At 38.2% G+C, this 129,270-nt stretch overlaps 4 protein-coding genes across 8 annotated transcripts; 2 read left to right on the forward strand and 2 right to left on the reverse strand.

Moving 5' to 3' along the window:
- Window positions 1-456: 456 nt before the first annotated feature.
- On the reverse strand, window positions 457-26,423 carry unm_sa1261 (un-named sa1261). Of its 2 annotated transcripts, none has more exons than XM_051714439.1 (4): window positions 26,281-26,423; window positions 18,404-18,625; window positions 8,594-8,796; window positions 457-4,547 (listed from the first exon to the last, which is right to left on the reverse strand). In XM_051714439.1, exons 2-4 carry the CDS (start codon window positions 18,573-18,575, stop codon window positions 3,693-3,695), a joined length of 1,230 nt encoding a protein of 409 aa, XP_051570399.1. In that variant the 5' UTR covers window positions 18,576-18,625; window positions 26,281-26,423; the 3' UTR covers window positions 457-3,692. The 2 variants fall into 2 exon arrangements, with proteins under 2 accessions (XP_051570399.1, XP_051570400.1); XM_051714440.1 differs by lacking the exon at window positions 26,281-26,423 and adding an exon at window positions 18,923-18,959.
- A 25,588-nt stretch (window positions 26,424-52,011) lies between these two features.
- Window positions 52,012-88,960, reverse strand: LOC127450348 (splicing factor U2AF 65 kDa subunit-like). 2 transcript variants are annotated; one of them, XM_051714400.1, is made up of 11 exons: window positions 88,729-88,960; window positions 76,444-76,609; window positions 76,214-76,317; window positions 75,821-75,972; window positions 75,448-75,564; window positions 71,129-71,267; window positions 66,179-66,258; window positions 63,574-63,696; window positions 60,471-60,557; window positions 58,639-58,881; window positions 52,012-53,296 (listed from the first exon to the last, which is right to left on the reverse strand). In XM_051714400.1, exons 1-11 carry the CDS (start codon window positions 88,775-88,777, stop codon window positions 53,165-53,167), a joined length of 1,392 nt encoding a protein of 463 aa, XP_051570360.1. In that variant the 5' UTR covers window positions 88,778-88,960; the 3' UTR covers window positions 52,012-53,164. The 2 variants fall into 2 exon arrangements, with proteins under 2 accessions (XP_051570360.1, XP_051570361.1); XM_051714401.1 differs by lacking the exon at window positions 52,012-53,296 and adding an exon at window positions 55,008-55,797.
- A 5,997-nt stretch (window positions 88,961-94,957) lies between these two features.
- On the forward strand, window positions 94,958-113,724 carry dhrs7ca (dehydrogenase/reductase (SDR family) member 7Ca). Of its 2 annotated transcripts, XM_051714481.1 has the most exons (8): window positions 94,958-95,079; window positions 98,385-98,441; window positions 98,543-98,699; window positions 101,474-101,586; window positions 102,073-102,283; window positions 104,922-105,014; window positions 105,614-105,763; window positions 112,960-113,724. In XM_051714481.1, the coding sequence occupies exons 2-8, from the start codon at window positions 98,439-98,441 to the stop codon at window positions 113,169-113,171; spliced, it is 939 nt and encodes a 312-aa protein (XP_051570441.1). In that variant the 5' UTR covers window positions 94,958-95,079; window positions 98,385-98,438; the 3' UTR covers window positions 113,172-113,724. The 2 variants fall into 2 exon arrangements, 1 of the variants encoding a protein (XP_051570441.1); XR_007898971.1 differs by lacking the exons at window positions 94,958-95,079; window positions 98,385-98,441; window positions 98,543-98,699; ... (2 more) ...; window positions 104,922-105,014; window positions 105,614-105,763 and adding an exon at window positions 106,412-106,743 and having other exon boundaries at window positions 112,960-113,106.
- Window positions 113,725-121,034: 7,310 nt separating this feature from the next.
- im:6904045 (protein NATD1) lies at window positions 121,035-123,915 on the forward strand. 2 transcript variants are annotated; one of them, XM_051714536.1, is made up of 3 exons: window positions 121,035-121,323; window positions 122,348-122,466; window positions 123,089-123,915. In XM_051714536.1, the coding sequence occupies exons 1-3, from the start codon at window positions 121,152-121,154 to the stop codon at window positions 123,206-123,208; spliced, it is 411 nt and encodes a 136-aa protein (XP_051570496.1). In that variant the 5' UTR covers window positions 121,035-121,151; the 3' UTR covers window positions 123,209-123,915. The 2 variants fall into 2 exon arrangements, with proteins under 2 accessions (XP_051570496.1, XP_051570497.1); XM_051714537.1 differs by having other exon boundaries at window positions 122,351-122,466.
- The last annotated feature ends 5,355 nt before the right edge of the window (window positions 123,916-129,270 follow it).

Below are 129,270 nucleotides of genomic sequence, written 5' to 3' on the forward strand. Positions count from 1 at the left end.
AAGCCACAGGTGTGGGAAATTAACCTTTAATTGCCATTTAAACCTGTGTGTGTCACCTTGTGTGTCTGTAACAAGGCCAAACATTCAAGGGTATGTAAACTTTTGATCAGGGCCATTTGGGTGATTTCTGTTACCACTATGATTTAAAAAGGAGCCAAACAACTATGTGATAATAAATGGCTTCATATGATCACTATCCTTAAATAAAAGACATTTATTTTGCATGATCAGTCATATTTTCAAAATCAATGCCAAAATTTCACAATTTCTGCCAGGGTATGCAAACTTTTGAGCACAACTGTATATATATATATATATATATATATATATATATATATATATATATATATATATATATATATATATACTGTAATTACGTACTTGTGATTGAAAACAGCTGACTGTTATAATGCTTCAGAAAAGACACACACTGCATTCAATAATTTCAGTGTTTATTTCTACAATGTTTCTCCAGAGTAATAATAATTCATGCAAATAGTTCTGGAAAACACAACACATTAAGATGACTAGTTTTGCTTTTGTTCTCTTTAAGAAAGGTTTTAATTATTTTTGCAGGTTAAAATTTTTCTCAGTGCAGCGCTGAACTTCTACATTAGTTGTATATCAGCACAAAAATGAAATAAATTAAAAAAAATAAAAAAAAACAATACATTATGCACTGCCCTTTACATGACTGTTTGCCTACAATGAGGTGCACATTCAGCACATGAAGTATTAAAAAAACAGCAGTGTTTTTATTTTCACACTTTCTTTTGGACTCCATTGATAATGATATAAAATTTTGTAAACTTGTGCTACTTGAAAATATGACTACACAATCATTTTCACAACTCTAAATGGTAGTACAGATACAACCTCCTTTTACATGACTTTCTGTAATATCCATGCAAAATGTCAAGTTCCCTTTCTAACATTTGCTTACACCTTTAAAATGTATAAGGTCAAAATAATTCATGACTGAAATGAACTAAAATATCTTTGCTATCTGTCTTCAAACAAGAGTATGACATTGAAGAAATGTCCTCATAAATTATATAAATATTTTAACCATGAAAACCTGTTAAATTGCACAAGACTTGTTCTGGACCAGGTGGTACATGTCACTTTATTGGCATTTTTGAATTATTTGAGCTAAATGCAAAGTATTCAAGGTTTAGCAGCAGGTAAAAATGTATATGTAATCAAGGGTCCTAATAAAAGGATAATGTGCGGATATACTAGAGGAAGTTCATTCCCTGGCCCAAAGCAGCACTTCCTATAGACATCAGTGCTCCTTCTGTTTGTCATTGAGCATAAATATGACATCATTCAACAGCAAACTCGACTACGCTTGATTTTTAAACTTCAACTGAGTAATCAAGGTGATCTCATTTGTATTCAAACATAAAGTGTAGACGTACATTTGGATAAACACTGAAATGTAAAATATCCATGTACTGACACCGTCTAAAATGTTTTTTAAGCATGTACAACTTTAGGGAGGTATAAATCTTTATTCCGAGTCCTCTGAAGACTAGTCTGAACTGGAACTGCCAGAACATTTTCTGTGGTACCACTGCAGATGAGTGAAATACGCAATCCCACAGCAATCCCATCTTATTTATAAATTCATATATTGGAAATATCTAAAAAAATTACAATATTTGAAATAAAACCTGTGAATTCAATATTCTGTGAACCTCAACAGAATTGTTTTTTTTTTTTTTTTTTATCCCCCTTTTCTCCCCAATTTGGAATGCCCAATTCCCACTACTTAGTAAGTACTCGTAGTGGTGTGGTTACTCACCTGAATCCAGGTGGTGGAGGACAAGCCTCAGTTGCCTCAGCTTCTGAGACAGTCAATCCACGCATCTTATCACATGACTCTTTGTGCATGACACCGCAGAGACTCCCAGTAGACTCCATGCTACTCTCCGTGATCCACGCACAACTTACCACGTGCCCCATTAAGAGCGAGAACAACTAATCGCGACCACGAGGAGGTTACCCCATGTGACTCAACCTTCCCTAGCAACTGGGCCAATTTGGTTGCTTAGGAGACCTGGCTGGAGTCTCTCAGCACACCCTGGATTCGAACTCACGACTCCAGGGGTGGTAGTCAGCGTCAATACTCACTGAGCTAACCAGGCTCCAACAGAATTGTTAACATTGTACGTCTCTAAAATTTTACATTTTAGATTCTGTCAGTATATTGCTATTGTATGTTTAAGTGTCATTCCAACTGTTTGAAAATGTACATGTGCAAGATCCACACTTTGCATACGAATACCAGCAAATAATAATAAGATCACGGTGGAGTAGTAAAAGTGAGTGTTAAACATTACACAGTGAATGGTATACCTGAGAAATCCTTAAACACTCAGTAGCAAACATACATCACCGAAACATCTGTGAAAGAGCGTATCATCTGAAAATCACTGCGTTCTACTTTAAGCATCATATTTGTGAACAAACGTCCGGTTAACATTTTATTAATATACTCATAAAACATGTAAGAACATGTTTGGAAAACATCTACTAAATATTGTAACATTTTAACATCTCTGTGACATGTCTAGACTTTCTTCTTTTAGATGAATCCGAAAACATTAAATAAACGTCTTGCCAACACACAAGTATTATCGGATCAATCTATCTATGGTGCTTAAAAAGAATGCCAGACAAAAATAAATAAGCAGTGTATTATACCTGTATATTCAGGTATAATATACCTGTATATTCTTTTCATAAATGTGTTAGCATGAAATGGCTGAAGAGTTTTTGAACTGTGTTTCTGGGAGCAATAATATTTTAAATATCACCCTCAATCATCTCCCTGCTAAAATATAGGATAAAATAGGCATACCATTTGGGACATCTTCATTTCGGCCAAAATACTGGATATTCCGGCTAAAATGGGACATTTGGCAACTCTAATTACTACGTTACCGTCAACAGATTTATGTGCATCTAACATTCAAAACTTACTAACAGGCTTCTTTAATTAATTGATGTTTTATTGTACTTGTCGGTTTTGGTTTTATAGTGAGCAAACTCAGTTTTGACAATGCAGTTTCTCTGCAAATTATTAAACTCTGTAATTCTACAATATTAAATAAATAATGCAAATGTTAGGGGGTAAAGGACCAAAAGAAATAATAAAACACTAATAAAGTTACATCAGATTCCAAAGTCATATCCACTGACCACAGGGATACACAAGCACAAAACAATAGCACCACAGTTCACACTGTGCTTCCGAAACAATGTTAGTCTCCACTAATAACTATTTTGTCATGTTTCACATTTGAAAAATCAGATTGTTTTTAAAATCTCTTCTGAGTTCAATCATTTTTTTCGCCAAACATTCAATATATTGCTTGATATTTTCACAGAAGAGGTTCTCCTATTCTTCCGAATCTTCTTTCATTTTGGACTGATTATATGTGGAAAAATTGGTCGAGACACAATTGTCAGATTTTGGTGATTGTCTTTCACATTCCCTCCGAAACACTCATCATAAGGAACAGTTTCAAGCTTTCAGCTCTTCTTGGGATCCTCTTAGCGCACTTGCGCCGAACATCAGCTACAGAATTTCCTTCTCAAGCTTTTGCTCCTCAAGGACTTGAGTCCCTCCTGTTATCTAGTCATCCCAAGTCCATGTGCAAGGTGGGTTTGTGCCGGTTACCTCTCTACACGCATATTTCAATTGGCGTCGCCACTAGGATGCGACTGCTGTTGCCGTTGTTGTCACGGGGGCCGCGCTCATAGCCTCCAGTGGAGGAAGGAGAGCTGTTTGTAGATGTTGATGAGTAGTGTGCTGTCACTGGCTCCATGACGATGCCCCCTTTAGCTACCCCACACCCTTGCGACAAGCTCTGCTGTTTCAAGCGGTCCACCAACTCATCTTCTTCTTCTGAAGAGGAGCTAAGCACAGCCTGACATCCATTTATGACCGCGCCACTGTTGCTGTTACTCGTGCAAGAGTGGGTTGTGTTGCCATTCTCCGTGTCGAGCATCCAGCAGTGGTTGAAGGAGCTAAAGACCTCCTTGACGGAACATCGGCGGTCCTGCTCGATAGATAGCAGGCGCCGGAACATGCGGAGTGCCTCGTCGGTGAAACGGCGCCACTGTGACGGCACGGCACTTGTCCGCCTCCGTCGCTGTTGCCAGCGTACAAACTCCTCGTAGAAGGTGTCGGACGGCAGAGCCTTTTCCCAGGGAAAGTTTCCAGTGAGCATGCAGAAAAGAAGCACACCGAGGGCCCAGACGTCCGTGCTGTAGTCTACACACAAGCCCTCTTGCCGCCCGGGGTCACACAGTTCTGGTGCAGTATACGGGATGGTTCCGCTCACCCGCTTCATTGGAGAGCCGGCCCGGCGTGTCATGCCAAAATCTGACAGTTTCACTTTCCGGCACTCCTTGTCAAAGATGAGGACGTTCTCCGGCTTTATGTCACGGTGTACCAGCTTCTTGCAGTGCAGGTAGTCCAGTGCAATCCCCACCTGGTGCACGCAACGCTTGGCCACACTCTCAGACAATCCCACCTATGCACAGGAGAGTGGAGAGAATGTGGAATTAGATGCGAAACATACATGCCATATGGTTACATAATGGATATTTTCAGAATTCACACAGACAAATCAGGAGCATTTTAAGCCCCCGCAGCAGAAATCCTGATCAGCCTTGAACTGAAGTCTTATTGTAGTTCGGCAACAAGTTTGCAGGGAACATTGTCTCATTGACTTCCATGTGACACTTGAATCTAGAAACTGTCAAAAGACCAACTGTGAATTTCACTTTTTAGCTGTGGGCATTACAGTCCGAACAGAAAGGAAGAAGCTTAACAGAGAAAGTATTATTGGTGGTGTTTGCTAAAGCAAGCATCACTATAACGATTGCTCATGCTTTTTGCTCACACCTTTACCAGATGCGATTGTTGAAGTACAAGCAATAAAAACTATCCCTTCCTTGTACTGTAAATCTGAGATTTTGTCTTAACCTGATGTATCAGTGGCCCTGTTAACACTTGGCATTTAGATTATTTATTTTTAAAGCCATAAAAATTCGAAAGAATGAGCATTTACACCCAATGTGGTCACATGCGTTTTCAACCACTATTGACCACCTCTGAATGTGGTTTAATAGGACAAATCTCAAAATGTCTTGGACCCTGTTTACTCCTGTCTTTAGCTTCATCCCGTTTCAAACAGATCACCCAAATACACATCTTAATATCAGGTCTAAATAGGGCCAGTGACAAGCGACAAGTAACAAGACATTTTGTCGGTCACTTGGTTTCTATTTCTGCAGCATCGCCCACACGGTACTCTCCTTGGTCCAAAGTCGTGCTCCTCATAACTGTACATTAAACATCAAAGATGATCTAATGGACTTGCAACTGGGTCACATCGTGCAGCATTTTCGTTTTCAGACAGATTACTGTTCGTTTACTGTTGCTGGAACATTATAACACCATGCCTGGTTATGACATCTGAACAAACCCTTAACCCAATGCAATTGAACTTTGAACATGAATGACACCTCAAATCGTGTGGCTTAATGTGTATCACTTGTGATAACTATGTGAAAAATAAGTGATCAGACTTACAAATTTGCCTTGTGTCCTAAAGGTCCTTAAAATATCTGATAGACTTATACTGAAGATCTGAGACATATTTAGGGAATGGAATGACATTGAGACAAGGGGGTGGGCTCTTTTGACTTGGGCGAGTAAGCAAATACATAGCCAGGTTTTGGAGGGTTACTTTTGAAATGTATTCCACTACAGATTACAGAATACATGCTGTAAAATGTAATTTGTAACATATTCCATTAGATTACTCAAGGTCAGTAACGTATTCTAAATACTTTGGATTATTTCTTCAGCACTGGTAGATTTTTCCACTTGTTTTGACTATAAAATCTCTGCCAGTACAGTAAGACAAAATACACATGTTAAAAATACATTCTCTGAAAAACTTAAATATCTTATGCAGTGTTGTTTCTAAAACAAGATAAATCTAATTAATCTCGTTTTAAGGATTTTTAGCTATTTATACAGGAAAAGAATATAAAAATTATTATCAAGAATACTATTTTTGCACTAATATCAAAGGTCTTACTAGAAAAAAATACATTATGATCCAACGTGAATTTTCTTGATAAAAAAATATGATCGTGCCTGGTAACGTGCAAGTAAAATGGCTAGAAATAGCATTTTAGCTTAGCATAAAGCTGACAATTTACACAAGGTTTATTTCTATTTCTTCTGCTCCAAACTTACTTCAAACTTACTTCTCTGTCTGCTCGTATGAATGTAACACATCATAAGAAAGTGTTTTACCGCTGTTCAAATGCACTTTAGATCGCATCATTTATATGTATAAATGTTTTCCATCTGAAAGGACTAAATATTAAATAATAATAGTTAAACAAATGACAACAAAATGCAAAGTAATCTCTTCAGTAATCAAAATACTTTTTGAATGTAACTGTATTCTAATTATCAATGATTTAAATTGTAACTGTAGTGGAATACAGTTACTTATATTTTGTATTTTAAATACGTATTCCCTTTACATGTATTCCGTTACTTCCCAACACTGTACATAGCAACCATCCAGAATACCCTAGCAATCACACAGCAACGCACTAACAACCACTCAGAACACCTCTGCATGGCATTATAAGCAATCAGTTAATCCAGTGTTTCCCAACCACTGCGCCGCGGCAGAGATTGTCAGGTGTGCCGTGGAAAATTATACACAAAATAAATAAATGCATAAATAAAAAAAAATAAAAAAAATATTCGGGGGTCGGACTCCCGTTTGATTGATTACAGCAGTAGTCAGTCGCGTGCTTAGCAACCACAGTCCTACCGAGGCAGATCGTTTGATTGGTCACAGCTACGGCCAATCGCGTGCTTGGCTACAGCAGTGCGTGCACAGTGAATCTGTGTCTGACAGGAATGGTGCTTGATCTCTGAAGAAGAGGCACTCGTGAAACTTCTCATTTGTAAACAAGCTAAATGACCTGGGACATGTACCGACCGACTGAATGAGAGGGACATGTTGTTCGTTCACTTCGGCATCTTTTGTCTTCCTTGTTCATCAAGGAGAGAAAAGGGCAGAAGAGCAACGATTAATGTGTAAAAGTGAGTGATGTTTACACATGTTAAGGGGCTTTCACATGACTCGCATCAGCGCTGCTGAATACATTGAAGTATATGAAGTGATGCCACTTTACACCAAAGTGTTTTTCCACACACGTATTTGGTTCACAATTAATGTCTTTGAGAGTGCAAAGCAACAAGAAATATAAAAAAAACTGTCCAAATTTGTGAAGATATATTGAATGTCTCATAATTTCTTTTAATTAAATATTACCTTATCATTTCCGAAAATAAATTAACCAAGAAAACGCTAAGACCTTCTGCTGAGTCCTTTTATTACTTTCTGCTGCTATCAAAGAAACTGGCAGTTTTTCTCTCTCTTCCAAATACATGTTTATTGTGCACATCTCATGCTTTCTTGCATGGAAAACTTGTAAAATCGCCCCTCCGTGACGCTTTCTGCAGCGTTTGTCATGTATAGGGCAAAGCGGCGCTTGCTGCTGGCGTTTAACGGAGCATTGACGCCTCGACTCAACTCATGTAAAATGTGTTTTACAGTGATGAAAGAACATTATTGAAACTCAAAATTTTTATTATTAGGCTAGTATTGTCCTCTTTTCTGATAAAAGTCATGCTCAGCTGTTTAAATCTGTAGGAAAATGATACTGTGGATCTGCTTTGTGTTTCTAATTACATTCTACTAAAGTCAGTAGATTTGTAGTTATGCAAGTTTTAATGAAGGAGAAGGACGTTATTGAAACTATTATTAGACTATTGTTGTCTTTTTGGATAAAAATAATGCTCAATGCTCAAAATGACTAAAGTTACTTGGTAGATTTTGGTCGTGAATGACTCAAAATTATTAAATGACTTGCTCATACCACATAAGACGCTAATTTGTTGCCACATAATGGCATCTAAAGAAGGGTTCACTTAAACAATCAGTTAATACAATTGAACAAATTTGTGACACAGCAACAAGCCACACCAAAATACCCTTTATTTTTGCAGCTAATTCTGCACAATTGTGCAGTTAATTTGCTCTACAAATTTGCCAGAAACAAATATTTGTGGACCAGTAACTCTCTCACCTTTTTTGCCTTTCATGAATTTGCATTCCTCTAATTTGCTGTGGCCTTGCAAGAATGAATTTGCAAGAACAAATCAACAAATTAGAAAAGAAGCACATTTGTTTTTCATTACCCAATTAGCGCTTTTGCCACCTGTGACCTCATTACACAGCATACCTTTGTGACTTCATAGTGGTGTGCAGTGGTATTTTTTTATTCGTAAAAAGTGTGCCGTGGCAAAATACCTTAACAGAACCAGAATGATCTTAATGCTTTCATTTAAGACATAAACAATTGCTAATAAGCATATGCACATAAGAAGTAGCTCATTATTTCTATTAATATGTCTACATACTACAGTATATTATCTAGAGGTTCAAGCTAGGACAAGAAGCACACATTCTCTCACCTGGGGAGGAATGATGTCGAAGAGATCGCCTGCCAGCGCATATTCTTGAGCGAAGATGTAGTATTCATCAGTTTCAAAGGCGATGCCAAACATGTTTATGATGAAAGGACAGGGTGACAGGTAGAGAGAGATGCTGTACTCCCGCAGGAAACTCTTCAGCTTGGTGGTTTTCTTGCGCAAGAATTTCAGGGCCATTTTTGTGCCTGGAAGAGAAGGAAGAGGTACAGGTTAACATTGCTTGGCCTTTAAAGCGTTCCTGATTATTCTGCCTTACCACTGACAAAGAGCTAATGGACTTCTTGCAAGATCTGAATGTGCTCTTTTAAATGTCACAGCGAGACAATGTTCTATGTCAGGCCATGTATTAATGCAGGAGTTACATTTTTAAGTCTGTTTGACTAATAAATTCTGAAGAAAGTTTGAAAGAAAACCTGATGCAAGTTCCACCAGTATGAAACATTTTTGCTCATATTAGAGTATTATTCCTAAAACAAACACAAGTATGTGAACTTAAGCATTACTAGAAATACAAGCTTGATTATGTGCATTGTGGTGTTTCAAAATATGTCAGACCACAATTTATTCAGCGTTGCTGCAAGGGGTACTATAGAGGCAGTGTTGGGTGTAATATAATTGCAAAGTAATTAATTACTATAATCTAATTACTTTTAGTTCCAAAATTAGTGTAGTAGTGTAGTATATATATACAGTTGTGCTCAAAAGTTTGCATATCCTTGGAGAATTGGTAATATATGTACCATTTTTAAAGAAAACATGAGTGAGCAGGCAAAACACATTTCTTTTATTTCTTATGTGATTCATATTCAACTGTAGGTTATATAACAGAATGGCATAATCATAAAACAAAACATGGCAACAAAGAAAAAAATGAAATGACCCCTGTTCAAAAGTCTGCATACCCTTAGTTTTTAATACTGTGTATTGCCCCCTTTAGCATCAATGACAGTGTGCAGTCTTTTGTAATAGTTGTCTATGAGGCCCCAAATTCTTGCAGGTGGTATAGCTGCCCATTCGTCTTGGCAAAATACCTCCAGGTCATACAAAGTCTTTGGTCGTCTTGCATGAACTGCACTTTTGAGATCTTTTGAGATTTTGAGTGGCTCGATGATATTAAGGTCAGAAGACTGTGATGGCCACTCCAGAACCTTCACCTTTTTCTGCTGTAACCACTGGAGGGTCAACTTGGCCTTGTGCTTAGGGTCATTGTCGTGTTGGAAAGTCCAAGAGCGTTCCATGTGCAGCTTTCGTGCAGAAGAATGGAAATTGTCTGCCAGTATTTTCTGATAACATGCTGCATTCATCTTGCCATCAATTTTCACATGATTCCCTGTGCCTTTAGAGCTCACACAACCCCAAAACATCAGTGTGCCACCACCATGCTTCACAGTGGGGATGGTATTCTTTTCACTATAGGCCTTGTTGACCCCTCTCCAAACATACCGCTTATGGTTGTGACCATAAAGCTCTATTTTGGTCTCGTCACTCCAAATTACAGTGTGCCAGAAGCTGTGAGGTGTGTCAAGGTATTGTCGGAAATATTGTAACCGGGCTTTTTTGTGGCAACTCGACCACGCAGCTCATTTTTGTTCAAGTATCGTCGTATTGTGCTCCTTGAAACAACCACACCATCTTTTTCCAGAGTAGCCTGTTTTTCTCCTGAGGTTACCTATGGGGTTTTCTTTGTATCCCAAACAATTCTTCTGGCAGTTGTGGCTGAAATCTTTCTTGGTCTACCTGACCTTGGCTTGGTATCAAGAGATCCCTGAATTTCCCACTTCTTAATAAGTGATTGAACAGTACTGACTGGCATTTTCAAGGCTTTGGATATCTTTTTATATCCTTTTCCATCTTTATAAAGTTCCATTACCTTGTTACGCAGGTCTTTTGACAGTTCTTTTCTGCTCCCCATGGCTCAGTATCTAGCCTGCTCAGTGCATCCACGTGAGAGCAAACAAACTCATTGACTATTTATACACAGACACTAATTGCAATTTAAAAAGCCACAGGTGTGGGAAATTAACCTTTAATTGCCATTTAAACCTGTGTGTGTCACCTTGTGTGTCTGTAACAAGGCCAAATATTCAAGGGTATGTAAACTTTTGATCAGGGCCATTTGTGTGATTTCTGTTATCATTATGATTTAAAAAGGAGCCAAACAACTATGTGATAATAAATGGCTTCATATGATCACTATCCTTGAATAAAAGACAGTTTTTTTTGCATGATCAGTCATATTTTCAAAATCAATGCCAAAATTTCACAATTTCTGCCAGAGTATGCAAACTTTTGAGCACAACTGTATATATGTACTTCAAATCTTTAAAAGATATTTAGATTTTTAATCTGAATCAGGTCATATATTGCATTAACCGATAATGGCTTTTACTTGAAATTCACAGCATTCTGATAAGCAAACGTTTTGTACACAGATGACCTTTCTCATGTTATGGTAGCAAATGAAATGAGTTCTGCTGAAGCAAGCTGGATTGTGCATTCCTTGAACTGCCTTCACTGTGCACTGCAGCGTCAATCTTCTAAGTATGGCCGGTACTTGGTGTGAATGATAAATGAGGTGTAGACTGATGGGGCTTTGGATGCTGACAGATGGTGTGTTTTGCATCTCTTTGAAATCTGAGGTATGCACAAGCCAAACAGAGGCATTTCTCATGATGCAAAGCATCAATACTCTTCTAAAGACAAACATAAACATGCCATCTACATCAGATCGTATGAATGTCCTGAAAGACATTAAAATATTGTATTTGGGGGCAGATGGTTGGTGTTTAGGTATGACTTCATGAATTGTCTACGGTTTTCCAAGGACAGGTATAGCAATAGGCAGGGTTGGGAACCGGGAACCAGCTGTTATTCAGAACCTGTGCTGTTTTAAAACAAAGTACAGGAATCAAACTGAAAAATATTGGCTAATGTTTCTTGACGTCTGCATTCTTCTGGCAATGTTGATGGAACACCATAATAAAATAGTCTACTGTGATTCCTGCACTGCTTTAATGTTACAGCATAAACACAAAAGAAATTACTATGTTCAGGCATGAAACTCTGAATGGTGCAAACTGATATGTTCATGAAACAATCCGCTTGTTCATATGTAATATGTCAAGCTATTGGCTCACATGGTGTAAGCTGATAGGTCATTTGCTGTGTAATCTGGTAGCCAATCAACTTAATTTGCTCAGTTTGAAAGTAAGCCACAAGTAAAATTTTCTCTAAAAATGCTATTTGCTCAGGTGGTTGCTGAGACTTTTTTTTTTACAGCTTGCACAGTAAGGTCTGCTTTTGGTCATGACACATAGAAGCATGTCTTTATCAAGGTAAGCTATAGCAATGTTGGGCCTCATGTATTCAGATAGAAGACAAAGGCAGGCCTAACACAGTCGTAAAAACCTAACTCAGGCCCCCACATACCAGGTCATAAATCTTACTGATAAAAATTGCGCCAAAATCAAACAAAGGGAGTCCAAAACAGACTACAAATCCCATGAAGCCTTGCTCACTAAAGGATCGAACTCTCAACTCCTATTGGATGAGGCACACAACAGAACGTCCCTCAAACCATGACATCATCAGGAGTAGAAATACCTCTGAAATGCTTCCGGGATTTGCTTCCAGCAACTTTGTTCGCCAAGTATAGACGTAGCTCATCGCTGCTCTCAGGTGCAACCTCGTGGCACAAGGAAGTAATGTCCGACTTGAAACTGTGGCCATACAATCTCCATCTCGCTGGACAAGTTGAGATTACTCTGTGTTCAACCGAACACTCTAACGGATCCGAAGGAGACCACTGAGCAATCCGTATCTTCATCCGTTTGCCTGCAGAAGTGAAGAGATTAAAGATTTCTCTTCCATCTTCAATCAAGTCAACATTTCTGATTTCTCCACCAGCCCGCCGAGAAACAGTCAGCCGTACGCCCGCTGACAGAGTGAGGAAACGGCCTCCCGTCATCACCCGAGCCTCAAGGAACTGGGTCGGAATTAAAGGACGGAGGGACACACATTCTACCTGTGTCCTCATGCGATTCAAGTAAGAGGTTTACGTCTGGGCAGAGACAGAATATTATAGTGTGTTATTCTCGTGTTTCAAGGTTTTTGCTTGTACCGCCATGTCTGCTCATTATTAATACTCAGGGTATTAATTATCACGAATTTGTTTTGCTGTATTGTGGTCCAACCAAATTGGACTGTTGTGCATTTTCGCCATCGCGGGTGAAATCGGCAAACTGAGTTATCCATTAAAGAGTCAAAGAATGCGGGACTTTTACGAGCCGTCCACCTCGTCTCTGAGCCACAAACTAACAGCTGCTTTCTCTCCCACGATCGCGAAATCGGCTTTAGGGCCATCACTTTATTCTCTCTCTCTCTCTCGTACTAACCACACACACACACACACACACACACACACACACACACACTCACTCTCTCACACACACACACCCTCATGTGTTATAGAATTATTTTTATTTCCATATCTAATCATATCACTGTTTAGTTTGTAGTTGTAAGTCGGAAGTTTATTGACTGCATTGTATTAATAATTAATTGATATTACTGCATAAATAAACTTTGTTTATATTACAAAGAGAAGTGTTTTGGTTTGTTTTGCATACGCCTGTGTCATGCTGATGGGATGTCAGTGCTCGGATTCAAGCCTTCATTCATTGTTTTTTTTCCCGAAAATCGATATTCTTCGGATGTCGATTTTCCTAAGAAAACAATCTAATATTGAGACTGTTATACTAGTCCCTGGTTATTAGTCCCTGATTCCAGGGTGGTGCCCCGTCAAAGTTAATCCTTATTACTATTCTGTTGATTTTTGATAATTGATAATTATCTTTGATGATTGTTGAATTTGAATGATCAATAAGCTAGTGTTAATTTTAATTAATGTTTCATCGATGTTAACAATTAACGATTATCTTTGATAATTGTTGATTTAAAGGATTAAAAAAAGCTATCATTGATTCTCATCAATGTTCTATTGATTTTAATAATTAATAATTATCTTTGATAATTATTAATTATTGCTAATAACCAAACCCGCTCCTAAACGTAGCGCACTACATTTACTGGAGCCCCATATGAGGTTTTAATGAGTTAGATTCAATTAATTAATTTAAATATTAATTAATAACTAAAGAAATAATTATTAATTATTTCTGATAGTAACACTGATCTAAACAACCAGTAAAGCAAAATCAGGCACTGGCTCACATAGTGATCTTTTAAATAAATCCACACATAGCAATGCTAAGTCTCACTATTTAAATTAGCTCTGGGCTTTACAGGTCCAGGTACACATTATGAGTTTGGTCACTAGCCGTTTAAGCCATATGGCCAATCAAGCCCAGGCATACATAGAGATTTAGTTCATAAGTGTTGTGCCAAGCAGGCCAATGCACACTTAGCTAGCATACATCATGATGGCGCCGCAGATGGCCGCCTCGGTGTGGAGCGCTTCTATTGTTTTGTTGTTTTTGTGGGTTTAGTAATCTTTTTCCAGTCAGTTTTACCAGAGATGAAAATTCAACAGCTTTACCAGACAGTCTTTTCCCGGTTTATGAATATTCAGACATTTTGCTAGACATTTTAGTTGGAGGCGCGGCTTTGTTGTTCAGGAGACGCAGGCGAGGAAGACGAGTCGGCTGTCGAACAACGCTACATCTCCTCACCCACACAAACAAGGACTTTTCAACCTCTGCTGCCTTGTGCTTCACAGAAAACTGGCTGAGTGAAGCCATTCCGGACAGCGCGTTACATCTGCCAGGCTTCCAGCTGTTCAGAGTGGATCGCATCGTGGAGTTAACGGGGAAAACGAGAGGCGGTGGAACATGCTTTTACATCAATGAAAGTTGGTGTACAGATGTAACAAATGTTAAAGAGGATGTGCTGTCCTAATTTGGAAGCGCTATTTATTAACTGTAAGCCTTTCTACTTGCCGCGGGAGTTTTCCTCATTTATTCTGGTGAGTGTGTATATCGCGACAAATGCGTGTTTGAATTCGCCGCTGCAACAGCTGGCTGATCAAATCACAGACAGGGAATAACAATACCCGGACTCAGTTATTATTATTCTTGGGGATTTTAACAAAGCAAATCTCACACGTGAACTGCCCAAATACAAACAGCACATTACACGCCCCACCAGAGACAGGAACATACTGGATCATTGCTACACAACAATAAAGGATGCATATTGCTCTGTCCCTAGAGCAGCTTTGGGACTCTCTGATCACTGTCTGGTTCATCTTCTTCCAACCTACAGGCAGAAATTAAAATCAACCAAGCCAGTAGTAAGGACTGTAATGGACCAATGAAGCAGAGTGGGAACTACAAGCCTGCTTCGATTGCACAGATTGGAGTGTTTTTGAGGCTGCAGCCACAGACCTGGACGAGCTCACAGATACTGTTACATCATATATCAGTTTCTGTGAGGATATGTGCATTCCTACTAGGACTTATTTAAAGTTCAACAATGACAAACCGTGGTTTAGAACAGAGCTTAGGCAGCTTCGTCAGGCCAAAGAGGAGGGTGGGGATAAAATCTTGTACAATCAGTCCAGGAACACACTGAATAAGGAAATCAGAGTGGCTAAAAGAAGATACTCTGAGAAGCTGAAAAACAAGTTTTCAGCTAACGACCCTGCATCAGGTTGGAGTGGCATGAAACAATTCACAAATTACAGGACTCCTACCCCCAACCCTGTGGTGGACCAACAACTGGCTGACAACCTGAATGTGTTCTACTGCAGATTTGAAAGGCCCAATCTCACACCCCACACCCACTCTGACCTTCACTTCACACAAACACCAACACCTCCTGCAACCCCCCTCCTCCCCCCTCCTGCTACTCAACCTGCACTTAAGATCTGTGAAGATGATGTGAGCCGCGTCTTTTGGAAACAAAAGACGAGGAAAGCTTCAGGCCCAGATAGCATCTCACCAGTGTGTCTTTGATCTTGTGCTAACCAGCTGGCCCCCATCTTCACACAGATCTTCAATAGATCACTGGAGCAGTGTGAAGTCCCATGTTGCTTCAAACGCTCAATCATCATTCCTGTCCCAAAGAAACCAAAAATCAAAGGACTTAATGACTACAGACCTGTCACCCTGACGTCTGTGGTCATGAAATCATTTGAGAGACTGGTGTTGGCCCACCTGAAGAACATCACTGGACCCTTTCTAGATCCCCTTCAATTTGCTTATCGAGCAAACAGGTCTGTGGATGATGCAGTCAACATGGGATTGCATCATATCCTGCAACATCTGGACAGACTAGGGACATATGCAAGGATCCTTTGTGTGGACTTCAGTTCGGCTTTCAACACCATCATCCCAGCTATACTCCAGAATAAATTACACTAACTCTCTGTTCCCATGTCTATCTGTCAGTGGATTACTAGCTTTCTGACGGACAGGCAGCAGCTTGTGAGACAGGAGAAACTCACTTCCAGCACCTGTACAATCAGCACTGGTACTCCCCAGGGATGTGTGCTCTCCCCACTACTCTTCTCCCTCTACACCAATGACTGCATCGCCAAGGACCCCTCATGTCAAGCTCCTGAAGTTTGCAGATGACACCACTGTCATCGGCCTCATCCGAGATGACGATGAGTCTGCATACAGAAGGGAGGTTGAACAGCTGGCTGTCTGGTGCAGTCAAAACAACCTTGAGCTGAACATGCTCAAAACGGTGGAGATGATTGTGGACTTTAGGAGGATCACCCCAACACTGACCCCCCTCACCATTCTAAACAGCACTGTGGCAGCAGTGGAGTCATTCAGGCTCCTAGGCACTACCATCTCACAGGACCTGAAGTGGAAGACACACATTAACTCCATTGTGAAAAAGGCCCAGCAGAGGTTGTACTTCCTTCCCCAGCTGAGAAAATTCAACCTGCCACAGGCACTGCTGATACAGTTCTACTCAACGGTCATTGAGTCTGTCCTCTGCACTTCAATAACTGAAACTATACACTTCCAGAGTGAGGAAAAATCACTCTGGACCCCACTCACCCTGCCCACTACCTTTTTGAACTGTTGCCTTCTGGCCGACACTTCAGAGCTCTGAGCACCAGAACCGTCAGGCACAGGAACAGTTTTCTCCCTCAGGCTATTCATCTCATCAACAGTTAAATTGCCCCATTAACCAATAACTATGTGAAATACACAGTTTAGTCTTTTTTTATATTTATCCAACACATCCAACCTCTTCTGCCATTTCATATCTCTGGAGGAAAAAAAACAGAAAAAAAACAAACATTTGCACTGTACATAACAGATTTGTATTTGCACTGTACATAACAAATAACAGATTTGTATTAGATTGCACTACATATGTGTATGTGTGTATGTATGTATGTGTGTGTCTGTGTGTGTATGTATGTATGTATGTGTATAACTATTTTTTATTATGATCTATGTCTTGCTGCTGTTTTTGTATTGTTTTTGTATTGTTGTACACTGGAAGCTCCTGTCATCAAGACAAATACCTTGTATGTGTAAGCATACTTGGCAGTAAAGCTGATTCTGATTCTGATTCTGATACTGTACACTTGGTGCACATGGCTCTTTGGAGCAGCAGCAGTACACAAGTTTTAGTGGTAGATTTGCTTGTTTGGGGGGTTGTGTTTGCATTTTGTGTTATATATTTGTGCAGCATTTCTGCTTTGTTGGGGGATTGTATTTATGTCTAATTGTGCAGCAGAATGTCATACATGGTTGATGCAGCATGTCTTGTGTTTATCTAATTGTGCAGAAGCAGCAGCAGCATGTACACATGCTTAATTCAATATGCAGTAACAAGTCTCCATATGTACTCTGCAGCAGCAGCAGCAGCGTAGCAGATCTAGTCCAACAAGACCAATATCCTATCAACATGTCATACCCACAATAACATGCTAAATCTTTCTGAGAGTTGTCATGACTGAAATTATATTTTACAGTATATGCGTTGTGAGCTTGCAGTCTAAGTAGAATGTGATGAGAGAGAAAGACTGCATGCCGCAAAACAATGCAAAAACAATAAATAGACAACATGTCTCCCTATTGCACTGTCCTCAATGGTTGCGTGCAACAAATATTCATGTACAGTCAAACAATCTAGACAAGGATATAAACTCTCACACACTGAATCAGTTGTTGGGTAAATTACTCAAAGAAAGTAATCCACTACAATTTACTAATTACTTCTCTAAAATGGTAATTATATTACTAGAAAAGTAATTTTTTGTTACTTTCTAAAATAATTTTGAGGGCTCATTCTTTTTCTCATTATATTACTATTATTTTAGAAATAAGTATAATCCAAGTAGTGTACTTAATGTAATTAACTTAACTGAAAGTCAGTAATTGTAATCTGATTACATGAATTTAAAATGTAATGTATTCACTACTTTTTGACTTAAAAAGTAAATAAATTACTTAAAATACTTTGTAATCAGATTACACCCAACACGAGTAACTGACTTATTCAAGTACTAAAAGAATCATTAATGGAATCGCAACGCAAATGGATTTAAGAGGAATCAGAATTGGAACCAGATTAATTGAATTCCTTATGATTCCCATATGGGAAGCCATGCCTCAGATTATCATGTAGTGCTGATTTCAGAGTTTCACAGGGACATGCACTAAACAGCACATGAACACATTAAGTATGTGAGTTAAATGTAATTGTATCATGTATATCCTGTATACGGTACTTAAATATCTTCAATCATTTCCAATAAACCAAGCTATGAGCGTTCTTTGTGGTGCATCACCTGCTACCTACCTCTGATCTTGTGGATGACCAGGTCCACTTTGCCGTAGGTGCCCTTGCCGAGCTCCCTGATCACCTCATAGTATTTGTTGATGTCCACCTTCTCCAGATTCTGTGCAGTGATGAGCTGCAGCTCATCAAGGATGTCAGTGGAGGAACAGGACGTGTGAGCTGAGGAGGTCATTTCTTCAGAGGGAAGGGCTAGTTATCACGATGATGTGATGATTTAGAAATCTGAAGGTAGGAAAGAGAATAAGAAAAAAAGATTCAGAAAAGAAGAGACACTTTCAACTACTTGAAATCTTAAAAAATTTAACTTCTTCAAACTATATTTCTACAAACAAAAAAGCATTTTTTCTTCCTAGGGAACAGAAAAGTTCCCCTGACTGAAGAATCTCCCATTTAATAGATCCTAAAAGAGTCAATTTCTCCTTGCACAGTGAAACAAGATTGCATCGGACACGCTTTATCCCCATCATAAAAGTTACAGAGATTGATTTGGCAACTAATACAAACGAGTTCTTACATAACCTTTTGCATCCTGCAGCTCACTGATCTCTGTTATGAGGAGGCGCTTTCATGTGCACATCAAAGTATCTGACATGAGAAGAGAGCTGAGCTGAACAAAAGATCAGAGGGCACAGACCCCAGTCCCCTTTGTAACACCAAAATTACTCAGTTCCACATGGCTATTTACTTCCGCACCACAAAACCCCATTTAAAAGGCGTCAGAAGACAAACTTTTGCATGTTGCATAACACCAGTTCACATTTTTCAGCGAACATTCACTATATTGGTTTGTCAAATGAGCTGAGTTGAAATTAACCTGAATTGATCGTAAAATAACATTAATAAACACAAAGAATGCTGTTGTTACAGTCCGTCACATTGAATATGCAAGGAAACTGTCCAAACATTTTCATTTTTAATCAAGGATAAAGATGTTTTTTAGTGGTGCTTGCTAAGGTTAGATTAAATAATAATAATAATAATAATAATAATAATAATAATAATAATAATTATATATATATATATATACACACTCACTGGCCACTTTATTAGATACACCTGTAAATCTACTTATTCATGCGATTATCTAATCTGCCAATCATGCAGCAGCAGTGTAATGCATAAAATCACGCAGATATGGGTCAGGAGCTTCAGTTAATGTTCACATCAACCATCAGAATGGGGAAAAAATTTGATCTCAGTGATTCAGACTGTGGCATGATCGTTGGTGGTTTGATTATTTCTGTAACTGCTGATCTCCTGGGAGTTTCACACACAACAGTCTCTAGAATTTACAGCAAATGGTGCCAAAAACAAAAATCATCCAGTGAGGGGCAGTTCTGTGGACAGAAATGCCTTGTTGAAGAGAGAGGTCAACAGAGAATGGCCAGACTGGTTCAAACTGACAAAGTCTACGGTAACTCAGATAACCACTCTGTACAATTGTGGTGAGAAGAATATCATCTCAGAATGCTATTCTGAGATGCGGGTTGGCGTTGTTTTGGCGTTTATATATATATATATAAAATACACTATATGGCCAAAAGTTTGTGGACACCATATGTGCTTGATGAACATTTAATTTCAAAACCTTAGGCATCAATTTCCCCCTTTGCTGTAATAACAGCTTCCACTCTTTTGGGAAGGCTTTCCACTATACCGTATGTAGTAACATGGCTGCAGGGATTTGCTCTCATTCAGACACAAGGCTATCAGTGACATCAGGAACTGATGTTGGTCGATGGGGCCTGACTTACAGTTGCTGTTCCAATTCATCCCAAAAGTGATCAGTGGGGTTCAGGTCTGGGCTTTGTGCAGGCCAGTCAATTTCTTCCACGCCAGACACAGTAAACCATTTCTTTATGGACCTCACTTTGTTCACAAGGGCATTGTCATGCTGGAACAGAAAAGGGCTAACCCCAAACTGTTGCCATAAAGTTGGAAGCACACAAAGCCCAAGCCATTACATAAAGAAACATTAAGATTTTTCTTTACTGGATTTAATGGAGTAACCAAATTCGTTAATTAGAAGGGGGTGTCCACAAACTTTTGGCCATATAGTGTATACCGTATATATAAGATTGTATAATATTTACCAAAAAAAAATATATATATATAAAAATCACTAAAATGTATTTGATAACAGAAAATATATATTTTAAACATTTTATCCATTTACTAGACTGTCATTAGAACAGACACTATTGGCGGAATGACCACATATGTTCATCAGTAGTTATTAGCCAATGCCTATAATCTCAAAATGGTCATATCTCAGCTGATTAATTAGAATAATTCATTAGAAACCACACAGAAGACCTTAGCAACAGCATAGCAACGACTTGGCAACCATCTGCAACACCCTAGCATTGTACCAGCGAGTTCTGCACTGGCAAGCATTTCTCACATTTTCTTCAGTATATAAAAAAATCTAGTTTTGCCTCTTATTATCACTCCAAACACCTGTGTTTCAGTCATGTGTGGAAAAACAATGAATAGTCCATTATGAAAATTCATTCAGCTATTCATATATTACATTTCATTATGAGCAGCTGAAAGAATGCTCAATGGCAATATCTGCTCATTTAACAGACTGCTGGTGAGATTTGTGAATGACAGTCCTGCCAGTGCTCATTAATGTGTTGAATGAGACAGGATGTCAACACTTCCTGTACATCAACACCATCTGTGGAGATCTGAATGTGAGAGAGAGCGAAAGAGAGAGAAACAGCAAAAGAGGGACATTGTATGGATCTGCCGGAAATGTTTTTTTCTGTTTTTGGCTACTCATTAAATACTTTAGACTCCCTTGTGTGAACAGTCACGGTGCACAAATCTAGCTCAGTCTGCTTCCCATCTAAAGGACAGACACACAGCAGATGAAAGAGCATCTATGTCAGGTAACTGGGAATTCTTAATCTGATTCAGAACTTGAGTGTGATGAGGAGTAGGGCGTGGCCAGGCCGTGAGGATGCACACCTGGCACAGAATTGTTCTAATCAGTCGGGAGGGGGATAAAGACGAGCCGGAGGCGCCAGTTCGAGAGAGAGAGAGACACACGCAGATGCTGTGTGTGTGTGTTTAAGTTGATTTAAGTTGTGTTATGTCATTAAAAGTTTCGTTGACTACTCAGCCGGTTCTGGCCTCCTCCTTGCCCATCCTTACCCGTTACATTGAGTCTTAATAGTTCCTATCCAATAAGGAAAATTCAGTCCTTATTAATCTTCCTCATGTACTTTTTTGAGCTTGACAGCCATAGTCATTATGAAATAATCCTAAATTCAGTCATGAAACTCTACATCAGGGATAGTCAACTGGTGGCCCGCCAGTCACTTTTATCTGGCCCTCTGACAGATTTTTATAAAATCGCGTTGCAGTCTGAGACATTCGAGCACTCTACACACAAAACTCAGTGGTGAGTTTATACACATTATATTATATATGTAATATATAACAATATATATGGAAGGCATAAGAACTGTAATGTTGTTTCCCTTTTACATTTTCTCCTTTCAAGAGTCAAGAATGTGGAAATTTCCACTTAAATAATACATTTTCTCCAGTGGCCATTGCAATGAAACAGCCCTTTAAATAGTTTGACCTCATTTGCCTCATGAGCCGAATGGTGATGTGAAACAGGTGTTATTTATGACAGGGGGGCAAGTTCCAAAAGGTTGAGAACCCCTGTTCTAATTCATTGCATACTGTCCATTTACACTACAAACTTCTCATGAATTTGCTGTCTTTGTTTATATCGCTGGTGCTTGAGGGAATGGACCATATATTAGGACACAGACCTCAGAATTAAATTGCACTTGATCCAGCCCATTAGAACTTTGCATGCATAATTTTGCCAATCATGCCTAGACTTAGCGCATGCTTGTACGAAAATACCAAAACTTCATGGCCATGCCCATTGACTTTGTGCTTATGACTTATGGCATAGCGCTGCGCTTAGCGCTTTTAAAATAGGCCCCCTAGTCCGCCAAGACCAAACCTACAAACTTGTCATATAATTTATAACAACTTAGATTTATTCAGAGACTTGAGTGATTAAACTGTTTTTGTATGGAAAAGAGCTTTGTTTTTATAATCCTTTTTTTCACAAAAAAACAACAACATGAGGGTGCATAAATAATGACAGAATTTCCATTTTTGGGTAAAGTATTCCTTTAAGTGGCAGCTGCTGCATTCAGACAAACACTACAGCTCCCCAGAGCCACAGCTCACATATTCATAAATGCACAAATGTCTTAACCTTCTGAATGAGACTGCAATGATTTGCATTTCAGAAGGAGACAATGGTCTCTCTCTTTCTCTCTCCATCTTTAAATTCCTAACACTAAAGTTTAAATTAGAGGTAGACCGATATATCGGTTTTACAGATTAATCGGTGCCGATAGTTGCTTTTTGGAACTATTGGTTATCGGCAAAAATCTATGGTGGTAGTTGCTGATAGTTTTTTCATCATTTCAAAATAAGAGGACCCGGTGTGTTTCAGGCTTGTTTATACTTAAAAGTCCCACGTTATGCACCAAATCTTCATTTTTTCAGTTTTTTGTGGGTATTGGTTGAACAATAAACCACATCTGGGATTTCATTTATTTTGAACTCTTTTTCTGTGCCCACCATAGTAAGGACATTTTTTGACATTCTAGAAAACTATTTCAAAAACTATCTGCCAATTAATTGATTATAGGCCCTTCCCACCTCCTTAGTTCTCGGTATCGGTAAAATCCACTAATGGTCAACCTCTAGTTTAAAGTCAAACAGGTTCCTGATAATAGTTCAGACACAGTAGATAGATGGATGAATGGACGGACGGACGGACAGATGGACGGACAGACAGACAGATAGATAGATAGATGGATAGATCCAGTGGACATACACAGAAACAGCCCACACGGTTTCTCCTCTCCCGAGGAAATGGTGTCATGTTGTAGGACACCTTGCTTCATGCAGCTCTCCATTACAAATGTGCTGAGAGTGTGCTTTGATGACCTGTTCTGTTCCTTATCCTACATTCACTGTTTATACACTGTAGCTCTGCTCCTCCAGCCACTGCTGCAAGAGATAAAGTGCTGCTGGCTGCCAAAAATCCAGCGCTGAGCCATTTAAAGCTAATAATCATTACAAACAGCTTAATCAATGCTGTGCGGCCACTTACAGCCACCACACCGTACATTCTGACTGTAAATATCCATGTACTTCCAATCACTTAAAGGGGTAGTTCACCCGAAAAAATAATTTACTCGCCCTCATGTTGTTTCAAGCCTATATGACTTTCTTCCGTGTAACACTAAAGATGATGTTAGGCGGTATGCATGTTAAGCCACTCACACTGTGCAGCACAAAAACTCAATTACCATTTCAATTCAAGTTTATATTTCCATTTGCAAGACAAGTGCATTTGAATGATTCTGTACCCATGGTAATCAAGCAGCGGACAAAATCAACACCATGTGCCATCAGTCTTGGTAATGAAGAAGATTTGTCTTGCCCTGAAAACAGAACTGGGCAGCCTTTAGAGCAAAACTATCATTAGAGTTATGGTGTAATCAGTGTATGAGGGTTAGATATATAAGCCTACTGACGGGGTTTGCAGCACAAACGCCTCAATTATTAATCACAACAACAAGCACGTGTAGTGACAGCGAAAACGAAGTGCATATTCTACATTACAGATCCAGTCTGAAGCAAAATGGGTTGCAAATGTCATGTTATGTATACTAAACCACTCCCAATTTCTTAAAAAAAAAAAACATTTAGTTGTTTTGTTATGTCTCTGGCTCCCTAACAGGATGTACTTTACAACTGCGCGCTCTACTGTGTTCTGAGACTGTAGGAAAAGCGCCATAAGCCCTGTTAGTGATGCTCTGTTTGCTGGTGCTGTTCGTTCTGAGTCCTGTGTACACACACACACACACAGCGCTCATGGTGCTATGAAGCACATCAAAGGCAGCGGGCTTGGCTAGTCTCTGCATTTTGCGTCCACGCTTGGAGAAAGATTAGCAAAAACACTCAGGGTTTGAGCCTCTTTACTGCTTTTACATCAGAACCAACACTCAGCACAGGCAGGTCAAAGACTAACCTTAAAGTCAACATGAAATCAAAATTCACCCTATTTACTTTCTTAATGCATGTTCTTGATCTTATTGCGAACGATCTGTGCACATTATAAAAAATGTAAAAAATTTTGGTCTTCATAATTTTTTATCAAAAAAAGTATAACTTGCTCCGCCTCTGAAACTATTTTCGTTTTCTAGTGACATCACAAATCCTTCTTACATTTTAACCCCTCCCCTCCACCGCCTGACTCCATTCTGGAATGCTATGCCCATTTTTCACAATCCAATCAATTCTGGATGGATAAATCTAGCTTGGCTGAGTTTTGTGCGAATGTCAAAGGCCTTGAAAAGCCTGTCTTATGCAGTGTTGTGTAAGTTACTCAAAAAGAGTAAGAATTTGTAATCAGATAACTTTACTGATTTCTTCATGGGAAATGTCATCAAATTACTAATTACTTTTAAGTTACTTTCTAAAACGCTTTTCACAGAAAAGTTTGTTTTTCCATGCAATGAATTCAAAATGATGTCTGTGCAGTATTTTGTCCTGTAAGAGAAATACAAACAGACATACATATTAACATAACTCATGTTTTAGTTATGAGTAATGTATGTAAAAGTAATTAACTTAATTGAAGGTCAGTAACTGTAATCTGATTACATCAATTTAAAATGTAATTAATTACTCTACTCCCCCACCCACAAAAAGTAATTAGATTACAGTAACTACTTACTCTGTAATCAGATTACATCCAACACTGCTCAAAAGCAGCATCAGAAATTAACTTTTGCAAAATCTGCCTTTTTTTTTTTTTTTTACTTTTATGATGGCATTTTTTTCCACAACCATTTAAAGCATAAACTGATTCTCATCCATTTATGTCAAATACGGCAATTTAATTAATTCATTAACAAAACAATTTCAAGATGGAGAATTATTAGCTACATTTAAGAATGAAATGAACGTTGATATTTTATGCCATTATATGTATAACTAGGACTATAATAGAACATTAAGAACATCATTTGATGTTACAAAAAAATTATAATAATAATAATGTATTTTTTTAAATTAAGAATTCATTACGAGGGCATTTATTGTCCCCACATTTCCTAAGCCCCCTTATTTCAGTTGTAGGCTATATCGCATCTATATTAGCATTATTTCACGATCGACCACCTCCCTCTCTAGTTATGAGTATTTAACTGACAGCATTTTCATTTTAAGGTGAACTACCCCTTTAAGAACATCTCAAGTACCTTCAGTTTGATGGGTACATACTGACTGTACTATCCCTTTGGGACTGTGTTGTGTGCATGTGGGTGTCCATGTGAACAAAATGTCATAAAATTAAGAAAAAAATCTATTCTAAATGTAACAGACCTCTATAAATAAACGTCTTGAAGGACATGTCTTTATTTCCCTCTGCATTACACCTGCCTGACAGACAGCTCAAGATGTGTTTTGGCTGCCTTTTGTTCTTCAGTGCATTGCTTCCTATGCAGATTACATAGTGATGGGCTCAGCTGCATTGAGACATTTATGTCAATAATTTTGAAAGAACGAAAAAAAAAAAAAAAAAAAAAAAAACATGCTTCTCCCTGATTGCATGCCCTGTCCCAATAGCAATTAGGCAATGTTCCATTATAATGCATATAAGAAAAATTATGTATCTAAACCTTTGGAAATGATCTGCATTATCTAAACTGCATGCAAATATTATTTTTGAAGCGGTTCTCATGGCAAATGAAGAATTACACTGAGCATCAATAAATATTATTAATAATAATAAAGTCAAATGAAATGTTTCCTACCTTTCAAGACACAAAGGATGCGCAAACTGTAGAAATAGTATATGTATATTTCAGCTGCCTTTTCTGTAATTTTCTTGACGATTTTATGTAATATTATTGATTGTTGCTCGGTCGCGCACCATCACATTGCGCTGATGCGTCTAACATAGCGACCGCTGTTGCCCTATTGTATCTCCTCTGCTTGTGTATGTAGGTACTGACAGCACTGCACCCGCCCTCCGCACAAACCGACCAATCAGAGAAGAGATAGAGGCAACGCTGTACCAGCCCACTGCCCAAAAACAACCAATCAGAGAGCCAACCGAAGCAGCGCTGCACCGGCCCACCGCACTGAGGACCAATGAGAGAAGAGCTGAAGTCAGTCCATTCTGTCTCCGTACAGATTTCTCACAGCGTGCGTTGCGTCCTGGTCCTCCGAATGAAGATAGAGAGCATCAAGACGCGAGAGGCGCACTGATAAAGTCTTGAAGTTACGGTATTAACATGAAGTTATTTCCACGCGTGGAAAATTGATGGAAAAATAATAATACATGAATAGTGATTTTCATGCCTGGAGTCATGTAAATCAATTCAGTCAGGGAAATTAATTTTAATGGACATTTCTACAGTGAAATATATATATATATATATATATATATATATATATATATATATATATATACCGATCAGCCACAACATTAAAACCATTAAAGTCGTGCCGCCAAAACAGCTCTGACCCGTCGAGGTATGGACTCCACAAGACCTCTGAAGGTGTCCTGTGGTATCTGGCACCAAGATGTTAGCAGCAGATCCTTTAAGTCCTGTAAGTTGCGAGGTGGGGCCTCCATGGATCGGACTTGTTGGTCCAGCACATCCATAGATGGATTGAGATCTGGGAAATTTGGTGAAGTCATCACTTTGAACTCTTTGTCATGTTCCTCAAACCATTCCTGAACAATTTTTGCAGTGCGGCAGGGCGCATTACCCTGATGAAAGAGGCCCCTGCCATCAGGGAATACTATTGCTATGAAGGGGTGTACGTGGTCTCCAACAATCTTTAGGTAGGTGGTACATGTCAAATAACACCATCATGAATGCTAGGACCCAAGGTTTCCCAGCAGAGCATTGCCCAGAGCATCACACTGCCTCCGCCGGCATGCCTTTTTCCCATGGTGCATCTTGCTGCCATCTCTTCCCCAGGTAAACGACATACACGCACCCGCCCACCCACTTGATCTAAAAGAGAACATGATTCATCAGACTAGACAACCTTCTTCCATTGCTCCCTGGTCCAGTTTTGATGCTTACGTGCCCATTGTAGGTGCTTTTGGCGGTGGACAGGGGTCAACATGGGCACTCTGACCGGTCTGCGGCTACGCAGCCCCATTCACAGCAAGCTGCGATGCACTGTGTGTTCTGACACCTTTCTATCATGGCCAGCATTATGTTTTTCAGCAATTTGTGCTACAGTAGCTCTTCTGTGGGATCGGACCAGACGGGCTAGCCTTCGCTCCCCACGTGCATCAGTGAGCCTTGGGCGCCCATGACCCTGTCGCCGGTTCATCGGTTGTCCTTCTTTGGACTACTTTTGGTAGGTTCTAACCACTGCATATTGAGAACACCCCACAAGACCTGCCGTTTTGGAGATGCTCTGACCCAGTCGTCTAGCCATCACAATTTGGCCCTTGTCACTCAGATCCTTACGCTTGCCCACTTTTCCTGCTTCCAATACAAGAAATTCAAGAACTGATTGTTCACTTGCTGCCTAATATATCCCACCCCTTGACAGGTACCATTGTAACGAGATAATAAATGTTATTCACTTCACCTGTCAGTGGTTTTAATGTTGTGGCTGATCAGTATATATATAATATATATATATATATATATATATATATATATATATATATATATATATGATTATGAAAATGCATTCATCTAAATAAATTTAATAACAAAATCTGCTGTATACATCTGCTTAGATGAGAAGATATAATATGAACTTTTTTGCAGTAAAAAGTATTTATTGAATAAATTATTTAGCTAGGAATAAGTAAATATCAAACATAATTAAAATTATGTAAATAACTGTTCAAAAACTGAACCGAAATATATATTTTTTTTAAACATTAGCCCTAAATGATTGTTCTTTTTATTAATGATTAATTCTTAAGTTTGTAAAAATATTTAAAAGATTCATATTAAACTGCATGTTAAATATTATAGACAAATAAGGTTGTCTGATATTAAAAATAATAGAAATCTTTCAAAAATCTAGTTATGTGTCAAGTTTGTAAAAATGTGTCCATGTTGGTTTAAAAATTTTTGAAAAACATTTACATTTACAACATTTTCTACAAAAATAAAATGAAATAAATAAATAAATAAATCCTTTAATGATTTAAAAATTGACAAGTGAGGAAATCATCAAGAAAAAGTCTGATGAATATTAAGAAGTCTTCTAATGTTTACTCTTATGGCAACCTATATGTTGGTTACACCAGCTAACTTTGATATATATATTTTTTTCAAACATTAATAATATATCTGTATATATAATCTTTCACCTACATTCACTTTAAACCCCAAGAAAAAAAAAAACAACATAAAAATGACTTTGAACTTACAAATTGAAAACATGTTCATCATTTAAGTAATTGTTTTGTTGTGAATTGCATTTGTAATGTATTTTTATAATTTAATAGACTCAAAAATTATTTTAATATTTATGCATTCCAATTTCATAACAAAATTCCATCAAATTGAATTGTGTAATCTTGAAAATAATAATAAAAAAATATATTTTAAGTATGTTAGGAAATTGAAATGTGTAAATCTTAAAAATAGGCTAAAATATATATATATATTTTTTTTTGAGTGCAGATCCAGACCAAAAGAAAATCACATCAGTGACATATGTACATTTTAAATATGAATCCCAAGGTAAAAGTAACTACATACAGACATTTTACTTCAGACAGATGTAATGCAGCCACATTTGCTGTTCAATTAAATACATTTTTTTATAATGGCTTATAAAACAGGAGTCAATGCGATATGACGGCAGTGTATGACAGACACAGGTTATGGCTGGCATTCAAGACTCTGTGATGGCAGATCGAGCACATCTGTATATAAATGTTTCCTTACCAAGGTAATGATGTTGTGGCCTGCACTTTATCTTATTTGATTGGTGTAAGGCAGTTTGACACAAGCCGAAATAATCTGATTAATCCTTAATGTGCCATCCACTCAGATAACTCAATCAGTCATCTCCTACACTGAATTGACATCACTGCTATGAATTGATATTAAACCTAATGAGATCTACTGTAAGGAAGATTTCTCAATAACATCACTGGACAACAAATATGAAGACAGAGAAAAGCTTCATGATCAGAAATTGAACGTTATTAAGTTAGTTATTGTTGGTTTGTGTTGGGTTGTAAAGGAGTTCCTGCATGGAAAATACTGAAATCATGATCAGCAGTTTATGTGCGTGTGCTGAATATTTCAGATGAAGGCTTTTTGGACATTATCATAATCAATGCACATGTGCAGCTTATCTTGAGTCCCATAACACAGTTCATGCAAAGGCTTGTGTGCTTGACTAATTAAATTATGCAGGACTCAGAATAAACCCTCATTGTGAAGCATGAAAGCTTAAATTGTAATCACAGTCTCATATATTAAATTTTTCTAGAGGGAAAACTAAATATTGAAAAGCATATTGGTGTAAAAAAATTGTTGGGTTATTTTGGAAACGTTGGGTGATGACATCACTTTTCAAAAGTGTATATGACCACATTTTTATATGATGTTGAGAGCACATCTTTGTTTGTCGTGTTGAATCCAAGGTTTTCTTTCAGAAATGTTTTGTATTGATTTTGAATGCATCTGTCATGATTTTCAAAAACTAGATTGTTATCAAATAAAAATTAGCCTATTTTATTAAGGCTGACATACCAAATCTTACTTTAAGTTTAATGTTGTGTAGGTCTAAATAGCCATTTGAAGTTCACTGTTAATCTATTAAAACATTTTACAGATTTTGCTATAAGAAAAATGAAAATAACAAATTTGTCCGGTAAACTTAACCCAGTATGGGTTAATTTACCAATCTGCTTCATTTGGGTAAATGTGTAACCCTAGTTAGATTAGAACTTGGTTTAAGTTAAAATACTCCTTTGTTATAGTTGTCCTTTGCCTCAATGTATCCCAGTGTGGTTTTATTGTGTTTACTTGTTTATCCAACAGCTATTACAAAATATGATGATATTAAAAAATTTGGTTATGAGGATATAATTCACAAAATGATGATAATAATAAATAAATAAATATTGGTAACACTTTACATTAATATTCCCTTTGTTGAAGGTTTTTATAGGGATCCGTTAATGACTAAAGTAATTTACAAATGCATTATAAATCATTAATAAGCAGTTACCAAGTTATAAATGCTTTATTAACCTATTACACTTCTTTAGACTTATATTAATAAAAAAAATGCTCTTCTTTAATTAATGATTTATGTCACAATGCAGCAAAATTGACTATTATAGTGAAAGTAAAAGAAGTAATAATGTCAAGCTAAAGTCTGCTTTGCGTTTATATTCATTACTGTGACTTCTGTCAGTTTCCTTGTTGTGTTGATGAGTTATGTTCCAACTTACCTAGTCCTAGTTACCTAAAGTCCTCTGCAAAAACACTCTTTAGGCCTTCATTAACAGCATATAACATATAATAAAGTCTAATGACCATTAAACCATACTGAACCTCATGTACAGGTTTCTAATATTGACAATTCCTTAATAAATGTTCCACATCTGTCCATTTTACATTAGGTACATTTATAGGTTCATATTCATAGGTTACTGATGTTAAATTAGTATTATTAAGCATTTATAAAATGTGAAGAAAAGAGGTTCATTATTTGGCAGGTAGTACATGAATGTCACCAGTTTTATGCATTTTGTTATAAACGTTTATAACAGCTGATATCATTAAAATTACGTAACTGTGGCAACTTTTTTGCATAGTAAAATTACATGGTTCATGACACATATCGAGGCATTTCCAAGGTGAAATGTCCACTGTGTGGCATTAAAAGAGAATGAAATGTTCTCCATAAAATATATATATATATATATATATATATATATATATATATATATTTTTTTTTTTTTTAATGGTAATGGTTGATGGAGTTTTAAAAGAAACAAAAGCTACCTCCCTAACCTAAACCTTTAATCTAAACCTAACCGATAGCTTCATAAAAAGCAAATGTGAGATGATAGCGCATTAACCTTAAAAACTTCATCTATTTTTCTAGTTTAAATAAACAAAACTGACATCCCTACCCTAAACCTTAAACCTAAACCTAACCGATTGTGTCAGAAAAGCAAATGTGAGATGAAAAATGCAATTGCTGAAGCAATGGCTCATGTGTCGACACGAGCTTTACTGGAGTCGTATCCTGGTCTTCTATATTCTGTGTTGGATGTAACACGTTACTGTAACTGTAATTAAATTACTTTTTCCTTGAAAAAGTAAAGGAAATACTCTTATATACTTTATATACTTAAATACTTTTAGTAATTTAATTACAGTTACTTATGATTTACTTGCGTTACATACTGTATAGACTTTCAGTGATTCTAAATAAAACAATGTTGAATTGAAAATCGAAATTGAATGTCTAATGATAACATTTGTTTTATAATTCAGCGTCAACCCTTTAAATGCATTGGCAATATGCCTCATGCCACTATGTTGAGAAATCACTCAAGTGAAAAGATGTCGGAAGATACGAGCGCGGAGCTCGGAGCACCTGTTTTACTAAATGGAAATATCCCAGTTACTACGAGTTTATGACAAATGCAGATAAGAATACAAAAGCACAAGTACCTACTGAAGCACTTGACACGGCAACATAGATATACACTTTTGAGAGATTGCAGGGGCTGTTCACACCGAAAATGTTTTGCACACACCTGCACTGTTTCAAATGTTTTCTGATCACATGTTAGATGGATGTCTTTGACTGCTGCAGTGTGTCTTGCTGTTTCTTTTGAGTATCGCTCAGGACCGACGGACTTTAGACACCGTGTCAATTTAAAAAGAGCTTCAATATTTAAAAATGCACCTCGAGACACCTGTGTTCTGTTTCATTTATTGTGCTGTGTCTAGCATGTTTTAGCGCAGGCGTCACTAAGATTCGATGTTCTGATGAAGTTTCAGCGCGTGATAAACGGTAAGCCAATATTTTCTCCCTTCTGCTCTGGTTTGCTGAGGGGCCTTGTTAAACTGTATACTGTTACTATATTGTTACGAATGTTACGAAACAGAGTGAAAAATAAGTGCTTATGAACTGTTAATCTGCCATTTTACTCATTATTTGTACGAAAGTTAATAAAAGTAATTGTTGTTGTAGCGCCTCAAGTGTTCATTTCACCAGGAAACTGCTGTGATACGTAGCACGATGCATGTAAATCTAATTTAGCAAAAAACTTGTAATAGGAACGTGACTCTATGAGACCAGGTTGGTATCCACCTTTTCCCTGGGGGTCTGTCACGTTTGTTTGTTTTTGTTCATGTTTTGATTCATGTTCTTCATTTATGTCTTTTATTTTGATATTTTGAAGTTTACTTCCTAGTTCCTGTCTGTCATGTGATTTCCTGGTCTTGTCATGTGACCCTTATGTTTCATGTGTTTTGTTCTCATTGGTTTATAGTCATTGTCTTATCATGTTCATTAGTCTTGTCTTTTCATTGGTTCATGTTTATTAGTCTTGTTATCTTGTTATTTGTTCAGTCTTGTGATTGGTTGTCATGTTATTTTGTTACCCTTGTCTGTGTATTTAAACCCTCATGTTTGCCTTTGTCCTTTGTCAGGTATTGTTTTGTGTTTTCATGGTCAGTTCATGATTCTTGTCATAGTCAAGTCTGTATTTAGTCAAGTTTATGTTCATGTTGATATATTCTGTTTTGTTTTCACTTTGGAATTATTTCACGTTTTGGACTTCTCGTTGTTAATAAATACTGCACTTGGGTTCACACTTCATCGTCATCATCTGTTCCTGCCTTCAGCCTGTCTCAACGTTACAAAATACCTGACCAACAAAAATGAACCCAGCAGTAAAACTGATGCGTTTGCGTCAGGGGACCCGACCCATCGAGGATTTTATGGAGGAGTTCTATGAACTATGTCATCAGGTGGAGTTACATGAGGTCTCCCTCAGACTGTTCTTTCACGCAGGATTAAACAAGACCATTTATTCCCTGATGCCACAAGGGGCAATAGATTGGGCTGTCCAAGATTATACCGACTTTGCCCTGCTACTCAGTGGGTTGTCATTTACTGTGGGAGTGGCTGATGTTGAACTTGGTCCTCCTACAGTGAGCACCACAACAGAGTCCACAGCCATGTTTGAGTCCTCCATCACACCTGGCTCGTGGGCCAGCGCCCACGCCTGCCATAGCCAACAAGTCAGCACCCGTGCCCATGCTTGCCGCGGTCAGTGAGCCGGCGCCCACGCCTGCCGTGGTCAAGGACCCAGTGCCCACTTCTGGCGCGGTCAACGAGCCAGCGCCCACACCTGCCGAGGTCCAGGAGCCAGCGCCTGGAGACTCATCCGTCCCAGAGCCAGCACTTGGAGCCTCGTCCGTCCCAGAGCCAGCGCCTGAAGCCTCGGCTGTCCATCCCAGAGCCAGCGCCTGAAGCCTCGGCTGTCCATCCCAGAGCCAGCGCCTGAAGCCTCGGCTGTCCATCTCAGAGCCAGCGCCTGAAGCCTCGGCTGTCTATCCCAGAGCCAGCGCCTGAAGCCTCGGCTGTTCATCCCAGAGCCAGCGCCTAAAGCCTTGGCCGTCCCAGAGCCAGTGCCTAAAGCCTTGGCCATCCCAGAGCCAGCGCCTGAAGCCTCGGCTGTCCCATGTTGATTGTTGGGTGTCGGAAGCCACCCGTTGAGGGTGGCAAATGTCACATTTATGTTTGTTTTTGTTCATGTTTTGATACATGTTCTTCATTTATGTCTTTTATTTTGAAGTTTACTTCCTAGTTCCCGTCTGTCATGTGATTTCCTGTTCTTGTCATGTGACTCATGTTTAATGTGTTTTGTTCTCATTGGTTTATAGTCATTGTCTTGTTATCATGTTCATTAGTCTTGTCTATTCATTGGTTCATGGTTATTAGTCTTATCTTGTTATTTGCTCAGTCTTGTGATTTGGTTGTAATGTTTTCTTGTTACCCTTGTCTGTGTATTTAAACCCTCATGTTTGCCTTTGTCAGGTATTGTTTTGTGTTTTCATGGTCAATTCATGATTCTTGTCATAGTCAAGTTTGTATTTAGTCAAGTTTATGTTTATGTTTATATATTCTGTTTTGTTTTCACTTTGGAATTATTTCACATTTTGGATTTCACATTTTTAATAAATACTGCACTTGGGTTCACACTTCATTATCATCATGTGTTCCTGTCTTCAGCCTGCCTCAACGTTACAGGGTCTTACTAGGGAAACAGATGTGGGCACGACTTCTACCAAAAGTCATTCTATAGCTTTGGCTAGCTCCGCCTGCAGTCGTTTTAGACTCCATTTACACCTGGTATTAAAAAGTTTTTTTTTTTTTTTTTTGTGATTCTGATCACAAGTGGTCAGAGCTAAAAACAGGTGTAAGCGTGGTGCAAAATGTGATCGGATCATGCCTACAGACATAACATGTAATACGCGTGCGCATAACGTCATCGTTTTCACAAATTCGACGATAACTGCATCATTTTCAAAAACTTGCACTTTGAAACCCGTTTTCAAACGTTTGCGTTTTCAGGCCCCAAAATGTCGTTGTCGTGTAAATGAACAGCCAAAACACAAAACGCATAAAAAGTTTTCCGTTTTTACTTGAAAACGTTGTCGTGTAAACGGCCCCTTATATTCACTAAACTACTAAGGATTGGCTTGTTTTTGACCCAACATTTTTAGAGATATTGTACAGAGAATTACATTTATATTTACACTCATAGCTACCCTAGACTAATGAGGGATGCAGTGTTGTAGTCAAGTCACTAGATCTTGAGTCCAAGTCCTCACTGCTCAAGTCCAAGTCACCAATATTGTGTCCAAGTCGAGTCACCAATAACTACATACAAGTCCGAGTTACGAATCCTTGTATAGGTCATAAAATAAGCAAAAAAATCACAATTCTGTTGCCATTTTAAGTTCAGTCTTTCAAAGTGTATTGTACAAGAAACCATACACACAATAACAATACCACCTCTGTAGGTTATTTCTTAATGTTACTTGAATGTTTGATATTGCTTTTAGAAACTTTAAGCAGTTTTCTTAATTTGTTTCTTTGTTCTTATTTTAGTACCAACTGTTTCTTTGTCTTGAATAATTACTTGAGAACTTCTATCTCTCTCTCTCTCTCTCTCTCTCTCTCTATTTATCTATCTATCTATCATCTCAATGTTGTATATAGGCCTATACAATAATCAAGGAAATAAAAAATGAGGTGTCAGAAAAACAACATTCCACTGTAAACAACAGTGCCTTCTTGCCATTTATTTGAAGTTTTTTTTTTCCTCAGGTATTGTCCTCTAGTGTTATATTATCAAAATTCATTGTAATTCAGGCATTGGAGCAATTCACATGATTTTTCATGGATGGATGGATGGATAGATGTTTGTCCTTTTAACAATGGGATTACTTAAGTGTTTTAGCCTACATTTGTGATAAACTCGCATCACACAAGCCAGTCTCCATCTCTATGTAAAACTGCACCTGTCATAAACGCATGAACACACGTCAACATAATCTTATGTTCCTGTTATAATTATAACTTGTAATAATGATTTGTGATTTTGTTCCACATATTTTCGAATTTTCTGCGTATGTACCGCCACATAGATTCTGAAAAATCCTTTATGCGTTGTAGACAAACTTGTGCAGGTAAGTTTTCTACTGAGGTGAAAGTTTTGAGAGGGCTTGGGTCGCAATGTGTTCTTTGTTAACGGTTTCTGTCATTTGATTTGCTCATGTCTGTTACATTGTCAGTGACCATCAGAATATCATATAAGAAAAATATTTGTTTCCAGCATTGAAGGTTTTTAATTGAGCCGTGTTATCAGTACGCTCTGTTTGACAGCATTGAATAAATTCCTCTGAAATCTTTTAATGAGTTCCCCAAGGCTCTCTGCTCAGAACTTCACCTGTGTAACACCTGTAGCCATGGTGAAACCACAGTAACATACACAAATACACACACTCTCCATGCTCATATAACAATGGGAGCACGCTCAGTCAAACTCAGCAAGACTCCTGAACGTTTGAATAGATGTGGGGATTCTGCTAGAATGATGATTTTTATCACATGTCAAATCACCTGTAAAATGTGACTGTGACATGACAACGGGCCAAACAACAATGATATGTGAATGGGCATGAAGTCCCTTTTTTTGTCTGTAAGTTTGTGCTGTGAAACTGTCACATGGAGTGCAAGGTGAGTGCACTGTGATGGGATTGCATTGTTCGAAACACTTCAGAATCAATACTGTATTGTGTGTGTGTGTGTGAACCCAAAATCCCATTTGACAAAATCTCTAATCATCTAAGGGATAGTTCACCCAAAAAGGAAAATTCTTTCATTATTTACTCACCCTCATGATATCCCAGGTGTGTATGACTTTCTTTCTTCAGATTTGAAGAAGAATAGAAAAATATCTTGGCTCATTAGGTCCTTTAAATGCAAGTCTTTTGAAGCTCCAAAAATCACAGACAGTCAGCATAAACGTCATCAACACGACTCCAGCGGTTAAATTAATATCTTCTAAAGCGACACGATAGCTTCTGGTGCAAAAAAACTCTTAACACTGCATCATCCTTCTGGTCAGGAGCGGTACGCGCGTGTGATGTAATTGCATTGGCATTTGAGACACGAGAACGGAGGCATGTGCGTCACAGCTGTAAGAACAGCGCTGTTTACAAGTGAGGAGGAGGAATGCTGTACTGAAGCTTTGTTGGTTTTGGTTTAGATCTGTATTTATCTGTTTCTTTACTCACAATGGTAGGTTTGTGTGCTTACCCTGGATGTGTCAACCGAGAAGGCTTCTTTTACGTTCCCCCGGCACCCCCCTCTAGAACCGCCCCTGTGCCCTAACATTCTGCCTGACATCTCCTTTTGTGTTTAACAGAAGTAAATCATACAAAATTTGAACATGAGATTAGATTAGTTTCAACTGTATCATTTTGCGGAGTACAAGTACAGAGCCAATGAAATACAGTAGCATCAAAACAGAAGTGCAAATAGCAGTATGTATTTCAATTATGGTGCAAGTGTTGAGAATGGCAGGTATCTATTACAATGCAAAATAATAATGTCAAAACAGAACCATGACTTGGTCAAGTATGTCAAAATTTGCAAAGAGGCTTGATAGATGGGTTAAAAGGAGGTATAATACATGTCCAACTGAGGACAAGTAGATGACAGTATTGCCAATTATACTTTAAAAACTGTAAATCTTTTATTCAGTTTTACCATAGCATTTTTTTAATTTTTTTTTTAGGTCAGTAAGATTATAAGAGAGCATGTCTCTAAAATAAAAGTGACTCAAAGGTAAGTCTGTTGACTCAAGGTATTTGTAAATGATGAAAAAAACATGAAACTCACTGTATCATCTGTTTCTTACAAAATTATAATACTAATAAGAATGTGGTATGTTTTTTGCGTTTTTGGGAGGACATTTGGTGTGTAGCTGCATACACTCAAATAATAATAATAAAAAAGAATAGTTGTTAAAAAAAGACAACACTAAATTTGGGTATATTTTATATGCACACAAACACTGAATTTGAAATGCACAACTGGAGATCTTGTAGCATTCGAACTTCCTCATTAAAATGGCATGATGTCATCAGGTGTCTGGGACAGATACAGAGAAAGACAGATAAAGAAAATAATTACACATAACATACCTGTATTGAACATGTCTATGTATTGAAAGGATAACATTTAACAAATTAACAAGACAATTAACACTTACCATCTCTTTGTGACGCCGCACAGAGAGCACCATTTCTCCATTATCTGCCAAATTCTTCAGCCATATACAAATACGTTAAATGCACATTGTTTACATAATATTTGTCATCAGTGACATTGCACTTGTCTGCCAGAACACTCACATAAAAGTGCTGAAGAATGCAAAATACAATGTCTTTGAAATGTAATGTCTTTTGAAACATTTAACTTCATTGATGAAATACAGTGAGATTGAGCCATTTGATTCGAAGTTGTATTGTGTCTTTATAATACCAGCTTCTAAACCTGACACAGCATGCAACAGGTGTTTGGATCATACATGCTACATTAAGAATCAATGTTCTGATGACACAAACAGATATTTCACATGATGTAGCCCAGAAGGTCAGTTTAGAAACTTAGTTAAGATTAAAACAGTGGACTGACTGATGCCTACAACATAAAAAGACACAGCCAAGTATCATTTTAGCTATAAAGCTAGTGCAATGTAACACAAAAGTGCTGTAATCAGGACTTTCAATTTTAAAACTAACATTTTCAACTTTCATGTGACAGTTCTTAGTTTAAATGAGAGAAAATGAGACAAACCTTGAACTGCAGTGAGATCTACACAATATTAGGCAGGTGATTTTAATGTTGTGGCTGATCGGTGTATAAAGGGACTTGGGATGGGCTCTTTTTACTTGGGAAAGTAGGTAAACAACTACTCAGGACACCCTAGCAACCACTGAGGACAGCAAAGTAACTGCATAACAACACACTAAAAACTACTCAGAACTACCTTGCAACATCATAGCATAGCCCTTGAAACCACTCAGAACACCAACGGCACGTTTTGCATGATCAAACACCATTTTCTTTAGTAAATGCTCAAATCCAGTCATTGCAGATCCATTGGTGCTGCTAGTTGAAATTACACCCTTCAGCTACACATGTAAAAAGTTTCTAACAGAGTCAGGATTTTTTAAGAATCCTTAATAGTGCTCTTGAAATAGATTTGTTCCTTTGATTTCCAGTTGAATTGATGATGATTTATGCGTTACATCCTCAGTGTGTGGGTCACTAGCTTTGATGGCTTGTCCCGAAGCATCTCTGTTATTCAGCAGTCGCACAGCTGTAATTCACTACCATCAAGGTGTCAGGACCAATCCCCCAGAGTGCAGTGTTCTCCAAATCCCCATTAGCTTATGCCTACTGTCCTCTTCTGTGACTCTTCACTTTGGCTGTGTGCCATGTTATAGTTTCAGTACTCCTCTCCTTGAATATGTGCCAACAGAAAAACTTCCTCTTGGGCTTTTCACTGACTACTGTTGACTTTCCTGCCTGTGATGGATCTAATAAAGATAAATGGAGTTACATAAGAGTTTGGATAGTGGAAGGCCACACTATGGGGAATCAGATGGGCAAAGTCTTGGCTGTTATTTTGTGAGTGGCAGACTGTGGTCTTGGCAGTCTGTTGTTCGTTTGGCGGCCAGCAATATCGGAGTCCAAGAAATGCTGTCTCAAGAAACACCGGCCCGTGGGTTTGAGGAACAGTTCCCAAATAACATCTGTTCTCTCTGGGACCAACCCTCACAACACAGGAGCCAAAGAACAATAGCCCATTTCTGGGAAAGAGCTACTTCCATGGAAAACAAAAGTCTGATAACAGTACTGGGCCATTGTTACACCCCAAACGTTTGTAGTACAGGGGTCATTGACAGGAAACAGTGCCATTTGTGCTTGGAAATTTAAGGATTATAAAAAATAATTTCATTTGAAAAGTTTACTGTTGAACTTTCAAGAACTGAAAGGAACAAAGTAACAGGTGTCAGAACAATCATAAATATTGGGGGACTGTAATTGAGATTTGCATCCCAATACTCAGATTAGGGATGTTTTGGTCAACAAATATGGTGGTTTCAATAGATGACTATAAAACTATTGCTCCCTTTCTTAAATATGTTGGTACAGCCTTGCAAAGTAGGAACCGTTATGCATAAGGGCTGTCAATCGATGCACTTTTTTTTGGGTATCAAATCAACTGATATAGCATTTAATTAATCTAATTAATCACATATATTAGTATTTGCTGAAAAAGCCTCCAAATACATGTTGTTTCACTAGTTTGCTGGTTCATATAATCCCAGAGCGCGATAAGGTAAACAGGTTTGGCGTGCTGCCCATAACTGAGGGGCTCAAGTACAGGACCCGTTATGTGGTTATGAAGATATGTTATACAAGATTTAGAATCAAGGTGGCAAAAGGGAGGAGGAGGGATGCCGGAAGAATGTCGCTGGAGCAAGTTAAGCGACCGCTTATATATCCATGAAATGTAATTGATAGGATTAGATGAACAAGCTCCTCCTGAATTTACATTTGGAACTTAATTTGGTTTATTTCCAAATAACAAATTCTCTATTTTGGTTCATTAATCTGTTCCAGGTAGAAAACGCTGCTCTCACAAGATGGTTCTTGCATTCTGTCTGCACACATGCGTCAGTTGTATGCTTTTGGTGAAAATCACTGTGGTTGCGTCACGTTTTCTGGTTTTTACCGTATCTAGGCTGTGCTAAGTTAAAACGATTTGAAACTTCATAAATGCGTCTTTAGTCCCCTGCACTCTGCTTCGTCCTGCTGTTTTGAACAGCTGTTGGTTTGTTGTCTGTACAGCTCTGCGTGTTGCCTGTGCAGCTGGAGCTGCGCTGATTGCCTCATGATGACTGTGAGTCGCAAAAACTTGAAGGTGGTACTTCAAGACTGAATTGCACCACTGGTAGGAAAATTCCTTATTATGATTAGTTTTTATACAATTAATCTACCTGAATTAACACATTAAATATAAAGCCTTATTATTTATTGTGACTAACTCTGGGACTAACTGATGAACTGTGAATTTGCACTTCATATACTTTTAATTTGAATAGATAACTGAGTAAATTGTAATAGTATGATTCTGTTTAGTTGTGCTTTGTAATAAATCACACATTCGAAATAAAAAAAAAATCACATTTCTCTTTCATAATATGTTTTGTGCAACAACCATTTAATTGAGTTGCTTTTCAAATATTTCAGGGTTGAATGTAACAGGGTTGAATTTCAACACACAAATAGCCATTAACAGCATAATCATAAGTCATACCACATCACGGTATTTACAGTCTATATTATTTACAGTTATTCAGTTAAACAATGATTTAAACAATGTTACAGCTCAAATAATAAATTAGTTTTAACAGAATAATGTAAGTGCTTTTAATAAAAAATTATAAGCTTCATATTTCTGCCTTTAAACCCTCCAAAAATGGGCCACATTCACTTTCATTGTAAGTGCAACACTGTAACCTCGATTTTTGCTTCTTTTTTTTTAAGAAAACAAGGGACGAGTCAAAATACATTTTTGTGGTAATCAACATTATGCCACAAATGCTGTTGATTAGAGCTTAACTTGTATTGAACCCAGAATATTCCTTTAAGTACATCTATAGTAAGACATGATCAGACACATGTGCCACACAAATGACCCAATGAACAGAAGAAATGAGTTCTATGTTACTAAAATCGGATGTTCAAACCTAGAGCGTGTAATTATCAGTCAGCACAGATAGACAGCCACCTGAGGCTTGTGCTGTCACATGTAAGCTGGCACGTTTGAAGATTGGCAGCGGTTCAGCCTGAAGCCATGTGCCGAATACATAGATGGTGCAGAATGGTTCTATGGGAGGAGCAGTCCTTTAATGCCAGGATTCTTTAGTTAGCACGGGAGGGAATGAACAAGCGTGTCAGATTTGGCCTCACGTGCAGAGCCCACCTCACTTCCACACATGCGAGAGAGATGTGGTGTCATGGTAACCTGCTAAAATTCAGCATCTGAATTTTGAGGCCACCTTACTAGGTAGCACATTAAGATGAAACATCTGAGACAAAGTTGATTGTTAAATGACACAATACTGAGAACTCCATTTAGTCTACTGAGCTAAGAGCAACCTCTGAGCAATACTAAAAAAAAGAGGGTTTGCGTTCTCAGCTTCACTTCCTGAAATTGCATATTCAGTTCTTTGGCAGCTCACAGCAGTTAGGTCATGCAGGCAGATTTTTAAAGGATTAGTTTGCCTAAGAATGAAAATTCTGTCATTATAAATTTATATGCTGTTATCTTTTCACTGGAACACAGAGGGAGAATTTTTAAAGAATCTTCACACAGCTCTTTTCCACACAATGACACACACACACACACACACAAAGGAATTATGTGCTTTATTCCAAGTCTAAAGTCACATGATACTAATAATCTTCCCTTCCAACAAAGCTCTCAAAACCCGATGGAAATCAATTTCCACCACATGAAAAAACAAAAAGAATTGTGCTCTTAATTATGACTTTTCATCTCAAGATATGACTTAATATCTTATAGTTTTGACTTTTTATATCATTGTTAGGATTTACTATCTTATAATCTTGAATTCATATCTTGCATTTGACTTTTTATCATAAATATAACTTAATATCTCATAATTATGACTTATTATCTCATCACTATAAATTTTAATCTAATAATTGACTTTATATCTCATTATTATGACTTACTATCTCATAATATTAAGTTTATCTCATAACTGAATTACTGTATGATAATTTGGACTTCTTGTCTTGTATTATTATTTTTTTTATCTTGTATGGTTTTACTGTATGTCATAAAAATGATATATTATCTCATAATTTTGACTTTTTATCTTATAATTTTGGTTTTTGAATCTAATAAGTATGACTTCTCACAATAATCATAATTATGACTTTTAATATATTTGTTATCACTATCTCATAATTTTGACTTTTCATCTTATAACTATGACTTATCTCACAATTATGTTATAATCTAATAAGAACAACTTAGTATATCACAATTATGACTTTTTTGTCATATGACTTTTTAATTGACTTTTATGTTGTAATTATTCATTAGTATCTCATAATTATGTGTTTGAATATAATAATTACTATGACATTATATCTCATAAATATGACTTAGTATTTAAAGATGCTATAAGCGATTTTTTTATGGAAAAGTATGCAAAAAATTGTAAAAGAAAATGACAGCTGTAGACTTTGTAAACAGCAAACAAAAATGTGTCCACGGACAATAACGCCTTTCACGCTTCTCATCATTTTGCTCGTTCTCATAGTGTTGTATTTGAAGCGGATCATCTTGTGTGTCATAACCAAACGCATTTATTAGAATATGCTAAATGAAGAATGAGATTTTAGAGTTGCAGCAGAAAGGAGGAATTATCAGTGAATAATTACCAAAATTGTGGCCCGTGCCTCACACAAAGCTATTAAAACTATATGACTTCAGAAGAGTTGGAAAATAGTGCACAAGTGGTATGGACATGAGGGTGAGTCAACATTTTTATGACAACATTTTTATTTTTGGGAGGTGGGCAAACACTATTGCTTTAAAGTAATCATTTACTCACCCTCATGCCATCCAAGATGTGCATGACTTTCTTTCTTCTGCAGAACACAAATTAAGATTTTTAGAAGAATTCCTCAGCTCTTTTGGTCCATACAATGAATGTGAATGGGTGCCAAAATTTTGAAGCTCCAAAATAAAGACTCACATAAAGGCACCATAAAAGTAATCCATAAGACTCCAGTTGTTTAATGTCTTCAGAACAGTATTTTTTTAAGTCCAATATTTAAGTCCTTTTTTACTATAAATTCACCTCCCTGCACTGTCAATCTCCACTTTAAAATTCTTCTTCTTGTGTTTTTGGTGATTCACATTCTTAATGCATATCGCCCCCTACTGGGCAGGGAGGATAATGTCTAGCAAAAAACTTCCATGGAAGAAACCATTTTTGGGCTGAACTATTTCCTTAAAAATGAACCAAAGCAAATAATAAAAATAATAAAAATAATCATAATCATAAAAAAAAGAAAACAATTTAAGTCTACTAAATGTTAAGAAATCACCAATATGCACTTATCATTTAAAAATGTAAAAGTGATTGATGCAATTACATGGCCAATGGTCAATTTTTAAAACCAAAACACTTTCCTCCAAACAGCATGTTCTGTGTAAAATCAACAAGGGACTGAAAATGGTCAGGTACACAAGAATGAAATGCAGAGAAGTATATGGCAGCTGTAGCTGCTCACAAGTGGATTTGTATTATGCTATAGCTAAAATCATATATAGAACTTCTAGTACAGGGTGCAACAGAGCATGCACTTAGAAGTAGAAGCATTTTTCCCATTCAGTTTCTCTAAAGGGATTTCAAAAATTACTTCAGTTAAGACTTCCAAATCAACCAGCATCCAGATCAATCACAACCAGTGTTGGGTAAGCTACTCAAAATAAATAAATAAATAAATAAATACTAATTACTTCTCTAAAATTGCTGTCAGATTAGTTTACTGGTTACTTTAACAAACAAGCTACATCATTAGGGACCCCACATAGGAAATATCAAATAGACTAACTATGGTAAGTCATAGTCATTAAAGGTGCTGTAAGTGATTTTAGCATTCTGATGCTTTCACGTGACTGAGCCGTTGAATTAGCCATGCCCCCTCAATCCAAAATCCCGCCCTGTTGTTAAATATTTGTATTTTAGTAAAGATAATAATGACATAATGTATCTCTCTCTAATATAACATTGCTTGGACTGAAAATATATGTATTTTTATTGTTGATCTTTGTTTCAACTGCATACAACAACTGAAAGCACTATTACAAATATAGTGTACAGATCAATCCAGCTCAGGTAAATACAGGTAATCCACTAAAATAACGGAATTCTGCTCAAAATGTTGCGTTTGCGCTTAGATTAAATTTCCGATGCATCTGGGAGAAATAGCGTGCCGTTTTTTTTCCGCACTTTCTTTGTCTTTTATGACTGTTGCGCTTTAATATCATGCAGTAACACACCGACATAGTGATTGATGTTCTCATGAAACAGAGTTTCCCCTCCCCTCCAAATCCAAACACAAGTGGTCACAGGAGATGCATTTAAGCGACCAGGTGTAAACAGCGATGCGTCTCACCTGACCGCATGTGATCGGATCACCTGAGACACATCTTAAGGTGTAAGTGGGTCTTTAAGTTACTTTCTAAAACTCTTTCTAAAATATTTCAACCTTGTTCATTATTGCATGCGATTCATTCCGCATTACAAGGACTCGCTGGGGGTCTCGTTATATTTCTATTATTTCTGAAATATGTGTAATCCACTTAATGTACTTAAAATGTACTAATGTACTGATTACTGTAACTAATTCCTTTGTAATCAGGAAAACATGAAAAAAAGACCAAAGGTGCAAAACAATGTACTTCAGATGAAGCATTGCGAAAGGCATATATTGAATCATAAATAATGATATAATATAAAACTACTGACTTATAATAATTTATGTGTCAAAAATATACTGTATATTTAAGAAATGTAGCATCATTGGCAATGTTTTTATTATTATTATTATTATTTGTTGTCCATTTTACCAGTCCAGTGAATGATTTTAAAACACTATTATTGATTATCTTAAGCGGATGTTGAACCCCTTTTGGCTTTCTGATTTCAGAAATTACTCCCATACAATAAACTCATTGACCTTTGTGAAACTATATCACACCTACACTAACCATCTGCCGTTATTGGACTACCAAACCGTCTGACCTCATGTCTTGTTTTGAAAGGAAAGGTTTTAAACAGCATATTGCCACACAGTCAGAGGTGCGGCACAGTGAGCAGAGGACAATAATATCGAGCAGTAGGCCGCCACCTGCTGGTGGATAAAGAAACAAAACACTGTTTACGCACAATTAAAGGAATAGTCCACACAAAATGAACATTCGGTCATCATTTACTCACCCTCATACCGTTCCAAACCCATATGACTTTCTTTCTTCTGTAGAGCACAAAAGGAAATAATTGAATGAATGTCCTGTTGACTGAATTCAGCACAATTGCAGTAAATAGTGACTCACTGTGACACTTTATAAAGCACCCAAAAGTTTCATAAAAGTAGTCCATGTGGCTTAAGCGTCATATACCAACTCTTCTGAAGCCATACAACCACTTTGTATGATGAACAAACTGAAATGTATGTAATTATTCATTCTCTAAACAGTGCTGAAATTCAATATGGCAGCTACATCAATAACATCAAACCTCACTAAATCTTGCAACACTGATGTCACGGCGTCAGCATAGAAGAAAGTCATGTGGGTTTGGAACAACATGAGGGTGAGAAAATAACGAGTGTGCTATTCTTTTAAAAGAATATATTCATTACAAAACATACAATTTCTGGTCCTAGATGCTGACTGGTTAATGCAGTGTTTCACTGTGCTAAAATAAGAAATACAGTAACAGCTCTGATGTGGAACACCTGTTTAGCGGAGACCAGGGCTAGTTGTCACACTTTTCACTCCAGTGAATATTTCTCAGGGGAGGTTTATTTAGAGACATTGCTTAATGTCTTGGCCACAAAAAAGCAACAGGACATTTTCACCCAGGAAAAAAGATTTATTCATTTAGATTTATTTATTATTTATTGAACCTTTTAATGCATACCTCGGGTCTTTAGTGACCCGGGATCTCATCCATGTTTTGAAGTTATGTCCACATGCCCTCTTTAGTATTCCAGAGCCTTTCTCTTCTAAAAAAAAAACCCCCACAATTGCAATTTTGCGGATATCTCATACTAAATTTTTCAAAAATTCAAACAAAATCTAATTTAAAATACAGTTTTTTTATTATAATGTTATTAACTGAAGCAAAAAAGTTATCAAATACCAACCGGGCCTGTGTGAAAAAGTATTTGCCCCTTAGTTACTACAGGTGCAGCTCAATAAATTAGAATGTCGTGGAAAAGTTCATTTATTTCAGTAATTCAACTCAAATTGTGAAACTCGTGTATTAAATAAATTCAGTGCACACAGACTGAAGTAGTTTAAGTCTTTGGTTCTTTTAATTGTGATGATTTTGCTCACATTTAACAAAAACCCACCAATTCACTATCTCAACAAATTAGAATACATCATAAGACCAATAAAAAAAACATTTTTAGTGAATTGTTGGCCTTCTGGAAAGTATGTTCATTTACTGTATATGTACTCAATACTTGGTTGGGGCTCCTTTTGCTTTAATTACTGCCTCAATTCGGCGTGGCATGGAGGTGATCAGTTTGTGGCACTGCTGAGGTGGTATGGAAGCCCAGGTTTCTTTGACAGTGGCCTTCAGCTCATCTGCATTTTTTGGTCTCTTGTTTCTCATTTTCCTCTTGACAATACCCCATAGATTCTCTATGGGGTTCAGGTCAGGTGAGTTTGCTGGCCAGTCAAGCACACCAACACCATGGTCATTTAACCAACTTTTGGTGCTTTTGGCAGTGTGGGCAAGTGCCAAATCCTGCTGGAAAATGAAATCAGCATCTTTAAAAAGCTGGTCAGCAGAAGGAAGCATGAAGTGCTCCAAAATTTCTTGGTAAACGGGTGCAGTGACTTTGGTTTTCAAAAAACACAATGGACCAACACCAGCAGATGACATTGCACCCCAAATCATCACAGACTGTGGAAACTTAACACTGGACTTCAAGCAACTTGGGCTATGAGCTTCTTCACCCTTCCTCCAGACTCTAGGACCTTGGTTTCCAAATGAAATACGAAACTTGCTCTCATCTGAAAAGAGGACTTTGGACCACTGGGCAACAGTCCAGTTCTTCTTCTCCTTAGCCCAGGTAAGACACCTCTGACGTTGTCTGTGGTTCAGGAGTGGCTTAACAAGAGGAATACGACAACTGTAGCCAAATTCCTTGACACGTCTGTGTGTGATGGCTCTTGATGCCTTGACCCCAGCCTCAGTCCATTCCTTGTGAAGTTCACCCAAATTCTTGAATCGATTATTCTTGACAATCCTCATAAGGCTGCGGTTCTCTCGGTTGGTTGTGCATCTTTTTCTTCCACACTTTTTCCTTCCACTCAACTTTCTGTTAACATGCTTGGATACAGCACTCTGTGAACAGCCAGCTTCTTTGGCAATGAATGTTTGTGGCTTACCCTCCTTGTGAAGGATCAGCAGTCTTCCCCATGATTGTGTAGCCTAGTGAACCAAACTGAGAGACCATTTTGAAGGTTCAGGAAACCTTTGCAGGTGTTTTGAGTTGATTAGCTGATTGGCATGTCACCATATTCTAATTTTTTGAGAAAGTGAATTGGTGGGTTTTTGTTAAATGTGAGCCAAAATCATCACAATTAAAAGAACCAAAGACTTAAACTACTTCAGTCTGTGTGCACTGAATTTATTTAATACACGAGTTTCACAATTTGAGTTGAATTACTGAAATAAATGAACTTTTCCACGACATTCTAATTTATTGAGATGCACCTGTAAATCCTCAAATCTATGAAACTGCATTCATAATGGGGTTAATATAGACACACCCAGGCCTGATTACTGCCAGCCCTGTTCAATCAAATCAACATCTAAATAAAACTTTTTCAGCAGCATAAAGTTGGCTAAATTGTCTCACCCAGTAGCACACTATGCCAAGGTCGAAAGAAATTCCAGAAATGATGAGGAAAAAGTGATTGAAATACATCAGTCTGGGAAGGGTTACAAAGCTATTTCAAAGGCTCTGGGACTCCAAAGGACCACAGTGAGAGCCATTATCTCCAAATGGAGAAAACTTGGCACAGTAGTGAACTTTCCCAGAAGTGGCCGACCTTCCAAAATTCCTCCAAGAGCACAGCGATGTCTCATCCAGGAAGTCACAAAAAAGCCAAATACAACATCCAAGGAACTGCAGGCCTCTCTCGCATCAATAAATATCACTGTTCATGACTCCACTATCAGAAAAACACTGGCCAAAAATGCCATCCATGGAAGAGTGGTGAGGCAAAAACCACTGCTAACCCAGAAGAACATTATGGCTACTCTGAATTTTGCCAAAACATACCTTGATGATCCTCAAAGCTTTTGGGAGAATGTTCTGTGGACTGATGAGTTGAAAGTGGAACTGTTTGTAAAACGGGGTGTACTACTGAAATTATGCAAGTTGGTCATCTATTTAGACTCAATAAGTGCCTGAGAAAATATATATGTGAAGCTTATGTCTTACGTGTTAGTTCAATATGTGTTTGACAGCCAGTTGTGTCTCATGAAAATTCAGTGTTGAAGTAATGAATCATGTTCTATTTTGTTGCATCATCTCTTTGATATATACACTGATCAGCCACAACATTAAAATCACCTGCCTAATATTGTGTAGGTCCCCCTCGTTCCACCAAAACAGTGCCAACCACCATCTCAGAATAGCAGTCTGAGATTATATTCTTCTCACCACAATTGAGTTACCATAGACTTAATGTTGTAGCTTATCTATCTATCTGTCTGTCTGTCTGTCTGTGTGTGTGTGTAATATATATATATATATATATATATATATATATATATGAGAGAGAGAGAGAGAGAGAGATACAGAGAGAGATACAGTTGAAGTCAGAAGTTTACATACACCTTAGCCAAATACCTTTAAACTCAGTTTTTCACAATTCCTGACATTTAATCGTAGAAAACATTCCCTGTCTTAGGTCAGTTAGGATCACTACTTTAAAGAATGTGAAATGTCAGAATAATAGTAGAGAGAATTATTTATTTCAGATTTTATTTCTTTCATCACATTCCCAGTGGGTCAGAAGTTTACATACACTTTGTTAGTATTTGGTATCATTGCCTTTAAATTGTTTAACTTGGGTCAACTCTTTTGGGTAGCCTTCTACAAGCTTCTCACAATAAGTTGCTGGAATTTTGGCCCATTTCTCCAGACAGAACTGGTGTAACCGAGTCAGGTTTGTAGACCTCCTTGCTCACACATGCTTTTTCTGTTCGGATTGAGGTCAGGGCTTTGTGATGGCCACTCCAATACCTTGACTTTGTTGTCCTTAAGCCATTTAGCCACAAATTTGGAGGTATGCTTGGGGTCATTGTCCATTTGGAAGACCCATTTGTGACCGAGCTTTAACTTCCTGGCTGATGTCTTGAGATGTTGCTTCAATATATCCACATAACTTTCCTTACTCATGATGCCATCTATTTTGTGAAGTGCACCAGTCCCTCCTGCAGCAAAGCACCCCCACAACATGATAGTGCCACCACTATACTTCATGGGTGGGATGGTGTTCTTCGGCTGTCAATCCTCACCCTTTTCCCCCCAAACATAATGATGGCCATTAAGCCCAAACAGTTAAATTTGTTTCATCAGACCAGAGGACATTTCTCCAAGAAGTAAGATCTTTGGCCCCATGTGCACTTGCAAACTGTAGTATGGCTTTTTTATGGTGGTTTTGGAGCAGTGGCTTCTTCCTTGCTGAGCAGTCTTTCAGGTAATGTTGATATAGGACTCATTTTATTGTGGATATAGATACTTGTCTACCTGTTTCCTCCAGCATCTTCACAAGGTCCTTTGCTGTTGTTCTGGGATTGATTTGCACTTTCCCCACCAAACTACGTTCATCTCTAGGAGACAGAATGAGTCTCCTTCCTGAGCGGTATGATGGCTGCGTGGTCCCATGGTGTTTATACTTGCGTACTATTGTTTGTACAGATGAACGTGGTACCTTCAGGCATTTGGAAATTGCTCCCAAGGATGAACCAGACTTGTGGAGGTCCACTATTTGTTTTCTGATGTCTTGGCTGATTTCTTTTGATTTTCCCATGATGTCAAGCAAAGAGGCACAGTTTGAAGGTAGGCCTTAAAATACATCTACAGGTACACCTCCAATTGACTCCAATTAGCCTATCAGAAGCTAATTGTCTAAAGGCTTGACATAATTTTCTGGAATTTTCCAAGCTGCTTAAAGGCACAGTTAACTTAGTGTATGTAATCTTCTGACCCACTGGAATTGTAATAGTCAATTAAAAGTGAAACAATCTGTCTGTAAATAATTATTGGAAAAATTTCTTGTGTCATGCACAAAGTAGATGTCTTAAACGACTTGCCAGAACTATAGTTTGTTAAAATGAAATCTGTGGAGTTGTTAAAAAATGAGTTTTAATGACTTCAACCTAAGTTTATGTAAACTTCTGACTTCAACTGTATATATAAAATAATAAAACATCAACATATATCAGAATATATTCTATTCTATTATTTCCTTACTGTCTTGAAAATGCTTTGTAGATACATTTGTAATATACGTTCCCAGTCTCTGACGACCCTAGTATGTAATAATGTTTGGAGAAATATTCATGCATTTAAGGGTTAACATGCGTTGACATTTTGTGACAACATGTCGCTCTAGCGTGAGTGTTTGAAACAAACATTAAAAAAAAAAAAAAAAAAAAAAACTTTCATGTATTTGGACTTGTAAATCAAACCCTAATGAAATATAGCCCTTGTGACAACTTCCCCATGTGACAATTTGCGGTGTCCCCATATAACTGCACAGCACTCACAGCGAACTATTGTCCTTAATCTACATGCAGGTAGGGACTATATCTTTTAGCAGAACGGTGCTTAATTTGCTTAGGGGAAAAAAATAATAAAGTTAACTATGATTTTTGCAAAAGCAACATAACAACTAAGCCAAAATAAATGACAAACTAGTAGTATTTGCAATTCCCTTCACCTGAACCCGTTTTCAAATTCAAGTACATCTAACAAATGTATTCATTAGTAATGAGTGGTTTTAGATGGGATTACAAAAAAAGGACACTAGAGTGATTACACTACAGATCATATGTCATTTATTGAAGGCAGAGCATACAAATCTGAGAACATTTTAGCTAAAGGTGAAGAAATGTGTGTCTCAAAACCCATCACCAGACAGTTTTGAGATTAATTGAAAATGCCCACTCAGCTCCACAAAAGTCCCTTTTAAAGGCAAGTCAGTCCACTCGGTGGCCGTCTTGGATATGCTCCTGGGCAGCTATTATCTCTGGATACAAGCGGCATAAAAGTACACCTCCTATCTACTTGAATGGGGAAAGACTGAAATCTTTAAAACGGTCGGTCAAGATTACGATCATATAACATATTTCAAATCAGCAGTTCAATTTGACAACACTGGTATTATAAATTGTGCTTCGTTAGCTAAGATCATGCTTTAAAAAAGTGCTATTTTTCAGGCTTTTATAGCTAATGCGCATGCACATTCTCAAGTCGACTGACAGGCGATGTCTGAATCTAAAACGTGATTGGCTCTTTTACCTTTAAGGCGGGACCTTCTGTTTCTACATCCACCATATTGGTCGTTCCACTTTTTCCCATTCATTTTTATAAACGTGCGCCATCTCGAGCTAAACAGTCTCTGGCTCCGCTTGTGGCAGTGGACATGTTGGGCGAGATATCTAACATTGTCTTCATTTGACATGACAGGAAATAAGACAGAAAACTTCTGGACAAAATAAGACAAAAATCATGAAACAGAACTTCCATGTTTCCACAGCAGATAGCATTTCTTCCTTTATTCATGATAGGGAGGCGCAAGCTTTTAGTTTTCTTTTCAAATGCTCTTTTCTCTGACATTTTTGGAGATAAGTTTCAAGTGGCAAGTAATTTTTCCCTGTTTGGCTGGTTTGGACAAAACTCAAGATTAAAATGGAAGAGACTTCCGTAGGGCTTGACGCTTTGTTGTGTTGCCAAGTTAGCACACATTGTGAAGCTTCTTCACTTTACTGATAAACAACAGTCGCAAACTGAAGCGTCCTAATGATATCTAAAACATTTCTACTTGGCTATTCTTCTACATCTTTTTTTGTATGCAATTAAGAGAAATTAAGAAGTAAGAGTAGATGATAATACATGTAAAACTAGAGCTCATTAGAACTTCACACTCAGATGGTGCAAACACATCTTCCTCTCTCTGCAGGCGAGCTGTCTGTCCCCTCAGAACTCATGTCTGTGATACATGTCTGGATCATAGTATTTCGTGACCACAACACGGTTGGCAAACTTGCGTCCTGTCAGCGCCTGCATGGCCTTCTGGCACTCAGCAGCAGTCACATACTCCACAAAAATCTGCAAAAGAACAAAAACTATTGCTATTAGCCAAAGCCTGACAGCTCTGTTTGAAACCAGCAATTATCTACAGTGGAAATGTATTAAGAAGAATTAAAATGATTCAAACTGGCCAACATGGTGGCTATATGCATATCAAATACTATATATATATATATATATATATATATATATATATACACAGTGCATCTGGAAAGTATTCACAGCGCTTCACTTTTTCCACATTTTGTTATGTTACAGCCTTATTCCAAAATGGATTAAATTCATTATTGTCCTCAAAATTCTACAAATAATACCCCATAATGACAACGTGAAAAAAGTTTGTTTGAAATCTTTGCAAATTTATTAAAAATAAAAATGAAAAAAATCACATGTACATAAGTATTCACAGCCTTTGCTCAATACTTTGTTGAAGCAACTTTGGCATCAATTACAACATCAATTCTTTTTGAGTATGATGCTACAAGCTTGGCACACCTATTTTTGGGCAGTTTCTCCCATTCTTCTTTGCAGGACCTCAAGCTTCATCAGGTTGGATGGGGAGCGTCGGTGCACAGCCATTTTCAGATCTCTCCAGAGATGTTCAATCGGGTTCAAGTCTGGGCTCTGGCTGGGCCACTCAAGGACATTCACAGAGTTGTCCCGGAGCCACTCCTTTGTTATCTTGGCTGTGTGCTTAGGGTCGTTGTCCTGTTGGAAGATGAACCTTCGCCCCAGTCTGAGTTCCAGAGCGCTCTGGAGCAGGTTTTCATCAAGGATGTCTCTGTACATTGCTTCATTCATCTTTCCCTTGATCCTGACTAGTCTCCCAGTTCCTGCCGCTGCAAAACATCCCCACAGCATGATGCTGCCACCACCATGCTTCACTGTAGGGATGATATTGGCCAGGTGATGAGAGGTGCCTGGTTTCCTCCAGACATGACACTTGCCATTCAGGCCAAAGAGTTCAATCTTTGTTTCTCATGGTCTGAGAGTCCTTCAGGTGCCTTTTGGCAAACTCCAGGCAGGCTGTCATGTGCCTTTTACTGAGGAGTGGCTTCCGTCTGGACACTCTACCATACAGGCCTGATTGGTGGAGTGCTGCAGAGATAGTTGTTCTTCTGGAAGGTTCTCCTCTCTCCACAGAGAAATGCTGGAGCTCTGTCAGAGTGACCGTTGGGTTCTTGGTCACCTCCCTGACTAAGGCCCTTCTCCCCCGATCGCTCAGTTTGGCCGGGCGGCCAGCTCTAGGAAGAGTCCTGGTGGTTCCAAACTTCTTCCATTTACGGATGATGGAGGCCACTGTGCTCATTGGGACCTTCAATGCTGCAGAAATTTTTCTGTACCCTTCCCCAGATCTGTGCCTCGATACAATCCTGTCTCGGAGGTCTACAGACAATTCCTTGGACTTCATGGCTTGGTTTGTGCTCTGACATGCACTGTTAACTGTGGGACCTTATATAGACAGGTGTGTGCCTTTCCAAATAGTGTCCAATCAACTGAATTTACCACAGGTGGGTTCCAATCAAGTTGTAGAAACATCTCAAGGATGATCAGTGGAAACAGGATGCACCTGAGCTCAATTTTGAGTGTCATGGCAAAGGCTGCGAATACTTATGTATATGTGATTCGTTTTTTATTTTTAATAAATTTGTAAATATTTGTAAATATTTCTTTCACGTTGTCATTATGGGGTATTGTTTGTAGAATTTTGAGGAAAATAATGAATTTAATCCATTTTGGAATAAGGCTGTAACATAACAAAATGTGGAAAAAGTGAAGCGCTGTGAACACTTTCCGGATGACGGTATGTAGGAAATCATGACTACTCACGTTAAAATGAAGACTCCAGTCATATCAGTAACCTTATAAAAGCTGTTTTTTTGTTAGAATCACATGATCAGCCGAATACTACATGCTTAATCTCAGTAACCGTCCTGTTATTTGACACTTTCACTCATTGATTTAAGTAATCATGGCTGACTGTGAATACTACATTTCTACAATGGCATCTGAAACTGAAAACTATTGATTTTAAATCATGTTGCATCCAAGCCACTAGGTGTCAGACGACACAAAGACAAATCTTACTGAGTGCATCTTTAAATTTTTGGAACACAAAGTGATTTTTTTAAAGAATATTGTGGCTTCTTCTTATTTATACAGTACTGTGCAAAAGTCTTAGGTACATAAGATGTTTCACAAAAGCATTTGTCTTAAGATGGTTATTTATATCTTCAGCTTTAGTGTGTCAATAAGAAATATAAATCTTAGACTCCCAAACATTACTTTTGCAAATAGAAAGATTAGAATAGAAGAACAGGGAGCCCTGCAACAGATGTCATAGCCCCCACAGAGTCCCCCACTGAACATCATGTCAGTCTGAGATTACATAAAGAGACAGAAGCAATTGAGACAGCCTAAATAGATAGAAGAACTGTGGCAAGAACCGTGGCAAGTTCTCCAAGAAGCTTGGAACATCCTATCAGCCAACAAACCAAGAAAACTGTGTCCAGGTGTACCTAGGAGAAATGGGGCTGTTTTAAAGGCAAAAGTGGTCACACCGAATATTGATTGAGCTTTTTTATGTTTACTGGACTTTGTATGACATTAAGTGATAAATGAAAACTACTTATGCCATTATTTTTGAAGGCATCCTCACTATGCAACATTTTTCACAAGTACTGTGTGTGTATATATAAATATATATATATATATATATATATATATATATATATATATATATATATATATCACACACACACACACACACACACACACACACACACACACACACACACAGTTGTGCTCAAAAGTTTGCATACCTTTGGAGAATTGGTAATATATATACCATTTTTAAAGAAAATATGAGTGAGCAGGCAAAGCACATATCTTTTATTTCTTGTGGGATTCATATTCAACTGTAGGTTATAACAGAATGGCACAATCATAAAACAAAACATGGCAACAAAGAAAAAAATGAAATGACCCCTGTTCAAAAGTCTTCATACCCTTAGTTTTTAATACTGTGTATTGCCCCCTTTAGCATCAATGACAGTGTGCAGTCTTTTGTAATAGTTGTCTATGAGGCCCCAAATTCTTGCAGGTGATATAGCTGCCCATTCGTCTTGGCAAAATACCTCCAGGTCATGCAAAGTCTTTGGTCGTCTTGCATGTACCGCACGTTTGAGATCTACCCAGAGTGGCTCGATGATATTAAGGTCAGGAGACCGTGATGGCCACTCCAGAACCTTCACCTTTTTCTGCTGTAACCACTGGAGGGTCAACTTGGCCTTGTGCTTAGGGTCATTGTCGTGCTGGAAAGTCCAAGAGCGTCCCATGTGCAGCTTTCGTGCAGAAGAATGCAAATTGTCTGCCAGTATTTTCTGATAACATGCTGCATTCATCTTGCCATCAATTTTCACAAGATTCCCCATGCCTTTAGAGCTCACACACGCCCAAAACATCAGTAAGCCACCACCATGCTTCACAGTGGGGATGGTATTCTTTTCACTATAGGCCTTGTTGACCCCTCTCCAAACATAGCGCTTATGGTTGTGACCATAAAGCTCTATTTTGGTCTCGTCACTCCAAATTACAGTGTGCCAGAAGCTGTGAGGCATGTCAAGGTGTTGTCATTTGTGGCATTGGCGCAGTAAAGGCTTCTTTCTGGCAACTCGACCATGGAGCTCATTTTTGTTCAAGTATCATTGTATTGTGCTCCTTGAAACAACCACACCGTCTTTTTCTAGAGCAGCCTGTATTTCTCCTGAGGTTACCTGTGGGTTTTTCTTTGTATCCCGAACAATTTTTCTGGCAGTTGTGGCTGAAATCTTTCTTGGTCTACCTTACCTTGACTTGGTATCAAAAGACCCCCGAATTTTCCACTTCTTAATAAGTGATTGAACAGTACTGACTGGATTTTCAAGGCTTTGGATATCTTTTTATATCCTTTTCCATCTTTATAAATTCCGTTACCTTGTTACGCAGGTCTTTTGACAGTTCTTTTCTGCTCCCCATGGCTCAGTATCTAGCCTGCTCAGTGCATCCATGTGAGAGCTAACAAACTCATTGACTATTTATACACAGACACTAATTGCAATTTAAAAAGCCACAGGTGTGGGAAATTAACCTTTAATTGCCATTTAAACCTGTGTGTGTCACCTTGTGTGTCTGTAACAAGGCCAAACATTCAAGGGTATGTAAACTTTTGATCAGGGCCATTTGGGTGATTTCTGTTATCATTACGATTTAAAAAGGAGCCAAACAACTATGTGATAATAAATGGCTTCATATGATCACTATCCTTAAATAAAAGATATGATCAGTCATAATTTTTTTGCATGATCAGTCATATTTTCAAAATCAATGCCAAAATTTCACAATTTCTGCCAGGGTATGCAAACTTTTGAGCACAACTGTATATATAATGAATTAATTGGGTCAAGTGCTGTAAAGCTTAAAAAAAATTTAAAAATAAAATAAAAAAAGGCATCATACGGTATCATAAAATTGGTCCATATGACTTGTGTGTTACATTCCAAGCCAATAAAATTGAAGTAAATTAACATTAACCAAGATTAATAAGTGCTGTAACTGTTGTTCATTTTTAGTTCATGTTTTAATTAATGTAGTTAAATGATGTTAACGAATACAACCTTATTATAAAGTGATTCAGATAATATTTTGTGGTGTTATAATGAATGAAAGCTAAAACTATACTAAAAGTAAAATAAAAACTAAAAATAGCCATTTTCAAAAAATACAAATGAAATAAAAACTATTTGTTCACAATAAAAAACTAAATTAATTCAATTAATTGACTAAAACTAAACTGAAAACCGAACTAAACCACAATAATAATAATAATAATAAATAGTGATTTTTCAAAAAAAGGTATATGTGACGAGGAGGAGGGCGTGGCCGGGCCATGATTGAGCATGGCCGGCACTGAATCAGCTGATCAGCAGGAGAGCAAGATAAGGGGTGGCCGGAGATGCCGGTTCAAGAGAGAGAGACCCACACGGCCGTGTTGCATGTTTGTTTATGTTGGTTTTAAGTTAATTTATATCATTAAACTTTACGCTGACTGTTCAGCCGGTTCCCGCCTCCTCCTTGCCCGTCCTTATACTGTTACAGTATAATAACCCAGATACACATGCTCTAGGTTCACTTTCTTTTCAAATAAGTTAATGTATTGTGAGATGATGGCATTTGCACTTTTTCAAATTCTTCCTTCTGATGATAATAATAATAATAATAATAATAATAATAATAATAATAACAACAACAATAATATTAATACTGATCACGATAATAAAATACAGTGTAACCATAGCCATTCATTACTCCTATTGACTGACCTTGCCGCAGCCTGGCACCTCAACACCATCAACAGGTCTTGGGATCTCGATGGAGCGCACAGTGCCATACTTGCAGCACTCCTCACGGATGTCCTCCAGGATCTCCTCATAGTCGTCATCGTCTAGTAGCTCCTCTGGCATGACCATGTTCAACAGACACAGCACCTCTGTGGGCAGCCCAGAGTTGTGCACCCTCTGCAGTCCAGGCACCTGGAGCATGACTGCCGTCTCGACAACAGCAGTCTACGTGAACAGAAAGCATGATTCAAGACCGTCCATTCAATAGCTTGAGATTTGGCCATTTAATGTTTAAAACATGTAAACCCTTGTGGGAACTGAAGCTACAGAGGCCCCCAAAAGTATCTGTGAATGAAAACTAAATATCAAACCAAGTGGCATTTAATTTAAGAAAGTTAGCAGAAGCACACCTTTCACACAAAACATTAAAAAAACAAAGTCTGTTAGGTTTAAAATAATAAACCAACAGATGTTCTGTTCAAAATTAAAGACCCCATGAAATGGCTTGATGAGCTCAGTTTATTTCTTTTTCCTGTGTTGACAAAATTCCTATTAAAACAGAACATTTGGGATATATTGAAGGGCTTGTTCCTGTTTTGTGTATATATATATATATATGGTATTCAGGGGAGGGACATTCTCATTCTAGAAAGGATCTGATTGGACAAAATGAGTTCAATATAAGTCATACATTTTTTGACCCTTTTTTCGGAACAGAAAGACTGTAAATTTTAAAAGCATATATCTGTTAAAAGTGATTGTTGTCAACTTTTAGGGGGTATTTAAACTTGTTCACTTCATACATTTTTACTGATCGGATTGCTATCCGATTGAAAAAGCTCATTCCATTTACACTTGGCCAAATCAATGTGTCTCCGCCAAACAGATATAAATTCGATCTTTAATTCCCAAGCAATACACAAATAAGGGATATAAGGAATCTGTGATTATGCAAATTTAAAAGATATGATTTATTATTTGATTTCAAGTGACTTTGCTCCGCAAATGCATAGCTGTGTGCGCGCGCACTGTATTTTTCCCTTCGAGGCTTGTCGTAGGTAAGATGCACGTTATGCCCATGCTGCCAGCTGCGCTTTTTTGTTAGTGTTTAGTTTCAGTTTCGTCAGTGATCTGCATTAAATAATTGAAGAAATAAGTTCTGTCTCTCCTACAACGTGCATGCGTTTCTTAATTTATTATTTATTGCGCAACGCGAGCCCTATGCAAATACTCGGTAACAGCTGTTTCATTTCGCGTTTTCCCTATGCTGATGTAGCGCTGTTTGGGTGGAGTAAAATTTACATATTTGGCTTGAACAGCCAGATGCATTAACACTTGACTGAGTTTCAAATGGAATGTGTCTCAAATCACTTTCCGGAAGATTTATATCCATTTTGAGTCCATCTTGAAGGGAATATACACATGGTCTTTTCATGATATGATAGCAATCCAAACAGCAAAAACGCATGAAGTGACCAAGTGTAAATACCCCGTTAGAAGTACATTGGCATATAGATGAACTCAAAGCTAACATACAAGGACTAAAAGCCACAAAACTCTAATTTTGATTTCTTGGGGTCTTTAAATATTGAGACTTTGTGGTTGTCAAATGTTAGTGGAACATGTCCATAGAAAATGTGCTGAACTACACCTGTGTTTTCTCTGCTAGGACAACTGTGTGAACTTGAGGGGAACTGACAGCATACATCCACTAAAAATCACTTTGAGACAAGTTGATTACAATAGCAAAATGACAAAGGAAAGTGAAGTTAGTGACAAGAACTCTTGTTATGTTATGAAGGACTGGCACTTACAGGATTGGCATTCTTAGCACCCACACTAGCCCGCTGGACGATGAGCTTTTTATCACCGAGCTGCATGCCATTCAATCCAGCAACCGCCTGAACAGAACAAGACAACTCTAGCAGTAAACCTTACGAAAACATGTCCAGGTCACATTTCACAACTTAAAAGAAAAAACAAGAAATTATGTTTAGCATAAAAAATAACGTTTATTTTTAAGACCATTAAGATTTTTACTGCATTGTGACATTATTGTCAGGACAATTAAACACATTTAAACTAAAGTTCTCATTAATATGGGTATGTGTGCACTATATACTGTATGTATATACAGTATGCTGTATGTATGTGTGTATATATATGTATAAAAAGTATTCAGACCTCTTCATTTTTGACACATTTTGTTATGTTGCAGCCTTGTGCTACAATGATTTTATTTTTCACATCAATCTACACTCCATACCCCATAATGACAAAGCAAAAACCAGATTTTTGATAACTTTGCAAATTTATTAAAAAGAAAAAACTGAAATAATCACATTGACATAAGTATTCAGACCCTTAACTCAGTACTTAATTGAAGCACCTTTAGCATCGATTACAGCCTCAAGTCTATTTTGGTATGATGCGACAAGCTTTGCACACCTGGACTTGGGGATTTTCTGCTATTCTTCTCTGCAGATCATCTCAAGCTCTGTCAGGTTGGATGGGGACCATCCGTGGATAGCCATTTTCAGGTCTCAATTGGGTTCAAGTACGGACTCTGGCTGGGCCACTCAAGTACATTCACAGAGTTGTCCCTAAGACACTCTTGCATTGTCTTGGCTGTGTGCTTAGCGTCATTGTACTGTTGGAAGGTGAACCTTCTGCCCAGTCTGAGGTCCTGAGCGCCCTGGTCTAGGTTTTCATAAAGGATATCTCTCTATTTTGCGGTGTTCAGCTTTCCTTCAACCCTGACCAGTACCTCAGTCCCTGCCACTGAAAAAAAAACACAGACTGCTCAGTTTGGCCGGGTGGCCAGCTCCAAGAAGAGTCCTGGTTGTTCCAAACTTCTTCCATTTAAGAATTATGGAGGCCACTGTGCTCTTGGGAACCTTCAATGCAGCCAGATCTTTTTTTGTAGCCTTCCCCAGATCTGTACCTCGACACATTCCTATCTCTGAGCTCTGCAGGCAGTACCTTTGACCTCATGGATTGGTTTTTGCTCTGATATGCATTTTCAGCTGTGAGACCTTATATAGACAGGTGTGTGTCTTTCCAAATCATGTCCAGTCAACTGAATTTTCCACAGGTGGACTCCAATCAAAGCGTAGAAACATCTCAAAGATGATCCAGAGAAATGGGATGAACCTTAGCTAAATTTCAAGTATCATAGCAAAGGGTCTGAATACTTATGTCAATGTGATATTTCAGTTTTTTCTTTTTAATACATTTGCAAAGTTATCAAAAATCTGGTTTTTGCTGTGTCATAATGGGGTATGGAGTGTAGACTGATGTGAAAAAAAAATTATTTAAAGCATTTTAGCATAAGGCTGCAACATAACAAAATGTGAAAAAATGAAGGGGTCTGAATACTTTCTGAATGCACTGTGTATATGTGTGTGTGTGTATATATATATACATATACATATACACTATATTGCCAAAAGTATTCGCTCATCTGCCTTTAGACGCATATGAACTTAAGTGACATCCCATTCTTAATCCATAGGGTTTAATATGACGTTGGCCCACCCTTTGCAGCTATAACAGTTTCAACTCTTCTGGAAGGCTTTCCACAAGGTTTAGGAGTGTGTTTATGGGAATTTTTGACCATTCTTCCAGAAGCGCATTTGTGAGGTCAGACATTGATGTTGGACGAGAAGGCCTGGCTCGCAGTCTTCGCTCTAATTCATCCCAAAGGTGCTCTATCGGGTTGAGGTCAGGACTCTGTGCAGGCCAGTCAAGTTCTTCCACACCAAACTCGCTCATCCATGTCTTCATGGACCTTGCTTTGTGCACTGGTGCGCAGTCATGTTGGAACAGGAAGGGGCCATCCCCAAACTGTTCCCACAAAGTTGGGAGCATGGAATTGTCCAAAATCTCTTGGTATGCTGAAGCATTCAGAGTTCCTTTCACTGGAACTAAGGGGCCAAGCCCAGCTCCTGAAAAACAACCCCACACCATAATCCCCCTCCACCAAACTTCACAGTTGGCACAATGCAGTCAGACAAGTACCGTTCTCCTGGCAACCACCAAACCCAGACTCGTCCATCAGATTGCCAGATGGAGAAGCGTGATTCGTCACTCCAGAGAACGCGTCTCCACTGCTCTAGAGTCCAGTGGCGGCGTGCTTAACACCACTGCATCCGACGCTTTGCATTGCACTTGGTGATGTATGGCTTGGATGCAGCTGCTCGGCCATGGAAACCCATTCCATGAAGCTCTCTACGCACTGTTCTTGAGCTAATCTGAAGGCCACATGAACTTTGGAGGTCTGTAGCGATTGACTCTGCAGAAAGTTGGCGACCTCAGCACACTATGCGCCTCAGCATCCGCTGACCCCGCTCTGTCATTTTACGTGGCCTACCACTTCGTGGCTGAGTTGCTGTCATTCCCAATCGCTTCCACTTTGCCATAGTACCACTGTCAGTTGACTGTGAAATATTTAGTAGCGAGGAAATTTCACGACTGGACTTGTTGCACAGGTGGCATCCTATCACAGTACCACGCTGGAATCACTGAGCTCCTGAGAGCGGCCCATTCTTTCACAAATGTTTGTAGAAGCAGTCTGCATGCCTAGGTGCTTCATTTTATACACCTGTGGCCATGGAAATGATTGGAACATCTGAATTCAATTATTTGGATGGGTGAGCGAATACTTTTGGCAATATAGTGTACATATATATATATATATATATATATATATATATATATATATATATATATATATATATATATATATATATATATGTATGTATGTATGCATATACAAATATGTTTTTTCATGTTTTTTACTTAATGTATTATTTTAAGTCATGTTTTTTCATAAAAAAATTTTTAATAATATATTACTTAATGTATTATTTTAGTTAATAACTTTTTCAATTACAATTTTTTTTTTTAGTTTCATACCTGGTCAGTGGCGCTGATATCCACATATTCACAGAAGGAATAGCCTTTGGACAGTGATGTGGCACTGTCTTTGACAAGGTTAAAAGCTTTGAGAGGACCAAATGATGTCAGCAGCTCTTTAACCTGCACAAGAATCGAGGACACATACAAATGTTGGCACAACAGCAGAAATAACTGAGTCCTAGCTTTCTAATGCAACCCATGATGAAAGAGTGAATAAACCCAGTACTGTCTATATATATATACATTTTTAAATATATATAGAACATTTTATTCATATTTATTATTAAATAAATATAATATACATACTTTAAAATAAACTTTAAATAAACACCAAACAATCTGACATGATCCAACTGTAAATAAAGAAAAAGATAATGAAACACACACAAAAGGTAAAAAAATAAAAAATAAATAAAAATAATAATAATAATTTAATCTACTTTGCATATATATATATATATATATATATATATATATATATATATATATATATATATATATATATATATATATATATATATAATGTTATAATTTGTTATGGTCTACTATTATTAATAATAATAGTCAATAATATAATAATTATTCATATTATTATATCATAATCTCCATTTAGCTTATTATTGTAAAAAAAAAAAAAAAAAAAAAGGAAAAGAAAATAATATTCAATATAATAGAAGGCATTTTTAAGCGGTTCCCATATACAGTATGTTCAATTTTTAAACTTTAATTTTCAGTCTTTCTAATCTTATGTTACTCTCTCCATCTGGTTCCTAAATATGCTACTTTCAAAAAGACTGCTTAAACAACCACATTTTGAGATAAACATAATGTTGCACTTTATAATGTAAGAGAAAAAAAGATGCATGCTGCTGCATTGTAGGCAATTTTGTCAGACAATATTTTTTGAAAATGTTTTTAAAATAAAGTAAGGAAATGATGTTTTCCTTGAAAAGTCAGACAGCCCTTGAGATCCACATTTCAAAACACTCAGACCAGTCAATATGTTCCCTGTACAGTACACATCAAATAGTTTAAAATCAGGCTGAGGCCACATCCACACCAATCCGTTTTCAGTTTCCTGATGTCCTAGTTTTCCAAATTATGTAGTAATGGAGAGCATTTTCGAAACGCTTCATTTTCAGTGGAGGAAAACACCGTTCTAATGTGGATGAGAGGCGTAAACGTAGCAAATGTGATTTCAAATGAAAGCGTAGTGTGAACATGGCCTTAGGCCCACACGGAATTTGCAAAATATTCAATTTTATTTGCCATTTCTGCACTAATTGCATATTAAATGTGTTAACTGAGCTGAGAATACTACTACACTCTTATCTAGAAGCATAATCCAGTAAAGTAAAATATTAAATTAACAAACACTCAAAGGGAACCAAATACAATATGTAGATTTTGGTGAATGTTTACATTTTGGCGGAATTCTGCAAGCAAAAATTCTGTGTGGGCCTATTAATAAGTACTTTCCCCTTTTTTCATATTTGTCTTACAGCACTCAATTTGCTAACATTTTTCCAAACATTTCACATTCACACTTTTCCAACGCTATTACCCAAGTAACAGTGATGTTTGCACCCCGAAAGAGTGATGGAAGAGACAGAGCCATGAGGGGAGGGTCTCTGCTGTTAGGGAGTGTATCCGTGTGAGGAACGGAATGTCTTACTTGCCTTGTGTTACATGTTGGCATGGCAGCAGTAGATCAGTACTACTGAACAAATTATGAGCGCAGACTTAACGATCTTACAGGCCCCTAGCTGGGGGACAAAGTGGGGGAACAAAAATGAAAGAGCTGTGAGTTTCAACGCAGTAACAATGACTGCAAAAAAGAAAATAGATGAAAATATGAATACCAGGGTACATTCACCTCCAACTCATTATGGCTTTGCTATTGTTTGTAAGTGAATTAGCTACATTCCAATTAGATTAAATTCACCCAAAAATGGAAATTAAATCATTTACTTACCCTCATGTCGTAAAAAAAAACTTTCTTCCGTGGAACACAAAAGGAGATATTAGAATGACTGCCTTAGTCACCTTTCATTGTACGGAAAAAAGACAGCTTCTTTAGTGTTCCACGGAAGAAAGAAAGTCATATGAGTTTGGGCGTGAGAGAATGAATTTTTATATTTGAGTGAACTATCCCTTTAATGAGGTGCACTATTACCCCCAACCCCTAATAGCTGCAACAGAAACAAAGAACTTTAGGTCTCTGTTAAACCTACAGACTAGTAATTTCTATAAAGTGCTTAATGTGTCCATTTGCTTTCGGTATCACTGCTATTATGTCTTTATGGTGAAAGATATGTAGAACAAAGTAAAGGTGACTTATGATGAGGGTCAAAATGTCTTGACAATGTAACGTTTAGGTCAAAACTGCAATTAAAATGTTTGTCGAAGAAAAGGTGCTACTCGCAACCTGTTTGTATTTAGTACAACAGTATAATTGTGTTAAGGGGGCATTTGTGACTAAAGATGTGAGACAAATGGCAAAGTATTGATGCATGTTGCATGTGCTCTTTAATGGAAATAGTGGGTTGTAATACAGTGTCTAAAGTCGATGTATTAATTGACTGCAAGGGTGAAAGTGTACCTGATCATCACTGAGATAATTTGGTAGACCTCCAATAAAAAGTTTATGAGGGGAGTCCGGTACTACCGTAGACACAACACCTGCAAAACAAAGACATCAGGATTTTGATGTTCAGTTTCATTTAAGGTATTAGGAGGTTAACAATTCACAAGACATTCAGAAGCAATAAACATGTTTTTATGAGAGTATTTATGTTTCTTCAAAAGAGGCTAATTTATTTTTAAATATAATTCCTCTCAAAGATCCTGCTAGATAACAATCAGTGAGGCTTCAAATGTGGACATTTAACAAGGACTGACTTGCTATTCTTTACTTAAGCCCTGTGGTTGTGAGAGCATTTTTGAGATCCTCATTCTACTGGACATGCTTTACCACCAAATCCTCCAATCTACACCCTAACAGTCCCACCTTAGAGTTAGATCCTTTTTGTTGCGAGAATTGTGTATCATGGCGAGGAGAAGTGTCCAAGTCACATCAACTAACCACAGGGGTACCCCAAGGTTCAGTGCTTAGCCCTCTCCTACTCTCCCTATATACACTTCCAAGAACATGGGTTTTCTACCACTGCTTTGCAGATGACACACAGCTCCTCCTCTAATTCCAACCTGATAATCCTACAGTGGCTGCATGGATTTCAGCCTGTCTGGTATCTCAGCCTGGATGAACCCCCCCACCTCTAAATAAACTTAGCGAAGACAGAGCTCCTTGTCTTCCAAGCTAGCCCAGCAATTTATCACAGTTTCACCATTCAACTAGGCTTGTAAATGATAACATCACCCAGGTTAGCGAGGTACCTAGGAGGACTGCTTAAAGGGATAGTTCACCCAAAAATTTAAATTCTTCCATTATTTACTTACCTTCATGATATCCCAGGTGTGTATGACTTTCTTTCTTCACCAGAACACATTTGAAGAAAATTAGAAAAATATCTTAGCTCAGCTGGTCCTTAAAGTGCAAGTGGATGGGGATACGATTTTTTCAGCATAAACGTTACTGATACGACTCCAGCGGTTAAATTAATGCCTTCTAAAGCGAGATCACTTTTGGTGCGAAAAAGATAAATATTTAAGTTCTTTTTTAACTCTAAATCATCACTTACGGTAAGCTTCACAAGAGGGTGGAGTTCAAGCAGTCTCTCATGTGACGTATTCGCGTTGCCATGATACAGAGATAATCTCACATTCTATACTGGGTTGAGACATCCAAGATAAGCACACAAACGTACCATTGTGAGTAAAGAAACAGATAAATACAGATCTAAACCAAAACCAACCAAGCTACTGTACAGCGTTCCTCAAGAGTCGGCGCCAGGATGAAATACGTGGGGGGCATGTGGAATTTCAGAGGGGGCCACTTTAAAATGTAACGAAGACGAGCAGTTAATAGGCTATTAGCCATTTTATTTGAATATTCTTTTGTCTTCCCTTCTGTTAAAATAGACTAAAATAAAATTATATAAACTAACAAACTAAAAAGCAGAAAAATAAAAGACAAAGAGGACTGATACTTCGTACATTTTAGGCTAATATATAATAAACAAATATAATTTACTTACACAACTTCGCTACAGAGTGATAAAGAGCTCAAGTTCAAACACTCAATGTTTTCTTGTCTTTAGGGGAAAGAAACTGCATGTCAGTGTATGAAGACTGTATGCACATGGGGCACATCTTATTTTGTGATTTGATTATCTTTGATTATCCCTTTGTACTGTACAGTGCTATTATTTTTATTTCTTTTTTGGCTTCTATCCACCTTTTTCCTGAACGAAGAAGTGTTCCATGATTCGACTGTTTTCAATTTCCGGTCTCCAGTGTTTTCATTCACATCGGCATATATTCTTAGTGGGTAATGAAATGTTTAAGGTATTACATTTGTAAAAATTGTCAAAAAACATGCAGATACTTCACAGAGTCGAGATAACCATTTTTTTATAGACAGTGCCTCACCTAGTGTGTAGATGACATTAAGCGATGGTCTGAGTTTAGTTATTTTTATATCATTAATTATTCTGAGTTGTTATGACAGCCAACAACTACACAAGTTGGCCCTGAAATTCATTTTTATTCCCAAGTAACACTTAAATGGTTGTTGTTCTCCTCTGGATCGCTCATTTTGGCCATTTTTACTTGCCATCTCAAGACCAGAAATACAACAGGCAATTAGAATCATCATGGCCCTGCCAGCTGCTCAGGAAAACTGTGGATTAAAGAGTCTTTTTCAAGGGCAGACCGTTCATTCTAAACAGGGTAGTTTAATGTTTGAATTTCATTGTATATATTCGCCTACGACGCGTAAGTGTGTCCAGGTGTGGTAACAAAGGAATCAAAATGGAGGATCAGGTTCAAAATGGAGGGTTAAATCCAAATTGGAGCTGATACCACGTGAGGGTGGAAATGAGCAGACACACAAAGGAACTGACGAAACAGGCGGGAGAATTTGGTTCACCAGCCTGAGTCGAACACAAACCGAGGCGCCGCTCACTCAATGAATATCAATGAGAGAGAGAGAGAGAATGAGAGCGAGAGAGAGAGGAAAAATGCATGCAGTTTAGTTAAGGGTAACCGCTCGTAACAGCGGGACTGAATTACTAGTTCAGATCACTCAACAAAACAAACGTAACCCCAAAAGAAACTAAAACAAATCTCCCAACTCAAAACAGCAAACAGCGAGCAGAGTTTAACATACAAATAAACTCAAAACATCAGCATTTAGAATCAAATATAAGATTTAGTTGCGCAAGAAAAATCACAGTTTCTAAACTAAATCTGCCCAGATATCAAGCCTTACTTGGGAAATCCTGTGTGATTTCAGTAGGGTTGTCCGTTGGAATTCCTGTTGCATTGATCGGTCAGGAGAAACGGTCTGGATGGTCCCTTGTCTTACGCTCGTCAGCGAAAAGACGCGTCTCTGCTTTATTCTTCGGATGCAGCGATGGAGAAGAAAGCAGAAGGTAGTCAACGTTGAATGAAAAAGAGGGAGAAGGGAAACTGGTCGCCTTTCCGTTTTTCAAAATAAATTCACTGTTGCTTTACAGTGAAACTGAACCGGTTGTTAGAAGTATACTATAAGACTTGAACAAAGCTAAGTTAATCTTACTCTACCGTGGCCAAATGGTGAGGTTAGAAAAACGTGGTCTCTTTGTTCTCAGTCCAAACGGAGGGAAAACTCCTTCAGTACATGCACGGTACAGATGTCCCTTAACAGCCAGGCAGAGCTTAGCACACAGAGGCCGAACTTCATCTGTCCGCTGGTTTTGTTGACAAGATGACATCATCGGTCGTAGGCCGCTCGACCAATGGCGTTTGAGACTGGGTCCATGGGCGGGACTTCGCATCCAGTTGTGAATTTGTGAAGGATCCTGGGAAACTGAGTTCAGTGTCTCTCCTTTTGATCATAGAACAAAGGGCCATGCGGTCTCTGCTGCCATTTTAAGTGGGCCAAGGCCCTACAGCACTAAAACATTGGTGGTTGAAATGTGTTCTGGTGAAGAAAGAAAGTCATACACCTGGGATATCATGAGGGTGAGTAAATAATTAGAAAATGTTCATTTTCAGGTGAACTATCCCTTTAATTACCAGATAAACTTTATGGACCATTTTGCAAAGACCACCCAGTCATGCGGATATGTGCTGTGTAAAAGTAAAATCAGAGCCTTCATATATGAGCATGCTGCTCAACTCCTTGTCCAGGTTCTTTGCATCTCTAGAGTGGACCACTGCAATTTAAGGTACTGCAACGGTACTGTCTTTTAAGAATAGCGGTGTTTTGGTTGAGCGCATATTAATGAGAGTGGAGTGACATGGCTTCTTTACCGCATCCATGCTACATGTGATTAGTATTAATGCTTTTGTTGTTTTTGATCAACAACTGTAAAGAATAGATAGGATATTAAAAGACACATTATTCAATGATGAAAGGATTGTGTGAATCTTGTTTTAGCATACTTTTACGTCAGACTCGTACATCCTCCGTGAGCGGGGCGTGAGCGGCGGGTTTTTGTTTCGCCACCCATATTAACAGATGACATCGTTTACACTGCAAGTGTGAATCGCGAGGTGACGTGTCCCAGATGCGGCAGTGAGCAGGTAGTTTCGGAGTTGAGCCTATTTTTGCCGCGTAGCTCACGCTGAGCTCAGCCACTCTGGGTGCATTACAACACTAAAATAATCAGGAGATTATTGAAAAGACAAAAAACCAAATCAAAATTATTCAAACCGAACCTATAATACACTACAATTTATACTGTATGTCTGCATGCAAGTAAACTCAATAAAATAAATGAATAAAGGAAAGAATTAATAAACTGCCAGACCTTTTGCCATTCTGTGTATATAGGTGTACAGTATAGACACAACATTAGCCAATCACAACCAAGTGTGCTGATAAAGATGAAATGCACGCGACTGCCCACCGTTGTCCTTGAAGCAGCAATAACCTCAGCTTATTATGACCATTTTAAAGAAAAAAAAAAATCGGCATAAGACCCCATAGATAACTTTATTTTCTGTGCAGTGGCGCTGTTGTTTCTCACAGAAGAGACGTGGCCTCGCTCACGCACCGCTCACGGAGGATGTGTGAACCCGGCGTTATAGTGAACACAGTGAAAGGATCTTGCTGCTGAACTTCTTCGCCACTATACTACTCAATCACTGTTAAGTAAAATCTGAAAATTTATCAGCCAGTGACTAATCAGACATTTTTAGTCGCATAGTGCAAAATTTGGTTTCATATTCGAGTGATTGTCTTGAGTAAATAGAGTAAAATAACTCTTGGGATTTAAGAATGGATTCCAAGATAGTTCAAGTAAAGATCACGATTCATCGGAAAACAATATTTTTACCCAGCCCTACAAAGCACTGTGGAAAATGTAACAATATTTAATAAACTGGTAAATTTGTAATCCAAAAACTCAGAAACAAAAATAAAGAATATGACAAATGTGTTCACCTGGAACGTGAAAAGTAGGTTGCTCAGAGATGCCTGGAAGAGGGCGGTAGTCATGAGGGCGTCTGATCTTCAGTGACTGCCCTTGAAAGATAATGCCGTCAAATGCCATGGCCTGAGTGGTCTCATCCACTGATCGAAACTGGAGCAGACAGACATTCTTATTAGAGTCAGGAATAGCTCAGAGCAGCCCAGTCTCATAATGGAAATGTTGTTTTCCTATGCACCACCAAAATGTCTCTCAGTGGCTGCTTTTGGCCTCATTTCAGAGGATTTCATAAAGCCTTAGTTACTTATTCAAAAATTCGAAAAAAGTGTACACATCCATGAGTGCAAGATGAGTCACTAATATTTTTGGTCTGGGAAAGACTGTCGATTTTAATTGCATATACAAGTTAATTTTGTCAACATTTAGGAGTATATTAGCATAAAGATGACTTCACAGACATGGACAAAAAACCAAAAAACTCCACTTTTGATTGCAATGGATCTTTATAGCAAGTCATTTTCAGTGCGTGTTGTATTTTGCATGTTTTATGAGATAGCATGTTATTTTGCATTAAAGCAGGGACTAGAAATGGTTCAAGGAACAAAAACAGAAAACAAACAACATTTTCCATAGAAAGTGACCAAAAATGGAAACAAAGACCCTTTAAATTTTTCCAGAGTGAAAACACTATTTTTTATTTATTTCGTTCCGATTTCTTTTTCATTAAACCAAAACCAAAGGTTTATCATAGTACATTTTTAACATTACACCACCACGTGTGTGCATGCAGTATTTATAAGTCCTATATTTGAAGTATTTTAATTATTTTTGGGAATGCCATTCATATGCATAGTTTTCAGTTATAATGTCACTTTTGCTTCTATATGAAAAAAATTATCTCCCAGCCAATGCTGTTAATAATACAGGGGACCTTCTAACTAGGTATATTAAGAAAATATTAATTTTACTAATTACATTTTATTAGTTTTCCATCATTTTGGACACATTTTAGATTTCTAAAAATGAACAAATCCACGTATTCCATAAATACATTTGATATTATATTGCATATATTATTTTGTTACATGTTTATTATTTAATTGCATAATTTTTACTCTTTACAAGTATTTACATTGATTTGTTGAATACGTGCTAGAAACTGGTACTGTTTCTTTAAGAAACATGGCATTTCTGTAAACAGCGCCTTTAAATGAGCGCATATTACCGAGACAGACTCGAACAGCTTTATCTTATCCGTGCTATGCGTAATTAGAATTAAATGTTTATTTTTTTATCAACAACTTACTGTGAAGCACAGAAAGGGTATTAAAAGAGACATTCTTCAATCACAAATGTGTCACATGGATCTCGTCTTTGGACACACATTACACGGAACAACTTTTACACTCAACGCACTGAAAGGATCTCGCTGCTGAATACTTCACAATCACTGCTGAGTGAAATCGAAACATTTACCAGCCAGTTGCCAAATATATACATTTTAGTTGCATAGTGCGAAATTTGGTTGCAAATGCAAGTGATTTCCTCGCATTGTAGTAGGGGGTTGTACATAGAGTAAAAGATTGATCTTGGGATTTAAGAATTGATATCGAGATAATTCAAATAAAGATTGCGATGCATCGGAACTTAGTTTTTTTTTTTTACCCAACCCTAATTGAGGATACATTTATTGAAAAGACATTATTTTATATAGGCTTTTGTATACTATGCAGATCATTTCTATTCTTATCTGGTCACTTGTTTTTCTTGCAAGATCTGGCAACACTGCAACTGGTACAGTTGAAGTCAGAATACACCTTAGCCACTTTAAACTTTTTCACAATTCCTGACATTTAATTGTAGAAAACATTACCTGTCTTTCCATGTCAGTTAGGATCACTATTTTATTTTAATAATGTGAAATGTCAGAATAATAGTAGAGAGAATGATTCTTATTCCTTTCATCACATTCCCAGTGAGTCAGAAGTTTACATACACTTTGTTAGTATTTGGTAGCATTGCCTTTAACTTGTTTAACTCGGGTCAAATATTTTGGGTAGCCTTCCACAAGCTTCTCATAATTAGTTTCTGGAATTTTGGCCCATTCCTCCAGACAGAACTGGTGTAACTGAGTCAGGTTTGTAGGCCTCCTTGCTCACACATGCTTTTTCAGTTCTGCCCACAAAATTTCTATCAAATTGAGGTCAGGGCTTTGTGATGGCCACTCTAATACCTTGACTTTGTTGTCCTTAAGCCATTTTGTCACAACTTTGGAGGTATGCTTGGTGCCATTGTCCATTTGGAAGACCCATTTGCGACCGAACTTTAACTTCCTGGCTGATGTCTTGAGATGTTGCTTCAATATATCCACATAATTTTCCTTCCTCATGATGCCATCTATTTTGTGAAGTGCACCAGTCCCTCCTGCATCAAAGCACCCCCACAACATGATGCTGCCACCCCCATGCTTCACAATTGGGATGGTGTTCTTCGGCTGTCAATCCTCACCCTTTTTCCTCCAAACATAATGATGGTCATTATGGCCAAACAGTTCAATTTTTGTTTCATCAGACCAGAGGACATTTTCCAAATAGTAAGATCTTTGTCCCCATGTGCAATTACAAACAGTAGTCTGGCTTTTTTATGGCAGTTTTGGAGCAGTGGCTTCTTCCTTGCTGAGCAGTCTTTCAGGTTATGTAGATATACACAACCGGTCAAAAGTTTTGAAACACTTACTCATTCTTTATTATAATTTTTTTTCACATTTTAGAATAATAGTAAAATCATCAAAACTATGGAATAACATAAATGGAACTATGGGAATTATGTTGTGACTAAACAAAATCCAAAATAAATCAAAAATGTGTTAAATTTTAGCATCTTCAAAGTAGCCACCCTTTACATGTACTCTTGACATTTTCTCAACCAACTTCTTGAGGTATCACCCTGATGCTTTTTAAACAGTATTGAAGGAATTCCCATCTATGTTGGGCACTAATTGGCTGCTTTTCTTTATTATTTGGTCCAAGTCATCAATTTCAAAAACGTTTTTTTTAATTTTTTTTTATTTTTTTTTTATTACATTTTATGAAATAAATTAATATGGTGGCACAATTATATTTTTGTCTCCAAAATTAATTTAAAACATTTAAGCATACAACTTCAGATCAAAAGATTTTTAAGATCATGAGAAACATTTCAGTCAAGTGTTTCAAAACTTTTGACCGATAGTGTAGGACTCGTTTTACTGTGGATATAGATACTTGTCTACCTGTTTACTCCAGCATCTTCACAAGGTCTTTTGCTGTTGTTCTGGGATTGATTTGCACTTTTCCCACCAAACTACGTTCATCTCTAAGAGATAGAATGCGTCTCCTTCTTGAGCGGTATGATGGCTGCGTGGTCCCATGGTGTTTATACTTATACTATTGTTTGTATTGTTCAGATGTTTGGAAATTGCTAACAAGGATGAACTAGACTTGTAGAGGTCCGCAATTATTTTTTGTGTCTTGGCTGATTTCTTTTGATTTTCCCATGATGTCAAGCAAAGAGGCACTGAGTTTAAAGGTGGGCTTCAAAATACATTCACAGGTACACCTCCAATTGATTCCAATTAGCCAATTAGCCTATCAGAAGCTAATTGCCTAAAGGCTTGACACCATTTTCTGGAATTTTCCAAGCTGCTTAAAGGCACAGTTAACTTAGTGTATGTAAACTTCTGACCCACTGGAATTGTGATAGTCAATTAAAAGTGAAACAATCTGTCTGTAAACAATTGTTGGAAAAATGACTCCTGTCATGCACAAAGTAGATGTCCTCAATGACTTGCCAAAACTATAGTTTGCTAATATGAAATCTGTGGAGTGGTTAATAAAATGAGTTTTAATGACTTCAATCTAAGTGTATGTAAACTTCTGACTTCAACTGTATATCACCCACCTTAAACACAGTCCTGTCATTTCAAAAATAATGTTTTTAACAGTTTTTAATTTTGTTCTAACCAATTACTGTTTGGAAAGGAGGCTGCAAAACACCGGAACCGTAACACAAAAAAAAAAAAATAATAAAACAGTTTCTTCTTAGAACGTATTGATATAAAAAGCATTTTGTTTTTAACTCCTGCATTAAAGCAAGTTTAACCTTTATTGTCAGGTGTGTTACAAGCTGTTTTGCTTTAAAATGAGTGCATTCTTTTTCTGTCAGATGCATTGAATCGTGTGAAAGCCTGGAGTGCTTTTTCATTTTGTGAAACTCGATTGTGAACAGACCATTCATCAGTGATTTGTTTCGCTTTTTTGTTTTGTTCTTGGTGTGAACAGGCCGAAAAACGTACCTCTAAGAAAGCAAAGTTCTTGTCCTGGTTGATCTGCACTGCGAGCACAGGACTGCTGGGAGCTTGAGACAGTCCTGCAAGTCTCATCTGGGTATTGAAAAACTCAGCCATGGACTCCTATGAGACAAAAACAAGCGTATTTTGCGTATTTCCAATTTCCAAAGTTTAAGCCGGTTAGTTCTGGTCTTGTGCTGGTCAAGCTGGTGGAACTTATTCATCAGCAAAAAAAAAAAAAAGAAAAGCTAATTGGTTGACCAACGGAGGATTGCTGGTTAACCTAGTTAAGAAGCCTGGCAGGGACACCAGCAATGCTGATCTTTTTAACAAGGGAATTATACAAATGTTATGAGGGACACTACTCTGGGACACTTACCTCAGTGACACCAAATGGGATGTTGCCAACATACAGGCGTCGTGCTTGCCTGGTCATCTGACTGCCAGCGATGGGCACTTGTGTCGGTGCGACTGCCAAACCAGTATTAGTGGATGTAGCCAGCAGAGCTATGCTGGGGATCTGACCAGCAGCTTCATTGCAAACAGAAAAAAATTTAGACAATGACCATAATTAATCATAATGCCCATGAGTTATTTATGAGTGGACTGCCAAAATGGAGAGGATGCTTTTTTTTATTTTTATTAATTAGTTCTGTTGAGTCGACAGACTCCCTCGCTGACTCAAGAGGTCACATGGTGACAGGATAGGTTTTACACTATAACAGGATGTCACAAAATTAAGTATAGAACATTTTAGAAAACATTTCAGCACCTTGCATGGCTTTGTACTGCATTGGAGTGATGTGCTCAAAGCCTGGAGGGGGCACATCCCAATATTTGCACATCTTTTTCTTCCTTGTTCTGCGTGGAGAGTAGCTGAGAAATGAAGATGCCAAAATACTTCATCTGCTACTGAATGTAGGCTGTGTTAATAAATTGTCAGCTTAGTAGACATGTTTTACAGGCAGACTTTAAGGCTGGTCTTGTGTGGTGTCTAGTCACCTGTGTTTCTTATGATCTCTGGAGCTACTCCTGCGCTCTCTGCTCTTACGGTCTCGACTGCGCTTCCCTTGAGTGCGACTGCTTCTGTCTTTGCTCCAGCTGAGCCGTTTCTTGCTGCGACCTGGAGAGCTACTGTGACTCCTCTTATACCTCTCCCTCTCTCTCTCTGCAGGAAAAGTGTTAAATAATGTTTGAGGGAAATATCTTCTTTCTTTGTGAAACTTCAAAATGCACCCCAAAATATTTCATTTTCTGAAGGAAATAAATGTTGTTTGCCCGGGCAAAATTGGCTGTCACAATGCTAGATGCTACTGAAAGTATCTATTAGTAAAAATTGGTTTTAGTAATAATATATATATATATATATATATATATATATATATATAATATTTGACAGATTTGAGATATGTCAAATATATGAGCTCTTATCTGTTTAGTCTATAAATACAGTGGAACCTGTGCCAGTTGTCACATGGGGATGTTGTCACAAGCACTCAAAAAATAACTCTTAGGCTGACCTTGATTCAATCATGGACAGAGGTTCCACATGTTTGAAATGAGTTTTCTTAAATTAAAATTATCAAGTAATTCAATTTAAATACTTTCAGTAGAGGAAACCTAATTGAATAAAGTAAACCCGACAAAATGTATCATGTCAAAATAACTCAAATGAAACTCTTTTAGTGAAATGCTAGCCAGTGACAGGAGATATTAGCATGCTAAACACATTCTGGTGGGAAGCACTATTGAGTGCAACTTGGTCACTATGCTAGTCACAGCACTATTGGTCACAGCAATTGCTTAATGGATAAAGCAACATAATGCAGAAAACTCAAGATGTATTGGTCCTCAACCTAACTCAAGCTACATTCTTCACCATGATGTAACCCCCAAAACTACAACATAACAAAAAGTCTTGTACTCTCAACATCACAAAACATTAACCCTTATGTTGTGTTCCGGTCACAATGTGTGTTGAGCTCCCTTTTGTGCATCGTCTTTCCATGTACACTCTTTGAGTAATATTTCAAGATCTACTTATCATATTATGTTGTGTTTGGGCTCGTTTGATTCGGGATAGTCTGCTGTAAGTTACGATATGCCATTGTCTATGTAAACATGTATGTTTCAGGAAGTAATAAGGAAAACACAACACAAGGGATAAACACTAACATGTCTCCCCCTTTAGGACATCAAATAACACTTAATTTTAACATTTACTCTCCCTGTTGAGTCCCATGTAAAGCATGCTGGGAACTAGAAATCCTTTTCCCAGTTTCAGTAAACCAAACAAAAAAATATTCATGTTGTCCCAACACAAAATGGATTATGCAAAGCTGACAAGACACTTCTTATGTTGATTCAAGTTTCCTTGGTTACATTAGTTTTTTGAGTAATATGTCCATGGGAGGATTGAGTAAAACTGACGATAGTTGATTTTTTTTTTTTTTTTTTATGAGGGAAGCTGTATAAGGTTTTGAGTCAAAAGTCCAAAACACTGCAAACTAGATACATTTTTTGAATGGTTGCACTAAATGGGATAAGTTGTCACAAATGAACCTGCCGTTAAACAGTAGTAGGTTTCTTGTGATCATTGGGGGTGCTATTCAAACAAATAAAATCTAGTGCACATCTTTGTTTAAATTTACACCTGCAATATACTGTATATTTAGCTTTTTAACTAAATAAAAAAAAAAAGTAAAACAATTATGAACAGCGTTGGAGGTAACGTGACAAAAGTAATGTGTGTTACAAAATCAGATTACTTTTTCGAGTAACGAGTAATGCAATATTTTATATTTTAGACCATAATATCTGAGTTACTTTAAGCTGACGCCCCGAGCAGACTACAAGCCTGGGAGTCGATTTAGTCAGAGAGGTGCGGGAAATGCGGCAAGAGATGCTGAAAATGTCGGCAATGCTGACGAAGGTCGTTGCTGACTTGGAGGATCTTGCTGTGATACGTCGATCGATCACTGGCATGGAGGCGAAGTTCACTGTTGTGGTTACAAGAGTGGGGGATGTCGAGAAACAGATCGATTACTTGGAGTCATCGGAGAGGAAATTATCTGCTAATCCACTAGCGACCAAGGTGGATTTGGAGCGTGTCTGGGAGAAGTTGGAGGACAGGAAGAACCATAGCTGGTGGAATAACGTCCGTATCGTTGGAATCCCTGAGGGAGCAGAGGGACAGGATACAGTGAAATTCCTAGATGGGCTCTTTCCGAATCTGCTCAGCATAGCAGGCCATAAGCTGGAAATCGAGTGAGCTCACAGGGTTCCTGCTCGGCGATCCGTGGAGGGAGACAGGCCCTAATCAATTCTGGGCAAATTTCTGAGATCATCCGATAAAGATCTTGTGTTACGTGAGGCGAGGAGTAAAGGAAGGCTTTCTTGGAAGAACCACAGCATTTCTTGTTCCCAGAATTTGTGAATTCGGCAACGTGATCGATTCAAGGAATGCAAGAAACTTTTACACCAACGGAAGATCGAATTGAGAATAGATGCTAAGGATGGCCGTAAAACATTCACATGCCCACAGCAAGCGATGTCCTTCATACAGTCAATGGAGTAAGTCATCTTGTTGTACTCACGTTGCAGCCGAGTGGACCGACACACTAAACATTCGCTTGACTGTTTGAGGATTCTGCGTGCTTTTTTTGTGCTGTTTCCGCCTAGTGGATGGAGTATATATTGTAGAATAACACACCTTCAGGACAGTTATATGGATGAACCTACACGCTCTTTGTGCTTGTTCTTCCTATTGGCTGGAGTTTGTTTTGTGGAGTATTTTTTGCAAAGTCAATGGAGTGAGTAAATCATCTTGTTGTACTCACGTTGCAGCCGAGTGGACCGGCTCACTAAACATTTGCTTGACTGTTTGAGGATTCTGCGTGCTCTTTTTGTGCTGGTTCTGCCTAGCGGCTGGAGTTTATTTTGTAGAGTGTCACACCTTCAGGACAATTTTATAGATGAAGCTACATGCTCTTTGTGCTTATTCCGTCTATTGGCTGGAGTTTGTTTAATAGATTATCTTTTGCTGTGTAATTCTGTCTCACAAAATTGGTATAGAAACACCAGACTTGAGCAATCCGATGGCAAAGTTGTCACGGGGGTTCTTGTAGGCGTGCATGGACTGTTTGAGTTTGGAGGGATGGATGCCAGTTGGCACTGTCATGCACGGGGTTAATGCGCACGTTTTTCTTTTTTCTGTTTGTTTGGTTCTGGGGGATGTTCGGGTTTTGATTGTCGCACTAATGTGGACTTTATAATCTTGTTTTTGACGCACAATCTATTTTTTCAATTATGTCAAAATGTAAAATGTTAATAAGAGAGGATTGTCTCTCTCCACGTGGAATGTGAATGGGTTGGGGCAACCCATAAAAAGAAGGAAGGTTATTTCTCTTCTTAAGTGTAAAAAATATGATAAAGTGTTTCATCAAGAAACGCATCTTTCGTCGCAGGAAGCTGAAATATTTGGGAGGATATGGGTTGGGCATGCTTTCTTTAAAGTAAGAGCAGGGGAGTCATTATGCTGATAAGTAAATATCTACAATTCAAATGACTCAAACAGATTACAGATAAATTAGGAAGTCATTATTGTTTTAGCTGAAATTCAGAGGCAAAGTCATATTTTGGCTAATATTTATGCACCTAACTTTGATGATCAGGGCTTTTTTTTACAGATCCTGAAGGGATGTTGCAAGCCACTGGCACCCCTCATGATATAATATTGGGAGGAGACTTTAATCTTTTGATGGACTCAGTCCTTGATCATAGTGAAGCAAAAGTGTGCAGGCCCCCTAGAGCAGCATTGATGCTTCACAGGATGTGTAAAAATCTTGGTCTTACAGATATTTGAAGAATTCTGAACCCATCTGGGAGGGACTATAAATTTTTTTCATCAGTCCATAAGATTTAATCTAGAATAGATTTTATTTTACATGAACAAGTAGAAGTCCCTCATTTCACCTGTCATTGATTGCTCAATTGGAAACATTTTAGTCTCGGATCAGGCCCTGGCGTGTTTAGAGGAGTTGCCACATATGAAGAAAAGGAAATCATATAGTTGCCGATTTAATGTATCCCTTTTGCAAAATCCTGAATTCCAACAAATGTTAAAGGCTGAAATAAATGTCTATCCTCTGTGGGCATGTCTTGGGAGGCACTTAAGGCGGTTCTTAGGGGCCGGATCATACAGTATGCCACATTCACCAAAAAATCCAAAGCACAAGAACTCATGGAATTGGAAGGGAATATTAAAAGTGCAGAGGCAGAGCTGAAACAAAGAATGTCGTCTAATGGCCTCAGAGAATTGACCTGATTGAAATACAGATATAATACTATTTTGTCGTGGAAGGTGGAGTTTTAGCTATTCAGGGCAAGACAGTCATACTTTGAGTCTGGGACAAAGCAGCGAGGCTTCAGGCTAGATATATAAAACAGAGAGTTCAGCAGTGAAATCTGCTGGTGGTAATATATTTACCATGGCCACTGATATTAATAATGCTTTTAAAGAATTCTATCTTGATCTTTATATTTCCACATCTTCATCTACTGAAGAGAATATTAGAAACATTGTGGAACCATTAGAATTTCCTAAACTGTCGGCTGAGCAAAAACATTCTCTTGATTCTGAGATACACTTGGAGGAGCTTGGTGAGGTAATTAAGGCCTTGCCTACAGGCAAGGCTCCGGGGCCAGATGGCTTTGCCGCTGAATTTTTTAGATCTTTGTGGTGAGCAGGGCAGAGCTGAGCGGCGTCTGGGCAGAGCGAGGCCGGGAAGATAAGTGGCGAATGACTTTCACCTGCGTGCCACACCGGTCTCACGTTCCAGCGAGGGGTGGCAGGAGTACTTAAGGAGAAGAGACAGCGGCAGATGGGAGAAGAGATGCGTGAAGCTGTTTGTGTGTATCTGCGTGTCAGTGTGGAATACTGAAAAGCAAACCTTTTGTGTACTGCTGAAAAGTGACCTTATTGTATGCAACTGAAAAGCGCAACAATAAATGTCTACGTGTTTTGTCAAGCCGGCCCCAGCTTCCTCCTTTCCATAATTGTTACAATTTTATTCTACAGAACTGGCTCCACTTTTGCTAGAAGTTTATACGGAATCATTAAAGAATGGAAAGCTTCCGCCAACCAAGACACAAGCCCAGATCAGTCCGATTCTTAAAAAGGACAAAGATCAAAGTGAGTGTAAGAGTTACCGTCCAATTTCCCTGATCCAGCTAGACCTTAAAATATTGTCAAAAATTTTGGCTAACCGATTGAGTAAAGTTACGACATCTCTTATCCATATAGATCAGATGGGTTTATTCTGGGCCGTAACTCTTCTGATAACATTAGGCATTTCATTAATGTTATGTGGGCAGTGGCGAACGATCAGACTCCGGTCGCTGCCATCTTGTTTGATGCCGAAAAAGCATTTGATATGGAATGGGATTATCTTTTTAATATTTTGGAAATGTACGGGTTTGGGAATATTTTTATTGGGTGGATTAAGTTACTTTATAGACACCCAGTAGCGGCGGTTCAAATGAATTAATTTCAGATTATTTTACTCTGGATTGTGGCACCCGGCAGGGTTGCCCTCTTTCCCCCTTGTTGGTTTGTCATGCCCTGGAAACATTAGCAGCCACGATAAGAAAGGAGGATGATTTTCCAGGGGTGGTGGCAGGAGGTGTGGCGCCAGGAGGTGTGGCGCATAAGTTTTTGCTTTATGCAGGTGATGTTTTATTATTTGTCTCCAGCCCTACTAGATCTATGCCTTGCCTCCACAGAATTAACAAATCAAATCCCTTTATTGTCACTCAACCATATACACAAGTGCAACAGTGGGTGAAAGTCTTGGGTGCAGTTCCGATCAACACAGCAGTCATGACAGTGATGAGACATATACCAATTTACAATAAACATCAGATTTACACCACACAATTTACACATCTAATATACACATAATTACACACAACACAATATACAAATAATAATATACAATGTACAGTATACAATACACACAATATAGAATACACATACAATAGAATACACAGTATACGATAAAAATAGTATATATAAAATATACAGTAGGTTGTATGTGCTGTATTGACATTCAGGCTGTAGGCTGATAGTCAGTTGCCAGTGTGTTGTTAAGAGAGAATATAATTTATGACAGTCCAGTGTAAGATTAATAAAGTGCAGTGCTGATGTATATTGGTCGTGAGAGATCAAGAGTTCAAAAGTCTGATTGCTTGGGGAAAGAAGCTGTCATGGAGTCAGCTGGTGTGGGTCCTGATGCTGCGATACCGCCTGCCTGATGGTAGCAGTGAGAGCAGCACATGGCTCAGGTGGCTGGAGTCTTTGATGATCTTCCGAGCTTTTTTCACACACCGCCTGGTATATATGTCTTGGAAGGAGGGAAGCTCAACTCCGATGATATGTCTGGCAGTTTGCACCACCCTTTGCAGGGTTTTGCAGTTGAGGGCAGTGCTGTTGCTGTACCAGGCAGTGATGCAGCCAGTCAGGATGCTCTCTATAGTGCTGGTGTAGAACCGTGTGAGGATGTGGTGGTTCACTCCAAACTTCCTCAGCTGTCTCAGGAAGAAGAGGCACTGGTGAGCCTTCTTCACAATGGCCTCAGTGTGAATGGACCATGTGAGTTCCTCAGTAATGTGGACACAGAGGAACTTGAAGCTGCTGACTCTGTCCACTGGTGCTCCATTGATGGTGATGGGGCTGTGATCACTGTCTTTTCTCCTGAAGTCCACCAGAAGCTCCTTGGTTTTGCTGACGCTGAGGGAGAGGTTGTGCTCCTGACACCAGTGTGTCAGAGTGTGCACTTCCTCTCTGTAGGCTGTTTCATCATTGTCAGTGATCAGACCTACCACCGTTGTGTCATCAGCAAACTTAATGATGGCATTGGAGCTATGTGTTGCCACACAGTCATGTGTGTACAGGGAATACAGTAGTGGGCTGAGAACACAGCCCTGCGGGGCTCCAGTGTTGAGGGTCAGTGATGAGGAGATGTTGCTACCCATTCTAACCACCTGGCGTCTGCTTAACAAGAAGTCCAGGATCCAGCTGCACAGCGATCTGTTTAAGCCCAGAGCCCGGAGTTTCTCATCAAGCTTGGAGGGCACTATGGTGTTGAATGCTGAGCTGTAGTCTACAAACAGCATTCTCACATAAGTGTTCTTTTTTTCCAGGTGAGAGAGGGCAGTGTGTATTGTAGATGCAATGGCATCATCAGTGGAGTGGTTGTTGCGGTATGCAAACTGCAGTGAGTCCAGTGAGGCAGGCAGCACAGAGCAGATGTAATCTCTGATTAATCTCTCAAAGCATTTGCTGATGATGGGGGTCAGAGCAACAGTATGGTAGTCATTTAAGCAAGTGATTTTGGATTGCTTTGGTACAGGCACAATGGTGGACGTTTTAAGTGGGGACTACAGACAAAGAGAGGGAAAGGTTGAAAATGTCTGTAAAAACACCAGTCAGCTTGTTCGCGCATGCTCTGATGACACGGCCCAGAATGCCGTCTGGACCCGCGGCTTTACGGATATTCACCCGTCGGAAGGATCGGGTTACATCCGCTACAGAGACGGAGAGTGAACTAATCTCTGTAGCTTTGGCCGCGAGAGCTCTCTCCGCGAGGGCGGTGTTATTTCACTCGAAACGAGCATAAAAAGTATTAAGCTCATCCAGGAGAGAAGCAGCAGTGTTCACGGCGGAGTTTTTATTCCCTTTGAAGTCCGTGATGATATTAATTCCCTGCCACATGCTTCTAGAGTCAGTGGTGTTGAACTGTCCTTCAATCTTGTCCCTGTACTGGGGTTTGGCTGCCCTGACAGTTTTGCGGAGGGCATAACTGGCTTGTTTATGCTCCTCCGCCTTCCCAGAATTAAAAGTGGAGGTCCGCGCATTAAGTGCCGCACGAACATCGCTATTAATCCATGGTTTCTGGTTAGGGTAGATCCGTATTTTTTTTGATCGCTACAACATCCTCTATACACTTCCTGATGAAACACGTTATGCTATCAGCGTAGACCTTGATGTCGTCATCAGAGGCAGACCGGAACATCTCCCAGTCCACGTGATCCAAACAGTCTTGTAGCATAGAATCTGATTGGTCCGACCAGCACTGGATCGTTCTGAGGGTGGGTGCTTCTTGTTTGAGTTTCTGCCTGTAAGCAGGCAGAAGCAGAATGGAAGAGTGGTCCAATTTGCCAAATGGTGGGCGGGGGAGGGATTTGTAGCATTCCGGAAGGGAGAGTAGCAATGGTTCGAAACCCAGTCCCCTCACATGTTGAAACTGATGTGTTGGTAGTATTTCAGTGCTATTGACTTGAAGTTGGCTTTGTTAAAGTCCCCGGTCACAATGAACGTGGCCTCAGGGTGTGCGGTTTCCTGCTTGCTTGTACTCCCATACAGTTCCTTGAGTGCCTGGTCTGTGTCGGCTTGTGGCGGGATGTACACAGCTGTGATAATGACCGCTGTGAATTCCCTCGGTAGCCAGAATGGTCGACACAGAAGCGAGAAATTCCAGGTCAGGAGAGCAGAAAGACTTGATAGAATGTATGTTCCTCTGATCACACCAGGATTTGTTGATCATAAAACAAACACCACCACCTCTTTTTTTACCTGAGAGGTCTTTCGCTCTAACCGCTTGGTGCACGGAGAACCCCTTGGGTTCCATGGCTGAGTCTGGAATCTCCGCAGACATCCAAGTTTCTGTAAGGCAGATAATGCAACAGTCCCTCATCTCTCGTTGGAAAGAGATCCACTCTCTCAGCTTGCAGAGCTTGTTGTCCAAAGACTGAACACTTGCCAGTAGAATACTGGGTAGCGGGGGTCGATTTGTGCGATGTCTTAGTCTGATGAGAACGCCGGTTCTCCTTCCCCTTTTCCGGCTGCGTTTCCGCGGCCAGGCTGCCCAGACAAAGGGCTCCGCTAACGTGTTTGTAAATAGCGGGTCAGCACTGAGGTATTTAAAGTCCGGTTTTCGGTGTGCTATTGCAGAACCAATGTCCAAAAGTGTTTGTCTATCGTAGACAATAAGGCAGACAACATCCAAGACAAAAAAACATAAGAATTGTAGACAAAACAAACAAAAAACTGCAACATTGGGTCAGAGCTCGCAATGCAGCAGCCATACTCGGCACCATCTTGCTCTACTAAGCAAGGAATTAATTATTAATTCCTTTTCTAAGTTCTCAGGATACAGAGTGAATTGGTCTAAATCCGAAGCTTTGGCTCTGACAGCGTACTGCCCATTAACGGCTTTTCAGCCGGGCACCTTCCAGTGGCCCAAACAGAGCATTAAGTATTTGGGTATTTTATTCCCAGCAAATTTGTGTGACTTGGTTAGAGTTAATTTCGACCCTTTAATAAAAAGGGCTTCATTACATTTATCTTTGACTGGGAAGGTTAATGTTATTAAAATGAATTGTATTCCAAAATTCAACTACCTGCTACAGTCTATCCTTATAGATATCCCCCTCTCTTATTTCAAGCAATTTGATAGCATAGCGAAGTCCTTCATTTGGAATGGTGAACTTCCCATATTACACTTCAGTAAGTTACATAGGCCGATTGACAAAGGTGGGCTAGGCCTACCCAAGAATTTGTTCTATTATTATGCATTCTGTCTCAGACATTTGGCTCACTGGTCACTTCCACCAGAGAGAGCCCCTCACAGGTTTTGTATTGAAAAGGAAGTTCTTGCCTCTCTCTCGCCATTGCAAAGCCTTTCTATCAACCTAATCTGAGAAGTTAAGTTACACCCCGTTATCTCGCATTTGCATGCAGTATGGACAAAAGTGTCCAGAATGTTTAATTCAGACATTTATTTAAATGTTGCTTCGAGCATATGGCTGAACCCAAAATTATGTATTGATAAATCCCCTTTCTGCTGGACAGAGTGGATTGTGAGGGAGATTAATACGCTCGGTGACCTATATGAGAGTGGAGTGGAGTGTTGAGATCCTTTCAAAATATGGTTCAACATTTTGAGATTCCCAGGTCCCAGATATTTACAACTGCACCACCTGCCCTGTGCTATTTTTGGGAGTAGCATACACCCCACTAAAGCGGTAGATACTCTGGAAGTGGTGATTACTGCTTTTGGAAAAGGTCATGAGGCATCAGTGTATTACTCCCTGCTAATTCAGAATCTGGGGGACGGAGCTTCAATTCCTCTCAAGAGATTATGGGAGAAGGATTTAAACTTGGTATTGGAGGACAGAGTGTGGGCTAGGATTCTAAAAAACATCAAGTCTGCATCGAGATGCAAGGGTGTGTTTAAGATTTTACATTGATTCTATTGGACCCCCTCTAGATTGTATAGGCTTGGTCTTAAAGACACACCCACCTGCTGGTGATGCCATTCAGAAGATGGGGACACAGCCCATGTTTTTTGGTGGTTTGTTTAGATCCAAGAAATTTGGTTGAGGGTTCAGAGTTTTATATGTGATGTATTGGGCACTCAAACTGCATTTTGTCCCAGACTCTGTATTTTAGGTGATGGGGCAGTCATTAATAAAGGGGATAAATACATAAGAAATTGGGTTCTAGCCAGTGTTATAATCGGCAGACAGATTATTCTTAGGGGATGGAGGTCGGCTGGATTGCCCTCATTTCGGGAGTGGTGCACGGAGATGGGCAGGGTGGCGGCATTTGAAGAAATGTCAGATAGAAGGCTAGGCAACCTGGGGGTATTTAATAGGAAGTTGGGCATTTATTTTACCTTTTTGGAAGGCTCTTGGGGAGGGGCAGTGGAGAGGGATTCATAATTTTTCATTTGTGTGATTATTATTTATATATATATATATATATATATATAGGTTTTTTTTTTGTTTTCTTTGTGTGTGTACTTCAGCTTTGGCCACAGGGATGTTTGTTGGGAGTCAGGGTGGGGTTGAGGATTGGGAGGGGGAAAGGGAATAGTGGGGCTTAAAAGTTGATTCTGTACATATATGTTTTGTTTTTCTGTTTCATTATTTGGAATCAATAAAAAGTGTTAATCGAAAAAAAAAGAAGCATGCACTGAGATGACTTAAGTGAAAGATATTCATTTATTCATCAGACTTATTCCTTGAACAAGTTAGGCTGGCATTCCCCACTGAATTTTATCCTGACTTCTGAAGAACATCTTAAGTTGACTCTGGCATTGTCGATGGGCATTGTCGATGATGACATGATGCAGGTACAAGTGTTGGACTTTGCTGCTTTAGGTAAGACTATGGTTATTTTTCACTATTCATATTGGCTGCCATGTTGATGGAAAAACAAATCATGCATATTCATGTTATTGATTCTTTATTATATGACAATATCTGTTTGTTTACTATGTTGTTTTGTCATGAGTGTTGTACAGTAGCTAGCATGACCTGTAATGTCTCTTGTATGAAATGCATGGCTTACTTGTATGGAATGCATAGCATAGCAGAAGAGAAATTGGCTGTGAGAAAAAAGTAACGCAAAAGTAACATCACACTTTACTTTCCATAAAATGTTTTACTTTTTAATTAAGTTACTTTAAGGAGTAATGCAATATTCAAACGAGTTACTTTTAAAAGTAACGTTGCCCAACACTGATTATGAAACACAACACATGAAACAATAAAAATGAAAAAGGTAACTTACAAAAATATCAAGCTGTTGTTTTGGCCAACTAATATATATATATCTACCTATCTATCTATCTATCTATCTATCTATCTATATATATATATATATATATATATATATATATACATACATACATACACACACACACACACACCCCCTTCTCTGAAAGTAGGCCAGTGTTCTCTGTGTTTATTGTATTCTCTTGTTTACCAGACAGCTATTATAAAAATATGATAACATTGTAACTTAGTTTGGAGGATAAAATTCACAAAGATTATTCGAATATAAGAGGGTTTTGAACAAGGTGTTTGAATCCAACATACAGGACCACTGACAGAAAAACAACATCTGTGTAATTGGACTTTTGACACAAAATATTGTGACAACTTCCCTCTGTGACAAATAACCCTGGTCTCCTTTGTATATACAGGTCAATATTAATATTTAAAAAAATTAAATAAGCTACAGTTACTGTCTTTTGGTCGATATGTGTAGTGTACTGTAAAATTAAATAACACGGTGTCAACTATAAATCGGTATAAATCGTTTGTTTACGTTCATTAGCCACACGAAAAACATAGACTGACCCAGAACAGCATAATAACCAAACCTGTATAAAATCATTCCAGCACACGACAGCACATGAATACTGGAGGAATGTTTACCTTGTCGATTTTCGCTCAGCTGTTTCTCGAACTCCTCGAAATCAGACATGATCTCATATGAGCTACAGTCATAAACAGTCACTGCATTCACAACATTACACAGAGCAAACGCAGTCTAATGTCTGCTGTCTCATCTGTTAACACTGTCGCAATGTTACCATGTGCTGAAAATGTGTGCGTGTAGAAATGTAAACAATCTAAATTCGAGACAGGGATCTTCTTCTTCAGTGGGTTTAATGGCGGGTTGCAAACCAGCTTTTTAAGTGCATACCGCCACCTACTGTGCTGAGTGTGAAGAGACTTCAGTGTAGGCTTAAATCAGGGGTCGGCAACCTATAGCACGTGGAGGGGTAATCACTGGCATGCCAGCAGCGGTGAGAGAGGAGCAGACTATTTTATTCATATGAAATTCTGCACCTGCATTCCAGTCTACATCTTGATGTAATCCATCCTCATGATCACGCAGCGTGTTTTTATGAGCTGAGTGGGAGGCAAAACAAAAAGTAAAAATGTGACGACACTGCAGTATACCCAACAGACTTGTGCAGCACGTGCAAGCCATTCATGCATCACAAGCCGGTAGCGCTTCACATTCGGTTAATCGCGCGAGTAAACGTGCCCACTTTGCTTCGGTCAGACTGCGCAGATGACAGCCTACATTCCGTGTTTCATTTGTTTCTTTTTGCTTTCAGAACAACACGTGATGTAATAAGAAAAACACCACTATTAATCCTTGAGATTTCCAACCCAGCATACAGGTACACCGTCCTTAAAACATAGTCACACTCAAAATTACATTAAACGATTAAAAGAGAAAACAAACCCACATTGAGGGGTTCAAAGGTCTATTCAAAATATAAATTAAACCTGGAAATAAAGTTTGAGGATTTTTCAGGTGTGATTCACCAATAAGGGCTAAATAGTTGATCGGCTTGTGATGCGAGCGCGAGTCATTGGTTCTCATCACATTTGAATGGTGTTTAGTCTCCCATTCAGCTGATGAAAACATGCTGTGATCATGAGGAAGGATTACATCAAGATGTAGATTGGAATGCAGGTGCGGAAAACGTCATAGAAATAAAATATTTTTTTGCTCCTCTCTCACTATTGCTTGCGTGCTAGTGATTACATGATTATAATGGCATAATATAAGAAATATTTAAGATTCCACATAATTTTGTGATCAGTAATCAAATAAGCAAATTTGTGACATTAACTGTGTGTACTCATTTTGTACAAAAGGACAGGTTTTCTTTCATTAAAGCACTTTCACAAGATGCTCTGTGAAAGTTCACAAGCATGATCATGATTATATCAAAATTTTCACTCACACTGTTATGCTGATAATATTTTGTTATATAGCAACATTTCTACAGCCCATTCCTTTGCTTTCCATGCAAATGGCAATGGTTGTTTCCCAACTTTCTTCATGTACAGACTTTGCATGATGATCTATTTTATGACCCTTCAAATTGACCCAATAAGCCATTGCTAATTTTTTCCGTCTTATATCTAACGGTGTCTCTCCCAGCTGCACCTGCATTGCTGCAATGGTGTTGTATCAACAGCACCCAAAATACACCTTAATTCTTGAGCTTGTATAGCATCTAGTCTCTTAAGCACTGTTGAAAATGCAGATCCATATACTATACATCCATAATCTATTACAGATCAAAGGAGAGCACAATATATGCCCATTATTGATTGTTTGTCTGCTCCCCATTCCATTCCTGCTACACACCTTACTAAATGTAACACTTTTTTACACATTTGTTCAACATAATTAACATGAACTTTCCATGTAATCTTGGTATCATACCATAACCCCAAATATTTTAATCTGATCACCCTTTCCAGTGTTTTTTTTTATACAAATACAGTTTCATGTTTTCTGCAACCCTTTTCCTAGTTAAAAAAAAAAAAAAAACTGACAGCATGTTTTGGATTTGGAGAATTTGAATCCCCATTCCAGCAACCAATTTTCAACAGCCTCTATTGCTTCCTGAACTTTATGTACAGTGTATCTTACATTTCTTCCCCTTTTCCACATTATGCCATCATCTGTATATAATGCCTGCACTGATTCTACTCTTTCAAAATGTTGTTGATCATAATGTTAAATAAAACAGGACTGCTGGCACTCCCCTGAGGTGTTCCATTTTCTGCATTTACCATATGGGACAGCACAATACCAACTTGGACTTGAATTGTGTGCCCAAACAGAAAACTCAAAATCCAGTTATATAGCCTACCTGTCACGTCTAGACGTGTTTTTGTTCATGTTTTGTGTTCATGTTTTTTATTTTAAAGTTTAGTTCCTGTTCCTGTTCAGGTCATGTGGTTTCATGTCATGTTATTTCCTGTTTCCATGCCATGTTTGTTCCTGTTTCCTTGGTCATGTGATTTCATGTTTCCCTCCATGTTCATGTGTCTTGTTTTCATTGGTTTATTGTCTTGTTACCTTGTTATCAGTTCTGTCTTGTCATTGGTTACCATTGTCATGTTTCTCCCTTGTCCATGTATTTTAGCCTCATGTTTGCCATTGTCCTTTGCCAGATATTGTTTAAGTGCAACATTGTTGGATTGGTCAAGTCAAGTCAAGTCAAGTCAAGTCAAGTCAAGTCAAGTCTATGTTTATGTTTTGTTTCACGTTTGGATTTACGGTGAAACAAAACAAAAGGGTCCCACGTCATGGTCGACGAGCCAGGGTCCCACGTCATGGTCGACGAGCCAAGGTCCCACGTCATGGTTGTGTCACAGCCACACCAGAGTCAGCTCCATGCCATGTCACAGCCACGCCAGAGTCAGCTCCATGCCATGTCACAGCCACGCCAGAGACTTCTCCATGCCATGTCACAGCCACGCCTGAGCAAATCCTATCTTTTCCAGGGGCAGTTTGTTTAACCCTCATCAGTACTCTTTTTAGTTCCCACATTTCAAAAGTGGCATCTAAAGCTGTCAGACCACTTGGTTTTTGATTATATAACTCTTGATGCTGCTCTAAGATTTCCTTCCTTTTTTCTATACTCTTCATCTAAATTATTTAAACTATGTGCCCTTTTAAATGTGCAGACTGAAGGGGGGGGGTATTCTGGAATCCCCTGCCTCTTCAATATATATATATATATATATATATATATATATATATATATATATATATCTCCTTTGAGTGATTTGTAATGAGTTATTAATCAATATTTATCCTTCTATATATCAAATGATTTGAATGACTTCTTCAAGCTTATGAGATTTACTAGTTATAAAATTACATGTCTGAAACGTGCTCTATCTCTCTTTGTGTGTTTATAAGAAAAGCACCTAACACCTGTTAAAAACCTATATTTACTCTTCTAGCTGACCCTGACAGCCTAGGTCACTGGGGGTCACTGAGGCCTGTTGCCTATGTGACAATTCTTAGTTAAAGCATTTACTTTACTTTTCATCTTCAATCACTAGAGAATAATGACGAATATTGTCTGAACCTCTTACTGAGAGAAAGCATATCTAATCAGTATGTTTTGGGAAAGTTTCCTGATTAGAGCCAGAGCTCGACCAAATTCAACCTTGATGAAGCTGTGTATCTGTGTGTTTCTGTTAGGTGAGATGACCATCTGACGGAACAAACTGGCATCTACCTCAGATTGGTGACCTCAGTGGGTCACTTTGTGCCTAAACTGGGATTTGACTGACGTCCTGATAATCAATGGAGATATTCTTCTGGCTAACAGCCCATATATGGAAATTTTCAGTTTATCTGTGTCTTAACCAATCAGAATCATTCAACCTGACATGATGACGTAGCTTAGTGACTTGTGTGAGAGTATAAATGCTGCTGTAATGAGAATGTATGGAGATCTCCTATGAATTTCCATTCCTATAGAACATATTACTCGGAAATGATCACTACCTATTTTTGACTGATCTAGAACTTCCCACTGACACTTTAATGCCATTGATCCTGGTACTAAAGTGAGATCTAAGCAAGTAATTGATAAATCGCTCATATTTAGTCTGGTTCCCTTACCATTGTTTATACACACTAAAGCATGCCCCTCCATATATTCTTCAACTACTATTCCATTACTATTTGTTCAAGAACTTCCCCAAAGAACATTATGTGTGTTAAAATCTCCACACCATATCACATTCCCTTCATCATTACTTTCTACTTTATTCATATGTTTTATACAGTACTTTATTCTAATTTATAGTAATAATTTATTGCATGGATTATAAAAAATTAACTACTCTTACACTGCAAGATGTCCACACCTCCACCACAACACATTCACACTGTGATTCTATAATTATCACTCTAAAGGCTACACCATCTTTCACAAAAGTTGCACATCCTCCACCACTATCCGTTCCAATTCTACCCTTCCTCACCAATGTGTAGCCAGTAATTATGAAATTCAACTGCGGTTGAAGTCAAGTTTCCTGAATGCATATAACATCAGGTAACACTGTTAATTAATATATAAATGTTTTGAACTCTTGGCCATTTGTAATTAAACTTCGGGCAGTCCATTGTAATATTGTAAATTTAATTTCATAATTGTACCTCTCTGACTGCCCGAAGAATCATGAATAGTTACAGATCCTTCAGATTGCCCAAGAAGTACCTGATTCTGTTTAACTGAAATTTCAGCAACAACCATGCAGGTGTCGAGCAGCTGCAGATATTATGATTTTCAGTTTTTCAGTTCTTTTAGTTGTTTGGGCTGAGCAATTAATAACTTCAGCAATGAATGCAACAAAATCTTATGCACCACCAGCATGGCTACACCTATAGGACAGTTGTGACTGTAAGATCCCCTGAAGAGATAGGCTCTTCCCCTCAACATCTTAACAAACAGCCTGAACTTGCTTCACAGCTTGTGCATATGATACATTGTGTAATGTTTTATATTTCATTGCTTAGAAAAGCTGCACTGTGAGGCCCACCACAATTGCAGCATTTGGGTTCAACCCCATCTCCACACTGCCCATATTAATGATCTCCACCACACTTACAACATCTCCATTTCCCTTTACACACTGCAGCAACATATTTGGCAATTGAAGCATCTCAGCGCTGGACGCAAAAGTTTAGACAAGGATTTTGAAAGTGAACACAACAGGATCTCCCTCAAGCATCAAGGCTCTGTAATATAGGACACAAGGCATCCTGTATTACAGGTCTTTGATGCTTGAGGGGGATCCTATTGTGTTCACTTTAAAAATCCTTGTCTAAACTTTTGCATGACCAAATGCTTTGCATGCTTATATCACGGCCAGGGCAGTTTCTAGCCAGAAATGGTATAAGCGGCTGCTTAAGGCCCAAGAGACACAAGGGAGCCCCACAAAGCAAGGTCTTTTTTTATATTTTTAAATATACTAAAAGCTGTGAGTAAGACTCAGGCACTGTTATGGCTTAATTAGACTATAGGGGGCCCACTTGTGGCCCAAGAGGGAAGGGAGAATGTAACTGCAAGATCCTCCCGTATTTAAAGATGAAATGATGCGTCCTGTATCAAATCAATATGGGACACGATTTGTCCCGTATTTAAGCTAGTCAGATGGTGTCACAGTGAAATCGTTCAAGAGGGACCACCCCAGGAGGGTAATGTTAATTCAAATTCAATAATCATTGGAAATTTTGCCTACGGTCGACATATTTTGCTAAACCATGGTAAAACTCTGGAGGAGATGTGGTCTGGGACCATCTGAAAATGTGTCCCGTTTTTTTACAACTACAAAAGGGGTAACCCTAGTGACAGGCACGTGCACGCACAAAGAGTTTTTTCGTCTTGAAGTGCACCTACAAGTCGAAGTAAAAGGAAGAGGAGGAGAAACAGCCAGACCACTGGTAAGAAATGATTGGGTGCATTCCATTCAGAAGCGATCATCCATATGCCCTATAAGTCTTTACCATCCACTATGATAGCATAGGAGGGCTGAAAGTTGTGGGGCTCCAAAATAACAGTCATTCAGATCTCACTTTTTAAGTTATTAAATTTACTAAATTTGTTTTTCAATGTTTTGCTTAGGGACCCCATATGCTCAGAAACGGCCCTGATCACAGCTAGCATTAGTCTTCACGATGTCGATGACGATCAGACTGGTTAGACCTTATCCATTTAAAGCATTACTTAAAACACAGATGTGACACACATGTCAAATGACAGCTTCAGCTGTGTGCTATTAAAAGCAATTTAACCCCACAGTATGGCATTATTGCTTGTGTGACTGCTGTTCAGAGCTGTGCAGTGAGCATAGACACAGTGGAGAAGATTACAACCATTAATGCTGAATCCTAAAACAACAGACTTTCTCAGCAGAGGAGGATATAAGAGGCTCATGTGTGTGGTAAGACATGAAGGACAATGCAAGAACAATACATAACAGATATATGATAGAGCAGCACTGTCTAGGTGTCTAATGTTCAGGCTCTGTATTTCAAGCTCTGTGTTACTTCACTGTTGTTAATTGAACATGATTTCTAACAGTGATTGTTAGTTTTCTGTGTTTTATTTTCTCTCTTGTTTTGTGAGTCAGTCCTGCAGTCCAAACTTAGGCTGGGAATTTCTGTAGTGCTCAAATTCAAGGCTAGAATATATTTAGAGCTTCCTTCAACACAAATAGCAGTGATACAGAGCTTCCATGCAAACCTTCATATTAACAGGTTTTCATTGAATGTCTCTTTGTTATTTCTAATACACACAGTAAAGTTTTTTTTTTTTTTCTTCAGGTAACCTAAAATGGTCTCATGGTAACATCAAATTAACTAGTTTTATTCATTTAAAAATATTATGTGGGTTATTCCATGTCAAAGTAACCAAATTTCAGAAACTTTCCAGATTGAAATTTTTGATTTTGTTAATACTTTTTTCTGAAGAAAGATAAACCTAAATGATGATGAAAGTCAAAATATTAAATGCCATATATCAAATTTTACTAAATAATCCATTAATTTGGAAAGAGGGGTTCAAAATGCCCTTTATTGCCTATGATTTTGGAGCAAAACTACAGGTAGAAAAATAACCTTTGAAAGGTGTCAGCGTCATCGTTTTATTTTGACATGGAGATAGGTAAGTATATTACTAAAATTAGTTGACTTCAAAACCCCTTGTTGCATTCAGAAAATGGAAACAAAACTTTGTGTTTTTCCCTAGTTAGAGTACCTTTAACTCTAGAAGTATTAAACATATCTTCCTTTTAGATTCTAAATTCAGAACAAACATTCATTTAGTATCTTCTTTATATGGCCTTACATAAATTATTTTGCCTTCTAGTTATCAGAACTTAAAATATAAAGTTAAAATAACTGCCCTGAATTGATCTTGTTAAGATAACTCAAGTTTTTGTTGGCTAAACTTGTGATAACTATTCAGCTGAAATTAAAAATATAAGTCAAGCGATCTATGCACATATTGCTCACTCATTTATTGATTTTCAGTGGCATCTGTACATTAGGGGCAGGTGGGGCTGAGCCCCACCAAATGTGGTGCTGTTGTACAAAATGTGTGGAAAATTCATACATTTATTTTGAGAAATAATATAATTTCCGCATCTTAAACTTGTTTTATGTTCATTATACAAGACAACAGAAGATATTCTTTTGGGAAATTCTGTAATTAAGGTCTGTTGCGTTAAAACAATTTAATCGTTTTCATTTATATGCCTGGGGCTAGCCCCTCGTCCTCAGATTTAATCAAGGGAGATTTGGAGAATGTCATGCGCATGTGCAACGTGCATTCAATGATAGCCTGAGGGGCAAGTTTGCCTTTACTCCTTAGCCAGTCAGAAGCCTTGATCATATGTATGTCAAGCTGACATGGTCCTCAGAAGTTATCGCTCTTGAGTGCAGACCTGCCTAGTGAACTTAATTGGTAAGTTAAGCTAATTTTATTCTAATGTGTTGCAGGTCGCCTTGGTTAAAGTGCACCATTCATCATTTCAGTGATTTGTATGCCATTGCTTTGAGGTGTTGTTGATGCATTGTTGGTAGTAGATTACAATAACTGCAAAATATTCAGGGTCTTTCGTTTTGACTGGTTTTGTTAAGCTGTTCATGCGAGTTAGTATGCACAGCCATTGATGATTTGCCTATATCTGATTTGCTTTTATGGTCACTTGAGTTATTTGAAGTGGATGTGTATATTTTAGTGGTGTTTTGTACTGAGGTTAAATTATTAGGGATGTTTGTGTGTGGCATCATCATGCTGGGTTAAGTGATTGTTTGTGCCTCACCAGAAGTAATGAGCATGAGACGCCACTATTGGTTTTTATTTGACAAAAAAAAAATAATAATAATAATAACTGCTCTGTGTTTGTCATGTATTTTGTTGATTCTTGTATTTCATGTCTTTTATTTAGAAAATTCTAGTTCCTGTTTCATGTCATGTGATTTCATGTTTTCCCTCCATGTTCATGTGTCTTGTTTTCATTGGTTGATTGTCTTATCTTGTTTAGAGTTCTGATTGTTCATTGGTTTGTTCTCCCATGTCCATGTATTTAAACCCTCATGTTTTCCATTGTCAAGTATTGTTGATGTAATGTATGTTTCATAGTCTAGTCATGCCATGTTAAGTTTAGTCAAGTCAAGTTCAGTCTAGTTCATGTTTTGTTTTTGTTCACATTTGGAGTAATGGTTTTGGATTTCACGTTTGTTAATAAACCGCACTTGGGTTCATCACACTACTTCATGGTCTCTTCGTCTGCCTGTTGCCAGCATCGTTACAGTGTTATGGTCTCACCCATTTCCTATAGCAAGTCAAATATAGCAGGTTTGATAAAACCACCTAGACTCATCGAGTCTAGTCCAATTTCTTTGTGTTCTGTTTAAACAACTTCCCCTCTTAAGTTGACACAACTTTAAATTGTAAGGCATCATATAAAAATAAATGTACCTTTTATATATTCACAAAAACAATCATGTAAAAATTTTAATTTTCCAGAGTACAAAAATACACTACTATTAAGATGACCCATGTAATATTACTGAATCGACCTTGGTTACGCTAGCTAAAGAAATTTTTTTTAAAGGTCAGATCTGATAGAATTAAATCCAATAATTTTAACTAGGTAACATTTATTATAGTTCTAACATATCAACATCAATAACCCAAAAGTCCAAATAAATTGCCATGTTTGGAATACAAGCTTACTATACTGTACACTGATCAGCACACACTGTAAACTGCTTGCTGAATAGTATGTGGAACAGTAAGCATTAATTCATGATAAACGTTTCAAACAGTAGAACATTGATGTCACATGACCTCACTACACTGAGTGGCATCCAGTTATCATCTTGGAAATTGATATTTTGTTTTTCATTTTTTATTCAATTTTGTGTAAAATGTCATATATTTGGCAGTGTGATCAAATAAGTCAAAGAAATTTAAAATCACGGCTGATGTTACTTCAGTTCATCACACTGGAAATGGAAGGTTGAGAAAGTGCTTTGCTTTGTGATATACAGTATTAAAGTGTGCTCAGTTGTACAATATACAGAACATTTTCCAGAAAGTTAGCATAAAATGTGCACACACAGTGTACATACTGTACTACTGCAGAAAAAAATAATAGTATGTTAGTATGCTATTTCAAACTTCCAAAAGTTTTTTCAGACTTCTTTTTAATGTATTGTTTTTTCTTCTTCTTTTAAGGTTCTGTTAAACTCAATGCACTAAAATTCCATCACCAGGGGTATAAGTGACATTATGGTGAGAAATTACGTATTTAGCATTTAGGCTAAGTAAAATGTTTAAAAATGAATGCTAAATTTACACAATGAATCATTTTTCTGTCTTAATTTCTCTTTCAGAGTGTGGACTTTTTCACAGTTTGGCTTGTGCCCACAGTGGTGCTGCTCACAGCTGTTGTCTTTTATCTGTACAGTGTGATACTCAGGCATTTGGCCAAGACAACTGTGAGGAACAAAGTGGTGCTTATTACTGATTCACTGTCAACACTTGGAAATGGTACAGCTTCATGAACAACTGAACAAAAAAGGGTGTTCCAGACTTTCAGAAATATGCTTTGGTTAAAGGGATATTCACCCAAAAATGAAAATTCTCTCATCATTTACTCTCACTCATGCCATCCCAGATGTGTATGACTTTCTTTCTTCTGCTGAACACAAATGAAGAATTTTAGAAGAATATCTCAGCTCTGTAGATCCATACAATGCAAGAGAATAGTGACCAAAAACAACAACAACAACAACAAAAACAAATCAGCTAAAAATGGCACAAAAATGCTGCATAAAACTCCAGTGGCTAAACCTATGTCTTCAGAAGTGATATGATAAGTGTGGGTGAGAAACAGATCAATATTTAAATTATTTTGTTTTTGACGATTTGCATTCTTCGTGCATATTGCCACCTATTGGGCAGGAAGGAGATTTAATTTTTTTTTTTTTAAGAAACTTTCATATATATTAGTTTTTTTTTTTTTAAGAGGGAGGTGCCGCACAAGCCACTGCACTGAGGTAAGCAAGATCAATCTTGGCACCTGGAAGTGACTGGTAAATGGTGATCGACCTTGGCCAGCAGGTCGTCATGACCTCCTTGAGGCAGGAAGTAGTGTTATGGTCAGTGTCAGCTAGAAAAGTCATAATGATTGAGTTTACTGTCCCATGGGAAGAGGGACTAGAGGCAGCCTATGAGAGGAAGAAGCTAAAATATGCTGATCTGGCCACAGAATGCAGGGAAACTGTATAGAGGGCTGCAATTTACCCTGTGGAGGTTGGGTGTCGAGGATCTATGGGAAGATCAATGCAGCATCTATTGAAAGACTTTGGTATCACTGGATCAGCATTGAAGAGGTCTCTGAAGGAAATGTCAGAGGAAGCTGAGAATGGGAGGTTTTGTTTATGGTTAAGAAGGAAGAATGAAAAGTGGGGTGTGCAGAAGGGAGAATGTAGGAATAGGGAACATTTGTGATATGTGGTGAGGTATTATGTGGGAGAGGGAAAGAGGTGGGGAGGAATTATTTCCGCTGACCCACTCGGTCCTTTTCTGGGGGTTTCTGAAGAGAGGGATTGAGTTGGGGAGTGAAACCATGCCAAGCTATGCATTGAAGGGGTGGCTGATGAAGTCTCGTGGCTCACCTCTCACAACTTAATCTGTTGGGGATTGGTTTAAGGATGGGCATTGGAGGGGTGGTAGATGTAGTCCGATAGCTTGTCTTTTCTAACAGAGAAGATGCTTGGAAGTAGGGTAGGACTGTTCATGGGGGTTGGGTTGTATCGAACCATGGCTGCATGGTATGACCTGTAAAGGAAGAATGTCTTGATGGGAATGCAAGAACAAGAAGCAGTGGAATTTATTCCATGTCCAGCTGCCGGGGGTGGCAGGGAGGTGTCCCTGACTGCTGTCCCACCACCAGGGTATATTCTGGGATTAAAGGGGCAAAACATCTGTGATTGGTGGCTCCGGGCTGATTACCCCATAGCTGGACGACTGAAGGCACTGGCAGAGGTGCGGCAGGCAATAATGCCCAGCAGGTTTAGACAGCTTCCTGTGCATCTGATTAGTATTTTGGGAGACCTGTGACTACTGTGGACAGGGCAGTTGGAGTCCAGGGAAGACTGGGAGACAGTCAGGAAAGACTGACTGACTGACTGCAAGAAAGTCTGCTCCGGGGTGGAAAGGCTAGTTACCTTACCCACATGTCCTCATACAGGAGACGCCCTAACCAACTATGAGCACAATACAACAAAAATAGCCCAGTGGTCCTCCGAGAGGTGGGATGGAAGATGGACTAATTAGGCCAGACTCTACGGACACATCTGGAACGGCCATGGTTAATGAGCAAAGGATCCTTAGGAGATGCAGTTGAGTGTGGATGAGAGTAATGACTTAAAAAGGTCTGCAGATTCATCAAGGAAGGATGAAATGTGGCAGGAACAGCCAGGCACAAACTTGCACTGCAGCAGCAGATTAGACAAGAAGGATACAGAGCCCGATTGAGCACCACAGTGCTACTGAATCCACTGTTGTGGAGGGGCATCAAGAAGACCAGTACCACAAGCAGGACAAGATAAGCCTGCAAGGTGGACCACAAGAGGATACAAGCATCAACCCACAGACAAGACAGAGAAGGCAAAACAATGAGAAGGAGAAAGGGAGAAGGAAACAAATTAATTGAACAAGATCTAACGATAATGAAGCATGGAGCAGATTAGATCAGGACATGTGCTCCACCTTGGAGAATACACTTAGTGCAAGGGTGGAGGCCAAGTTTAACATGTTTTGTGACATTGTTTATGAAGAATGTGTAGGTTAGTTTAATCAAAAATGAAAGTTCTTTTGTAAATTACATTGTTTCAAAACTGTATACCTTTCTTTCTTCCATGGAACACAAAGGGAGATATTTAGGGAGAAATGTTACGTACTGACTGCTTCAGTCACCAATTTCATTGTATGCACAAAGATGCAATGAAAGTGAATGGTGAGGCTGTCATGCCATAGCATTCCTTAACAACAAAGAAAGTCATATGGGTTTGGAACAACATGAGGGTGAGTAAATGATGGGTTTACTTACAAAGATGGGGATTTTTGAGTGATCTATTCCTTTAATATTTCTTCTAATGTATTGACGTACTGTATATATAATGGAGACAGGACAAAGTACTCCATAATTGGATTGACACTGCTTTTTTCTGAACAACTGTCTCCTCTAGACTGAATGTTTGTGATAGTGTGCTGACGAATTGGTTTTGAAGTTGGTGATTATGTTGTGATTATTTTAGAATGTGCAAAACTTTTCCATATTGGTGGAGCCCGACTGATTCTGTGTGGAAATAACTGGGAGAAGCTGGAGTCTCTAGCTGAGCGGCTGATGACTGAATCCAATCCTACAATTGTAAGTACAGAATTACAAATATCAATATAAATAAACTCTGTCCCCATACAGTACGAGTCAGAAGTTTAGAAAGACTGATCTCACAGTGAATTCGGAAACAGTAGGTTGACTTCTTGAACTAAAATCGGTCTGTGCTTTCTGAAATTTAAAGCACTCCCCCAGTGGCCGAAGCTAGAAGTGTTTTCGAACATATGGGCACGCGTGAGCTCCAGTTTCCAGGTAAATTGCCCACAGAGGGCGAGTTGTTTTTAGATTAAAATATTGTAATACAGTGAAGAATATATATTTTATTAAAAATGTAATCTTAGAGGGAAAATACAACTTCCGAACGGCACATGACAGTGATTATTTGAACGCGATTACTTCCTGCAATCAACGTGGGATGAGAACCCAGGTCTCCCATGCTTGTAAAATTGTGTTTTTAAAATGTGAGTGTTTTTAAAATGTGAGTCACTTGATTAAATTTTATTCAACTTTACTGCTTAGACGTTTCCGCCCAAACTCGTGGAGCTGGACTTCAGTGATATGGAGAGTGTTCCTGAGGTGGTCTCTGAGATCCTGGAGTGTTACGGCTGTCTTGATGTTCTTATCTTCAACAGCAGCATGAAGGTGAAGGCTCCTGTTCAAAGTCTGTCACTAGAGATAGACAGGACTGTCATGGATGTCAACTACTTTGGGCCCATCACACTGGCTAAAGGTAAAATACTGCAAAAAAAATATATAAATAAATACAAAATTCTCTTAATCAGAGTTTTTTGTTTAAGTAAATACATATAAACATCCTTAATACAAGAAAACATTACCTGATAATTTTTATTTATTTTTTTTCCCCAGAAGACTTGTTTTCAGAGAATATTATATCTTAAATTTCTTTTTCTTACCCCATTGGTAAATAGTTTTCTCTTGTTTTAAGTATAAAGCTTGTACAATATAGTGGTCTATGCTTGAAACATAAAAAAAAAAAAAAAAATTGAAAATTGAAAATTGTTTTAAGGATGTTTATATGGATGAATTTTACAAAACCTGTTGAGAAAATGTCCTGGTCAAATTTAACTACAAATCAGCTCACAAAAAAAAAAAAGTTAAATTATATTTTGCATAAAGAAAATAAAACCTGCATTTAGGACCATTGACATTTTCTGCATTGTCATTTTTCTTTTCCGGTCACTTCAGTGTAACATATGGGTCTCCATAGTGGCCAGTAGGGGTGCTAGTCATGTTTTATATCATGTCTTTTATTTTGAAGTTAACCCTCTATGGGATGCTAATAAATTTGCTCTTAAAAAAACAAATATACAGTTTAAGTCAGAAGTTTACATACAATTAGTTTGAAGTCATTAATTTAACCACTCCACAGATTTAATATTAGCAAACTATAGTTTTGGCAAGTCATTGAGGACATCTACTTAGATCTACGAGTAATTTTCCAACAATTGTTTACAGACAGATTGTTTCACTTTTAATTGACTATATCACAGTTCCAGTGGGTCAAAAGTTTACATTCACTAAATTAACTGTGCCTTTAAGTAGCTTGGAAAATTCCAGAAAATGATGTCAAGCCCTTAGACAATTAGCCAATTAGCTTCTGATAGGAGGTGTACTGAATTGGAGGTTCACCTGTGGATGTATTTTAAGGCCTAAATTCATACACCGTGCCTCTTTGCTTGACATCATGGGAAAATCAATAGAAATCAGCCAAGACATCAGAAAAAAAATTGTGGACCTCCACAAGTCTGGTTCATCCTTAGGAGCAATTTCCAAATGCCTGAAGGTATCACATTCATCTGTACAAACAGTAGTACGCAAGTATAAACACCATGGGACCACGCTGCCATCATACCGCTCAGGAAGGAGACGCTATCTGTCTCCTAGAGATGAACATAGTTTGGTGTGAAAAGTGCAAATCAATCCCAGAACAACAGCAAAGGACCTTGTGAAGATGCTGGAGGAAACAGGTAAACAAGTATCTATATCTAAAGTAAAACAAGTCCTATATTGACATAAACTAAAAGGCTGCTCAGCAAGGAAGAAGCCACTGCTCCAAAACCACCATAAAAAAGCCAGGCTACAGTTTGCAAGTGCACATGGTGACAAAGATCTTACTTTTTGGAGAAATGTCCTCTGGTCTGATTAAACAAAAATTGTTTGGCCATAATGACCATCGTTATGTTTGGAGGAAAAAGGGTGAGGCTTGCAAGCCGAAGAACACCATACCAACCATGAAGAATGGGGGTGGCAGCATCATGTTGTGGGGGTGCATTGCTGCAGGAGGGACTGGTGCACTTCACAAAATAGATGGCATCATGAGGAAGGAAAATTATGTGGATATATTGAAGCAACATCTCAAGACATCAGCCAGGAAGTTAAAGCTCAGTCGCAAATGGGTCTTCCAAATGGACAATGACCCCAAGCATACGTACAAATCTGTGGCAAAATGGCTTAAGGCCAAAGTCAAGGTATTAGAGTGGCCATCACTAAGCCCTGACCTCAATCCGATAGAAATTTTGAGGGCAGAACTGAAAAAGCATGTGTGAGCAAGGAGGCCTACAAACCTGACTCAGTTACACCAGTTCTGTCTGGAGGAATGGGCCAAAATTCCAGCAACTTATTGTGAGAAGCTTGTGGAAGGCTACCCAAAACATTTGACCCAAGTTAAACAATTTAAAAGCAATGATGCCAAATACTAACAAAGTGTATGTAATACTACAATAGTTCAATAGTTCACCTATGCCTAGAAACAGCCCTAAACTCAACCCTGAACTGTACAAAGAAAGAAATAGAACAGTTCATTGGGACTGTTTTCCAAATGCCCATCTATGGGGTTTCTGCAACATGCATGTGCTGGCAGACCCACACACACACATTGACAAAATTAGCACTTAAATTCAGCACATCATCATAGTCATCTGCTCCTGTCTGCCTGCTAAGTTACATTCAGCACATATTATCCCCAATTCTCATCAATGTAATGTCTTGACGTGTTACTTTCACAATTCCCTTTGTGTTTAATGATGATTTTTATTACTTTTAACACTTAATTTTCTTTCACATTTCGGTAATGAGAATATTGTAATAACCATCTTTCTTTTTTTTCATTACAGTAATGAGAATTGAGGGCTAAAATGTTCGTAACTGTCCTGAAAATAATTTCACAATTTAAATAGGGTCTTAATAGCCCTAAAAATATGCTTTTTATTTTCTATAAATTTCTTTTGTTTCATTTCAGTTTGGACAAAACAAGAATACTGATTAAGAATTGGTTTTTAGTTGTGTGACAGCTGTAAACATCAATTATGTGCTGTTAGATCATGTTTAACTTGTATTTGCTGTCACAGGTGTCCTCCCTTCCCTGATCTCCAGAAGGACAGGTCACATTCTTCTAGTCAACAGCATTCAGGGGAAACTAACAGTGCCCTTCCGCGCCACCTGTGAGTTTGAAAGGATTAGTTTGCCCAAAAATAAAATTCTTTCATTCTTTAGTCATTATTTACTCACCCTGATGTCATTCCAAACCCATATGCTCTTCCATGGAACACAAAAGGAACATTTTCTTTTTAATTTTCATGCAGTTATTTTCCATTCAAGGACAGTCACAGTGACTACGTCTGTCAAGCTAAAAAACAAAACAAAAAAAAAAGACAGAGAAAGTAAAACTTGTACTCCTATATTCCAAGTTTTCTGAAGTCATAGCTTTGCTTTGGATAGCTTTGTGTGAGAAACAGATCCAAATGTAAGTTATTCGCTGAAAATCTTGCCCTCCAGTGAAGCTCTGAAATAGGGCTGGGCAATAAAACAATATCGATATTTATCAGGGGGGAAAAATCCTCCGATATTCATGATAAACTTTTCAAAATTGCACAAGTTATATACTGTATATATGCAATATACTGTAAGTAATATTTCAGTAGTCCACAAGTTTTATGAATTACTTTTATGGAGCTTTTGTTTTAACTGTCATTCAAAATCTCTCTTTAAAATGTTGAGATATCAATGTGTAAGTGTAATTAGTATCTCCTGTTCTGTTCAGATGCAGCCTCCAAGCACGCAGTTCAGGCCTTCTTTGACTGTCTGCGGGCTGAGGTTCAACAATATGACATCACTGTCAGCACTGTTAATCACACCTTCATAAAAACTACCACCATAACGGATGAGGCCACTGCAAAATCCATGTGGACAAGTGAGTGAAGCAGGGTTGTGCTCTATTCAGAATTTAACATTCTAATTAAATTCCTGAATTATAATACAAATAGTAGAATTAAAAATGGAATGAAATGAAAAGAAATTCAGTTATAAAATGGGTAGCTCCGACCCTGAATTCTAATTGGATGAGCTGAGCTCCAAACCGTTGTAAAATGACTTCAAATGCGTACCTCTAACTGCACAACAGTTGAATTTTATATCATAAATTTGAGGATTGTGGTGTCTGATGCTACTGTTCCACCAACATGAAAGATTTTGCTAACAGTTTTGATTTACATGGCGAATTGACAGTTGATTAATGGTAGGAGGAGACTGATTCAATGGCAAGAGATGTTGAAAGTAATGAGAGGGGAAAAAAGGAATTTGTGAAAGTAAGGAATGAGATCAAGACCGTTATGCCGACTATTATTATTTTTCCACCGGCATGTTTCTGGGGCAGGTTCCTAGGCCGGTCTGAATTCTCAAACTGTTCCACAGCAGAAAAGGCCATTACGGGGCAGAAAAACTGATTCTGCACCGCCCCCAAAAGCTTGCTGGTCTCTACACAGGAACTGCTTACGTTAGGGGGTGGAGGGCGGGATAATGTTTCATCACCGGGTAACTCTTTCCAAACAACAACAGTAGCTACTGTCTGCTGCAAGGAGTACTTCTTCACTCAGTACACACAATAATAATAAAAAACACACAAAAATGTCAGACATCAAAGTTGTTCAGGAAACTTTGGTGAAACGAGCATTCTACTTGTGATATGGTATTTATGGAGATCCAAGGTAAACTAGAGAGATTGCAAAGGGGAAACAAAAGAGTAGATGAGGAGATACAGCAAGATATTTTGCATGCCGGCTTCAATCAGACGACTGACCAAATCATAAACTTGAGAGTACAGGGACCACAAGAAGGACCTAAGCAAAAGCGGCAGTGGACAGAGCAATGATTGCTCGGACACCGACCTGTCAGGTAACTAACATAGGCATTGAATTCAGCCAGTAACGCTCTAGACAACACCGAGTTGCCGGTGTCCTCTGCAGCTGAGTTATTACATTTGCCAACTTTGTTAGCTTTCCTTGCACTCTTCTCCTTTTATTTTGTGCATTGTTTTGTTCAGTAAGGGGAAAACTTACGTTGTTAGGAAGATCGTTGCTAAGTAAACCATTGGGATTCTCAATCAAGATGTAAACACTTACAGGTGCATCTCAATAAATTAGAATGTTGTGGAAAAGTTCATTTATTTCAGTAATTCAACTCAAATTGTGAAACTCGTGTATTAAATAAATTCAATGCACACAGACTGAAGTAGTTTAAGTCTTTGGTTCTTTTAATTGTGATGATTTTGGCTCACATTTAACAAAAACCCACCAATTCACTATCTCAAAAAATTAGAATACATCATAAGACCAATAAAAAAAACATTTTTAGTGAATTGTTGGCCTTCTGGAAAGTATGTTCATTTACTGTATATGTACTCAATACTTGGTAGGGGCTCCTTTTGCTTTAATTACTGCCTCAATTTGGCGTGGCATGGAAGTGATCAGTTTGTGGCACTGCTGAGGTGGTATGGAAGCCCAGGTTTCTTTGACAGTGGCCTTCAGCTCATCTGCATTTTTTGGTCTCTTGTTTCTCATTTTCCTCTTGACAATACCCCATAGATTCTCTATGGGGTTCAGGTCTGGTGAGTTTGCTGGCCAGTCAAGCACACCAACACCATGGTCATTTAACCAACTTTTGGTGCTTTTGGCAGTGTGGGCAGGTGCCAAATCCTGCTGGAAAATGAAATCAGCATCTTTAAAAAGCTGGTCAGCAGAAGGAAGCATGAAGTGCTCCAAAATTTCTTGGTAAACGGGTGCAGTGACTTTGGTTTTCAAAAAACACAATGGACCAACACCAGCAGATGACATTGCACCCCAAATCATCACAGACTGTGGAAACTTAACACTGGACTTCAAGCAACTTGGGCTATGAGCTTCTCCACCCTTCCTCCAGACTCTAGGACCTTGGTTTCCAAATGAAATACAAAACTTGCTCTCATCTGAAAAGAGGACTTTGGACCACTGGCAACAGTCCAGTTCTTCTTCTCCTTAGCCCAGGTAAGACGCCTCTGACGTTGTCTTTGGTTCAGGAGTGGCTTAACAAGAGGAATACGACAACTGTAGCCAAATTCCTTGACACGTCTGTGTGTGGTGGCTCTTGATGCCTTGACCCCAGCCTCAGTCCATTCCTTGTGAAGTTCACCCAAATTCTTGAATCGATTTTGCTTGACAATCCTCATAAGGCTGCGGTTCTCTCGGTTGGTTGCGCATCTTTTTCTTCCACACTTTTTCCTTCCACTCAACTTTCTGTTAACATGCTTGGATACAGCACTCTGTGAACAGCCAGCTTCTTTGGCAATGAATGTTTGTGGCTTACCCTCCTTGTGAAGGGTGTCAATTATTGTCTTCTGGACAACTGTCAGATCAGCAGTCTTCCCCATGATTGTGTAGCCTAGTGAACCAAACTGAGAGACCATTTTGAAGGCTCAGGAAATCTTTGCAAGTGTTTTGAGTTGATTAGCTGACTGGCATGTCACCATATTCTAATTTTTTGAGATAGTGAATTGGTGGGTTTTTGTTAAATGTGAGCCAAAATCATCACAATTAAAAGAACCAAAGACTTAAACTACTTCAGTCTGTGTGCACTGAATTTATTTAATACACGAGTTTCACAATTTGAGTTGAATTACTGAAATAAATTAACTTTTCCACGACATTCTAATTTATTGAGATGCACCTGTATATGCCATGACAAAAATCAAAATATAACCATCTGTTACACCAATGTTAATAATGATTCCACTGTTACAGTTTATAGTACTTAGCAAGATCAACAAAAGTTCATAGTAAATAATGTAATTACCTTAAGCCAAGCGCACACTACCTGTCGAAATAACCTGTTGCCTTGAATGTAGATATCGTCTCTGGCAATCTTGTTGAGCAATGTAATAATGCTGGATAGCATTTCTCTGTTTAAAAAAGTCCTCAAAAACCAGAGCAAAAGCTGTACTCAAACACTGTGATGTGCCATGTTTGTTTGTGGGCAGGTGAGGTAGTCACGAAAAACTACCACGTAGTCACGTAACCATTATGGTTTAGTTCACCATTCGGTTCTCAAGTCAGTGGAAAAGCATGGCTCGTTTGCGATGGATGGTTGGTTCGCTTGGATGGTTCCAGATTGCCCGGGCCGTGAATCAGCCGAGCACAGGCTCTCACACAAGAACCAGTGCCATTTCAGTGGAAAAGGGGTATATGTGTGCAGTTCACTGTTTTCAAACCAGAAAAATGTAGCTCTGGATTTAAACAAAATCACCAAAATAGAGCTCAACCAAGCTCTGAGGCAGTTTTAAGTTACAGTAAAAAAATGGAAAATGAGAGTCTTATGGATTCAGTAGTTATGTTGGTTTACGAATGGGGCTGAACCGGTATGTCAACGACCCACCACTTAGTTAGTCTTTGTGTACAGTGGCGATTTCTCAGGGCCAGCAAAGTCTTCTCTGCTGGCGTAACATGCCTAATAAATAAATATTTTTTCATCCTTTCATTATAATTGACCTTTTTGCCTATGTATTTTCAGTCGCTTTCCACTCATAATTAATCTACAAACGAATAGCAAAAAACTAACATTTTATCCAATTAAAATGTATTCCTCGCCGCTTACAAGCAAAGTGTGACAACTGTTTCACAAATTGCATGCCCGAAGCCATGCTCCTTAGCCGAAGCAGCGCGAGTCTGAGTTAGTGATGGGTCGTTCATGAACGATTCATTCTTTTGGACCGAGTCATTCGTTCTTATGTCATGTGACAGCCGTACATGCTACACATTGCTCACACAGGAAACAGAAATGATTTGTTCACCTATCAAGTCTTCTGGTCCGAGTCGTTCGTTCTTTTGTCACGTGACAGCGTATACGCTATGCACATACGGCTGTCACGTGACAAAAGAACGAACGACTCGGACAAGAAGATTCCAGAGGTGAACTAATAATTTCTGTTTCTCATCATTTGTCCTTGGCTGCATTATCAGTTTTTCCTTATTGGGACTATAATCAAAGTTTGTGTAAGTAGACGTGTTGGGGGTGGGGATTTGGCTATTGAAAATGTAACAATTTAATTCTGCTCAAATGAACGAAATGAATGAAGTGACTTGAATAAAGATTTGTTCATTTTGCTGAACGAGACTCAAAGATACAAGTCAGTAAAATGATCCGATCTTCCCATCACTAGTCTGAGCTCCACCCCGTCAGGCCTTCCGAATTTCTACAGAATCCCCCAACAGTGTAAGTGAATAGGCATCTAAAGTCAGATTGCCAGATTCATCAGCCAATCAGATCTGATTTATTTGTTCTTGTGGGTGTGGTATTTAGGATATGTCCCAGTCTAGGCCTTCTAGCTGGCCTTGAGTGACGCAATCACGCTTTAAGTGATGTACGTAATTTGAAGCAAAGAGCATGAGATCTTGCGGACGAGTTGGCTGTCATCACTGCTGTTATTGCCTTTGAGAAAGAGATCCTTATGGATTTAAAAACCTAAGATGTTCTGCATGATCATGCGATTGATTAATTAAACAGGAAAGGAGGGCTGATTTTCACTTCAAGCAAATTGGTAAATGCTTTTTGTATTGTTCTAGCAACATCAGGAGTTTTCTAAGTGTAAATTAGGCTGCTTGAGCATTCAGTGTCGGATCAAGTTTTGAAAAGTAACCATGTACCCTGACGAAACAAAATTTATTGCAAGCAAAATTTAAATCGCTAATATTATTAGAGAGCTTTTTCTTGGTATTAGACCTCCTTGGTTCTAGCTTTCGTGCGTGGACGTGTTTTTAAAATGTCAATTGGTATTATTAACTGACTGCCACGTAATGTATGATTCGGTGTCTTATTCATTGTGATGCTGTTTTCTTAATGGCATGAATCGCGCTGAAGTCCTAGACTTAAAATGCACGGGCTGCGGCTGTTGGTGTATAATAAAAGATCCTGAATTCACTACTTGCAATAATGCTTTTCTTGAAGAGGTGAAAACTTCGTAGAGAGGGACAAGACAAGTCAACACAACACCAGGCTTTAACAAACGAAAATGTTATCAAGATCAAACATACAATCCAAAAACACTGCAGGGGCTTGTCAATAAAATTTGGTTTGACATGCAGCTGCATCCAGGATGGCAGGTGGAAGAGGTAAATCGAGAGCTGAATCGTTTGTTGTTCGCAAGGATAAGAATGGCATCAAGTATGCAACCTTGATTTTCAAAACCATCTTAATGAGAGAGCTGACGAGGATTCATGTACAAGCAGCCAGGAGACGCACTATGTCCTGACACCTCATTGGAGAAATACCCCTTACACATAGAAAAATCATTCTAACACACGTCCTCTCATGGCTTATTGCTTTTAATATCTGCTGTAAGTGGTTTTACTACAGTGCACTGCTAGAGTTTTTCTCTGAAACCCTCCTCCACCCCAGCTCTGGTGGTCTAGATCTGCTACATGGGGATTGTTGTGCAGCAGTATATCCTATATGCTTAATGCAGCATGTCTTGTGTTTCTCTAATTGTGCAGCAGCATCATGTCTACATGCTTAAATCAGTATGTCTGTGTATTTTTAGCAGTAGCAAGCCTTACTTTGCAGCAGCGTAGCAGATAGTCTGCCAAGACCAATATCCTATCAATATGTCATACCCACATTAATATGCTAAATCTTTCCTAGAGTTGTCATGACTCAAATATGTTTATTTATTTTCTGTATACATTTCCAATAAATGTTTTCATACACGCAACATTGGGGGTATTTCCAGAAACATTTGATAATACGCACTTTTGAATTTATTTACTCCAAAAACACTAAATAGCAACATAAAATATCTCAACACTTTCCTAAATACCTGTTTGTCAGTATGCACTGCAAAATGACCTGATGCATGAGATCTATGTCTAAAAGTTGATTTTGAGGTCATTTGATCTAACATTTAATAACTTTTCAAATGTTGTAACTTTTTATGAAGATAATGAAATTTTAATGTAGTAAATCAGTGAAATTATCCCATTTATTCTGAGACAAAATACTTATGTCATTTTCAGTTTTGTCCAAGATGATTAAATCAAAGAATTTTCAATAACTGTCCAATAAAAATTATGGTATTTGGGGTTAAAAGCCCCTAAAGGAGCTAAAGCCCCCCATAAAGCACATTGTTTTTCTTAATTGGGGAGAATGAATTTGTTATGGGCTCACATTGACTGATCCAACTTATGAAATGCCAAATGTGATCGAAATGAACAGGAAATGGTAAACCTCTTTCTGTGGTAATGTTGATATATCATTTATCCTAATTTGATACTTAACATTTTTTTAAATGAATTTTAATCAAAATACCCTTCCGTTATTATGTTGCTCCATGAATATTCAATAAAAATACATTTATTTTTTCAATCTTGATACACATTGCGATGAGGAAAAAAGCACAAGCCTTTAGCCGCATTGTCCCCTATTTAATTGATATATAATTATTTATATATTATACATATAAAAAATATTGCTTCCCCATCTGTGGTGTTCATTTTATAAATGCATTGATAATTCTGGAGCTGATGATATTATTTCTAGAATAGCCATCTCACTTGCCATTATAGAGGAAAAACCTTGAAAGAATGGATTTATTTATTTATTTAAATGGACATTTATTTATTTATTTATTTTTGAGTACACGAGTGGTTATTGCTAAATAAATTATATAATCAATACATTCAAATTTAATGTCTGTTTTGATGTTATGATTGTTTTGACAGTGTTGAACTTCATCTAGAGAAATATGTCTAATCAGTATAGAAAATGTATTATAGATATGAGGGAATAAATAATCAAAGATAAGACTTGATAAGTACAAATCAGTTTTGTAATTTTTTTTTTTCTTGTCACAACACTTGTGTTGGACTAATGGAACTCGCAATTCAGTAAATTCCTCTTCCTCTCATTTAATTTCAAATTCCAATTTAAATACCCGTTTCGCATGGCCAATTCAACTCAAATTCACAATTTTTAAATTCTGATTTTTGCCCAATTTAATTTGCAAGTGAACTGCTCTGAGCTCATGAGATCTTGTTTGTGTTCTCTACTATATTCCTCTGGATCTTGGACACTGGTTGGAAATTGCAGCCTTCACTCAACAGGCGTCCCTTGGTGTGAACCCTGAGGAAATGGCCAATGAGCTTATGAAGACTCTGAGCAGCAAGAAGAAGGAGATTTTATTGGCCCGCTCCATCTCCAAAGCAGCTATCTATGCCAGATCTCTCTTTCCCAACCTCTTCTTCACTGTCATGGCAGCAGGAGTCAGGAATGTTGCAGCTGAGGAGATGCCTGTCGACTGAAGCCAAAAAAGAAAAAATAAATTCACTAGTGCACATTTAATGCTACTCGGGTGGTGTTAACACATCATCATTCTTAACCCTGGTTAAACATAATCCTGGTATATCTAATTCCATGTTTTAACCTGTTCTGGTTAGGAATCGTTCCTATGCAGTTAAGGGTTAGGGTTAACCCAGGGTTAAGCATATAATGTAATTATAATTTTATACAAATATTAAGCATGGCTTTATCATTGTGCTGTAGTTTTCAAATGATGAGAGAAATTAATAAGTAAAAGACTGTGCTTGAACAATTTTGAATGTGGGGATTGTGGACTTTTATTAATATTATGGTCTTGTTTGTGAGTCTCTCTGTTCTTCAACATAAGATCCAGCAAAGAAAGAAAGAAAACTCTAAAAATAAGACATTTTATTATTATTATTATTATGCTTATTGAGCTTTTTTAATATTCACATGTTCAAGAGAATTTTAATTCAATAGTCACTGTAGATTGATTGGAGGATAGATTGCTGCTTTACTGATACTTTGTATATACTGTTTTTATATATATATATATATATATATATATATATATATATATATATATATATATATATATATATATATATATATATAAATTATATATATATATATATATATACACTGGCAGCCAAAAGTTTGGAATAATGTACAGATTTTCCTGTTTTGGAACGAAATTGGTACTTTAATTCACCAAAGTGTCATACAACTGATCACAATGTATAGTCAGGACATTACTGATGTAAAAAACAACACCATGACTATTTGAAAAAAGTCATTTTTGATCAAATCTAGACCGGCCCCATTTCCAGCATCCATCACTCCAACACCTTATCCTTCAGTAATCATGCTAAATTGCTAATATGGTACTAGAAAATCACTTTCCATTATATGAAACACAGCTGAAAACTGTTTGGTTCATTAAATGAAGCTTAACATTGTCTTTGTGTTTGAGTTGCCACAGTATGCAATAGACTGGCATGTCTTAAGGTCAATATTAGGTAAAAAATGGCAAAAAAGAAACTGCTTTCTCTAGAAACTCGTCAGTCAATCATTGTTTTGAGGAATGAAGGCTATACCATGCTTGAAATTGCCAAAAAACTGAAGATTTCATACAAAGGTGTACACTACAGTCTTCAAAGACAAAGGACAACTGGCTCTAACAAGGACAGAAAGAGATGTGGAAGGTCCAGATGTACAACTAAACAAGAGGATAAGTACATCAGAGTCTCTAGTTTGAGAAATAGACGTCTCACATGTCCTCAGCTGACAGCTTCATTGAATTCTACCTGCTCAACACCAGTTTCATGTACAACAGTAAAGAGAAGACTCAGGGGTGCAGGCCTTATGGGAAGAATTGCACAGAAGAAGCCACTTTTGAAACAGAAAAACAAAATGTAAAGGTTAGAGTGGGCAAAGAACATTGGATAACAGATAATTGGAAAAGAGTGTTATGGATCTTAACCCCATTGAGCTTTTGTGGGATCAGCTAGACTGTAAGGTGTGTGAGAAGTGCCCGACAAGACAGCCACATCTATGTCAAGTGCTACAGGAAGTGTGGGGTGAAATGTCACCTGAGTATCTGGACAAACTGACAGCTAGAATGCCAAGGATCTGTAAAGTTGTCATTGCTGCACATGGAGGATTTTTTTAATGAGAACTATTTGCAGTAGTTTTTCAGATTACATTTTTTTTATTGATTCATATATTAACAAATAAAAGCAAGAACATTTACAAACAGAATCAATATTTAACCCCCTCTATTACTACCCCCCCAATCCCCAACCCCACCCACAAGAACACCCCAGTGATCCCACATGATTATAGACACACAAAAACAAATATTAAAAAATAAAATAAAGTATGATAATCACACACATAACATCTACATCTACAACTCTCTCTCCACTGTTCCTCCCCGAGAGACCTCCAAAAATGACAGATATTTGCCCCACTTTCCCATAAAAAAGTCCAAATTACCCAATCCTCTAGATATCCCTTCTTCAAAAGCTGCCACCCTTCCCATCTCCACACACCACTCTGGAAATGATGGCACTCCCTCCGACTTCCAACCCCTTAAAATGACTTGTCTGCCAGTCATAACACATGTCAGAACCCAATTTTCTATAAATTTGTCCCCCAAATTTATGACCGCCCCATCGCCCAAAACACAAAGTCTGGGGCAAAGTAAAACCCGAGTGCCCAAAACATCACACAAATAACTCTGAACCCTCAACCGAAAATCTTGAATCTTAACACACCCCCAAAGGACATGAGTTGCGTCTCCAACTTCTGATTGGCCACTCCAGCAGGTGGGTGTGTCTTTAAGACCAAGCCTATATAATCTAGAGGGGGTCCAATAGAATCTATGTAGAATATTGAATTGCATAAGGCGAACCCTTGCATATCTAGATGCAGACTTGACATTTTTTAGAATCCTAGTCCATACTCCTTCCTCCAATACCAAATTAAAATCTTTCTCCCATAATCTCTTGATAGAAGTTAAAGCTACATCCCCCAGACTCTGAATTAGCAGGGAGTAATACACTGATGCCTCATGACCGGTTCCAAAAGCAGTAATCACCACTCCCAAAGCACCTGCCGCCTTAGGGGGGTGTGTGCTACTCCCAAAAACCAAACAGAGCATGTGGCATAGCTGTAAATACCTATAAAACTGAGATCCCAAAATGATGTCCCAAATTCCCAAAAGATCTCAACACTCCACTCTCATACAGGTCGCCGAGTGTATCAACCCCCCTCACAATCCACTCTGACCAACAGAAAGGGGACTTATTGATACATAGTTTGGGGTTCAGCCATATACTTGAGGCAACATTTAAATAAATGTCCGAATTAAATACTGTGGCCACTCTTGTCCAAATCACATGCAAATGTGAACTAACGGGGTGTGACTTAACTTCTCCAGTTAGTTTGATCGAAAGGCTTTGCAATGGTGAAATAGGGGCAAGGGCTTTCTGTTCAATAAGAAACCAGGGAGGGGCTCTCTCAGGTGGAAGCGACCAGTGAGCCAAATGTCTAAGACTGAACGCATAATAATAAAACAAAATCTTGGGTAGGCCTAGCCCACCCTTGTCAATCAGCCTATGTAACTTATTGAAATGTAACCTGGGACGTTTTCTATTCCAAATAAAGGAATGCTATCAAACTGTTTGAAATAAGAGAGGGGGACATCTACAGGGAGAGACTGTAGCAGGTAGTTGAATTTTGGAATACAATTCATTTTAATAACATTAACCTTCTCAATCATAGATAAATGTAAAGAAGACCACCTGCCCACATCGCTCAAAAACCTTTTAATTAAAGGGTCAAAATTAACTCTAACTAAATCACATAAATTTGCTGGGAATAAAATGCCCAAACACTTAATGCCCTGTTTATGCCAATGAAAGGTGCCTGGTTGAAAAGCCGTTACTGGGCAGTACGCTGTCAGTGCCAAAGCTTCGGATTTAGACCAATTAACTCTGTATCCTGAGAACTTAGAAAAGGAATGAATAATTCTGTGGAGGCAAGGCATAGATCTAGTAGGGTCGGAGACAAATAATAAAATATCATCTGCGTAAAGCAGAAGCTTATGTGCCACACCTCCTGCCACCACCCCTGGAAAATCATCATCCTTTCTTATCGTGGCTGCTAATGGTTCCAGGGCAAGACAGAACAATAATGGGGAAAGAGTGCAACCCTGCCGGGTGCCCCTATCCAGAGTAAAATAATCTGAAATTAATCCATTTGTTTGTACCGCTGCTACAGGGTGTCTATAAAGTAACTTAATCCAACCAATAAAAGTATTCCCGAACCCATATATTTCCAAAATCTTAAAAAGATAATCCCATTCTACCATATCAAACGCCTTTTCAGCATCAAGTGAGATGGCAGCGACTGGAATCTGATCATTCGCTACTGACCACATGATATTGATTAGATGCCTGATGTTATCAGAAGAGCTGCGGCCCCGAATAAACCCCACCTGATCTATATGTATAAGAGATGTCATAACTTTACTTAATCGGTTAGCCAGAATTTTTGACAAAATTTTTACATCTAACTGGATCAGGGAAATTGGACGGTAACTCTTACACTCGCTTGGATCTTTGTCCTTTTTCAGACTGATCCGGGCTTGTGTCATGGTTGGGCGAAGCTTTCCATTCTTTAATTATTCTGTATAAACTTCTAGCATAAGTGGAGCCAATTCTGTAGCATAAGATCTAAAAAATTAAGCGGCAAAGCCATCTGGCCCCGGAGACTTACCTGTAGATAAGGACTTAATTACCTCGTCAATCTCCTCCAAGGTTATTTCAGAATCAAGAGAATTCTTTTGCTCAGTCGTCAGTTTAGGGAGTCCTAATATCTTCATCAGTGGAAGAAGATGTGGAACTATAGAGATCAAGATAGAATTCTTTAAAAGCATTATTAATATCAATGGCCGAGGTAAATATTTCACCACCAGCAGATTTCACTGAGGGAATGGTAGAAAATGACTCTCTCTGCTTTATATAACTAGCCAAAATTTTTCCTGCTTTGTCCCCCGACTCAATATATGACTGTCTTGCCCTGAATAACCAAAAATAGTATTATATCTGTATTTCAAAAGGGTCAATTCTGTGAGGCCATTAGATGACATTCGGCGCTTCAGCTCTTTCTCGACACTTTTAATATTCTCTTCCAATTCCACAAGTTCTCGTGCTTTGAATTTTTTGATGAATGAGGCATACTGTATGATCCGACCCCTAAGAACCGCCTTAAATGCCTCCCAAGCCACGCCTACAGAGGATACTGAGGACCAGTTGGTTTCCATATAGACATTGATTTCAGTCTTTAACATTTGTTGAAAATCAGGATTTTGCAAAAGGGATACATTAAAGCACCAACTATACGATTCTTTTCTCTCCGTATGTGGCAACACCTCTAAACTCACCAGGGCGTGATCTGAGACTAAGATAGTTCCAATTGAGCAATCAACAACAGATGAAATTAGGGATTTAGAGATATAAAAAAAATATTCTATCTATTCTAGAATAAATCTTATGGACTGATGAAAAAAATGTTTAGTCCCTCCCAGATGGGTTCAAAAGTCTCCAAATATCTGTAAGACCAAGCTTTTTACACATCCTGTGAAGTGTCAGTGTTGCTCTAGGGGGCTTACACACTTTTGCTTCACTATGGTCAATGACTGAGTCCATCAATAGATTAAAATCTCCTCCCAGTATTATATCATGAGGGGTGTCAGCGGTTTACAACATCCCTTCAAGATCTATAAAAAAGCCCTGATCATCAGCGTTAGGTGCATAAATATTAGCCAAAATCAAACATTGCCCCTGAATTTCTGCTAAAACAACAATGACTCTTCCTGATTTAGCTTTAATCTGTTTGAGACATTTGAATTGTAGATGTTTATTTATCAATATAATGACCCCCCCGCTCTTACTTGAGCCAGCGCTAAAGAAAACATGTCCACCCCATATCTTCCCAAATTTTTCAGCTTCCTGCGGGGAAAGATGTGTTTCTTCAAGAAACGCTATATCATATTTCTTACATTTAAGAAAATAAATAACCTTCCTTCTTTTTATGGGGTGCCCCAACCCATTCACATTCCATGTGGAGAGAGACAATCCACTCATATTAACATTTGACATTTTGATATAATAGAAAAAATAAATCGTGTCAAAAACAAGATTATACAGACCACATTCCAACATTATTACAACAATCAAACCCCGAACTTCCCCCCAAACAAAACAAACAGAAAAAAGAAAAATGTGCACAATAACCCTGCGCATGACAGCGCCAACTGGCGTCAATCCCTCTAAACTCAAAGAGTCCATGTACACATACGAGAGTCCCCGCCACAACTTTGCCATCAGATTGCTCAAGTCCGGTGCCTCTGCACAAATTTTGTGAGGCAAAATTACATAACAGAAAATACTTTGTAAAACAGACCCCAGCCAATAGGCAAAATAAACACAAAGAACATGTAGATTAATTCACAGAACTGTCTCAAAGGTGTGTTCCTCCACAAAACAAACTCCAGCTGATATAAAGCCATTCAGTTTCCTCAGACAGACAAAAACTTTTCAGTGAGCCAGCTGTTATGAGTACGGCAGATGACAATCATTCTAATGTCCCTTAAAAATTCTCCACAAAAATAAACTCCAGCCAACAGGAGGCATAAGCACAAAGAACGAACAGATTCATCCACACCTGTCTCAAAAGAGTGTTATTCCACAAAACAAGCTCCAGCTGCCAGGCGGAACCAACACACAAAAAAAAAACACAAAAAACAAAACAGACGCCCCGGTTTCTCGAATGGTCAAGTGTGTACTGAGCGAGTCAAATTCACTCGGAGGCTGCATAAATTTTTTCTACAAAAAATACAACATGACTTACTCAGTCCGTCAACTTTATAAAAGACATCCTTTGTGTGGGCATGAAGATATTTTGCAGTCATTCTTAGTGTCCATTCTCAATCTGGCCGGGAACTTCAGTGTAAAAGCGATCATCCATCCATGCAAAAGTTTCTTGAAGGAGACATTCCACAAAACAAACTCCAGTCACTAGATGGAGACTGCGCAAAAAGAAACAAAAATGGCGTCCAGCTTCCTCAGACAGCCAGAGTAAATACAGCGAGTTAATACACTCTGGAGCTACATGAAAAACCCCAAATGGCTTACTCACCCTTTGTTTTAATAAAAGACAGTGCTTGCTTTGGACACGTAAATACCCTGCGACCATCCTTTGTTTCTATTCTCAGTTTGGCCGGGAACATCAGTGCAAAAGCAATCTTCTGTTGATGTAAGAGTTTCTTACATTCCTTGAATCGATCGTGTTTCTCTTTTGTTGCATTCGCAAAGTCCGGGAACAAGAAAATATTGTGATTCTTCCAAGAAAGCTTTCCTTTGCTCCTCGCCTGGCGCAACACGAGATCTTTATCGGATGATTTCAGAAATTTGGCCAGAATTGATCGGGGCCTGTCTCCCTCAGCAAATCTGCGAGTCGGGACTCTGTGAGCTCGCTCGATTTCCAGTTTATGGCCTGTTATGTCGAGCAGACTCGGGAAGAGCTCATCCAGGAGTTTCACCTTATCTCTGTCTTCTTCATGCTCAGGAATTCCAACAATTCGTATGTTATTCTTCGGCTCCTATTTTCCAAATCTTCAGGTTTTTCCAACAAATTTTCAACGACTATATTGGACGCGGGCGAATTAGCGGATAATTCCCTTTCTGAAGACTCCAGATAATCGATTCGTTTCTCAACTTCTGTCACTCTTGTGACCAACTCAGAGAATTTTGTTTCCATCACTGTAATCGATCGTCGTATTACAGCAAGGTCCTCCAAGTCAGCAAAAACCTTCGTCAGCATCACTGAGATGTTGGACATTTGATGCTGGATTTCATCTCCCGACCTGCCGCCCAAATCGAGTCCCCGGTCTGCAGGCCCAGAGGTTTCATCTTGAGCACTTAAGTGTCTTTTAATGTCTCCAGAGCCTGAGGATTTTGACTTCTTTGCCATGTTTACCTCAAAGAACAAATATGTACTAGGTGTATCGAATCTCACCGGATTATAACATGAAAATAATAATAAATTTAAAAAAAACAGCAAAGTGCGCAGAGCTCATGATTCACACTACTGCTTCTCGGATGCGTCACGTGATCTCTCTCTTTGAAGTAGTTTAAGAACTTCTGAAGATTTGTTTCAAATTGTAATCGTAATTGTTCACGTTATTAATGTCCTGACAATACATTGTGATTATTTGAATGCCACTTTGGTGAATTAAAATACCAATTTCTTTCCATAAGAGCAAAATCTGTACATTATTCCAAACTTTTGGCCGCCAGTGTATGTAAAACATGTTCAGAATGTAAGATCACCCTTAATTAAACAGCATTACGGCGCCCTCTGCTGTTATTGTTCAGCAGTGCTTGGTGACGTCACTGCAGAGGATCATCATCATGGCGCGACACATACTCTCACAGCAACACTGCATGTTTAGGTTAACTCAAGGATATAAGGGCAGTGAACTGCTCGCCAAATACAGATATTCTGTATGCACTCGCGACTCAAATTCAAATGTGATACACGACAGACAAAATCAGCGTTTTACAGTCACTCTTGACTGCGATGGTAAGAGGAAAATAACATTTATTGTATGCCAACTGCTGTGTGTAAGTCTAGTGAGGCTTCTAACTAGACAGCAGCTTTTGGCCATAAACGCTGAACCTCATCTAAACGCGTCTATAAGTCCCCAAAATGCCGTAAACTAAGTAGGCGTCTCGAAAGGTTTTGGAAAAGCATATTTATTTAATATAAATATTTAAAATGTTGGGGCAAAAATGATTGAAGTGAATTCCTTAGTTTTTATGTAACATTTAATAAGTAAGTAAGTACGGAATATTGTATTATTATCGCAAAATAAACCACTGTCGGGGTTTATTTTGCGATAATTAACAACTGGCTGTACAATATCCTAGCCAAATAAATAAAATACATGGGCGTAAACTATTGATTTGCATTGAAATTATGTTATGTGAGAAGAAATAAATCAGCGAACAGCTGAAATCCACTTCCGGTTTGCGCCGAAGTTCAGTTGGGGTTTATTTTGTATAATGAACGTCTGACTGCACATCATGCATCTTATTACAAGACTACTTCTTAAGTAAATAAATGCACATGAAACATAGATTAGAGTTTAAATTATTTTAGAAGCAGGAAAATTACTTGCAATCCCCGGATGTGCGGTTGTTACTGAGAAATATCAGGCCACTAGATGGCGACATTGACCAGTCAGAATCGAGTAATAAATATAATGATTCTATTCTAGACCAGGTTCAGTAGCTCTAGTTTAGTATGACTTTAAGTGACTTTAGTTCTTGGATGGCATGCTTTGTTTTATATGGTTAGAAAGAATGCCCCTGAAAATTAGTTCCATATTTAAAAAGTTAAATTCTTTTTTAGTTTTGGCACATTTTCGCTAATATAGTAGATCATCTGGATATTCAATTCATTCAGAAAATGTGCATACTGTGTGCAATATACACACTAACCTACTATTTCTGTAGTATATAGTGTGCTATTCCGAATATAGATGAATTTTGCTGCTCCTGTACTGTATATGCTCTTGTATCATTCACATTGTGATCTGAATCAGGAGGAGTGAATCGTGCTGAACTGAAATACACTTTGACACATGACAAACATGTGGCGCTGATGTCAACAGAGGTTCCTGAATCACACCGGGGGAAAGGTGTGGCAGCACATCTGGCAAAGGTGAAATTCCTCTTCCGTCCTTATTTTTAACAGTTAACAAAACAGTTCATCCAGTTGTTTCACCCTCATGTCATTCTAAACATGTATGCCATTATTTTTTTTTGTCTGTGTAACAAAAAAGGACAAAGTTTGAATAATGTTCACACAGGTCTTTTCCAAGAAAATGACAGTTTATAGCAACCACAGCTGTAAAGCCCCCAAAAATGGACAAAACCCACCAAAAAAGAATATCATAAATAGTTTTGTTTAAGGAACAAGAGCAAAATTTATGTTGCTATTTACTGAAACTCTTTAGTTCTCAAATGTCACTCTCCATTTGGTCGGTTTCAACAAATGTAAGAAGAATTACAAGCGTTTGACATCTGCCATATCTCATGGAAACTTCTGAATGGGAACGTGTATGAGATTTACTTTTATGGGGCTTTTTTGCCCTTTTTAGAGCAGATGGTCGCTATGAACTTATGTTTGTTGGCAAGAGCTATGTGAAGGTTCTTCTAAATATCAACTTTAGTGTTCCACAGAACAAAATGAGCGACATGAGGGCGAGTAAACATCTATAATGGGTGAATTATTCATTTTTCTGTAACTGAATGGCAATAATGATGTCTTTTTCCTTTCTTAGGCCGCTCTGGACTTCGTTGTTAAAGAAAATTTTAAAGCGAGCATATACTGTTGGTACATCCGAAAATATGTGCATGAAAACCCGCATCTTGGATACCAGGCTTACATTGAAGATAAATAATGTCAGAATGCCTCAAGAAATTCTCAGTGTGTTATCATATCATCATGATAGGAAGGAACAGCATTTTCAAGCTTAAACAGATTCATGTGGATGTGGCCTTTTACTCCAGCGAACATTTCTCAGAATAAGTGTATTTTTCAAAGTCAGTTTCTCTTTAGACACATAATTTAAAGTGTTGACTACAGAAAAACTATTCATTTCTAGCTATTCATTTCTAAACTATTCACTGTAACATTTCTAGCATTACTGCACAATAAAAATTAAATAGTTCATGTAATACATGTTGACCTTTTGTGACAACAAGCCCCTATTTCATGAAACTTTATAGGCACAAGTTGACCCCTGACTTGTCATCTGTCAGCCAGTCAACTTGCATAATGTGCACTCCCTCTTCATCTAGCATTTAAATTGGGTGTGTTCGACATCAGCCGCGCCTTACCTTGCCGATCAGCAAGATTTGCTGATTGCAGTCATGGGAGGAGTTGTAAAGATAGATGATAAATATGTAAAAATCAAGCACGGTGTATCCAAACACTGATTGTGAGCCCGCTTTCTTTTTACTGTGCTGACACCTCATATTTTATATTCTTTTCCTTGATGTATTTATTTCTTAATGTGCGTTATTTTATGTGTGTTTGTATTATTGTAACCATTGTATAGTATATTCTTCTGGCAATAATAATAATAAAAAAATTATATGAACAGAATTCTTTTGCATGGGAGGAGAATAATTATCAATCTATTGTAAAATAATTAAAGGCAATATGAAGTTAAATTGATAATAATTTAACCAGTAGGTGATATGTCAGTATGGTTTTTACAGATTTTTGATATTAAACACACATAGAATTATACAAGTAATAACATAACACTATGCATTTGAATAAGTATGTGCTGTTTTGAGTATTGTGTGTGTGTACAAGAATAAAGTCCAAGATATGCTTATTTAATTTGAATAGCCATAAATTGTAGTTGTGCGATATAAGATCGTAATGTTATGCTGCATGAAAAACAGATTTAGTTGTTTGGGACTGAAGACCAAAATGGAAGTGCATGTCATCGTTGTCGTCTGAGCGTCTGGCCAATAAGAGCTAAGCTGTCATCAATGGGAACACTTCAAAGCTCGTGCAGCTGCTCACTGAAACCCTCCTCCTCCCCAGCACCACCTGTCTAGAGCTGCTTCAGGGGGATTTTCTATGTTAATGCAGCAGCCTACTAACTTTTAATACTTTAAAGTTTTTGCAAGAGTTGTCATGACTGAAAAGTGTATTCACACTTCAGGACCTTTTAAAAGTTGGTAAAAAGTTCTGTGTACAAAATTGCATATACATTTGGTATTACATGGTTCTATCTGTTAGGAGCAGCCTGATCTCATGAATGATTTAGGTGAACATGATAACAATTTTGCAATTCAAAATGTGCATGCTGTATAACATGTTTGGCTGCAGTTTTCCAGTGAAATGTCCAGCTGGGTGCGCTTAAACAGTGAAATGGTGTCGTATTCAGATTTTAAGGTGAATGTTAGATGGATGTTTTTAAAACATACCACCCTAATGTAAAATTTTTCCTGATCCTAACCATTAGTGTTTAAAAAAGACATCCTTACCAAAGCAAGGCCTAAACCTAACCATTGGTGTCTTAAAATATAAATGAGATGTTAAAAAAGACATCCTAATGGAGGGGGGGGGGGGGGTGTTATTGATAGGAAGGAACAGCATTTTCATGCTTAAACAGATTAGTGTGGATGTGGCCTTTTACGCCAGTGAACATTTCTCAGAATAAGTGTATTTTTCAAAGTAAGTTTCTCTTTAGACACATAATTTAAAGTGTTGACTACAGAAAAGGTTTACTTGTGTGAGTGAATGATGACCTGAACTTTGAAACACCTAAATGCACATAAAGTCATCATAAAAGTAATCCAGATGACTCCAGTGGTTTAATCCATGTCTTTAGAAGCGATATAATAGGTGTGGGTGAGAAACAGATGAATAAAAAGTCCTTTTTTACTATAAATTCTCCTCCCTGCCCAGTAGGTGGCGATATGCACAAATGCAAATCATCAAAAAAGAAGAAAGAATTTCAGCTCTGTTAGTCCATACAATGCAAGTGCCAAACTTTGGAAGCTCCAAAAAGCACATAAAGGCAGCATAAAAGAAATCCATATTACTCCAGTGTTTAAATCAAAGTATTCTGAAGTGATATTATAGGTGTGGGTGAGAAACAGATCAATATTTAAGTCCTTTTTACTATAAATTCTCCTCCCTGCTCAATCTCCACTTTCACATTATTCTTTTTGTGTTTTTGGTGATTCTCATTCTTCATGCAGGGAGAAGGATTTCAAACAAAAATGGACTTAAAATATTGATCTGTTTCTCACCCACACCAATCAAATCACTTCAGAAGACATCTATCTATCTATCTATCTATCTATCCATCCATCCATCCATCCATCCATCCATCTCAGTTGGAGTTTACATACACCTTAGCCAAATACATTTAAACTCAGTTTTTCACAATTCCTGACATTTAATCATAGAAAACATTCTGTGTCTTAGGTCATTTAGGATCACTACTTTATTTTAAGAATGTGAAATGTCAGAATAATAGTAGAGAGAATGATTTATTTCAGCTTTTATTTCTTTCATCACATTCCCAGTGAGTCAGAAGTTTACATACACTTTGTTAGTATTTGGTATCATTGCCTTTATATTGTTTAACTTGGGTCAAATGTTTTGGGTATCCTTCCACAAGCTTCTCACAATAAGTTGCTGGAATTTTGGCCCATTCCTCCAGACAGAACTGGTGTAACTGAGTCAGGTTTGTAGACCAACTTGCTCGCACACGCTTTTTCAGTTCTGCCCACAAATTTTCTATCGGATTGAGGTCAGAGCTTTGTGATGGCCACTCCAATACTTTGACTTTGTTGTCCTTAAGCCATTTTGCCACAACTTTAGAGGTATGCTTGAGGTCATTGTCCATTTGGAAGTCCCATTTGTGACCGAACTTTAACTTTTTTAACTTTAATTGACACCAATTAGCCTATCAGAAGCTAATTGACTAATTGTCTAAAGGCTTGACATCATTTTTTGGAATTAGATGTCCTAAATGACTTGCCAAAACTATAGTTTGCTAATATGAAATCTGTGGAGTGGTTAAAAAAATGAGTTTTAATGACTTCAACCTAAGTGAATGTAAGCTTCTGACTTCAAATCTATCTATCCATCCATCCATCCGGTTCAACAGTTCAAATAAATGCACAGATAAATAGAAAATCATATTCAAAGCATTCTCCTAAATATTTATACACTGTGTATCATATCAAACATTCAGAAAAAAGTTTCATTCAGAAACATGAACCCTTTCAGAAAATTACAATTACAAAGTTTTATTCCTGCAGGGGGCGTTTGACGCTCTGAAAACCGAATCCTCCATGCATCCGCATTTAAATCTCAGAACTTTTAATATATATTTGCAGACATTTTATACTGGATAGTTATTTTTAATAAAAACTGATAATTGCAAGGATTTATATCTGTGAATGGAAATCTATCTCAGCAGTATTTATAAAACTCTTATAAAAATCCTCATCCAGTAATCATAAATGACTGTGATTGGCCCATCCTTGCCAGTGCTGCGAAAAGTAACAGATACCATGTGTCAGCACCATCAACGTGCTGTTTAGCATTTAAATCTCAGAACATTTTATGTGTTATTGGAGACAGTTTTACACTGAATAATATTTTTAAACATAAACTAATTATTGCAAGGGTTCATACCCCTAAATGGAAATCCACTTCAGAATTATCTTTAAAAGCATTTTTAAAAATCCTCATCCAGTAATAATAAAACGACTATGATTGGCTCATCCTTTCCAGCACTGAGAAAAGTAACAGGTACCACGTGATACAGACGTATACGCTAGAGGGTATTGCACAATAATCTCAATGGGAAAATGGTGCCACCTGTTGTTCCAGGCAGGCTAACCCTACAGGCTCCATATGGTTAGGATTAGGGTGGGGGCGGGGTTAGGGCATGTGCTGCCTGCCAGGAACAAACTGTGGCCCCTATGTACAGTGGGCCAAAATAGTTGGGCGATACCAACATGTACAATGGAGGGGGTCTTCAGTTTTCAGTTCTGATTATGATAGACTCACAGTCATGCAATTGCAAGGTATCTCATACTAAATTATTTTCAGTGTTGATAAAAAAAAATATATAAAAATGAGTCGCATGATTGGGGGGACAATTCAGCCCTTTCACAGCATTGGGGAGGGGGGAGACATGTCCACCCCGTCCCCCCATTTCTACACCATTGCTCAAAGCTTCTGCAATATACTGCCCTCTGCTGCTCAAAAAATGAAGCGCACCTAGTAAGACGCTGTGGCACAAAGTCTGCAGGCAGAGCTCAAAAAGGGGGCAGAATTCCAATCGAAAGTGAACATCCCTGTACCTTACTCACTATGAAGGACATAGCTCTTGATGTGGGCACTCTGAAGGGAGCATGACATTACAGTTTGAATGGCGTCCTCTTCCTGAATTCCCCTTGAGGGTGCAAAAATGCAATTTGAAAAAACACCAATAGAGAGCCCTTAACCTAACCCTTTCCCTCGCACTAACCGTGTGTGGAAGTGACACCTCCTTTTTCTAGTTGGCACATCCCCCTTATGGAGTAACCTCACAACCTTTTGGAGTAACCCCACCCTCTTTTGGAGATTCTGCCCCCATACCTATTTGGCTGTGGTGGCTGAAAATGTTTTGCGACCGCAACAGACCCCGCAGCCACCTCTCTCCGAATGGCGTTCATAATCAACCTGGGCCGTGCCCCATGCTTGGGACGACCCTGTTTGAAGCAATACAATTTATTGTCTACGCTATTATGACGTTTTTGTTCACTAAAGTATGAACTATAAATGATGTAGTTTGAAAATTATCCTATTAGCATATTATTCTGCTGTCCATCCTGTGGTTGTGTAATCATTTATAACCCCACACCACTACATTCTGGTGTATTTTTCCTTCTAGTTATTTTCATTGCGGCTAATGACAACGGAACTTTCCCATACTTGCCGGAAATGCAGACGCTCCAAAGATCCGCAACTGCCTACAAAATGACATCACATGCACAGCTGAACAGCTCTATCAAACCACCAGAGAGACACATCACTCATATAGCTGCTTTCAAGCCTAAACTCATGAAACAATACATGTCCAGCACCTTAGTAATCCCCTCTCATCACAGGGCTGGGACAATTGAAGAATCACCTTTTTTTGTTCGTTTGTTTTCATTTTGTGATAATGACTGGCTGAACAATATCAAAGTCTTTCTAGCAAGTCAGTCCACTGTCGGCCATCTTTAAAACGCTCTCGGGAGGTTATTTACAGTCATGCCAGTGCAGCTCCTATCTGCTTGAATGGAGAAAGACCAAAATCTCAAAAACGGTTGGTCAAGATTACGATCAAAGAACATATTTCAAATCAGCAATAAAATATGACAATACTGGAATCATAAATTATGATTCTTTACCTCATATTACACACAAAAAAAATAAATCCCAACTTGTATAGCTAATGAGCATGCGCGTTCTAAAGTTGATTGACAGGTGATGTCTGTATCTAAAAGGTAATTGGCTCTTTTGACTGTAAGACAGGATTTCTTTTCCACATCCTTTGACCGTTGGGTGCGAGAGCTCCTTGGTTGAGCGTTCCAATTTCTCCCATTCAATTCTATTTTAATAGAAGTGACCCATTTCTGCTAAATAATCTCTGACAATATCCATTAGTATCTTAAAATCTTAACACAACACATTGCTCATTTGTTAATGGGCACTAGCATGCAATTGCTATAAAAAGTTAGGCACTATTAAAGTCGAACATAACAACTAAACGACCATGTCTTTAGAGTGTACATATACAGAGAGAAACTTGTCTAAACAGCATCTTAAAATACAGCAGGAGCTCTGGTATATGACGGGTGTGTCTAGCTGCTGCAGTGGAAAGCTCACTCTCTATAAATGCTCTATAAATGGCAAGTGTTGTGGTGACCCAGGGCAGCATTCTTTGAG

Source organism: Myxocyprinus asiaticus, chromosome 13, assembly GCF_019703515.2.
Source record: "Myxocyprinus asiaticus isolate MX2 ecotype Aquarium Trade chromosome 13, UBuf_Myxa_2, whole genome shotgun sequence".
In the NCBI taxonomy this organism is placed as follows: domain Eukaryota; kingdom Metazoa; phylum Chordata; class Actinopteri; order Cypriniformes; family Catostomidae; genus Myxocyprinus; species Myxocyprinus asiaticus.

Coding starts and splice junctions, on each gene's coding strand:
- unm_sa1261 (XM_051714439.1), bottom strand. CDS start 18,575: ATGACCTCCTCAGCTCACACGTCCTGTTCCTCCACTGACATCCTTGAT. Junction 8,797..18,403: donor GGTCATCCACAAGATCAGAG/GTAGGTAGCAGG, acceptor CTTCTCTTCCAG/GCACAAAAATGGCCCTGAAA. Junction 4,548..8,593: donor TCGACATCATTCCTCCCCAG/GTGAGAGAATGT, acceptor TCCTGTGCATAG/GTGGGATTGTCTGAGAGTGT.
- LOC127450348 (XM_051714400.1), bottom strand. CDS start 88,777: ATGTCTGATTTCGAGGAGTTCGAGAAACAGCTGAGCGAAAATCGACAA. Junction 58,882..60,470: donor GTGCTAAGAATGCCAATCCT/GTAAGTGCCAGT, acceptor CTGTTCACGTAG/ACTGCTGTTGTCGAGACGGC. Junction 53,297..58,638: donor AGGTGCCAGGCTGCGGCAAG/GTCAGTCAATAG, acceptor GTTCTTTTGCAG/ATTTTTGTGGAGTATGTGAC.
- dhrs7ca (XM_051714481.1), top strand. Junction 102,284..104,921: donor GCCCATCACACTGGCTAAAG/GTAAAATACTGC, acceptor TTGCTGTCACAG/GTGTCCTCCCTTCCCTGATC. Junction 105,015..105,613: donor AGTGCCCTTCCGCGCCACCT/GTGAGTTTGAAA, acceptor TGTTCTGTTCAG/ATGCAGCCTCCAAGCACGCA.
- im:6904045 (XM_051714536.1), top strand. CDS start 121,152: ATGGCGCGACACATACTCTCACAGCAACACTGCATGTTTAGGTTAACT. Junction 121,324..122,347: donor AGTCACTCTTGACTGCGATG/GTAAGAGGAAAA, acceptor GATCTGAATCAG/GAGGAGTGAATCGTGCTGAA. Junction 122,467..123,088: donor TGGCAGCACATCTGGCAAAG/GTGAAATTCCTC, acceptor TTCCTTTCTTAG/GCCGCTCTGGACTTCGTTGT.